The following is a 140090-nucleotide window of genomic DNA, read 5'->3' as shown; positions in this document are numbered from 1 at the left end:
AAACTAGATGAGATACAATTAGAAATGCCGACATTAGAGTGAGTAATGGTAACATCTATAACAAAAAAAAGATGGTAGAAATTTGACTTAATGGTTTGAGCATGTAGAGAGAAGACATGTGGATTTGGTAGTAAGGAGAATAGATCAGATGAAGGAGAGTTAGGTCGCTAGAGGTAGGGTAAATATAGAAAAATTATAAGAGAAACTATTATGAAAGATACAGAGATAAATAAGTTGGAGAAAGAAATGGTTTTGGATAGAACACTATGATGTCGTTTGACTCATGTAGTCGATCCCCACTTAATGTGATAAAGCTTTGTTGTTGTTGTAGTGTATTTACATGAATGATAATTATGAATAAATAATTAAAATAAATTATTTAAATAAGAAAAATACTTAATTAAATCCTCATGACTTTAAATCATTGGTAAGAATATTGCATAATATATACAAAGTTGAAACTCGAATCATGAACACATCACATATTCATGAGAAATAAGTGAAACAAAAGTGAAATCCAATAAAAATTGTATTTATTTAAAACCATAAAATAACCAAATCAATTTAAATGATTTGACCCAATCCTTGATTACACTTTAATATTTAATATATTGAAAGTTTTAATTTTTGTTTTTTAATTAGCAACTCAATAAATATAAGTTATGGAGTTATTATGGAAAGAATCTTAATATTTATTTTATAAATTATAAAAAAATGAATAATAACAGAAGAAGCCTCTCCTTCTCTTTCTCTATGTTCCTCTTTCTCTCTCTCTCTACACAGAAACATTTGCTCTCTGGCCGAACCCCTCCAATCTCTCACCACACCACACACAAACCTTAAACTCATTTCTTAACAAATCAAACTTCTCTTAAATCTCTCTCAATTGGATCTCAAAATCCTCCATTCTAAAAAACTTGATCAGATCGATTGATTGATTAACAACACTAACATTTTGCTCAGGGAAGGGCATTTTCATTGAAATGGGAATGCCCAATCCCAATCTCAATCTCAACAACCCCTTAAAACCATGAACAAACCCATTCTCATTTCTCAAGAAGACCAACTCCTCCAACAACAACACCAACACCAACACCAACACCAACAACTAGACCAACAAGATTTCTTTTACGAATCAAACGACCGTTTACTCTCTCTTTCCTCTTCCTGCTCTTGTTCTAACTCCAACTCTGACCAAGAAGACGAAGACCAAGAAAACAACAACAATAATTGTAATTACAATTTTGCCCTTAACAGTTACGACATATGGATCTCTCAACCTTCTTCCGTTTCAGAACGTCGTACTCGTCTTCTTCAAACTATTGGTCTCTCTTCCGATTTTGCCCTTTCACGTGGTAACCCAATCCCACCTTACAATGCCATATTCCGATCCAAATCTGACGGTCATAACAACAATTCTAATAACTCCTGTTTTATCTCTTCTACTGTAAATGTAAATACTTCTGTTCCCGGTAATTCTGGCGGATCCCCAGCTAAACCTCCATCTGGAAAGAATTCTTCTAGAAGAAGTCATTCCGGTGTTGATTTCTTGCCGGGGAATTCTTCTACTTTGCCGGACACGGGTGAAATTTCTGGTGAAGCTGTGCTTTCTAAAGAGATAGAATGTGATGAAATTGAAAAAGGGGAAGAACAAGCTTGTACTATCAGAGATCTTGATAATGGAAAAGAGTTTGTTGTGAAAGAAGTTAGAGAAGATGGAATGTGGAATAAAGTGAAGGAGGTTGGTACTGGGAGACAGTTGACTATGGAGGAATTTGAGATGACGGTTGGTCAATCTCCGATTGTGCAGGAGCTTATGCGCCGGCAGAATCACGAGGAGACTGGTGATGTAGCCGGTGGTGGTGTTGGAAATGGGAGTAATGGTAATGGAGGTTGTTCTAAGGGGAAGAAGAAAGGAGGGAGTTGGTTGAAGAGCATCAAGAGTGTTGCTAGTTCAATGGCGGGTCATAAGGAGAGGAGGAGTAGTGATGAGAGAGATACTTCGTCGGAGAAAGGCGGGAGGAGGTCGAGCTCGGCTACGGATGATAGTCAAGATGGTTCATTTCATGGACCTGAGAGGGTGAGAGTGAGACAATATGGGAAATCATGTAAAGAGTTAACTGCATTGTATAAGAGTCAAGAAATTCAAGCTCATAATGGATCAATTTGGAGTATTAAGTTTAGTTTAGATGGGAAATATCTTGCTAGTGCCGGTGAGGATTGTGTGATTCATGTTTGGCAGGTTGTGGAGTCTGAGAGGAAAGGGGAGTTGTTGCTTATGGAGAAACAGGAGGATGTTAATGTTAATATGTTATTTCTTGTTAATGGGTCGCCGGAACCCGCGACCTTGTCTCCTTTGGCGGATAATCTTCTGGAGAGGAAGAGAAAGGGGAGGTCGTCCGTTAGTAGGAAGTCGATGAGTTTGGACCAGTTTGTGGTCCCTGAACATGTGTTTGCACTCACTGAAAAACCCGTTTGCTCCTTTAAAGGTCATTTGGATGATGTGCTTGACCTCTCTTGGTCCAAGTCTCAGGTTAGCTTCTGTTTTTTGGATAGGTCTTTTTGTTTTGGTATTGCTGAGGTGTTTTCAACGACTTGGTGTCTATATTTGTAAAATTTATTATTCACTCTTACATGGCATCATTGGCTTTTGTTAAAGGATTTCTATTATTGACCGATGAACTAATGAATTAGCTTTTCTTGAACAATTTTTAGTTTATTTTTGTGTTTATATCACAAAACTCAGTATTCATTTTATAATTGGATAGAATTGTTTTCAAGTGGCTGAACAGGCATCAAGGGACAGATATTGGTTCCAAGTTGCATATAAGTGTACATTTATATGTTAAAATTGGTTCCGAGTTGCATCAGAGTACATTTAACTGTTAAAATTGGTTCCAAGTTGCATAAGAGTACATTTAAGTGTTAAAAATGTCTTGTACTAGTTATTAGAGTACATACTGGCCTATTTCTAGTTTTAGTGACTCTCCTTTCGGTTGCATTATTGCAGTCTTAAAAACATGTATTGTGGGAACAAGTAGAAAAAGTTTTGTCACAGTGAAAAGATTTCTGGATCTTTTTTCTTCGCTCCTATTCAATGAGACTCAAATTAGTGTTTATAAACTTCGTTTTTAATGGGTCTAAAATGGTTTATTTTTCCTATGGAGTTACGTTGTGATTTTAGGCCTTTCTTGGAAAGACGGCATTTAAAATGAACAATTTAGGGAGGCAACTTACACACAACATGGATGGTAGCAGTGCGTTTAGAGATTTCTTTATGTTCGATATTTTCTTTGACAAGGAAACATGGTTGAGTATATCTTAATTTTTTTACTGCAATTGCTATAGTGAACTGTGATGTGGATAACTTAAGATGTCTGTTGAAAAAAGCCGTAGCTTACTTAGGATGGTTATTTGTAACTTGGGGTGGGAAGTTGCTAAACACTAAACTAGACAATATCTTGATGTCTTTACAATGGGAGAGTAAATTTATATAGTTTTAAAATTAACTTCTGATTAGGTAGGCTGTAATCCATCCTTTTACCACAAAACTAAAATTATATTTATTTCCCCGGCTCAACAAATGTGTTTGAAATTTAAAAAAATAAAAATGACTTGTTCACCTTACCAAATTATTTTTGTTCAACTACCTCATATTCAATGTTAAGACAGACAAAAATTATTTGTAATTGGTTCTCGTTTATATTGTTTTATGAAACCACATTTACGTTGAAAGGTTTGGATCCTATTAAATAGGGGAAAAAACCTTTGAAAGTGTTGAACTGATTTGTTTAGTTTGCCAAACTTTCCCCCTTTAGTATACATTGGAGAGATGTTTATGTAAACTAGGCATTGTAACATCCTATTTGATTCATACCTTATTGTTATGGTAACACCAGTGGGACTAGGATGAGCACCTCTGGTAGTTATTAAATTTTGAAGAATGAATTATGATGATTGATAGCATAGCTAGCTGAGACAATTTCTTTGAATTTTGAATAGATTCAATGTGCAGGGTTTTATTGGTTTATTTATTTAGATACCTTTTTTCTATTAATGTCTGTTGAATAATATTTAAAATTGAAATATTTTTCATAAATCAGTTAATTTTGTTCTTGAAATACTGATTAAAATACCAGTGTTTAGATCATCCTTGTAATGTTTATACTCCACATTTTGCACAGCACTTGCTCTCATCTTCAATGGACAAAACAGTGCGGCTGTGGCATTTGTCTAGCAAGTCTTGTTTGAAGATTTTTTCACACAGTGACTATGGTGAGTAAATGTAATCATTCTATCATCTTGCAATAAACTTATCTTCGGACTCCCTAAACCTGAGTTGCAGTCATGTAGGCCACTCTAATGTGCATGTATATATAACAGAGCACCCGTGTACTTTTTATGTGTTTTTATCGAAGTTTCTGCTGCCTCTTCCCTACTAAAAATTGAATTAAATTTGAAGTCTGTCCTATCCCTATCCAATCTGATTCAAGATTAGTTTTTGAGACCAATTATGCGCAAGGCACAATTTTATCATAATATTTGTCTTCACTGCATATAGGACAAGTTATACAGGAGTTCTTTAATATCCTATAGGGTGGTTAAATTTAGGAGTCAACGCAATTTAATACCCTCGCTCCCTCCTTTTTTTTTTTTTTTTTTTTCCTGTGCTAATTATATCTTTTTTCGTTTCAATCTGCTTTCTGGCTGGCACAGTAACTTGCATCCACTTTAATCCTGTCGATGATAGATACTTCATTAGTGGATCTTTGGATGCTAAGGTTCGCATATGGAGCATTCCGGATCGACAAGTTGTTGATTGGATTGATCTTCATGAGATGGTCACTGCTGCTTGTTATACACCTGATGGTCAGGTTGGTTCAAGGTTAATATGCATCCATTTCAGACTTCAGAAATTCAACTGTTCACTTACAACTTAGTTAAATTGTCTGTGCAGGGTGCACTAGTTGGTTCATACAAGGGTAGCTGTCATTTATATAATACATCTGGTACTGTCAGAGGCTTTTTCTCTTCTTTATATAATAATTGTGTCTATTTATCTATACTCTATTCTGACAATTGTGGCCACTGGTTAACATCTTGTTTTTATATTCTGTTCAGAAAATAAGTTGCAACAGAAAAGTCAGATCAATCTGCAGAACAAGAAAAAGAAATCAAATCACAAGAAAATTACTGGTTTCCAGGTAATTTAATGATTTACTGGCTTACAGCTGTACCTAAGTTATGATGCTTATGATTGTCTTTGTATTTGCATTTTTTGAACAGTTTGCCCCAGGAAGTTCATCAGAAGTACTTATCACATCTGCTGACTCTCGAATACGGGTTGTTGATAGTATTGATCTGGTTCATAAGTTTAAAGGTGTGTAACACGAGCAAACAACAAGTAAAATTTATTTAAAAGATCATATAACAAGTGAATTGACCATTTGTATGATAAATTGTATTTAATTATATGGTCAAACCAATTCGTGCCGATCAAACTGATGTAAGTTTCTTGCAGGCTTTCGAAATGCAAGTAGCCAGATTTCAGCCTCCCTCACAGCAAATGGTAAATATATTGTTGCTGCAAGTGAGGATTCCCATGTATACATCTGGAAAAATGAAGCCGATTGCAGGCCCAACAGAAGTAAAGGTGTCACCGTGACACAGTCGTATGAACATTTTCACTGTAAAGATGTGTCAGTGGCCATTCCCTGGCCTGGTATGGGTGATGCATGGGACATGCATGATACATTTTCTGGAGCGCAACCTGAGCTTGATAGCAACAATGACGAAATCGCATCAGCCAATCATCCTCCTACACCTGTAGAGGAAAACTTCGGTGTCGAGGGTTCACGGTCTGCTTCAGGTTACAATAGTCCACATCACGCAACCATTGCGAGTGCGACAAACAGTTACTTTTTTGATAGAATTTCTGCAACATGGCCAGAAGAAAAACTTCTTCTAGCTGCAAGAAATCAAAGCCCTCGTGTCAGTATGGATTTCTCAAATGGGGTAAGTCAAAAAATGTCAGCCTGGGGTATGGTGATTGTTACTGCCGGTCTTCGAGGTGAGATTAGAACTTTCCAAAATTTTGGATTGCCACTTCGAATATAAGAGACCATAGAATATGTGTATGACTATATAGCACAGCGGAGAGCGAGTTGATTTCAGCTCAGAAGGCAGTTGACATCACCTTCTCCATAAGCTGGCAAAAACCTGTACAGAAAAGTGGGTGAGATTTGTAATATTAGCGGGGTTTCATTTATTTCCTTGTTCTTGTGCTTATTGGATGAAGATAGGTTATCATTCCATTCATGCACTCAGGGGGGAAATGGGGGAGGGGGGAAACATTGTTAAACAAAAAGAAAAAAGAAGAAAAAAAAAGGTACATCAGGAATTTAGAAACCGATGAATGTAATCGGGAAATGTAGAGTAACGCGAGTATGGGAAAAGCTTATTGAAATTAGAAATGATGATTCTTTTATACTTGTTGCCTTGAGTTTTTTTTTGTTGTGGAATTCAATATGTTGTTGTCCAAGTAAATCAGTTTCTAATAAATAGCATAGATGCAAAATTTAGTGTCACTAAAGTCATTGTTCTGTCCAGAAATTTATCTATAACATCAAAAGATAAAATAGATTTGCAAAATTCTCGTGTATATAAAAACTCAGGCTCAAGTTGTAGTTGCTTATGCACTTGTAATTTTTTAAGTAATAGTGATACTTTTGGGATAAGAAATTTGATTTTCACATTCTTTTATTTAAATTTGAACTATTTGGATCTTATGCCCTGCAAAATTAGCGTGCTTTCACAAAAACTGATCACTCAATGAAAGACTTGACGGAATTTGATCACTCAATGAAAAATTAGTTGCTTATGTGCTATAGAGTGGAAATGTTAAAGTTCAATTAAGCTTAAGAGTGGAAATGTTGAAATTCAATTATTTAAATCTCAAAAAAAAAAAAATATATATATATAATCATAATAATAACAGGTCTGACCGGGTTTCAATCCTATGCACTTATACGTGACTTTATAATTATTTTGTCATTTCGTCTATTAAAAAATACTAACAATAATAACACTGAGTTTGAAATTCATAAAAATAGAATAGAACAGTTAAATTTTCATGACGGTAACAAATTAAAAAAGCACATTATGGTAAACGACTGTTAAAAAAGTTAAACTTACAATCCAATTGATAAAACTATGAGTTTGGATTCTAAAATATAGGATATTGACGTTTCATAGAGCTCTATCTTAAAGATCAGTTGAACACATGCTGCCTCATCAAACTATAGTACATCTACTGTCTCATTTTTAATGTTATATTTGCCACACAAAAAATGTTTCAAAAATAGTTTTATTATTGGTTTTTTTTTTTTCTCAAGTAGTCTAGTGACTAGAGCTCACATATTTTAAATATGGAGAAGTGGGGTGTCCGGGGTTTGAACCTCGACCCCTACATATAATATGCAATTTTCATACCAACTAAGTTAAACTCATGAGGATAATTGTTAGTTTTTAAGGTAGTATTACTTATTTTTTAAATCATAACCTCTATTTTTTGTAAAAAAAAAAAAAGGTATGCCATTTTTTTTGTTACAAGATTAATTAAAAAAGAAACAGGAAAATGAAAGGAAGACAGGAACAAAAGTTAAAACAACTAGTTCTTAATGAAGAGAGTTCCTAATTCGTCCGTCCTAAGAAGCGGTAACAGGCCTTTGGAATAAACTGTCAAAACATCATCCGCAGAGGCTCCTAATTTTATCATAAAGTCCGCACTTTGGTTGCCCACTCTAAAAGTGTGGTGGAGCGTGTAACCTCTAGAATTCAACAAGTCCTTAATGTCCTGGATGAGCACGGCACAAACATGGAAGTGGGAGGTATCATCATTTATGAGATTAACTGCCTGAGGTGAGTCGGAGTAGCAAACCAAAACTGCAAAATTCATGCTAGCTGCCATTGTAAGACATCTGTGCAGTGATGTCAATTCAGCTAACAAGATGTCGTTGGGGCCATTGATGAAGCCCGAGATGCCAGCAACATAACTACCTGTGAAGTTTCAGATCACACCTCCAAAACCAGTACGAATAGGATCTCCAATGCAGCTTATAAAAATTATCCATTTAATTAATAGTATGTGCATCACAAATAAAAATTATCCGCCCTTCAAAAAATAAATGAAAAAAAATCATTGGCTAATGTTTCTCGAATTGTACTCCGCGTTTAATTTCTTTATAACTTTTATTTCTTTTTTAGTATAGACCCTCTTTGCAACAAAAAAAATCTGTAACTTTATATTTGTAATAATACTATAATAATGAATACATCAATATTTGATAAGATTAATTTTGTAAAATTGTTATTATCTTTTTATTTTTATTTTTATAGTTTCTTATTTGTATGAATTAAATAAATAAAACGAATGCAATAGTTATAATGAGAGAGTATAAACTTAGGTCTTAGTCATGTGGTCATGTGATTTGCCAACTCATTCATTAATCGTTATTTCTAGAAGTCTAAGCCATTGTTTTTGCTATTGTATGTACAACAAAAGAGATGATATTTGTAATATTATTTTATGATAACTTTTGAAACAACTCTCTCATATTTATGTTGTATTTTTACTCCTTTTCTTTTTTATTTTTTCTCTATTTTTTTTGTCTTTGAAAAATAGTGAAGAAATGGTTTTCCAAAAGTTGTCCGAAAAATATTTTTACAAATATCATTCCTCGTGCAACAAAGGGAAGCTAATAACATCATTTTTTCGTCTTGTGTGGCGTTTGATTACGCGTCTTGTCGCGGTGTTTGTTCAGTTCCTATTGAAAAATCTACCTCAATCAATTACAAATTCAAGCAATGATTTGGACGTCAACGTTGCAGATCCGGAAGCATGAGTAATTCGGTGATTTAAGTTTTATCATATTATTTGTATGCATTTTGCCGTTGTATGCTATTAACTTGGGTGTTGTGAGTTTGTTCGCATATTCATCCTTTACGTTTTTAACGATGTTTGTATCTGATGTACTCTATTGATTTGAATGAAAGAATATCGTTTTGTTTTTGTCAAAAAAAACATCTTTTTTTCTTCTAAGAAAGACCCACAAAATGTGTATGAAAATAATATTAAACCTCTAGAGATAAAAGAGGTGGGTGTGTCAACATAAGAGGTGTTAATATTCCCCCCTACACAAAATGAACCTGTTGAGTAAAAGTAGGCCAATCAGACAGTGGCTAAGGTAAGGACAACATAGTACTGAGGCCTTTTGTCATATATGCTACTTGCAGCTGCTAAATATATAGTATCCCAAACTTTCTACTATCTTCTTTTAAGAAGAAACCAACAACGATTTTCTTTTTTACTAATAAAATCAACAAATGATTTATAAGCAAAGAAAAATTATAATTCACAGTCCCAACGCAAATTGAATGCAATGATATTTTAACTTATTTCCAATATAAAACAAGATGTAAAATTATGTAATTTTGCTTATACAGGCCGTATGAAGTAAATTTTTAACACACATTTTTTAATTCACAACATTCTTATCGGTTGAAATATGGGAGTCTCATCAAATTTATGTGCAATTCATATAATTTTGGAGAGTTATTTGCAAATTTCAACCAATAAAAATGAGTATGTTAAACCAAAGAGTAATAGTCGTTTTAATCTCTAAATGTATAACGAGCAGTCACAATAGTACATTAATATTCGAAATTCCCAAATAGTCTCTGTTTGTACACTTTTTTGGTCAAAATAGTCGTTGACGGTAAAATATATCCTCAAAGATGACATTAACTCTTTTTATATAGGATTTATGTGACGGTAAGTAAATACTTATAGTGAATGAAATGATAATAAATAAGTATATTGAGAGACTAATATGATATTATTTGTTGAAGAAATCAAAATGAAATATATTAAATAATGCGGTCAGAGCTCCTCAGTACAAGGTGTACCAGAGAGACCACCCAAAAAACAAACAGTCATACACAATATTTACAAGAACAAAGGTCAGTCGATACCCAAACAAAGCATCTCTGAGAACCGTACACAAAAGTGGCGTTATTAGCTTTCAGCCACAAAAACGAATAAAATTTAACCTTTTATAATAGCTGTAAAATGGGAGTTTCAATGTTATTGAATAGCCTGTTGCTGCGTTCATTCCAAACCTTCATAGGTACTTGCTTATGCCAGACAAGATCACTCGTTCCGTCAACTGTGGGAAAGATCGGATTTTTCAGAATTTGATATGCACCTCTCACAGCGTACCCATCATGTATGTCCGGATCCCACTGCCACCCGTCAAAAACATCAGACTGCACAAAAACACCATTAAGTAAGTGCCTACACTCCTCTACCATCCCCTCTTCCTACGCCCACAATCTTCTCCTCCAACTCCACGCCTCACCCCATCCTCCCATCTAAGCGCACACATGTCAGCTATTGTACTCAACTTATTTGTTGCTAAATCAAATAAGCGAGCAAACCTCATACAAAAAGGGACATCTCCTAACCATCTATCATACCAAAAAAAGGTATTCGTCCCATACCTTATCACTTTCGACACCCTCTCTGCAAACCAGCCCCCGTCAACTTCAGCTACCCCATCCCTAATCTTCGCTATCTCCCTCCACCAAGAAGAAACACTCCGACCCCCAACCTCCAACACCATTTACTTAACAAAGCTATATTAAACTCCCTCAACTGCCTTACCCCCAACCCTCCATACTCCTTTTGTAAACAAACAGAGCTCCAAGCAATCCAGGAAATTTTCCTGTTATCCTCACACCCTCTAAAAAAAAAAAAATTAAAAACAGATTCATGGAAGAGATTATACCTGACGGAGCTTTGAAAAAGGAAAGAGCATAGACAGGAAGCGAGGTCAGGACAAACTTGAGAAAAACGAACCGGCCCCCGGATGATAGAAATCGACTTTGCCACCCCGACAATCTAGATTTAATAGTAGACACCACATGTTCTCAAAACGCTAACCTCCGAGGATCACCTCCAATCGATAGACTAAGATACAAGAACATAATTTTACCCACCTTACAGTTTAAAATAGAAGCCGTCTCTCTGTCAACCAAGAATCCGCAATTTAATTCCAACCAACTAATATGACACTATTAACAAAACATTCACATAGGAGATTATTTTGACTAACATATCACACAATACTATTTTAAAATTTTAATACATTGAAGAACTATTGTAACTATCTGTTATACATTTTAGGATCTAAATGACTATTATCCTAATAAAAACAACTAATGTCACCGACAATGTATTGCCAGAGCTGCTCTAAAAAAAAGAAATGATATTTGTATAATCATTTTTGACAATTTTCTCTTTCATACTCACATATTATGTTTTTACTTTCTCTCTATTGTTTTGTTTTTTTTGTCAATACCTCATTTTCTTTGTAAATTATAGTTGTTCCATAAGTTATCATTAAAATGGTCAAAATGGTCGTAAACAAAAAATCATGAAATTCACCTTCTATCCATAAAATTATCTCCACACCCAATCGCTTTCTCGCATTTGATATTATCATGACATAGCCTATAACCATAATGGGGTCTCTGACACGGAGTGGCTCCTATTGGCAACACTAAAATTAAAATATCTTTTTTCTTATGAAATCTAAAACTCAAAATTTTATTGGTTGATTTTAAAGGATGTGGCATATGCACATGCTGCTAATTATCTTATCCTCACATATCAAGTGTAACATTTTCACTTTATAAATTCATTTTCAAACCCACAATTTTAATAACAACACTTTTATTACATTCATTTTCATATTACTAAGGTTCATTCAATCTTACTTTGCTAAGTTTCAATGGCTCTTCAAGCTACTTCTTGCCTTCCTGCTTCTTTCTCCATTACAAAAGAGGTTTGTTATTGTTATTGTTCTTGTTCTTGTATTTTTTTTTATCGTATATGCTTTTTCCAAAGTTGATAATTGAGCTGAAAATTTGGAAAATGTTTTTGTAGGGAAAGATTGGTGCATCTCTCAAGGATTCAACATTTTTTGGTGTTTCATTGTCTGATTCTTTGAAAGGTGATTTCAGCTCTTCTGCATTGAGGTGCAAGGTAACTGAAAACAAAAGCTTGGTTTTCTTAATTTCAAGTTTTTTTTTTTAGCCATAAATGTTAGTATGTTAATTGTTATGTTAGCAAATTAAAATATTTGAGTATAAATTTGAATTGTTTCAACTTATCTTTGAGTATATGAAAATATTTTGCTTGATTTCTTTTGGGGGTATTCTGCATGCATAAATGTTTGAACAATTTAGGTGAGTTTGTCCGGATCACGGTGTCATCTTGATTTTGTCAAATTCACCGTTATTCCAAAGGGTGTGTGTTATTCAAAAGAATTGAGGAATGTGTGAAATTTCCCAAATTGTGAGTGTTCATTTTAAAAATATTAAAGATGTGAGTCTTGTGTTTGTGGAAGCATAGCTCAGAAAATGAATCCTGTTCCCCAAAATATTTTTTTGAAGAAGCTAAATTAGTCCACCTAAATTGACATTAGAGAGAATCGAACCTGAGACCTCAAGGAGGAGCACACTCTCAGGTCCCAATTCCCCAAAATATTAGTATATGGGTGATATTTATTGTTTAGTCAAATTCAGAGTTGTGAATTTCACAAAAATAATATAACATTTCAATAACTTCACTTATACTTCAATGATATTTTATAACAAATTTCTAAATATTTTGATTATATATTTATACCTTAATGTAGTAACCAGCGCGACCTGAGCGCATGCACAAGTATACCTTTATTTTTCGTGGACATTGTCTAATTTTTGTTTTGTTTATCTCTATCAGAGGGAATTGCGACAAAAAGTCGGTGCTGTGAGGGCAGAGACAGCAGCTACAGCCACTCCAGCGGTTACCAAATCTTCACCTGATGGCAAGAAAACATTGAGGAAAGGAAGTGTTGTGATCACTGGTGCTTCATCTGGATTAGGCCTAGCCACTGCTAAGGCTTTGGCTGAGACAGGAAAATGGCATGTAATTATGGCTTGCAGGGATTTCCTCAAAGCTTCAAGAGCTGCAAAATCTGCTGGCATGGCTAAGGAAAACTACACAATCATGCACTTAGACCTTTCCTCTCTCGACAGCGTTCGCCAATTCGTCGATAACTTCAGGCGATCTGAAATGCCGTTGGATGTGCTTGTTAACAATGCTGCTATTTACTTGCCAACTGCTAAGGAACCTACATTCACTGCTGAAGGATTTGAGCTTAGTGTTGGGACAAACCATCTTGGACACTTTCTTCTTTCGCGCCTTTTGCTTGAGGACCTGGGCAAATCTGACTACCCTTCAAAGCGCTTGATCATTGTCGGCTCAATCACAGGTATAGTTCATTATTATGTCTGTCAGTGGTTAAAACATGATATGTTACTGCTATCAGGCCGCAATGTCAAGGTTTTTGACGTATCAGCGACCACAATGTGACTGCGATTGAAGTCACATTTAACCGTGTTTCTCTGCAATATCAAGGATTGTTATCTTAGCTGCATTTTATACTGATTGTGTATGAATTAAACAGGTAACACAAACACATTGGCTGGAAATGTACCGCCAAAGGCTAACCTTGGTGACTTGAGGGGACTTGCCGGTGGTTTGAATGGGCTTAACAGTTCCGCCATGATAGATGGTGGAGATTTTGATGGTGCCAAGGCATACAAGGACAGCAAAGTGTGTAACATGCTCACAATGCAAGAGTTCCATAGACGATACCATGAGGAAACTGGAATCACATTTGCTTCCCTTTACCCTGGTTGCATTGCCACAACAGGCTTGTTTAGGGAGCACATTCCCTTGTTCAGAACTCTATTCCCTCCATTCCAGAAGTACATCACCAAAGGCTACGTCTCAGAAGATGAAGCAGGAAAGAGACTTGCTCAGGTAAAAAGAGACTGTTTCAACTGACTTATTTAAGTTTATCTATTGACATACGCACGTGTAAGACTGTTCTGGAGGGATTATGAAAACAGCTTATGACATATCCATAAGCTGCTTTCAGATTATTTTCATAATATATCAAGGACATCTTGTGAAAACAGCTTATAGCTGACATGAAACAATTATGTCATGACTCTTTACTGTTTAGTTCAGATGCTTATCTAGACAGGGGCAAATAGCAATAACACTCATGGAATGTGATTCTGAAAAGTGCATGAATCATTGGAAGTATCTTCATTTCTCATGTATGGTTGTTTGTTTTCAAATGTAGGTTGTGAGTGATCCAAGCCTAACAAAATCTGGTGTTTACTGGAGCTGGAACAAAGCTTCTGCTTCATTTGAAAACCAGCTATCCCAGGAGGCAAGTGATGTAGAGAAGGCTCGCAAGGTGTGGGAAGTTAGTGAGAAACTTGTTGGTTTGGCCTAAGCTGAGAGCCTCCAACATCTATGCTAAGTAAAAGGCAGAGGCATTGCCTTGCCATGGAAGGAAAATGATGTCCTAGAAGAGTGAAAATGATATCATGTTGAGTGCATTAATTGATGTTTTGTTAGATAGGAACCTTTTTTTTTTGTCTTAATGTAGGAGTCGATGAATCAATAAAATCATTCAACTGTTTGGCTAAGTGCTTATAGACTTTCTGAAATAACTGTGCATAGTGAAATTCCTCTTAAATCTTGTTCAAGTTTTCCACTAAAAGTCATTTTAGTTAACTCAGGCATAACAATGTGTTTGAAACTATCGTCTTCAAGCTATTAACACACCTTCAATTGAAAGCTGCCACACGTAGCTTTCACACCGAAAGTGTGCTTAATAGCACAATACTACCATGAAAACAAATACTCAGCAGAGTAAATGTTTTAACCGGCGGTGAGATTATCAGAATTATGGTAAACCTCACAATTTTAACAAAAGTTAGACTTTGGAGTATTAACGAAATCGTGGTTCCACCGTAATTTAACTAATAAGATTTTGCTTCATAAAAAGGAAACTGTGCAGGCCTAAGAAGGGAAAACGGGATGTTATGAGAGTTTATTCCTTTGAAAAAGGTAACATTCTTATTATTTGAATGCAAATATTAACTAAACGGCCGAGTGAAAAAGTTAGGATGGGTTTTTCATATAAAATTATACAAATCTAATTCTATTTTTCACTCTTATTTGTAAGCATATATAAGAAACGAACCTATAACAAAAACAAAGGTTTGGTGGCTTAATAACCATGTCATCATGGACATATAGCTATGACTTGTTCCTATAAAGGAGCTTCTAGCCTATATACTTCAAGACAAAATGCATACATTGAGACTGAAGTTAATTTTAAAAATAAAACCAACATTTTATAACAAGTATCATGGACTATGAAGCACTAAGATCAGGAACAACCGTGCATCACAGTTTACTCTTTGAACATATCATATTGCACTTGAAAACCACAGTTCAAAATTTGCAGGTTTTACTTCATATTTACAAAATTTATTACATCTCATTGGCGACCCGATAGATTGTGGTTTTGGGGATGCGAGTATACATTTGTAATATACATATGTTGCTTCAACTATCAAGCGACTCAAAGTTCATAGCCAGGGAACCTTGCCACCTGTGGATCAATCATGTCTACAAAGGTATATGTCATTCCTCCAAGACCTTCGAATAAGGAATAAGGACGATCTCCTCCATGCATCTTTCCTTGGCCGATCAATTCTTGCGCTCTATCAAGTAGAAAGCAAGAAAATCCTTTAGCCCTGTACAAGTACTCCTTGTTTCCTGTCAATCTGTACAGAGAAAGAAAGACATAGGTGTTCCCACTGATGCCATGGCAAATTCCAACTCGCTTAAGAAGACCCCTCTTCCACACTACTTCTCCTGCATCTTCCGCTGCTTGCAAAAATTCTCTATCCCCAAAAACCTAATTATGGTAAAGAAATTAGTCACGTGATCTTAATTTTCATTGAATTGTCAAGATCACTTTCAGTTTAACTTTTTAAGTACACCATACAATGAACACTGCAAAATCCATTGCAATCAGGTTAGTGCAAATTTATCGGTTCCTTTACATCATATTGACTCGGCATGAAGCTTGTATTTGAATATGGAAACGAATGAGAAGATTGCCTCATTATCAAAAAAATAAAGGGAAATATTACCTCGGCTGCTTTTACAAGCGTAAGAGTTACTCCAGGAGCACCGTGACACCAATGCACAAGACGGTCAGATTCACTTCCTTCACTAGAGGGATAATTGCCACTCGAGAAACGGTTTTTAATCATGTAGCGTAGCGTACCCTTGATATCTTCCACCTCATCTGGCTTAAGTTCCATGTCCATCAAAACGTTCATAATTCCTGCAAGTCCATGAGCAGCACCCCAGTATTTCTTCCCATGCCATTCATACATCAAAGGACATCTTCCCTTGTGAGCCAATTTTCTACCAGTTGTTATAACTTCATCCACAATTGGTCTCTGTCAAAAGTTAAATTAAAAGTCAATTTTCATGGCAAGTCGACATGATTTTGACAAGTTAAATTGCAAATAAGAACGCCATGATGAATAACATATGCCTTACCATGTAGGTAGTAGGTATTGTGTCTTTACCGACATGCTTGTTTAAGAATGAACAAGCCCATAAGTAACCTGTTCTGCCATACAATAACTCATAGGGCAAATCACAGGGTAGCTCAATCTGTTCCAAAAATAAAAGCACCAATACGAAAAAAGAAATTGAACACCCGAAATTCATGTGTAAATTGGACTATCATAAGATCGTGATTCATAAATAAAAAAATATAACAAAATGCCTCTTTGAATTGTCTAAGGTAATAGTCAAGTAATCTCTCATCACCAGCATGCTTAGCTATAACAGCACCAAGAGCACAAACACCGGCACGGCCACAGATGAACGTCACACGGCTGCAACTCAATACATTAGCAAATAAAACTAAAATCACCTTATTTCCCATCCTCTCATATCAGGCTGAAACTTTACTTGTTCAATCTAAGTAATTTCTAAACACAAGTTTGAAACTACAGTTCAAGCCATTTCCTAACTTTAATCCTAAGGATAAACACAAGCGCAAATTTCTCAAGTAACATCACCAGACAACAAAATATATTAACATATAAGCTAATAACAAGCAGTTCTATTGTCATTATACTTCAAAATCCAACTATTCATAGCAATTAAAATTCTCTAACTGAGCATTTCAAAACAGTTGCGCAATTTGAACAACGAAATTTAGACAGCGTTCGCTACAACTTCTATAAGCAGTTAATGCAGTTCAAATAGGTAGTCAATTACGTTAAACAGATGGTTTATGGATATACCATGTTTCAAAATTCATCATAAACCATAAATTTGGATGTCATCGACTATGATTTCCAGGTGTTCAAATCTACATGGAGTTGAACATCTGAAAATAATGGTTAACCACATTCAAATTTGTGGTTAATGAAGTTACATTGGTATTGGTGGTACATGAGTTTCAACACCTGATATATCCATAAACCATCTAAATTGCATTAACCACTTAAAAAGTTATTGCAAAAAGTTGTCTACATTTAATTGTACATAAATCATTTCTCTTTGAAAACTACGCCTTACAACAGCTAAGTTAAGTCTTATCCGATGCATGAAATAGAGAGTACCTTGAATTTGCTGAAGCAGAATCACAAGCCTTTACAATCTTCAAGCATAAATTAAGATCATCCACATTCTTGCTTACTTGGTAGGACTTAAACACCAAGTATGCCGTTCCAAGAACTCCCGTGTAAAGAGTATAGTCCTTCACACGGTTCACACCAGAACCCCATGTCTCACTCACCACCTTAAAAATATTACATAAACAACTTAGTTAAACACTTATAAGATAAGCGTCTATCACATAAATGCTTATGTATAGGTTATTTCTATAACAAAAGATACAATAAAGTCAAACTGTTTATTTTTCATACAAGTTACACATTGTTTTCATAAGCTACGCGAGTATGAAAATAAGCTAAAAACAGCTTAAAGACATGTGACAAGTTGTTTTCATAAGCTCTTTCAAATAGTAGATAAATGCAAACAATGCAATCCAATTAGGCCTAAGAAGAATTAGAAAACACAGCACAAACACTTTGTGAGCAAATACACACCGACCCATTACAGCACCAACGTTAAAGTTACAAACTTGAGCATACCCAAAATTAAAAAACACAAATGGAATGAAACCCAGAGAGAAAAAATGAAAATTTTTGTGGAGTACCGATTGTTTGAAGTGAAGTGCTGTAGCTTGTAGTTTGGAGGTGAGTGTTTGATAAGGTAGAGAAAGGAGTGAGGTGAGAGAGTGTTGTGTTGGTGTTTGGGAAGAGGTTGCTTCTTCTTCTTCATCTTCAAGTGTTGTCTCTGCCCCTGCCGTGAATGGTGGCAAGTTGTTCGGAAAAAAGCGATCAGACATCTCGGGCCAAAGGTGCAGAATACAGACAATAGTTACCGTCTAGAGAGCTCGATAAAAAGAAGGCTAAAATATGGTTTTGGTCCCTGCAAATATGTCTCGTTTTGGTTTTAGTCCCTGCAAATATGTCTCATTTTGGTTTTGGTCCCTGGCTCCACTTTTGTGATAATTTGCACACGTGTCACATGATGACTTAACCATTTATTAGAGAAATAGTCCTTGCAAAATCTTTTGATTTTGAAAAAGGTCCCTCACAAAATATTTTGTTTTTGGAAATAGTCCCAGGGACTATTTCCAAAAACAAAATATTTTGTGAGGGACTATTTCCAAAAACAAAATATTTTGCAGGGACCAAAAACAACAAATTTTTTTTGCAGGGACTAAAACCAAAACGAGACATATTTGCAGGGATCAAAACCATATTTTAGCCTAAAAAGAACAAATGAATGTTATTGAATTCAAAATGACGTGTGCATATTTGCAAACTTTGTCCGTAAAAAAATGTAAGTATTTATTCATTGAAAAAAATAAATTGACACAATTTTTAATACATAATTTTTATATTTGATATTGCTAAAAAATAAATTATATTTGATATACTACTAACATGTGCATATTTGTTAGTCCTTTTCATCAAAAAATGTACGGACTCATTCTCAATCAATTTTGATATAAATTTAAGGTTTAAGTGCAGTTTTGCCCCTCTATTTTGATTGAATTGGAATTTTACCCTCCTATTTTAAAACTCAGAATTTTACCCCTTCAATTTAATGTTTTTCGGAATTTTACCCCCCCACCACATTTGAGTATATTTTGGCTGATGTGGCTTTTAAAATATTATCTTTTATCCACCTAATTAATTATTTAAATTAAATAATTTTTAATTACAAAAAATAAATAACTTTTTAAAAAAATCGAAAAAAACTTTAAAAAATACCTTAAAATGCAGAAAAAAGACTAGAAAATAAAGATAAAATGTAGGAATTACAAAAAATAAATAACTTTTTAAAAAAAATCGAAAGAAAAAATTCTAAAAAATACTAGAAAATAAAGATAAAATGTAGGAAATAAACCAGAATAAACGAAAAAAAATTCCATTAAAAATACATGGAAAAACAGTATAAACGGAAAAAAAAAAATCCCATTAAAAATAGATGAAAAAACATAATGCCCCTGTAAATATTTGGATGATCATTAGCATAGTTATATCCCAAAATACAAGGCTAAAAGTTGTTCATAATCCTAACAACCTTAATCAAAAAAATATATTTAAAAGAGCCACGATGGCTCTATACGAGTACAATAATACACCTAATAATTGAGTGAAAAAAACAAGCATAACAGCTGAATGTTGCAGTAATATATGTCTAACAGCTGAATCAAAAAACAGTCCCCTAATTAATAAACTATTATCCTCTGGAATCTTGGGTTGGAGGAGGATGTTGTGACCCTCGAGTCAAAAGAGTGGCAGCCCCATCACCTCCTTGTGCACCAAAACCACTGGCACCATTTGCTCCTTGTGTATCAGACTTTTTTCCCTTCTTTTGTTTCTATCAAAAAATTGAATCCCAAAACAAAATATTCATAACAGAATTACACGATAAAAACATAAATACAAGACAAAAACAAAAATTCAAGCCAAAAAATAAGTTCAATCAGCACCTTATTTCCACCTTTTGGGAGCACTCGATTTCCTCCACATGTCCTCCTATTATGACCCATCTTTCTACATTTTGTACATTTCACTGTTGGTAAATCTCTAGGTAATATATGTGGATTTTTTGGCTCATCATTAGCCTTGTTTCTATTCTTTTTGGGGCGACCTATAGTTCTTCTCTCAGCTGGTGGGTTGATTGGCTCTGTTGTTGATATAGGCCATAGTTGGGGACCATTTGTTGGCAAAATAATGTGAGAATAAGTAGCCATGAAAGTACTCTTCCTGAAACCAAATGTGCTCATCAATTAATACATATAAGAAGTAAAATATTAATGATACGAATCCAAACTAAATTTATTACCTATAATACCAGGAAACAAAATCTTTGGGTTCTTTTTTGTGATACCCCATGCATGCAATAGCATGGCAACATGGGATGCCTGTTAAACCCCATTTCCTACGGTCACATGATTTTTGGGCTAAATTCACAATATATGTGTCAGTTCCATTTGTCACGCTAAATATGGCATACTCATCATCAAAATGCCAAGTTGGTTCCCATCCATCAACTACCTTCTTTGCTTTTTCAAGTTGTAGTTGGATTATAGGACATATATTCCCTCTATATCTTTGCATGAGATCCTTCTGGGCTTCAGTTCTTTTTGTGAGGTAGTGCTTAATTCCTTCTAGAAGAGTGATAATGTGTTTATCTCTATACTACAATATTGGCCGGTTAAATGCCTCACAAATGTTGTTAACTTGTAAGTCTGATTGTGTATCCATCTTAAAATGAGATCTAGTCCACATTGCAGGTGCCCAATTCTTATTCATGTATTCCCAAGCTTTGTCGTTAATTAATTTCATTTGATTCATTGCTCTCTCCCATACTGGAACAGTTGTAGCCCTTCCTGCCATCCAAAACACTTCCTTTAAATCCAATCCAGGATATCTTTTCTTAAAATTAGCATAAAGGTGCTTCACACATAGCCTATGCTCTACATGACTACCAAGGTTTTGAATTGCCGGAACCAAACCCTAAGATAATTAGCAATGGTAAACAAATATTACAAAAAAAATAGAGATGAATGCATATTAAAATATTAACAATCACACATGTGAGTTATACCTTCTGCTTATCTGAGATGAATGCATATTGCTTGTGTTGTATAGTTTGTAGATCTTCAAGTAATAGATTCAGAAACCACTCCCATGAATCTTTTGTTTCTGCTTCTACAACGGCATAAGCAATGGGAAACATTTGGTTGTTTGCGTCTTTACCAACAACTGCCATCAATTGTCCTCCATGTTCTCCTTTCAAAAAGCAAGCATATAACCCAATGAGAGGCCTACATGTGTATGCAAAGGCTGCCTTACATGCCTCTGGACATACATAAATTCTCTGGAAAATAGGACCCACATCAGCCATATCACACTTAATAATAACAGTACTATTGGGATTGGACCTTCTCAACTCCTCCGCATAGCTCCTGAGATATAAGAATTGATCACGACCAGCTCCTTGAATGATTTCTAGTGCCCTTAACTTGGATCTATATACTTGATCATGTGACAACTTCACACTCCATTGCTCAGCAGCCAACCTCTTCAACGCTTTCACTTTCATTAAGGAGAATGCCGGAGTGTACTCAAAAAAATTTTAGCAAGCAAATTTGGCTTGGCTTGTCTATTTCTATTTCTAGGTATCCAACAGCACGTATGATCATCATTGAAGCTTACAACCTGCCAAAAATCATTTGCACTCCTCTTACTAATCCTCAAATGAAAAGGGTAATCAGGCATACATTTTACAACCAAGTATTCTTTTTTATTTTTCTTGAGGCACAGATTTTTCCTAGTCTCCAATGCATACTTTTCAATTGCATCCTTTGCTTGCTTTTTATTGTTGAACTTCAAACCCTTTTCAAGCTTAACATGGGCATTCCCATCACCCATCTTAAAAATTAGATAGTTTTTACCAAGCTCTTCATCTTCACTCTCTGGGAGTATGTAAATCATCAGAATCTTCATAGTGCTCTTCTTGAAAATCCGCTGCAGTTGTAGGAGTATCCAATGATTTGGCATCTACATTATTAGTAACCAAGCAAAATGTTTCAGGTGGAAAAAATAACACTCAAATCAACACACTCATCCACTCCACTATCATCAAAGTAACTATCATCGCCGTCTTCCTCTTCACTTGCAATATAATCATCATCTTCTTCATACATGTCTTCATTGTCCAACTCATCATCATTCCGTTTACCTTCACAAGCCCTAAAAGACAATAAATATTCCCATAGTCGTCATTTTGGACCACAACACGCAATAAAAAACACCCCATAAAAAACAATGATTGCAACAAACAATAAAAAAACTCCCCATAAAAAACAAGGATTGCAATAAAAAACAAGGATTGCAATAAAAAACAAGGACCACAAAAAGCAATAAAAAAACTCCCCATAATGCAACAAAACACATAATTTAATTCTACCACTTTATAAAAAAAATGATTTTTTTATGCCACTGTGTCAAACCCAATACAATTTCTCATTTTGTGTTGTCGGTATTGTCGTCAGTGGAATTGAAGTGGTATCTTTGTTTTGTTTTATTTTCGAAACCCAATAGAGACTCCTAAAGAATAGCAACTAAAGAATCCCATCAATTTACAACAACATAACAACAACTACAACAACAGAGCAGTAACAAAAATACTACAACAACAGAATAGCAGAATAAACATGAACCCATATGCTGAATAATTCCATATGGTCAACAGAACAGCAACAAATATGAGAAAGACATACCTCAATTTCGTCATTGAACTTGAACCAAGAATCATTACTTCGTGATTCACCATTTTCAGTTTTAAACGGCGGCGACGGAAAGAGTGAGAACGACGAAGATTGAGAAAAGTGACAACGCTGACAAAGTGGAACGGTGATGACGAAGCGGGAACGATGATGGTTAGGAACGGCGACGGTTAGGGCATCGCATGAAGAGAAGGAGAAAGGGAACGACGGTTCATTAGTGGTTTTGGATTTTTTTGGTAGTGAGATCAACTTTTTTTGGTAGCGTAGGTTTTGGATTGTTATAAGGAAAATGATGATTATTATTATTATTTTAAGTTACATTTTTTATTTATTAATTTTTTTCTTTTTTTTAATTAAGAATATTTAATATAAATAATTTAAATAGGTGGATATTTTTTTAGTATTATTTAAGCCACATCAGCCAACTCCTGAAAAATATTAAATTGGAGGGTAAAATTCAGATTTTTAAAATAGGGGGGCCAAAATTCCGAAAAACATTAAATTGGGGGGGGGGGGGGGGGGGGGGGGCAAAACTGCACTTAAGCTTAAATTTATAATATTTTGTAGTTATAAAGAAAAATACGTTTTCAATCAATTTTGTTGTCAACTCATTAAATTGTTGTTATTCAACTTTAATTACAAGGAGAAGACAGTGGGCATGGGAAGAAGAGATGGTAAGGTGTATGATTTTACTTGACACAGTTGTTGTGCAGTCTAATGTTTCTGACAGGTGATAGTGGAATCCGGACACTCATGATGGTTATACAGTGAGAGGCGCATATCAGAGATGGTTGTCAAACCCTTTACTTTGTTTGGGTATCGACTGACCTTATTATTGTAATTACATTGTTTGACTTTTGTTTTTCGGTATGGATCCTCTGATACACCTTGTACTGAGGAGTTTTCATCGCCGCTGTTAATATATTCCATTTTGAATTATTTTTTTTTAAAAAATTATAAGGACCATGTTCCCAAATGCTTTAAAAAATAGTGACGAACTCTAAGTAAAAAAGTCAATTTCTAAAGATAAGGTATCAAATACATCATTCCAATGAATTTTTTTTTTTAAACTTATTTTCTCAACCCTAAATTCATAGAAAAACCCTAGTTTGCACTGCAAGCAATCTATGTTGCGCTATCAAGACAAACTTATTAAAAATGTTATATGTGACTTCCGGCGCTTGGATTAGATAAAGAGTTGCTCCTAAAAACTTAAAAAATTCGTAGCTAAAACGAGAGAAAAGAAAATACTAACACAACACTATATATGTACTTAAAAACACTTCACTACCTTGTTGCTTAGAAGGAAACAGAAAAACTACACAAACACAAGAAACCAAAACAGGACAAATTCAAAAGGATAAGGCAAGGTAGGTGGTGGTAGGGTTGGCTAGGAAAGTAGCATTGATGAAGCACAGTAGTACATTTTTATTTTACATGAACCATAAAGTTTTTTATTTACATTTACATCTTGATCTAATGTTGCTCCCATTCCATCCAATTGGATTCACTACCAACTCGAGGAATACTGTTGACTCTTGAGAACTTATCAACCTTAAAGTTGGCCCCACACATCACTCCTTCACTGTCTATCCTTGGCATTGCCTTCAACTTGTTCAACGGATGCTCAAAGCTCATTAAACCTCCTTCACTATGAAACATACACCCTGCATTCATGATTCAATGTTATCTCATATCAATATCAAAACTATTTTTATTACTTCCCCTTGAATGTATTGAAGGGTTGTGCTTTAATTGGTATTTTAAACATAAAATAAATTGGAATACTAGCCTAAATTAAAAATTAATGTTTTTTATTTTATTTTTTATAAACCCACATGGGTTGGCTTAGTGGTAATTGGCTTAGGACTTGGAAGTGTGCTCTTCCTCGAGGTCTCAGGTTCGATTCTCTCTGGTGCTAATTTAAGTGGACTAATTTTGCTTCTTAAAAAAAAAAATTAATGTTTTTATAAACATGTTATAGATGCCAAGTATTTACTTTTGTTTAACAACAAGAGCAGTGTTATTTGAACAACTCTTTTGGTACAACTTTTGAGACAACTTTGTTATTCTCTCTGCTCTTGTTTGAAGTGTCCGAGTCTCTGATTTGGATTTGCTTTAGCCGCAAATTCACACATTCACGTAGTTAACACATCAATGATTGTTGGATCAAGATCGGACAAACATAAAACAAGCCAATTTTTTTAACTCTAAATACTGATATTGAAATCTAGACCGTCTGGTCTTGATACAACAAATATCAATGTTTCGAGTATGTGAATGTGTGAGATTTGTGTCCGCAGACAATCTAAACCCCTTGAGTCTCTTATACCACTTGGACCAGCCACATGCTCTTAAAGTAGTTTTACCAATTTGAAGGATTTTGTATTCAAGATAAATGGGTATGAATGATGGCTAAAATTTTGGTACCTGCTGGAAAAGGAGCAAAGGATTTAGCACAACCCTCTTGTATAACATTAAGATCATCAGAGATCACAACAGATCCATCAGCTGCAATACCCCAATACAACTTCAATCCACCATCAGAACCCTGCATAAAAAACAAACATCATTGATTGATTGAGATTTTGAAGAATTGTTAACAAAGAACATGGCAGAGTAACAAATATATATACCAGTGCAGCAAAAACAGTTCCAAATGTGCTGTCATAGACAACAAAGGCAAAACTGCCATCAAGTTCCTTGACAACTTGATCTGGTGGATATGGACCACGGTCACGGAGTGTCCTATAAGCTTCAATCAGAAACATGGCTTCATCAGTTCCCTTTGACAAACCATATTGCTTGTTCAGTAAGGATAAATTGTTCAAACTCCCCAAGAACAAACAGTATATGTCATCAAGCCCACAGAACAACCTGCAAATAAAATACCATCTCTTAGCACTAATAACATTTAAAAAAATATTATAATTTTGTAACAACCATGTTATTGGCGCAAGCAAATTTTTCCGAGTACTAATCTCCTTCAATTTGGTCAGCAACATCAATTTTTCCAATAAAAAAAGTATGCAACAGTAATTTGAACTGTAACATAATACACATGTCTCTGGATCAAAAGCAGACTCTAATACCATGTTAAGCTTTTATGTTGGACCGAATTCATCCTTATAAAAGGAATTAAAGATGTCACTCTTTATAAACTATAATTAGACCACATACAATCGCGATTCTTTCTAATATCAAAGAACCGCGACATAAATTAAAAAAATCAAGTACTACTTCACTACTTATAGTAAAAAAAAAAAAAAAAAAAAAGGTCTACTCAAATAAATGACATATTGTTGCATAATAGTAAATATATATAACCTTTGATGAACAGAAAAAGGCTTATCAGGTCTAACATAAGCAAGAGCAGCTTTTCCAAAGTTCATAGAACAAGTATTATCAGGATGATGAGAAATGAATTCTCTGAGAATTTCTTCAGGAAGCTTAGGTTTCTTTAAGCCTTTGTATGATGCAGGGCTATTCAGCTCTTCAGGTGGATTAGCAAGACCTTTGTGGAAAATTCCCAACATTTTCTTCTTCTTCGTGTGATTCTACACCAAAATCTTGAGGTCTAAGAAAAATAACTTTGTTTACTTAGGTATTGAATACGAAGGATTTAAAATAAAATGGAAGCAGGGTCATTGATTCATTTTGATATTTATATGAGAGATTTACATAACACCTACCCCCAGAGTGAACAAAAGTGGTTAAGGTTGTCTTGTCTTTTTTTAAGATGAATGGGTGGGTCCTATTTTGATGGATAAGTATGAAACTTCAACAAGTATCTTCTTTGATCTTATCATGAGAAATTTGTTTAGGTACTTTCAGAGTGACTATTTTTATGTGAGCAGTAATATATGAACGATCATTTGAGATAATTTTTTATGACAATTTCATTTTTCTTTATTTTTATTGATAAAAAACAATAGAGAAAAAAAAGATAGAAAATTAAAACATAATGGGAGTATTAAAGAAAAATTGTTAAAAAAGTTATTATAAAATGATTGTATAATTTTTTTTTTCTTTTGCGGTGGCCGGGGTTTGAACCCTGGAACTTGCATATTTCATGCATTGTTCATGCCAACTGAGCTAAGTTCACGATGATTTTTTTTTTTAATTTATCAAAACAATATATATTCCATGAAATATTTTAATTTTTTAAATATAAATATTTTAGTTTCTTTCAAAAAAAATATAAATATTTTAGTTCTCATTTAGTATTGAACGAAAAACAGGAGGAAGAAAAGTTATAATTTGACCATAAAATAGGTTTTATAAAATCATTTTGTCAAATCTCATAAAAAAAACATAATTTTGTCAAAATAAAAAATTTATTTTTGTCTATAAGAGTATAGACTATCACACAATTATAAGGTCTTGACTTCGAACTAAATGAAAGTGTCCAATGTAACAATATTAATATTGTCAATTGAATTAGATTTTATGAATCAAAGAAAAATTTTATCGAATAAAGAAAAATTAAACTTTAGGAAATAACTGATTATTTTTATGATCACTTCCTTCCCTTTACACAAAGATAAATATGATTAACACAAGAGTTTAATTGTTATACAATGGTGATGTAGAACTTTTTTTCACATCCACTCAAACAAATCAAGGAATATAGACATTGTGGAAATTTTTTAAGAACAATCATATAAAAGTGGTAAAATAAAGTGATTTGTTTGAATGCATGTGTAAAAAAGTTTTACAACATTTGATACATACAAATTAAATTCATAATATAAATACATTTTTTTGGTTTTAGACTAAATGATAAATATTACATTAAAACTCACACACACAACTATAAGATCTTAAGTTCGAACTGAATGAACGTGTACAGTTTAACAATACCAACATTGTCACTTGAGCTAGACCTCACATATTAAACAAAATTTTTATGAAATGAAAAAAAAAAAAAATTAGAAAAATATCCAATTTATTTATATAATCACTTCCTGCCATTACACAGAAAAATCTGATCAACATAAGAGTTTAATTGTTATACACCGATGATGATGTAGTACTTTTTTTACACATGCGCTCAAACAAATCAAACTAAATAAATTTTTGTAGAATTTGTTTAAAAAAAATCATATAAAAATGGCAATACAAAATGATTTGTTTGAATGCTTGTGTGAAAACGTTTTACACCACTTCATACATACATATTAAATTCATAACATAAATAATGTTTTTTTTTTTTAGGAACATAAATACTTGTTCCACACAAAAGAAAAAAACAAATACATTGTATTTATTCTTTTCATTCAATCAAATGGAAAGAAAGAACTTTTGACAATTTTTTTTCCTTTTCTAATGCAAACAATATACAAATATTTGATAATTTTTAAAATTATAATTAACTTTCAAAAAAATTGTTGTTATATTCCTCAAGTGAAAACTTTTGATCGGATCATTAAATACAATGGAAACGACATCTCAACTATGTCGACACGTTACATATATCTTTTGCAACGTCTCAATAATTATTATCAAATAAATACAAATAAAGAGATATGGAGAGACTACACAAAAACTAAAAGATACAATTGAAAATAACATTCTTGAAAAATAAAACCATTTAAAATACCAGCCTCAGTTAAAAACCAACCAGTAAAATTTCAAAGAGGTAAATTTTGCTTGTGAAAGAAAAAAGAATGTAGATCATATGACAATAAGAGTTCACCTAAGAATTTCTCAAATAAAAATTAGAATGTAGAGCAAACAAACAGCCGTCAGCAGATAAAGAGAAATCCATCGGCAAAAGGCCCCTAGAAAAATAATACCAAACCATTTTTTAATAAGATTCCTTTTTTTTTTTTTTGAGCAATGTAATTAGATTCCTAAACTTTCAAATCAACCAAAAAATGTTATTGATAAAAGAAAGGATAAGATTCCTTTTATTTTTTTGACAAAAAAAGGATAAGATTGCTGTCTAAAACAAAAAGGATAAGATATTTAATTTGTTTGCTTCAATCGTGAAATTAGAGCAAAATAATTATTTTTTTGAAGGAGCAAAATAATTTGTAATTAGAAACATAATTATACATTATTTTTTTATTTTTTTTAAGAAGCTAAATCATTAAAAAAAATTGAAGGATAATTATATATTATATATAAGTTTAGAGTCTTAATTACAAATTATTTTTCCCTAAAAAAAATTACAAATATTTTAAAATCTACCTCTCAAAAAATTATTTTAAAATAAAGAAAACTATTTTTTTTTTGAGGGGTAAAGAAAACTAATTGAAAAAGACTTATTTGACCCTAAGTATCTCATATTATGCGGTTTTGGACACTCTTTTTATTTTGGAGTTATTCTAATCCTTATGATTTTTTTTTTCTGTATATGTGGATTTTTTTTTTTTTTTTAAATAAGTGAACACCCCCTAATGTCACCAAAGCATATGTGACATAATAAAAAAATAAGAAAACAATCCCTCCCCATTATATTTTAATTACACGACACCTCTTCATCTTGTCTTGCAATGAAACCATAACACTTACATTATTTTATTGAATTACACTCTCATCAAATTAAAAGAAAAACCACCATCAGTCTTGGTACAACCACAATGTTCAAACAGTATTTGTTTTTTCTTTGGAAGGCAAATGATGCCCTAGGGACCAAGGGAAGACGTATTGAAATTGTGGTTTGAAGGGGAAGGGATACCTACATGATCCAACTTATCCGAGTAAAATATTTTATTATTCAACATGCAAATTATAAGACTTTGTAAAAAATGTCGAAATTGTAAGGCTGGACGTCGTGACCTAGGTTCGAACCCGAGACCTTATAGTTGTGTGAGTTTAATTTCAATGGCTTACTATTTAATCTAAAACCAAAAAAAAAAAAAAATCTTTTACAACATACCTCAGTCGCTCAAATTTTTACTTTTAGATAGTATAAGGTGAGAAAACCAAATGTTGTTATTGTAGCTAATTTATGATTTATTATGATATCTACCTTTAATTTTTAAACTAACGATTAATATTACGCACTTTACACCTTCAAATAAGTTGTTCACTTTAGAAGAACCGAATCCAAATCATTTAACACCCAAAAGATTATAATTGTTTTGTGAAGAAAATTTAAATTAACTATTTATATTTATAATAAAAATAAAAATTCATCCTTTTTTTCATACACTCAATGCGGAACTTGAATGAGTATCAATTTGACAAAATATTTTCCTCCAACCAAAATCTAAAAAAAATTCACATTATCATCAATTTCATCTTCACATATTAAAAAATCAATCTCATAACTAACCATATTTGTAAAAAGAATACTCTTTAACATTTACGTCTTCTCTTTTAAGCTTTGCAAATCCTTAGCAAATTTAGAAACTTTTGAATTGTCATAAGGAGAAACAAACCAAACTTCAATGGAACTATAACGCATGAGAAAATAAGATAAGAACCGATCTTATCAAATGAGTAACACGTTACATTACACGTCTTCTCTTCCTTCTTTGATCAGAAATTCAATTCAGATGTCAATTGTTAGAGAATCTGAAGGAGTGTCAGAAGCAACAATAAGTCAATATATTTAAGGATTCTAAGAGATGAAGACATCATATGTGTGGAAGCAACAAACATTTTTTAATCTGTGTTTTTTTAGTCAAGGTAATATTTAATTGGCCCCACGAGGTCACAATCATCGGCTACTAGTTTCCCTTGGTTGGACACACCAAAGTCACATTATTATGTAAGCAGCATGCCCAGATGATCCGTCTTCCAGCTCCAGCTTTCGACTTAGAATTTTCCCTTTTCAAAAAGGATTATCTTCTATGTTCTTTTTCTGTTTTAATTTTAATTTAGGGTTAATGGTGCTTTAGCCTCCTGTCATATATGTTATTTTTGGTTTTCCCCCTTGTAAAATATTTTTTTTGATTTACCTCCCTGTAAAATATTTTTTTTTTTAGAAAAAATTACAGGGGTAAATCAAAAAAAAATATCTTACAGGTGGAAAAACAAAAAATAACCTATATTACAGGGGGTAAAACACCATTAACCTTTTAATTTATAATCGAGTAATGTTTAGTCACTGGCTATTGGCTAATATGATTCTTCCAAATAGAACAACACAAATTAGAATCTGATACAGTGGAAATAAGTGACATCCTATTAAGAATTTAATACAGTGGAAATAAGAAAGGAAAAAAAATAATTCCAATATAGCCTATGACACAAAGCCACACATCCATAGTATTTTATTTTTAACAATCTATGAGTTTGTAGCTTTATATCTTATCTCTTTCTGTGTGTACTATATACTATGAACTTCAAGATTCCTTCAATAATCGTCACATAACTTTCTCTTTTCCTTTTAAAAGCTGGACACAGAATCAGAACACCCCACCTCATGATTAATGTGGCTAACTTCTTTTACATGTTTTAAAAATCAAATTAAAATCTTTATGGAATTCATCACTCAAATTAACGAGAGTTAAAGTCTTACGTTCGATCCCCGTGAACTTAACTCAGTTGGTAGGGATATTGTATTTTATATGCAGGGGTCGGGTTCGAACCCCAGACACTCCACTTCTCCACAATTAAATTGTTTAAGCTCTATCCACTAAACTACTTGACAAAAAAAAAAAAAAAAAAAAAGTCTTACGTTCGAATCAGATAGAAGAAAAATTGTAATATACTAACAATTACTTACTAACAGCTAACGTTCGTGTATAAAAAAAATTTTGAGTAATGACTCAAAAGAAAAAAAGTTTTATGTTAAAAATAATATTTTTTAGACTTTTCAAGAATTAATAACATAATTCCAAGATATTATTACTATATTTGAATCCTAATAAGTGCCTTTATAATTGAAAATAACTTTTTTAGCATTTTCCAAATTAAAATATGAGTCATTAAGTTTCACATTGCGTATTGATGAGTAAATCATTTGGATATATAAGAGATGTGAACCTCAGAGTCTTAGTTCGACTTGATAGGGGATTGAGATCATGGTGTTTGTATCAAGTATAAAAGATTATAACTCACACTTCAGGGAAAGGTTGTTGGATTTCAAGTGTGAGTGGTTAAGTTCAATATCGCCTATGATTGAGTAAAATATTGAATATATAAAAGAAGTATGATTCATATATGCCTAATGTCTTAGGACCTGTTGTTGGGTTTAAAGGTTGAATAGTTAAGAAGTTCACTAGTATCCATGTTTTTTTTGGCAAGGAGTGGGAAGGTTGGTTATTCTAGTATGACATTAACATGTTGATTGAGTGATCTAACCAACATACTTGTTGGAGAGTGAATAGAAATTTGGTGTGGATAAAAACCTTAACCAAACAACTTGAGAATGGAAGTGGTAAGTCGTTCGAAAGGTGTAAGTGGGAATGATAATCACATGACAGTGAGGTTGACCATAGCTCGAGAGGTATGCTACTTTATTTGATTGCATATTAAATGTACATACATGTATTGTTACTTGAGAACAAACAAAAATGTAAGTTTGGGTTGTGATGAATCCTCGTTATATCATGTATTTTAGTGTTTAATCAAGTCATTTATTGTTTATTTTAGAATTTTGTAGAGAATTTTGAGCGTGTTACTCTTGGATTTAGGAAAAATATGTAATGTTTGCATTGAGTCATAATGTATCTTTTAATTTTCAAACCAGACAATTTTACAGGGTGTCTTACTCTTTTTTATGTAATTTATTGCGTTTATTTGGTCGGAAGACACCTCTTATAAGTTACAGAAACCAAGCAAAATAAAGATATGGAATTCCAAACAACTTGGAGGAATTCAATCCGAAGTTCCAAGCTCACATCAAGGATAAAAATATATATTAAGAAAACAAGAAAAGTTTCTACGGGCATGTGTTCCCCGTGTTGTGTGTAAGAGTGTGGTGTCTCTCTCACTTGTATGGTTGCTCTGGACTAGATATGAGCGGTCCCTCGGGTTCCTCTTGTGAACCAACAATGGTATCAGAGCCTGGTTCGACAAAGGGTACAACCGACTCCTTGTTTCGAAAGTCTTCTTGACAAGGTGTTCAGGAGGCAAGTTCCGTTGCGAAGAAAACAACAGCGGTGGTACAAGAAAGTATTTAAGGATGAAAGAACTTCCCCTTGAGGGGGGAGTGCGATGAATTGATGGACACGCACTTGATGGGGAATGTTGTGTGCAAGTGTGAGTTATATGTTCCACATCAGATAGAAAAGTGGAGGTTAAACACTTTATAAGTGAGAGGACCCATAAACTCATTGTCTTAAGGTTTTGGGTAAGAGTGTGATATCTCTCTCACTTTTATGATTGCTCTTGCCTAGATATATGCGGTCCCCGGGCTCCCCTCATGACCCAACACCCCGCACACGAGTCCACATACACGTTGAAGGAAGAAAAAGGGGACACTGGTCCATGTTTTGTGAAATGAGGTGTACAATTTGATGGGTATGGAGTTTTGAGGTTGCTGAAAAATGAGAAAGGAATAGTTTTGAGGGGTTGAAACGTTGAAAATGTCCATTAAATGGATTGAACGGATTAACAACCTACATATAAAGCTTCTAGAGTAGATTGTTGAATTGAATGAAGATACAAAAATACCTGCTACTTTTTAAAAGGGTGCATATTAGAGGGGTCTTTTTTACTAATCTACGCGTGATAACTATTGATATGTTTTTTCATAAAAGTAAAATATATTACTTTGAAAATAGTGTACACAACATTGATTAAAGGGAATAATTGGAAAATTTTATATTGAAAAGTGGGTATACCATTCATTTTAATACAATTTTTTTTTTTGTTGTTAAAGAGACACACATTTTGAATTAGAGGGAGTAAGAGGTGGAAATAAACAAACTCTTATATTTGCATTAAAAAATATATTGTATCAAATTAAGTTTTTTGCATAAATTCTAGTATCAACTTGCATTAAAAAAAATGTTGTATCAAATTATATTTTTTTTATAAAGATTAAATATTAAGGAGTGGAATAAGTAAACTCTTATTTTTGTATTTACCAGCCTCCCTTGAAAATTGCTTTCAGAATAAGCTTCAGCCTATTGAATAAACCCACCATTATGAAAATTGCTCTTTGAACACTTATGGTTTTCTCTTAGGCACCCTGCACTGACGAAAATATCATCATCGACAGTTAATTATTGTTTGGAGATTTTTTATTTTTTTTTTTACCAAAATGGAAATAGATTAAACAACAGGGGAAATTCATCTCGCACAAGATGTGCAGAAAGAATCACTCCTCAAAAAATACAAGAGATGTATTTTTTCCGAAAAACACAACAAAAAGAAATATGATAAAAAGACTACTCCCTAACACCCATACAAATTAAAGGGTGTCGCCACAAGTCATTATAACTGAAAGCTGAAGTTAGCCTATTCACCCTCAACCAAGAAATAGATACAAATTTTACTGTCTACTAATTGAACCAAATCTAGAGCTTTGCTTTTGAAGATCCTATTGTTTCTTTCCTTCCAAACTATCCAAACGGATACGTGCCAGATCACTTTGAAGAATGAATGCGTAGATCGTGGTAACCCCGCCAAGTGACCAAACTGAATTAGATGCTTACGAACAGAGTCTGGAGATATGATGTTCAGAGAACTTTTTAAATCAGTTGAAACGATTTAAATCTAAAAAGTGCCGAACGACAATTAGCTACTATTTTGTAATGAATGACACTTAACTACTGTTCAACCAACAATATTTGTAAATTTGAGCAATTGCAGTGTGTCTCAAGAGCAATCATTAATATTTTATAGATGTTTACAATTTTGTTGGACGTGGTGACTTCTTTTCATATATAAAAGAAAAAAAATATTGATTGATTCATATGCATTGCCTAAGAATTTCTCAATTCCACTTTTGCATTTTGAAAACCTGTTACTTGTCCTCTAACATAACATGAGTTACAAAACACGGAGCTTCCATGTATCAATTCATCAATGTTGACTAAAGGGACAAATGTGAGAAATGGTGGTCTTCTCCTAACCATATATATAAGGAGAAATAATTATATTTGTACAACTATTTTGTGATAACCTTCATATTCTTTCTCTTTATTAGTCAAAACTCAAAACCAAAGAGAAAGTTGTCCAAAAATTATACTAAAATGGTTGTACAAATATCATTTCTCATAAGAAAAATGGATACACATAAATAATTTTGTAATCTTCTAATTGATGGTATAAAATAAAATAGAATAATGTCAATTATTGTTATTGATTTCTAACTACTAAATTAATTTCATTAAGTAAATTATTGCAAATGACAATGATTAAGAAAACAACATTGTTATTTACCGCGACAAATTTTGTCCCGAATGCCTCAAGAATGAAAATAAGCCAATTTAAAATAGTGAATCAATAACATATGTTGATAGTGAGATATGATGGACATCTCAAATTAAATGACACCATCTTTAAATTGGACCTCACACTGTCCATAAGACTTCATCACTTTACATTCCATCTTTATGTGTGGGTCTGTAAGGGCATAACGGGAGTGAAACCAATTTGTGTGTGTTTTGTACAATGGCTTCTTCATCGAATTCGGGTTTGTGAACATCATAAACTTTCAAAATCCTTGTGTTCATCGAATTTGGGTTTGTGAATGTCATAAACTTTCAACCTTTCACTTAAGAAAGATGTTCATTACAAAAACACTTTCAAATAATGTTACAAAGTTAGTTTAACATTTTCGAACAATATAAAAAATATACCATTTAGCTCAAGTTTGTGATATATATATATATATATATATATATATATATATATTCATGAGTGCTTATTCCGTTCACAAACACTTTTCAGATAATATTAAAAAGTTATTTTAACATTTTTGGGTAATAAAAAAATATCATAACCCTAATTGTTCATAAAAGTCACATCACAACTCTTATGAACTACCAAAGTATGTCACTCTATTAAAGGTATTTCTCTTATACTAACATGTTTATTCTTTTCAAGGCGGAAATATCACTTTTTTCAACTCACACAACACTAAATCTTAATCCCAAAATTTGATGTTTAATCTTCCAAACTCATGTTTAGCAATTTCTAACACAACAACCTGAACATATAATACCGGAACCCTAAAAAAGCCGACGTCCACGTTACATTTGAGCCATCCCATTCTAGACTTCTCCCACTTCACACAAAGTTCATTACGGTGTACACATATAGCACCTTGCTGCATCAGTTTACAATATACCAATTTTGTCAGAGATGAAATGCTTTAATTCCAATTTGCTGTGAGTTGCTCATGTTATTATTCCAAACTACTTCATTTCTATTATGCCAAATCATTCACAACAACATTGTTTATTATTTTTCAATAGCCTAAATTATTAAAATCAAAATGAACAATATTTTCCATGACAGGTTTTTTGTAACCCCTTCACAAACCAATTTTCCAAGACAACACTTGTTTTTGTAGGTGCACTTCAATATCAATGGCATGTTTTTTTTTTTCTCTTTCTTTTTTCCTTATGATTTATAATGACTAAATTTACTATTTAAATATTTGTAACAAATTTAAAATTCTTCACCTAGAGTGCACATCTGAACTGAGTAGAAGATAATTAATTTAGTTACACTCTCAAGTTTTCGGCTAAATCATTTAAAAAAACACCAACATATATATCTGTCAACAAATAAAATCCATTCTCATTTAGTGTTTTCGACCATTTGTCTTCTGCTTTATACCTTCTATTTACGTATGTGATAAAATATCTAGTCCGTATTTGTCAACTTTCACTTTTGTTTATATTATTTGGATAGAGTATTCTCTCTTATTCTCTTTATCTATCTCTTAATTTATTTTCTCTCATTTTTTTCCCCTCAATTTTTTACATCATTGTCTTTTTTATTTCTCCTTATTTTTGTCTAAAATCCCTCTATTTTTCTCTTCCAAAAATAGAGGATCCTTGTTGCTCAGAATGAGAGACGTGTTTGGATCTAACAAAGACACAATAGTAACACCTAAAGCAATGAAACAAGAACAACATCAAAATGTAAAGACAGAACCAAAGCAAGTTCGCAGTAGTTATGATGAAACTTGCATGCATGTATTTCTACCTATTTGTTGCATGTGTAATGTACGGAGTACCACACAGCTCATCACCGTTTCCCTTCTGACCCAATCATGTGCACTTATGTTGACCTAAATGACCTTTTCTTCTCTCCCCGTTTGTTTTTGGATCTATATTAAGATTCTACTTTGCTGTCAAAAATCATTGACTCCTACATATTAGAGAGACGTTTCTCATTTTGAGAGGTCTAAACCCATCTTTATTCTTTCCCTCCACTCACTTTCTTTGAATTTTATGTTTGCTAATCCGACACACCAAAACATGAGGATTATATGCACCACAATAGAACTATATCATCAAGGTTGAGTCTAGTGGGAGTGTTAGTCTCTTAAAACATGATAAATCAATGTTTAAATTTCGACTAAAAAATGTGTTCGCACTTAATGTTTGACAATGTCTCAAATAATATTAACTCATGTAGAGGAAACATATATGAAAGAGAAGAGAAAGAAAAACACTAATAGAACTAAATGAGTACTCCAATCTTTTAAGCGAAACTTTTAGATTAAATGATATGTAGATATCTAATCAGTTTCTTACACAAATTTTTCTTAAAATCCGAAGAGTTAATGGTCTATCAATCTAAATAACTCAAACAAATGTATAAATCACCACAGAAGCAATGCAAATTAATATTTAAATTTTGTTTTCATTTGATCATGAATATATAGATGGGATAAATATATGTAGTTTGGTTAGCCATCAATGTCTTCCTCTTGGGATCGTCCATTTAACATGTAGGTAAGTTAGATTAAATTGCTATAAATAAATTATAAATACATTGCCTCGGGTTTCAATTATGAAATATGAATATTCCACGTATAAGTAATTATGCTTTGATTAGAGTATTAACATAAAGACAAATTAATAATAATTATTTTTTATAAAATAATTTTAGAGGCATCAATTTGATTAAACATGCTACGTATAAGATTTTCCTTTATTCTATATCTAAAGTTCTTGAGAGCCAGTAACATATATTGTACATGCTTCTTGCTTACATTATGTTTGTCATCAGTCACCATCACGCATGACAAATATAAATAAGGATTGAAAATTAATTAGTAATGTGAAAATTAGCTGGAGTAGTGTACTTGTTTTTTTTTTTTAACAAGTGGAGTAGTGTACTTGTTAATGCATTATTTATCAAATTTTGGACAAATTAAATATATATTATAAAAAAGTTTGGACAAATATTTGGTGAACACAATGGTAATATGAAGTTTGGTTGTGCAGTATCATAGTCCACTTGTTAATTGTCATGTTATATTTTTATATTGATTTATTTTAAAATAAATTTAACTGTTAAACAAATTCTACATCCAATCATCTACAAATTTACCCACATATTTTTTCCTCCTTCCACTCAGTTAAAATATCTTGTTGGTTCTTGAGAAGTTTTTTACTATACGTAAATTGATAATGCACATGCAATAATATGATTCCTAGTAAGAATCATTAATATATTGTGCAAGTTGATCAAAGTTTGTGATCGATAATATGTATTCCTAGTAAAGAACATATGTTGAGACTTGAGATGCCGGCTTGTCGATCGATCTGATATGCGACACAACGCCTTATCAAACAATCCGTATTTGTTTTTAAAATTGTGATTTTTTTTTCTTCTACTTTAAAGGCTTTTTTCTGGACTAAATCAAAATCTTAATTTTTTTTATAATGAACTCAAAATATATTCTCAAATGTACATATTGAATAAATGTACCTTATTTTCAACACACTTTTATTTTTTATTTTTAACATTCAATCTCTTATTGAATAAATTACATATGACTATCAGCCATACCAATTTATGTATATAGGACACATTTTTAAAATAATGGAACCTTCGTGTATGCCACTTAATACAAGGGTAACTCGATTGGATTAGACTTATTTGAGTTTATAAAAATAAATAAGTTTTTATGTTAATTTATAACTTCTCGTTAATGAAAAAAATGTTTTTTTATAAACTATATTTACAAACTTATGAATAATACATATATTTTTATTTGCATAATTTTAAAATAAGCTTAGTCTAAACGGGCCCTAAGTCTTGTTAGCATTATTCAAAAGAAAAAGACAATAAGAATGCTGTGAGAATTTTTTTTTTTTTTTGAAAAATACTGAAAGAAAGTTTTAGAGTAGTGATACATAGATCACCTTAAGTGGCATGTACCACTTGTACACTTACACACAATTTTGACAAGTGTCATTGTGGTCCCCCCACACAAAAAAAAAACTCACATGTATTGTCTGTCACACATTCTCACATGGAGTGGTACAATGTGTGTATGGAAAAAAGTGTGTACATGAAACATTATCCTTTAAAAATTATCTGAAAATAATGAACAAATATATAATGCAACATACACCATCATTATTATAAACAAAAATCAACATTTTAGATTTATTCATAAAATGATGTATGTGATCTATGATAAAGAGCATATACATCATTAATTGAATGAATTTAAAATGTTTTTTTTTTTAAGGAAATGAATTTAAAATGTTTTTTTTTTAAGGAAATGAATCTAAAAATTTAATTTTTGACCGGATTTATAACAATTACCATAACCTTCTCTTTCCACTTGACTCCGATGTTATTTTCTTCTCTTCTATAAGTACACGCTTTCATTTCCCTCTATTTCATTCAAACAAAAACGTGTTTCAATATTTCAACAACCGTTTCAACATTCTCAACGCCTCCGCGTTCATTCTTTTGCATGGCAGTATCCTTTCTGGCACATGAGTTATCTGAACTCTGTCTCGGTAAGCCGCCGTTGAAGTCTATTTCAACGTCGGCTACCATTGCCGAGGCAATTGAAGTCCTTAGAAGCTCCGACGATAGTTTCGTCAGTGTTTGGAGCTGTGACCATTCTGAATTCACTCGTTGTCAATGTGTTGGGAAAGTTTGCATGGTTGATGTTATTTGTTACCTTTGCAAACCAGAAAATCTTTTGTGTCCTTCTAAAGCTCTTAATGCTTTGGTTTCTGTAGTTTTGCCTAAGGTTGGTGGTCTTGTTGTTCAGCTTGAATCTTCTTCTAGGTACTTTTTTTATATATCTTTGAATCTTGAAATTATGTTTTAATGTGCTTTAGTTTAGTATGATCAAGATTAAGAATTTTAATTAATTAACCCTTATTCTTGTTATTTTGATGATACAGCTTATTGGAAGCCATTGATCTCATACTCCAGGGAGCACAGAATCTTGTGGTGCCAATTTTGCAAACAAAAAGAGGTGGAATTTCAAGGAGAAAACAGCAACAAAAGTCATCAACAATCAACAACCACAACGGTGTTGAATTCTGTTGGTTAACACAAGAGGATGTGATCAGGTTCTTGCTTGGTTCCATTGGCCTCTTCACTCCACTCCCTGCATACTCCATTGATTCTCTCGATATCATCAGCCCCGATGTGCTCGCAATCGATTACTATTCCCCTGCGTCTTCCGCTGTTGAAGCCATCTCAAAGTCGCTTGCACAACAAACTTCTGTTGCAATTGTTGACAGTGATGATGGGACATTCGTCGGTGAGATATCACCCTTCACCCTTGCTTGTTGTGATGAGACGGTTGCTGTCGCGATCACAGCTTTGTCTGCAGGGGACTTGATGGCCTACATTGACTGTGGTGCCCCACCAGAGGATCTTGTGAGACTTGTAAAGGCAAGGTTGAAGGAGAAGAATTTGGAGAAATTGCTACAAAAGTTTACAATTTTGACTTCCTTAACCAGTGAGGTGTCGACCTCGTCTTCCTCTGATGAGGAGGGTCTGACGAGGTCAGGAAAGCACGCAAGGTCATCGAGCTATTCGGCAAGATTTGTGAGAAATGTAGAGGCTATTGTTTGTCATCCCAAGAGCTCTTTGATTGCTGTGATGATTCAAGCAATTTCTCATAGAGTGAACTACTTGTGGGTTATTGAGGATGATTGTAGCTTAGTTGGTATTGTTACTTTTTCTAATATCTTGAAAGTGTTCAGAGAACGTTTAGAAGTTATTTAGATGTATAGGATAAATGTAACAATGTTTTGGCTTTGGATGTTCATAGGGAAGTATGAACCTTTGTTAGCCTATGAATATTACCCTTCTCTAATGATAATTGCAGTGTGGCTAATGAGGCTTGATCTTTTCTTTTTGACAAAAATGAGGCTTGATCTTTGTTTTTCTTTATTTGAACGTGCTTCAATTCTAATAAATTTCGGTTTAATACATCCTCCGATCCCTTAACTTATTTTAATTTTTCAGTTTGGTCTCTTAACTATTAAACGTTTCAATTTGGTCCTTATCTTTGTTTTCGTCATCGATTTGGTCCTATTTTATTAATTTTAAATCTCTCAAAAAGAAGACCGTTGAATAAAGGAAGCTCATCATATCTAACCGTGTATCACCAATAAATTTCCTCAAAGGGACCGAGGGATGTATTAAGCCAATAAATTTCCCTTTGCCACATTTCTTTGTCAAGAAAATTTGTCATTGTTATTTTTTTCATTTTTCGAGGTAATGTTTTGTTTTCATAGTACATAGCGCATCAACAATGGTAGTAAATTAAAAAAAGACTTTAAATGGATACACGTTATTTATTTATAATTTTTAAATAAAAGTATCAATTATGGACTCAATGACTCCAATGATATTAAACAAAAAATAGTCATTAAGTAGGTCCACTAATATGTACTTTAACATGTGTACTTAGAAAATAAATAAAAAGAAATTAAAAAGAAGAAATAATCACTTAAACTTGAAATAGTCGGATCAATTTTTATCTACTTTATTTTCTATTTTATTTGTAGTACCCATTAGTTACTAAAGGGAGAGGTCTTATATAGTTTGCTAGCAACTAATCGATATCCATTTTTTTCTTCTTCTAATGAGCGTTCTTAATAGATTGGTATTCTTGTTAAGTAAAAGACTCCTCTATTGAAGATCCTCTTAAAATGTTATCATATCCATGGAAATTACCTTTACAATGGTAATATCAAATGAGATTTGATACATTGCAAGAAAACAGCGATGAATTTTTCCGTTGAAGTTAAAAGCACTTAAATTATTTTGTATGTTACTATTTTACGACTCCTGGCCTAACACTCCTTGTATTTGTCAGGATGTGATTTTATTAAATTTCATTTTGGCTACTTAAAAAAAACACTTAAATTGTTCTGTTTGTTTAATCTCATATGTTATTTATTTTTGGAAAGCCAAAAGGAATATATTAAAAGAATATACTAACATAAGAAGCGCAAAGAATAGAAAATAGTAGAGATACAAGAGTTTGATAAAAAAGTTCCCCCAAAGATTAAGACAAGAAGAAAACCTGAATTTTCAACCGGTCACCAAATCACCAAATGATCATAGTGTAAGTGAATGAAATGGCTTGGAAATAATTACGGAATTCCTTTTTTAAGTGGAAAAAGTCAATAAGTTGTTTTGCATGAAGAATGAAATATCTTGACAATGCACACGAGGTACTTCCCTAAAAAAAAAAGTTGCACACGAGGTACTTAACCAATTCAACTGTCGTACCTAACACTTTCAAAAAAATAAAGCGCAATCAAATTGGTTTTTATAGGAAGCAAGATTTTGAAGTCGTCTCGAAGATAATCGAGATATTTTTAAAGGAGTCGATTTGTTCCAAATCAAATCCTGAAAAGATAAAGGTTCATCTAACACATTATGCGTGAAGAAATTGATAAACACCTTTAATATAGAAAGTCTCGTCATGATGAAGCCTCCAAACCCACATGTCTAAAACATATTCATGTAAAAGAATGTAGAAAACAAAGAGTATAATCTAACAACATAATTCTTCCTCGCAAGCAAAAAGTTTTCTTCTCCAACGCCACCCTCCATTGTTACCTGCCCAATCAGCTCTAAAAAGATCTATCACTGAACCCAAATATTTGGTCTCATATATGTACACAATGAACCCAAAAGTTTTACTTCAAATTCAAGGTGGCCATTTCTATTTATATAAATAGGCTTTTTAAAAATTCTAAACTGCCTTTTTAAAAATTAAAAAAAAAACAAATTAGATCAAGCCAATTGCCTTAAACAAACTAGGAATAGACTCCTATCAGGCCACTTGTTCTATTCAATATTTTTACAAAAAAAAAAAAAAAAAAAAAAATGCGTTAATTGATTATGAAAAGTGTAATTGAAACTAATTAAGAAGAAAAATTAAGTGTGGTGAGCATCCAATTAGATCCATCATTATGATGCTCTAAAATCCTCCATTGAAATTGACATATTAGTTATTTAAAACTAGTTGCACTTATCATATCATAGTATATAACCAGCCTATCTTGAGCATGTGAGATTCCAGTTGATGAATGAGACAAAAGAGACCGTGTTTGCGTACGAGTGGTAGTCTGGTCGATAAGCCAACTAACTTTTCATGCATTCAAAAGTTGAATTGAATTTCGTGGTTAGTCACTTAGTTGGACTTCCAAAAATTTAGCTGCACATAATAAATTAAAAACACAATGAATTTTATAAATTATGGAAAATTCTACGGTGAAGTCATGAGAATGACTTTTTTAGTGAAGTTAACACTATAACATCAAAAATGTAGTGAGTAACACCCCACTGTTTGTACAATGACATCAAAAGTTCGGTCTTCATAGTATCATCAATTCATCAGATTAACAAGACTACACTTAATCTAATTTTATCCTACGTTGTTTTAAGCGTAACACCCCACAAAGTGTAACACTTAAGACTACGTATAATATCATCAACTATGTTTGCATGTTAAAGATTTCAACGATAAAATAGTACTTGAAAGTCCAATATGTTGCAAGCATTACTAGATGAATAACTATTGATTATTTATTAACCAGTAATCAACAATTTAAAAATGAATCAAACATTAAGATCAAAATTAACTTTTTTTTAAAAATTCAGTTTTCTGACAGCACTGTAGAAGCTCCCTAAATTATAATAGTAATTATTAAATTAACGATGACCGGTCGATCCAGCTGGTCTGGTTTTTATTTGACGTTTTTAAGAGTTACAATTCATAATTTTTTTTGTTACATTTTGATTGTTGATTTTATAATCCCTAGGAAAAAAAATCGTTCTTTAAAAAAAAATCAATTAACATGTTTTTAATGTTATATTTTTTTGACCTAAAATAATGTTATAATTTTTTATTTATACTTTTAGCTAATTAATTGTTTTATACTTATATTAATGAAGAGAAAGTAAATAAATGAATGACTCGATAAAGTATAATATTATATTCAAAACGTATCACAATATAGATTGATCTAGCTCGTAAGAATTCATCTCATATTTCATAAAGACTTGAATTTGAATCATGTTGTGGATTTAAAAGAGTTGATGATGAATAGTATATAATTACTTCTGTTTAGCTTTGAGGTTTTCTACGGTCTTGGTAGATAATATATAAGGAGTAAATTACAATTAATTTTATGTTTGAGGATTTAATTTATTAGAACCGCTAATTAAATATTTAAAACCGCTAATTTTGAATTTTTGTTGCTTATATATTAGACCTGAAGAGGGACAACCCATGGACATAAAAACAAAACAACACAAACTCTAACCTTAAAAATTCATGTATTTGGGTTCTTGACAGAAAATAACGGATATCTGATAAAATAGTTTATAACGGATGAATTTATAGCTAGCCATTAGTTTAAAAGCTAATTTATAGTAGATATATTGGATAAGTTAGCTTATTAAATTTATATTGTTTTGTAAAACTATTGTACTGAACTAGTTTATCTAGGAGGCAAACCCGAAAGCTTTGAAGTGGGTCGACAATATACCCAAAGAAAAATGAATTCAAACGTATAATGAAGGTTAACATTGGAGTCATATGACAACTAATCTTATAGAATCGATGAACACGATGTTTAGGGATACTCGCAACCTCCCTATCATAACTTTGGTCAAATCAGATCAACCTATTATAGGTTGGGGGAACTTTTTGCGGTTATGAGAGAGATGATCATAATCAGGTTAAAGACTAATCAAGATTACACATAGCATTGTATGAACATGATTGAAGACGAAATGCAAGTTATTTATTCAAAAAGAGTGATTCAAAGATACTACTTGTTAACATTAAATACACACATTTTCCTTATTTGATTTTGGTATCAATTTAAGCAATAATATCTTGAAAGTATGCAAGGACAAAGGAAGCAGAAGGGGGCAGTGTGGAATATTTGAAGTGCCTGAGAATGAGAGACGTGTTTGGATGTAACACCCAAACCAAAGAAAGAGGAACAAGATTAACACAAAGATAAAAGACAGGACAAAGACAAGCCCACAGTAGTTATGATGATACTAAGTTTGTACTTATTGAAATGTACGGAGAACCACAGCTCATCATGTTCAGAAAGGTAATCAATAATAGTAAGAAGATGCAGCCAGGCCAGCACCGTTTCCCTACTGACACGATCATGTGTGCTTATGTTGACATTTTCCTCTCTTCTCATTTGTTTTTGGATCTAGACTTTTCTTTTGAATCATTGACCCAAATATCTCAATTTAGAAAGTAACTATTATTAAGTTTTAAAGTGTTGAATGTCTATCCCCGTGAGCTTAGCTCAGTTGATAGAGATATTGTATATTATATGCAGGAGCTGGGGTTCGAACCCCAAACACTTCACTTCTCCACAATTAAATTGTGTGAGCTCTAACTGCACTAGACTACTTGACAAAAAAAAGTGTTGAATGCCTAATTTTTAAGATTTTTTTTTTTTTTTTTTTTACTTCTTAGAAAGTATTTCATGGGCATTTCTTAATATTTTTCTATGTAATGATTAGAAGAAAATATCATTCTCATGAACTAACATAGTTCAGCAGATGGATATCTATTTACAGAGATACGAGTTTGAATCTGTGATTCTCTATTTATTTCCACTTAAAAAGTGTGATATTATATCTGCTAAACTACTTAACCAAAATGAAAAAAAAAATGTTTATTTTACCAAATTATTTTCATCAATTATATTATTGGTGTATTTTCCATTATCATAAATGTAAAACAGAAAAAATGTTTTGGAAAATCGTACATTAACAGTGATGATTCATTTCGTATGATTGTGCTTTTTGTGTTCTTTCTTAGCCCTCCTTATTCTGGTTATGATCTTTGTTTGTTATCGTAATTTCATTTTGCTTCCTTAAAAAAAATCTGAATAAATGAAACGAGAATATTTTGTTTAAAATAAAAAAACAAAATTTCTACACTCCCGGTGTATAAACCATCCAAGTTGAAAGCAATGCAATCATATTTGATTTTTACTTTTTTTTTAGTTAAACGAAATTACAAAGTCATTATAAACTCACTTACATAAGTGAAGGTATCGGGATTTAAACTTTGATCATGACAATCGACCTAACAATTTTGACATTTTTATTAGTTGAGCTATGACCGATGCACATTTGATTTTTACTTTTATTTAGCCTAAAAATAGATCAATAATGGTACGTTTAAGCGGATTTTAATTAACTATATCGTTTGATTCGGAGCGGTGGGGGGAGGTGTGGAGGTGGAGACGTAGGTTATGGCAGTGGGAGGAGGAGTTGCTAGATGAGTGTAGGGCTTTACTTCTTGATGTTTCCTTGAATCCTATTGTTTCAGATAGCTGGGTGTGGCTTCCGGACCCATCTGGTGGTTACACAGTTCGAGGTGCATATAGTTTGTTAATCTCTCAGGTACCTCCGGTCGCCGTCGATGATCTGGATTTGGTGTGGCACAAACAGGTTCCCTTGAAGGTTTCCGTTTTTGCGTGGAGGCTCCTCCGTGATCGTTTATCAACAAGGACAAATTTGATTGCTCGACGGGTGTTGTCGTCTGACATGTCTTTGTGTGTTGCTGGCTGCGGTCATCCTGAATCGGCTCGACATCTATTTTTATTGTGTGATACTTTTGGTTCTCTGTGGCATTTGGTGCGTGATTGGATCGGTTGCTTTGGGGTGGACACAAATAATATTTCAGCTCATTTTTTACAGTTCACTCATTTGATAGGTGGTGGTGCTGCTAGACGTTCTTTTATGCAACTAATCTGGCTTCTTTGTGCCTGGGTTGTTTGGAATGAACGTAATAACCGTATGTTTAATCATGTTGTTACCCCCATCCCCTGTTTACTTGATAAGGTTAAGCTGTTGTCTCTAGGTTGGTTGAAAGCTAAAAAAGCTACCTTTGTTTTTGGGACTCAGCAGTGGTGGTCAAGCCCTCTTGTTTGTTTGGGTATTGGCTAAGGTTTTTCTGTTGTGTTTTGTATGTAATCGTTGTAACTCTTGGTTTCTGAGGTAGTCTCTAAAGGCACACCTTGTACGTTTGGAACTACTAATTCGTATATAATTCCATTTTGGCTTGTTAAAAAAAAAATAATTATATCGTACCACGCATGTCATGCATGTAGTTGGTTAGCCATCAATATCTTCCTCCTCGGACCGTCCATTTAACATGTAGGTAAGTGAGATTAAATTGCTATAAATAATTATAAATACATTTGTTTGGGTTTCAATTATGAAATATGAATACAACAAGATAAATTAAGAACTATTTCTTTTTATAAAATAATTTATACACGTTATATCACAGATCCTAACAAGTTTAAATTTTAGAGGCATCTATTTGTTTAAACATGCTAGGTATAAGATTTTCGTTTATTCTATATTTTAGAGGCATCTATTTGTTCTTGAGATCCAGTTACATATGTTGTACATGTTTCTTGCTTACAATATGTCTGTCATCAGTCACCATCACGCATGACAAATTATAAATAAGGGTTAAAAATTAATCAGTAACGTGAACATTTTTTTTGTTTACAACGTGAACATTAGCTGGAGTAATGTCACTTGTTAATGCATATTCTTTATCAAGTTTTTGGACAAATATATTATATGAAAAAGTTTGGACAAATGTTCCTCTTTGCATCAATTAAATCATCATGTTCCTTGAGAAGTTTTTTTACCATACTTGAATTAATATTTGATTAAAATGTTAATGTGTTATTTGAACATCAAATCATCTAAGATGTGCTTTATTTTAGTTTTTTTTTTTTACCATATTCTATTTTATTGGCTCAAAATTCATACGAATCTTATCAAATTCACCCGTGACTCATGATTTGACGACATTCATAAATTTTAACTAATAAAAAAAATTTCGAAAATTAAGTATTATTAAAGAGGGTAGTGCTAGCACTTCATTTTAAAAATAATATGAGATGTGGTTTATTTTAGTTTCTTCACTCAAAGGCCCTTCTAGATCTTATTGTTTTTGTTGTTGGTCACTCACAAGTGACAAATATGCTAGTATGCCAATTTGATTTTGTTTACTATATGGTGTGTATACGTTCTTTTTGACTCAATTTGTCAAATTGATGACAAGAAAGAAACATTAATATATATTGTGCAAGTTGATCAAAGCATATGATCGAGAATATATGTTGAGATGCCGGCTTGTTGATCGATCTGATATGCAATCAGCTGTTAATCACCACAACGTCTTATCAAACAAAACAAATTTAATTTGGTGAATATTTAAGCATGGTTCTTTTTGTCTATTTTATTTATTTTGTTTCTCTAATAATGTCTTTGTAGCCATGAGAAAATAATATTTTCGTACAAATGTTTGTTAGTTAGTACCTTTAATTATTAATAAATTATTGTCAGATCTGCTCTTTTGCATTATGATGGAAGGTTTTTTTTTAAAAAAGAATGATGGAAGGTTAGCTATCGTCCATTTTTTTGGTGGTCAAAGTGAAATAAATGATCACAACTCACTACTACTTTCCACGTGCACATTAGAGTATATCCACGATGTAATTCATGGAAATCGATTTTGAGTACTTGAGTGGATCTTACATATAAGCATCATAAATTTATAATTTATTAATAATATTTTCGGTTAATATTTAATTTTTATGCTATATAAAATATATGAATTACTTACTCGAGAAAAAATGAATTATAAAAAGTATATTTGAAAAAATATTTACAAGAGGAATAAATATTTTTAAATTATTAATCTTTGAAATGTATGTGGACGCTCACACTTTGCTAGGGATGCATGTGTGTGTGTATTATGATTCATTAAAATTGTGATGAAGTTCCGATATTTATTATGAATTTTGTCAATAATAAAATTGCTTAGTTTTGGTTTTATATATTAAAAAAAAAAAAAAAACTTCTTTTTCCACCAATAGTAAACTGATCCAATTGTAAGAATTTAGACCGCTTAAATACAAAAAATTAAAATTTGGTTAAAGGAGAGAACACACGATATGTAAATTTCATGTCAATAACATGTCGTAACAAAAAAAAAAAATTCTCTCTTTCGAACATCATTTTTCATCCAAAGGCCTTAAACATGATAATCCACTTTAAGAGATACGACGAGTTCATTTCTCTCGAGACAATATATTATTTTTTAAAATATCAAATAGACAATAGTACATGTTATATAACATAATTTAATTTTATTAAAAAATGTAGAAGTTAAACTTAATTGATATATTTTTTTGAGAAAATATAATTGATATATGAAAGTAAAAAGGAGATAAAATATTATTGAAATAATATTATAGATTATGATTATAGCCACACAACTATAAGTAATGATGTATATTTAGACAAAAAAAAAAAAGGAACATATAAAATCAAGTTATGTAAAAGAAAATAGAATTATTTACCATTTCTTTTTTAAAACGGTAGTATATAACTTTATTAACACCTTTTCATTTTTAAAACGGTATATAGCTTTATTAGCATCTTTTTCATTTCTATTTCTCTGTCTTTTTCCTTCTCAAATCTTAGCCGTCATAATTTTTTCTTTTTGTAATCTATCAAATATGAATGATTTAGGGTAATTTTGACCAGAAATCACATGTCCGAATTGTTTTTTTATTTCTTTTAAGTTAAATAAATGATTTTCACATACTTTCGGTTTTTTTTTTTTTTTTTGTGTTTGCAATTTTGCCGTCTCACACATATGAAAAAAATCGATTGGGAGATGAGAACCCACCTTGTGTACCAGTGTACCCCACATATTCCCCAATGTAGATTAGTCACCCATAAGCGGTCGAAGTAGGGACAATGCATTGTATATGTAGATGATGACGTTTAAACTACAGACATCTTACTTATTCATCTTAAGCAAATAAATTTTTAACCACTAAACTATATAGAGAAAAAAACAACAATAGGATAACATTTACATTTGTTTTAGTCAATTTCTTTTACACTTGCTTGGTTTTATTTTAAAAAAGAAAGATAAATATGATTGATTCGGGAAAAAAATTGAAGTAAAAGATATGGAAAGTGTAACTAATTCAAACTCCTAGGATTTTATTGAAGGTTAATTCGTTTCGTTGGTGGTTATGGTGGTGTGGCTTTGGATGGGGTGATCGTGGATATTGATAGTGATGCTCGTGGTGATTTTACATGTTCTTAATTGCGTTGAACTGCAGAAGATAAGCAAGGTGCGGCTGCACGGGTTTTTGGTAGGGTTGATGGTTATTTTGGAGGGCGTTTATAGTTTGTTTTTGGGAGATGACTTTGTGGCTTTGGTGTTTAGTTTTTATTGGTTTTGGGGGCCCTCAGTGGAGGGTGTTTTTGGTTTGTTTGTAGACGTTTGTATTTGATGTATGGGTGTTTGTTTGAGTGTTCCGCGTACGACACACTTTTCTTTTGTATGTTGTTATTTAAGTCTCCTAACTTAGTATTTCTCATGCTAGTTAGGATTCTTTCTGTTTTGAATAAATTTCATTTTAACTTCTTAAAAAAAAATTTGTTTCGCTGAATATCGGTATTCAATGGCAAAACTCATTAAAAAGTTGATTTATTTATTAAATAAATTAATATAAAAATATGATTTGTTATTTAATAATTGGATGGTCGATATATATGATATATCTAACCAAACTTTATGGGTATTGCTTTGTTCATCTTGATATAACGACGCTAAAAAGACATGTTAGTCACGAATTATAAGAAGTCAATACTAAGTTACGCACTACTCTTTATTATAAGAAACAATTTACTCTTTATAATTATTGAATAACTGATGTATCTTTTCTATAATATAGGTCAGATACATCCGTTATTCAATAAAATTAATTAATTTTTTTTTTTTTATAATAAGTACGGGCGGGGTTTATTAGTTACTCATTAATAATGAGTAACACCTCTCAAAGTGTTGCTATTGGCGTGAAGGGTTGTTAACAAGAGGATTCCTACATTCTTAAAAAAAAAAAATGAGGATTTCTGCAAGAGATAACTTTATCCATTGATCTCTTGGAATGTGATTTCTTTGGTCATATTTTAAATCTTGTACTTCAATGATTTGGAATTTCTATTGTTCATACAACTACTAATATTGGCTTTCGTGTGTAACAATTTGGTGGTGCATATCAGCATATGTTTTCATAAAGGATATTCGATCTTGTTTACATAAAGGGCAGACCAATATTATTATTTATTTTTTTTGACAAAAGGCAGACCAATATGTTATTTTGTATGTATACTTTTTTTTTGCTTTTTTTTTTCTATGCTATTTTTAAACATATCTTGTACTAGGGAAATGTTCGATTTTGTTTTCAAGTTATATGGTTGGCTTGTATTTAAATCATCTAGAAAGAGCACGCACGATTCTAATTTTTTTTTTTTTTTTGTAACAAGCAACTTTTTTTTAGAACAATTGGTTGAACGCATTAAACTTTATTCTTTGTGAGGGTGGTTGAAAAATCTCAAATCTAATTTTGCTTTTTACATTTTCACTCTTATTGGACTAAATCGTGACTTTATATTGGGTAAACCACTATGTAATTTTTGTTATTTTTTTGGATTTTTTTCCTCTATTGTTTTTTAAACATATCTTGTATTAAGGAAATATTAATCATCTTTTGGCCAAAGTAAAACAATGAGCCCCACTTGAACCAAAAAGAAAAAAGTGTATATTATTTTCCAATTTAAAAAAAAAAAATGAAGGGACCCACAACAATCTTATTTCCATTTAATTTTCCACTATAAATACACGCTTTTATTTTCTTCATTTCTCAACTCAACTCAACAAAAACGAGTTGTTGCAACATTTTCAACATTCTCTCCGCCGCCGCGTTCAATCTTTGCATGGAAGTTTTCTTTCTGTCACATGAGTTATCTGATCTCTGTCTCGGTAAGCCGCCGTTGAAGTCGCTTTCGACGTCGGCTACCGTCGCTGAGGCAATTGAAGTCCTCCGTAGCTCCGGCGGCGAAAGTTTCGTCAGTGTTTGGAACTGTGACCACTCTGAATTCGGTCAATGTCAATGTGTTGGGAAAATTTGTATGGTTGATGTTATTGTTTTCCTTTGCAAACAGGAAAATCTTTTGTGTCCTTCTAAAGCTCTTAAGGCTTCCATTTCCAATGTTTTCAATGAGGTTGATGGTCTTGTTGTTCATCTAGAACCTTCATCTAGGTACTATTTATTTATTTATTCAATATTTTTTCGACTTTGCAATATTATTTACTAAAGCACTGACACAAACCGAACACTTATTTAAATCTATATTCACTTTTATGTGATTGTATCACATAAGTACAAGAGGTAAATAATTTTGGTTATTAATTTGAGAGTGATTGTCATTGATTTGGATTAAACGGTCCAAATTGATTATAGAGGCGTATAATTGATTTTGATTGATTTTCCTTGATTCTGTTTGAAGTTGAGATTTAAAACTTTTAATTTTATATTGATTTTGACATATTTGGTTGTTTTCTAGTAGAATTGATTTTTAAACGCAAATTTATTGTTCAACTTGTTTCAAAGTAAATGTATCGAAACGCAAATTATTTTACCTTTGACTCAATTTTAGACCCAAAAATCAATTCTTATCACCTTAGAACCAAAGATACACTTAATTGTAGAGTAAGATTTTTTTTGTTAATTATAATGTCTTGAATTATCTGAATTTGAAATTTGCTATGGGTAGTTTGATATTGTTGTAGTTTTAGGGGATTTTATAATGTGTTTGATTTACATGGAAAAAGAGAGAATGGAGCCCTTGATTTTGAGTAAGAGTTTTGAATTTTGAGAATATAGCGAAACTCTTAAGAGACACAGTTTAGAGTCATAGATATATGAAAATCCATAAAATAAGAAGAAAAAAAAAAAGGGATATGTATCAAAAGTTACTAGGTACTTTTTTTTTACTCAGATCAGAAGTTTCTAGATGAAACTTGAAATTGTATTTTTTTGGGGGTAAGTTTTGAAGTGTGGAATTGATTTGATGGACATGGAAAGGGGAGGGTGATTATATATATGTAGTTTCATGTTGAAGCTTGAAATTCTGTTTAAATGTGTTTGTTTTAACTTGATCAAGATTAAGAATTTTAGTTAATTAACGTCTCTTGTTAATTTGATGTTACAGCTTATTGGATGCCATTGATCTCATACTTGAGGGGGCACAAAATCTTGTGGTGCCAATTTCGCAGACAAAAAAAGGTGGCCTTTCAAGGAGAAAACTGCAGCAGAAGTCATTAACAATCAACAGCCACAATGGTGTTGAGTTCTGCTGGTTAACACAAGAGGATGTGATCAGGTTCTTGCTTGGTTCCATTGGCCGCTTCAGTGCACTCCCTGCACAATCCATCGATCGTCTCAATATTATCAGCTCGGATGTGCTCTCCATTGATTACTCTTCCCCGGCATCTTCTGCTGTTGAAGCCATCTCAAAGTCCCTCACACAACAAACTTCTGTCGCAATTGTCGACGGTGATGGGACATTCATCGGTGAGATATCACCCTTCACACTTGCATGTTGTGATGAGACGGTTGCGGCCGCCATCACAACTTTGTCCGCAGGGGGCTTGATGGCCTACATTGACTGTGGTCGCCCCCCTGAGGATCTAGTCAGGGTTGTAAAGGCAAGGTTGAAGGAGAAGAATTTGGAAAAACTGCTGCAAGAGTTTACACTTATGACTTCCTTGACAGGTGATATGTCATCCTCCTCTTCCTCTGATGAGGAGAGTCCAGGGAGGAGTTTGACAAGGTCGGGAAAGTATGCAAGGTCATCAAGCTACTCGGCCAAATATGTGAGGAAGGCAGAGGCTATAGTTTGTCATCCCAAGAGCTCTTTGATTGCTGTGATGATGCAAGCAATTGCTAATAGAGTGAATTACTTGTGGGTTATTGAGGATGATTGGAGCTTAGTTGGCATTGTTACTTTTTCTAATATCTTGAAGGTGTTCAAAGAGCGTTTAGAAGTTATTTAGATGTTAGTGTAAATGTGACAACCTTTTTGCTTTGGATGTTCATATGGAAGCATGAAACTTGTTGGCCTATGAATGTGGTCTTTCTGTTATGAATAACTGCAGGGTGGCTGATGAGGCCGGATCTTTGTTTTTGCTTTATGATTGTGAACTTCAATTTTAAGAAATTTTCCTTTGATACATTTCTGTCATGAATAAAGTTCTTTGTTTTGTTTTATCATGTATCGTTGTTCTTGTCCCTCAAATGTTTTCTTTGAAAATTGTGTTTATGTTAACAAATTCAAATGAGATTTGATACATTGTAAGAAAGCAACTAGACTAATATGCAGGGAATATATGTTCTCATTGGAGGCCTTCAATGTATAATGATTAAATCTTTCAGAGACTTGGTCTATAAAATGATTGTTAGATGAACACTGTATGGTGTGAATTCAAAATTTTACGGCTGTTGATAGGAAGGTTCATTGGTTCTAACTGTAACAGGACATGAAGAAAGCTACTTTATTTTTTTGCTTTGATAACAACTAATTAAGCAAGTTGTACGAGTTGTTTTTTTTTTCGTTGACTGAAAATTATTAAGAAAATTGAGACAGACTATACCACCTAAGTTTCAAAACAATGGTAAATTCTGAAACAGCGTTGAAGGTGGTAGTCCTAATGGCATTTTCAAGTTCTTTAAACAATTATTTTTAAACCAAGGTAACTTTTGAAGCTTCCCATAAAAACATTTTTGGGTTGGTCAAACGTGGTTTTCACAACAAATTTACTATGGTTGGCTCCATCACACTATCTAAATATGAGTTGATAAAAACATTTTTTTTATTAATATATTCAAACATTTTTTTTTTTGAAGGAATAAATATATCCAAACGTGAAGAGTTATGGTGCTGGATAGATATATGATATATGACATAATCTAATATTATGGTGTTGTTTGATCAATGTTATCGATTTTCTTAGTGACATAATTGATTGTTGTTGTATTGAAATATAAATCGTTTTATAGTAACATTTTTTTTTTTTTTTTTATCAAAATCAATTTTAAAAAATTAAACTTCATCGGAGAATTAAGGATATACTAAATTGTGTCCCACGATCACAAGTACAACTTTCAACTCTCTCTTTTCCCTCTTTACTTTCCCTTTTATTTGTTTTTTTTTTTAAGTCAAACTCACGTATCGAAATTGACATTGGGGAGAATCGAACTGAAAACTTAAGAGAAGCACATCACATATCAACACCACCAAACCAACTAAAATGAATTAAAACACTTAAAGCTAACCCCTTTATTCGTCCTTACTTCGACTTACTATTAAAGCATTTGTTTTCAATCTCATCATCTACTCCACTCTCTCCTTCTCAAACCCCCTCTACCGTGAATGTGTGACAGCCTTCTAGACGTCGGCATTATTCCTTCTTCTTTTTTTAAAAGAGTATAGCCGTGAAGTTCACGCATACTAAATGTTGAGAAGTGAAGAATTGCATTTTTAAACCTATGATATTATAAGATGTATTTTTTATCATAAAACAATCGCAATTTTCAAATTTTGTGATCAAGTATTGACATCAAAACATTACAAAAAAAGAATCCAAATTACATCATCCAACCCAAAGAAAAAGAAATAAAACGCATAATGAACAAAGAAAGAACAATTAAAATCTATATTCAGACAAAAACATCCTTCCCAAACAAGCACTAATAATTCAAGTGAACAAAGATAAACATTAAACAATAGCATATCAAAACAAATACAAAAAAGTAACTACAATCAAAATGGTAGGAACTCGTATCTAAATTTGTGGCCAAACCTTTTTGATCCGATCTTTGTTGTGTTTGATTATTCACTTCTTATACCAACTTTTGATTTGGATGTATTAGTAACTTTATATATCATTGCCATTGAAATTAATTTATGTCTGGCCAAATTAACCCTGAGCTGAAGTTTCAAACGCGAACATTTTAGTGACAAACAAAGTAGTGGTTCATATATAAAGAACACATGACACATTTCCTTGTAAAAGTTTAAGTTTAGGAAGAAAAAAAAAATACTAGTGGCAGAGATTAATACTAGAGATGACACATTTTACACTCTGTATACTATAAAGTATGTACAGGTACAATATTTTATGGAGCTATGTTATTTGTACATTTAAAATTGGACAACCAATGCAATAATTTTTAATTTTGTGAGGAGTACGGAAATCAAAATCATGCAAAATATCATTAAAAATAGTAAATAAGTTGTTGGTTGTACAATTTGATTTTTCACATATCATTCCTCTATTTTATGTATTCATGTGGGAAGCAAACTTTTTTTTTTAATTTGAATCAGATATCTTCTTTATGTAACTGTAGAGATTAATCCATCGAATCGGATAGAAATGTAAATGGTGGCCAAATTTACCTTCAAAAGATTTAACGTTGTTACATTTCCCTGACTGAATCTAAGCAAATATTTAAGACAATTCTTGTCCGAAATTTATTTAAAATAAATAAATGAAAAGAAAAATAAGGCAACCATGGGACAACCACACTACTAATTGCACTAAGACAAGTTGATTTAGGGAAGTTAGGAAAATGTCAATAAAAGTGATGCACCGTCATTTTCAGATATATTAGGATAACGACATATATCAAGAATCAGATATCGTAAAAAATGAAAAAAGTGTTTGATGTTATTTTGTTAGAAAAAGAGTTGGATCCATGATCAAGTTTTCAATATTTTCATAGATGTTATCATATTTTGTTAGAGAAATAAGATCGTTATCAACTCCAACTAAACTATGAAGTAACATTTACCATTCCATCCATTTGCCAAAAAAAAAATTTACCATTCCATTTAAAATACATTTTCATACATCCAACAAAAACAACCTTATCAATACATCCATCAATTGTAGGATAAATAATGGCATTTCAATGGTTTAGTGTATACTAGAGAGTTTAACTGAAATGAGGTGCTAACAAAGCTGAAAAATGGTGGTTTATACAAAGAACACACGACACATTTCCTTATAATTTTTTTTAGGGTTAAATATGATTTTGGTCCCTATAAATATACCAACTTTTCGTTTTAGTCCCTCTAAAATTTTCCTTCAACTTTTAGTCTCTATAAAATTTTCAATCACTACTTTTAGTCCCTATTTTTAAATTAATTTTTGTATTTTTTTAATGAAATTGTACAGACTTGTGTAGAATATTGTAACAAAAATTACCAAAAAAGATTAGAATATTTTTAACAAAACATAAATTAATTATGAATTTTTAACCGTAAAAAATGTAAAAATTCATATTAAATTCATGTTTTGTTAAAAAATTCTAATATTTTTTAGGAGAGGCTCTTATAATATTATGAATTTTTCTGCAAAATTTTATTCAAAAATATAAATTCTACATATGAATTTACTTTAAAAGAGGGACCAAAAGTGAAGATGGAAAATTTTTTAAGGACTAAAAGTTGAAGGAAAATTTTAAAGGGACTAAACGAAAAGTTGGTTTATAAGGACCAAAAACATATTTAACCCTTTTGTTTATTTTAAATGATAACATTTTAGGGACCAAATTATTATTATTTTTTTTACAAAAGGGACCAAAAAATTGTTGTTTCATTCAAAGAACACATGACACATTTCCTTTGAAAATTGCAAGACTGACAGATCTTTTTTTGCCAGTATGATTGAATACATTTATTGACTATAAGTCATTTCATACTATCCCATACTATAGAGCAAGAACAGCCACAATATTTTCTGTATTCGTGTGGCAAGCAAGGGTTTGATGCAACATTTACCCAACATTCATATCAAGAAAACAGAAAACATAACTCTTACCCTACATACATTAAATTTCATATATTTTTATGCAGAAAAAGAAAAATAAGGCAATCTTATTAATTACATGTAGGAGCCACAGTACTTCTAGTCGGACTAAAGACAAGTTCAAGTAGAAATGTTTGAAACATGTCAATAAAAATGGAGCACCATCATTTTCAGATATTAGGAAAATGACATTAAGATATTGTAAATACTAAATATTGAAACATATGAAATGTTACTAATGACAATGAGTGAAGAAGTGAAAAATGTCTTAATACATAGATATTAATGACAAAATGGTACCAAACTTTACTAAGCAAAATAAAACAAACTCTTAACTTATTGAAAAATGGTTCCTCACAATCTTGCAGGTTACTATCACTATTTGTATAGAACTATAAAAGTATATTGTGACATATATCAGAAATCAGATATTGTACAAGTAAAAATATAATCATACTAAAAAAAATGTGACTTCTTTGATGTGTCAGATGCAGCTTTATAACATAAGATCAACATCTTCAGATGATGAATTTTCTATGAAGATTTCAGTAGGCTCAAGGCAATGTCTCAATGTATCATGACCAAGTTGAGCTCTTTCATTGTCTCCAAAGCCGAGTATTTTTCCACGGTTAGTGACTACCACAGTGTGGTACAAGCCAGTGCTAATTTGAGAAACATGGTGAGTTCTTAATGTGTATACGATTCTAGGCTTCAAGATTTTATTAGTTAGTCTTCTGGCATCTGGAAATCCTAGGCTTCCAAATGCCATGGAGCCAAAGCCATAGACCAAACCTGAATCAACTAGCACAAAGGTTTTTCTCTTTTTTGCACACACCTACAAATACCAATAATAATAAGGAGCAGTCTCATTATAAATCTTAATAATCGGATGAAAACGCTATGAAACACTAATAACACAGACACGACAACACCAGTTATAATATGAAAAGTACAGAGTACATTGTTGGTGTCCGACACCTCGAACACCGGACACACCTTTAATCTGAAGTGTCGATGCTACAGCCTACATAGTGAAAAAGACTTGAGTTTCAGAAAATTTATTTGGTTCGAGTGAATGTTTTCTGTTTATATTTCTTCTTTTCACTTTTGATTACAAAAAAAAATTTGCTTTTACTTTGTTTTCTAGATGAAAAGATTTGTACATGAAAATACTAAAAACAGCTTTTTATGTTTCCTCTACAGATTTTAGAAGTGGGAAAGAACTAGTAATGGTAAAAAAAAGGTATTTGGCAGGAAAACAAATTACAATGTCTCGCTAAATCATTGTTTTAATAATAGTCAATAGATAAAAGTGAAAACAAGGTGGCAATTTTATTACTTAAAGTGAAAACAACAAATGAAAAGATGGACCCTACAACGCAAAAAATTCATCGTAAACCATTAGATATAATACCTGAACGGCTAAGTGATTCTTGAGACTAGACAACAACTCTGGTCTTGTCTTTTCAATCTCATCTCCATGGCCTAAAGCGCCACAATATCCCTTGCCCCATGTATATACCTGAAACATCAATAATAGAAACTTAAAAACTATTCTCAGACGTGCATCAAAAGCCCAAATCAAGTGTGACAATTACAATTGAAAATTTATTTTGTCCAATGAAACTCACAAATCCATTTGAATCAAGCGCCGCTGCATGCTCATCCCCAGCAGATACATGGACAACATGAATACCATTTCTTCTAAATTTCTGTATGCAGCGTGGCAGTAACTCGTCATGTTGTTCACCATGGCCAAGACAGAAATTAGAACCTGATCCAAAGGAGTATACTGATCCACCTTCTGTTACAGATAAGATATAGTTTGGTCCAGCAGCAACTTGAACAATACGGCCTATACTACCAAGGACTTCAATCTTTTTGGGGCTTGGTCTGTCCTGAGTGTCACTGTGGCCAAGTTGGCCATGCGAGTTGCTTCCGCATGTATAAACATGACCTTGTCTGGTGAGGAAGACTGTGAAGTTTAGCCCTGCTGAAACCTGAGAGACATTCATGTTATTTCATATCTTTTTGAGAAAACCTTATACAACAGGCTTCATTGATAAATAAAAAAAAAAGATGAATTACACTTTAGATCCCTTAAGTTATATTTATGTTTCACTTTGGTCCCTTATGTTTTTTTTGCTCGACTTTGGTCCCTTATTTTTTTTTTGCTCGACTTTGGTCCCTTGAATTACAAAATTTAGACACTTTGGTCGGTTAAGTTTTTTTCGTTGCATTTTAGTCTCTTAATTTACAAATGTTCTTGTGTCAGTTTTCTGTTAAAAATCCGTCAAATGTTTCCTATATTCCTTTCACTTCTTCTTGTTGAGTTAGACACCTAAACAACAACAACGTAATGCCATGTACAGAACATTTGATGAACTCAGATAGAAAACTGATAGAAAAGGACCAACGTGTCTAACATTAGTAACTTAAAGGGACCAAAATGGAACGAAAAAAATTCAAGGGACCAAAGTGAAACCTAAAATTAACTTGAAGGACTAGAAGTATAAATTAGCTTAAAATTTTGAGAATTGAGGAGTTTAATGCCTTCATGGATAATACTGAGCACATGCATCACAGAAAACTGGTGAAACATACGGACGGTTGTTTAGACTCGAGATTTGTTATTGTGTAACTTGGAACAACATGTGATGTTTCAAATATACGACAAAACTACAACACTTGTCAGGATATTTAGACTAAAGCGAGATTAGTCATCCAGTTAGAATTTAGATTTATATTACCTTAAAACGGTTTTTCTAAGGTGTACAACATTGCACACGTTATAAATCATTGAAAGTGAATAATTAACAAGGAAAGAAGTGAGTGATTAATTATCCTTATCGTGTGCAATATTGCACACGTTAGGAAAACTGACATAAAATGCTGACCGGGAAGAACCACTAATTAAATATGTGGAAGGCGCATGTTTTTTCATCACACTTCTACCAACAATCCATATCCATGTGGAATCCTTGCAAAATGAAGGATTAACTCCCGAATCATTTTCACCAATCTCTATTCAAATAAAAACTGAATAGAAAACAAAACTATCACAATAACAAGAAGGGGAAGGGGTCTGGATATCGTTTTAACAGTGGTTGCTTTTGTGAAGGGGTCTGTTTTCAGGGGTGTTTTTAGGGTGTTTATTTTCAAGTGTTCCGCTTCCGCCTATATATGGCGCCTTTTGTTTGTATCCTTAGTTTCACCAGTCTCTGTTCGTCTTGAGCAGAGATCTGGCTGTTAAATAAAATTTGTTGTTTCAAAAAAAAGAAAAGAAGGGGAAGCCGTTATCAGTTCTTGAACTTCATTTTCCTCCTTTACATTGTATCCTCCTTACTTCAATGGACTGTTACTCCAAGCACCAATCGATACTTACCCCTCTCGCCGTCGTGTAAGTTCTATACCCTAGATGTCATGTCACAACGAGGTGAACCACTTTATCTTTATTGCTAGCCTGTTGCTCTGTGCCCCAGCACCATCTCCAATTCTCAGAACCCTAATATGCTTGGTATTTCCTTTCAACTAACCGGTGCCTCAACTCTAGAATGATGGCTTCAACGGAAACAAAAGGAACAACAATTTTTGGAACTTCTCAAAATTGAGGTACCCGATTAAAAATCTAAATCGTTTACTAAAATACTGATATACCCGATGACTAGTACCAATGATCCATAAATGGACCTTATGCGAGAGGGTCCACCCTAGTTAGAACAATTAACATAGAATAGGCGATGACGAACCACCTTTATGAAAGGGATAAGAACCTCCTTGTTAGTGGCCAACACTCGAGGGGATTTAGTCCCACATCGGATAGATAGGATTCTTGAGAAGAGTTTATAAAGAGGAGGCACTCCTCACCGTACAAGCCGGTTTTGTAGGGTTGAGTTAGGTCTTGATATTCGTGACACTCCTCAAATACCTTAGTAAGAAATTGGAACCACAGTCACCAGGTTCGCAATTATCTTCAGTACATGGTACGAGAACAGGGAAGCCTCAAAGTATTGGATACATGGAGGCATGCATAGCCGGTACGTTATTGGTACGCTATCATAGGATTAAAGACATAACATCAGAGAATTTCACATCTTAAATTTTTTTTTTTGACAAATTCACATCTTAAATCTTAAATATAATAATTAGTTAATAGATTGATTAGCTTTTTAATTTAGAAAATATTTCACTATTTTCAAAATTAACTAGTATTTGTTATTTCAGTTGTCTGCCACATTTTTTATTACAAGTTATTCATTTTTAGCATTCATTTAAAAACTTACGTTCCAGAATCTTGGTTATCAGAGAAACATCAAGCTCTATTATAAATTAACATTCATTACATTAAATAGCATTCTCTACTTTGCTAACTCCTCTTTCTCTCCCACGCGAAAACCCCTAACCTTCTTGTGGCCACCACTACCCTGTTCTCCAAAATGTTTACTCTTCCGTCTTTTAGGTTTGTGGCTTTTTACGAATTCATTGGGAATTTTGACAAATCAATTCGCAAAATCATCGCAAATTGGTTCATGCAAACCATTTAGCAGTTCCCTATATACTTCAGGAAATCATGTGACTATGATTTGAACTACAAAATGCATTTTATTGCAGACTTCATGAAAAGACTTGATAGCTAATTTAAAAATATATCGGACCAAGATCAAAAGAGAACAGAGTAAAAATAATAGAAGCAAAGTAATTGGTATTCTGTTTTTACCTGCTTGCAAGGAATCCCCTTTAAGGATTCAACAAGACGTGGCCTGAAAATTGGTCGATTTGTATCTTTATGACCACAACAAAAAGATGAATTATCTCCACATGTGAATACCTGAAAATTGCTCGACGGAAACAATTTAATCATTTTACGATCTAAAACCATTGGTTTCAATTCCAAGAACATAAAGCAATAATGAAACATGCATAGTAATTTATTCCGGATTAATGGCATGCTAATGAGTCATAACTAATTGAATAAAGGTTAAGCATTTGCAAACCTCTCCAGATTCCATAACGAAAGCTGCATGGTTATATGAGGCCGAAACATGTGCCACACGCGCCAAAGGTGGGAAATTAATTCGGGTAAACGCTGTACGCTGTGTTGTTTCAGACCCTTGACCAAGTACACCACACAAACTAGAACCACAAGAATAGACCGAGGAGTTTCTGATTGCCAAGGTGTGATACTTTCCTGTTGTAATTTGCATCTGCCAATTAAATGTCATTCATCATAAGTTCCAACTCCACAACTCTTCTTATAAAAGAACAATAAGACTAGTACAGACAAGCAAGAAAAAATCTATGATGCACTCACACTTCCGATGGCAACGTGTCAGTGTCAGTGTCGTGCCGACACGTGTACGTAGACACAAGAAAAAATAGTATTGAAGAATTATTCAAATTATGAAATTTCTAAAACAATCATTATACAACATTTAATATTCCAAATCCATTTCCTTTTCTTTTAGCTGTTTTCATTATTGCACAAATGCATTATTACATCACTTATTATAAATGTACAATGGTGACATAGAGCAAAGTGAAACATTAAACATCTTGGAGTTGAAAAGCAAAGTGAAAAACATAAAACATCACCAATGTTAAGAAACTTAATACAAAATAAAAACGGAAAAAACGGCAACTCATAATTCGATAGGAAACAAACATAACAATAAAACACAATGGTTTGTATAGTGAAATAAATAGTACATTTCCTAATGATGTCTCAACCATATCAGATGATTGTTCCAAAGACTGCAAGAACCTCAAAACTCGCTTCCAATTTCCGCCACATCGGTCATACAACTCATTCTGAGAATTCAAAACCATCTGGGAAAAGATGGCATGAGAATCACACAACTGAAATGCAGCAAAGTCTACCAATGACTTAAACTTTAAAGGGTATATGCCATTTCTAGCACCAAAAGTTTTTGAAGTAAATTCCAAAGAAACAAGGTCCATTGCACTGAGCTTCCCTGAGCACAGAATTTCCAATATCAAATGTGAAGGTAACTCCTCAAAAGAAACAGCTCTATAATGATCTCCCATACTTGAAATTTGAAGCTGAAATTTTTTTCTCTCACCAAAGATAACAAAATGTGATTGAAAGAAGGTGTGGATAGATTTTTCACACAACCAGAAACAACCCTTTGGGACAAAGTATCAAATTTTGGTCCGCCTAGCTCAACTGACAACGCCGATATTGCTAGGCGGGACACCTCAGGTTTGAACCCGGGACCTCACAGTTGTGTGTTACAGATAAAAAAAAAATCAAATTTTGAGACGAAATCTCAAACAATTGAAGCAGCATATGAAGAACACATCAGAAGGGGAAAAAATATGGGAAATTGAATAAAAAAAAGGAGGTGTAGATGATGATTGGAAATCAAACATCAGAAGATTGCTGATCACACCCCCCACAAAATCACCTTGAAAATTCAATTCAAGGATCAAATAAAGACCTGCAATTTCCCAACACAAAAAAAAAAAAAAAAAAAAGAATTTTTTGAGAGCAAACAAAAAATTAAAAGTTGAAATTAGGTCAATTGAATTGAAATCAAGCACCGATCTGAAATCTTAAATAGTTGAAAAAGCGGGTGTGTTTGAGAATCTGAGAATAAGGGTTGGTGGGTGTTGAAGGAAATAAGAAAAAGGATAGGGTTTTGTAAAGTGTGTTTAATTTATGAATGGGACAATTTCATGTGTTTTTTTCTGTGATCAAATTTTGAGGATGTTTGAGAAGGTATATTTCTTGTCATTGAAGTTGTTTACACGTGGCACTATGATAATGAACCATGTCAGCAGATGTTTATGTTAGTGTTTTGAATCTTTTGCACCACCATTGAAGATTTGAAGCTTGCTTTTTGGTGACACCACTACTTATCCCTCATGTTGACGTTGTCTCACACTCACTCACAAGCACTTTCTTTTTAGATCAATTTTTCATATCCTTTTAAAACAAGTATTGCACTATTGAAGGAAAAAGATGCTTTTCAAATTTTTTATTGCACTAGAACCACCCATGCGATGCACGGGTCCATTTAGATAATACTATGAAAATAAAATACAGTACCCGAAAATTAATTGAATAGTTTAGGTTCCGTATAAAATGGAGAAAATGAGAGACGAGATATATAAAAAAATATATATATATGATTTTTCTATTGCTTGAAATTGTCGTGAATTCAATAATTAATGTTTTCTTTGGAAATTCAATCATTATAAACCTCTTACCAATGAGGAAAGAAAGCATATGCTTATGACTTATGATGAAGTGATGCTACTTGTCCTTTTTTTACTGCCTTCATTGAAATCTTACTAATAATGGTGTTACTATTTGGTATCTTTGGAAAAGATCAAAACTCTCTAGTCTTTGAAGAAGAAAAAAAATGTTTTTGAGTGTATGTCTAGGTCAACAAATCCATTGCTAGATAATTCTCATTGTTTCAGCTGAATTCTAAGGTATGATTCATGGCTTACGGGTTGCCAATCCTCTCAATATTAAGTCACTCATTGTAGAAACAAACTCTCAGGTCTTGATTACCATCATTAGCAATTGGTCACTCATGCAACTTTTCCTGCACTATTTTTATTCTTTTCCCCTTCACTTTGATTCTCTTCTACATTTTGATGTAGTGGGGATCTAATACCGCTCATTTTCTTCCCTAGTCTACTGATATACTTCATTTCCTTGTAAAAAAAGAGTGAGAAAAATCAAAAGTTAATATAATAACTGTTGTGAATTCGGACAAAATTCCACCAATGAATAACAAAGATGTGTGGAGCAAAGGAAGTGGTAATCAATGGATAAAGTGTCCCCAAGCAACAACAACAAAAACAGACCTAGATCTAAATGTAGAGCAACACCACAAGCATAATCAAAGCAATAAAGATAAACAATGAAAGAAAGGAACAAACACACCAAGATTGTTGACCCAGTTCGGTCCAATATGACCTAATATGGGAAAGAGAGCAACCCTCCAATCCACTATGATGAAAGTGTTACAAAAGAGTTACAAGAAATTAGCTTATAAGCTAAGAACAAGACCTAATTTCTACCCATTTTGTGTCACCCAAACTCTCAATAATGAATCCTAAGAGAAAACACAAAAGGAAGCTTTTTGATCCTTCCAATGGTGAAATCTCACTACCCAATGTGTTTACAATGTTTCCCAACCCAAGAGATCCTCACTACAAAGACACTCAACCCTAAAGTTACCTCCTTTGTAATCCAAGTTTCTCTCTCTTCAAGCTCTCCTTCAAAATCTGCACAAGAACACTTATATAGCAGTCTTCAGTTGTTAAAATCGTGTCACGTTTGTCCAAATCGTGACACGATTGGTGCGTACGACCCAAGGTACGATCAACCTTATTCTGAAAACGTACCCAGCAAGTTTGAAAATCGTGTCACGTTTTCCCAAAATCGTGACACGATTGAGCACCCTGCAAACCATGCTCACTGCCTGAAAATCATGATACGTTGATGAAATTGTGTCACGATTTCTCTGTTCTTCCAAACCACAAATTTGAAGCCAATTAACAACAATAACCATGATGAAAAAATGTATCGTCGGTGTAAACTAGTTTTACATTAACATTCAATAGAAATAGAGTGTCTAGTAGTTATCTTCAAAATACCATTACAAATCAAGCTTATAGGAAAAGATAATTGGTTTCCATTGGATAACGGCATAAAAATATTGTACTTTAAGATAATTTTTGTGTGATCACAACCGTAAATCTAAATCATTTAATTTTGTTCTTCAATTTTTTTCCATGTGTGCAACTAAGGTTGCGTCTCTTTCATGATTTTTTTTTAAAAGCAACTATCCATTAGAAACCAAAAAAAGAGTACAAAAAAGAAAAGGGAGACTATACCAAAACCTTTTCAAAAGGTAGTAAATCTAAAGTTGGGCATATCTAACCTGTTCCTATTGTACTCTTCTCTAATGGAGTCAGGTAAGTCATCAGACCAAAACAAGTCAGCAGAAGTTAAAGCTAGACCAACATTAGCAAGATTGTCAGCACAAGCATTGCCTCCCTATAGATATGAGACACCACAAAACTCATCTCTTTCATGGTTGTAGAGGTTACATATTTATATTTTCACATGTGTTACAAAATTAGAAAATTACCCATAATTTTATTTTTAAGGAAGTGGGTAGGAATAAAATGTTCTCATATAAATAGAAATAAAATTGAAGTAATTATCCGTAATACCCTCTCTTACAAATCAATGTGACTCACACATTTTAACAAACAATACTTGAAAATAAGATGTTCATTATTATTTATCAATAAAGTTATTCTTCAAAGCGAAATTCTCAACTATGAAACAAACTTACACTAAGTAAATAATTTGAATTTACGGTTGTGTGTTAGGACTTAAGTCCATGAAGATAGCTCAATCTAAAATACTAATATGTTAGGTGGAAGAGCCTGGTGACTTGAGTACTATATCAAACACTTTATTTATCTGATGTGGGACTCCTAACATTGTAGTCGTACAATCGGTGCTTTGAAATAGAGGTTTCAATTTTTGTTTTTTTTTCTTTAAAAAAATGGAGTAAATCTCAAATGAGGGCTGGCCAGCAAGATGCCCATGACAACCGTACAATACATTCCAATTCCAAACCCTGTAGTCTTATGATTCAATTTTATTAAATATGAAATACAAATTTTAAAAAATAAAAAATAAAAGGAAGCAAACAGCAGTGTACAAGCTAGTGTTACTTTTACTAAAGAAAGAATCAAAGAGAAACGAGCCGCCGAAAGAAGATTTTCATGTTCAACTTGCACCCTTTTTCCTTTTCTTTTCAATCTTTAACTTTATAAATGCATAAAATATATGTATTTTTTCTCTTACAGATATAAATGTATGTATTCAACAAAAAAAAAAGTATTTATGTATATCTGTCGATCTATGTAATTACATTTTCATTATAATTGTTATTAAAATGTCATCACGAATCTTTAAAAGCAGACAAAATGTGAATTCACATAATACCCCCGAGGATATCAATACTTTATAAATAAATGCCAAATAACAAATACCTCTGGGTCGGGTAGCTCAATTGGTTTGAATTAAACGATTAAAGAAGTTGAGGAGTTAAATATTCAAAAATTAAAAAAAATACTAACATTGACCTATTAAAAAAAAGACTTATTGAGGGGAAAAGGTTACTTTGTACATATTAGAACATGAATGACCCACTGCTACATGATTGATCAACAAAATTATAACCTGTACTCAGTCACTATTATATAGCATTGAAATTCAACTGGCCTCCTCATCTGTGCGACATTGAATTGCCGAATCAGGTGATAACTTAAACTTAAGAACCTTATGAAGCTGACACACAGGTTCGACTTGCTTTGTTGGAGGTTGACTTGAATCAATTAGTCTTGTTCCAGAAAACAGGTTCGTTTCTGATGGTCCTGTCTCTTTATGAACCACTGGGGCATCTGCACAACGGGGATGATTGATTAAACAGCTTAGTAGGGCAGTTATCTTTAGATAAACAGCTTAACTTAAGCACTTATAACTTAAGCTATTTCTATAACAAAATATATAAAAATAAAGTCAAACTATTTTCATATATGTAATAAGCTTTTTTCATAAGCTATACTAGAAGGTTTATAGAAATAAGCTGAAACCAACTTATGGACATGTTATAAGTTGTTTCCATGAACTCTCTCAGAAGTGTGTATGCCAGTAGATAAGTTCAAATACATCAATCCAAACAAGCCGTAACTAAGAGGCAAATGAAATCAAAAGTAGTTTTATACAAAGCTTACACACATGTCTTCCATAAAACATGATTATCTAAATGCAAAATTTGAAAGACATCATTATTGGAAGTGATTAACCGTTAGCTACAATTATAGGAACATCTAATTAACCAATCAGTTGGCAGCTCGATAAAATTAGAAGAGGATGTTCCTCGTAGGCTGAAACTAATACAGTACAAGTGTTCATTTTTAGTCTGCTTAACACTCTAACAAACAACAAGAGTGGAGGAGCAACAACTCAAGTGGACTATAATTACAAAAACCATCACAGGTACTAAATCATTACAATGAAGTAAATGCATCAATAAGTTGTGCAGTTTCTTTACTAGGAAATATCAATAACAATATTCATGTAAAAAACAATGATACTTCATACTCAGAAAACAGGAATAAAAATTTAGTAAATCCATCACTTATATAAAAAAAAAAAAACAATTCACTCTTAAACAACCAAGAGCTTAGAGTATATCCTGACAAATTAAACATAATTTCCAAGACCTAACTCCCTACTTCAGAACTACTCTGCACCCATCAACTGTAACTCACGTTGTTCTGAAAAGGCGATACATGTTCCGATAGTCTCCTCATATTCTCCAATCTGTAGACAGCAATGAACCATGACAATACTTAAACGCTCGTATCATTCATTCAGAGCAGCGTAAAACATAAAAGAAGTAATTCAAATCCCCAGCTTTGATTAAATTATCAAATGGAAGAATAACCAAAGTTATTAAAAATCATTTCCAATGTTGTCAAATAGTTGCTATAGCGATACTATAGTGACATAGCATAGTGGAATTTGGACAAACCACTATTGTTCCGCGATATGTGATGTAGCATAATAAAGTGTTGTCAAACTGCAGCAATAGCGGCACTATAACGCTGTAGCAAAGCGGAATTCAAGCAAACCACTATTTTCCGTGATCCGCAATTGACAACATTGGTCATTTTACCTTCCTGGAATTTCTAGCTCAAACCAACATCATAATTATCTACCTAATCCTATATATAGCATTAAAGAAACACATCTAAACAAATGGACGGATTTCATCACTACATTTAAATAATTTCCACCAGATTCAGATGAGAGCATTTGGCACTTAACTAAACATTCCAATTCATCAAATTGTAAAAGACAGGGAATATTAAAGTCGGTAACTTACCAGCTTAAATTTGTCATCAATGATCAATATTGGGTTTAAAGTATCAAGACCCTATAATTAACAATAAACTGTAATATAAGCATACTATGTAGAATATAATAAATAACAAATCAATATGAAAATAAATTTTAAATTATAAAATATGAGTAAATACTAGAATTGGTCAATGAAATTGTAAGACAGTATAAATTTAGTCCCTCACATTATTGATATTTCAAAATGATCTATGAAATTCAACATTTTTAATCAAATTATTTTTAACCAAATTCGTTCTTCTTGTTTTTTTTTTGGAAGAAAAGAATTTGTCCCTCTGTTGATATTTGTAGGGACTAAAATGACATTAAGTATATAATATCATCGATGAATTTGAAACCATGTAAATAGTGTCAGGACACATTTGATAAGATCCGGGACGAACTTGATTAACATTTTGCCATTCTATGGCCCATTTTGGAGTATTATAACGTACTGATAGAGCATAGATAACAATTGTAAAGTAAAGCAATGTTAATAGATAAAATAGATGAATTTGTATTATTAAAGGATGAAGAAATGACTGAACAATCTGTTAGGATCCAATATGAGGTGGTGTTTTAAGTAATTAGTAGTTAGTTAGTTAGGTTTAAGTAGATTATTAGTAAGTGGCCCGTTAGGATTAGGATTTAATAATAAGAGGCCCATTAGAGTTAAATACTAGAATGTTCTCTTTATTTGTATATAAAGGGGAATTCTTAGGAGTTTAGAGTATGACAGATTGAGTTTTTTGTTTAGGGCCAGAGTAGGATTCCTCTCTGAGTTATTTCGGAGTTTTGCTCTAGGAGTAGTTAGAGAATCTCTCTTCTACTATTTTACTATTTTCGTTCATATCAATAAACCACCCTATTTTCTTTATTCACTATTTGTTTCTTCTTTTACCTTACTGTTAGTTCATTGGTAGGATCCTTGAGGTTCCTATCACAATCTGCAAAATGCATCCCAACGCAAAGCTCCACAGTGAGAAACTCTCACTGCCACCTAACCATAAGGTTTTAACAGAAATATGATCTAAGATAATCCTTCACACTCTCCTCATGCTGTCTCTTATAAGTTATAACCCTTCCCTTCCTAACAGAATATTGCCATGTAATTCCTACTTCTCTATTCATTCTCTCTATTGGGCTAAGACTCGTATATAATCTAGTATCATATCACGTACTTACCTATAAAACACTGACACAGACACGACATTGACACAAGTAATAAATTCAAAAAGTGAATTAATTGAATGTAATCACACATTCGATCAGAAGTGTCGGTGGTACAAAGATACTATAGAATATAATATTCAAGAATTAAAAATTAATAAAACTGGTGAATTAGATAAAATAAATGACTGAGGAAATTACTGAGACGATTAAGAAAGAACTCACTTTAAGAACATAGTTAGCATTTGGTGGAATATCAATTAGGCCATAAACACCATCCAAGTCAAGCAAAACATATTCATCTTCATCATTTGATGTTGCATTTGCCTCCATAATTCCTATTATGTATATGGAAGATTGAAATTTTGAATTGAAAACTAAAACATCATGCAAAAGATAAAGTGGAAGAAGGAATGAGACAAACCAGCAAATCAGAGTTTGAGATGAACCATAACAGTTCGGTTCGGTTAATAGGTATGCAAATGGTATAATACAGATAGTGTTACTGATAAAATAGAAACACTAATCATTCTGAAGTTAAACAAACCAAAAATAAGCACCCTTAGCACAACATATGATATATAAGTGCTTCTGAATAAGTTATTTCTGTAACAATAAACTTAACCAAAATCATACCAGAAACAAAATCATCATACCCAGAAACAAAAATCAAACAAAATCATATCCAAAAACAAAAATCAAATAAAAATATAAAATCATACCCAGAAATCAAATTCAATATACCCAAAAATGAAACTCAAAAAACATCATACCCATAAACTAATTTATACCTTAGGAATCGCAGAAGAGGTGAAAGTGAGAATCGCAGAAAAGTCCAGAAGAAGAAGAGTGAGAATCGCAAAATCAATGAGGTCACATTTCGGTTCCGTTCATGTGAGCTAGCTTCGATTGAGTGAGAATCAGAGAAGAAGAGGTGAATTGGATTGAAATTGAAATGAAAGTAGGGTTTAGAAAAGGGTTTGGTTCATGATTTTTGTGTGAAAATTTTCCAGAATAGTGAGAACTGAATTGAGATGTAATGGTTAAGTTCGGTTCACAACAATTAACCGAGTTTAATAACCGTTTGGTTTAGTTAGTGAATTGTTTTTAAAATAACGGTTCAGTTCAATAACTCATACAATAGTTCAGTTAATTTTAGTTTAGTTCACTTCGGTTAACCGGTTCAGTTCAGTTTTTGGTTATTTTTGTCCACCTCTAATCGAAACACATCCAGATTTCATTGATTAATTTTTGGTGCACTAACATACTAATATGTTTGTTAAAACATCATATAGGAATTTCAATGTCAGTTTAGTGGTGTCGGCTTCCTTCTGACTCGAGTGTGCTTCTCTCTAAATTCGAGTTCTATTTTTAATCTCTCTTAAATATTCATAGCAATTCCTTTTGTTTATAGGATTATACTCCAAATCATTAGGATCTTACATTTAAGATTTGGATTTTATCAATTTGTTCTTAGAATTCATTTTTACCGTCTCAATTGACCACTCCCAAATGAACTATGGGATTCAACGTCTTGAATTAATCATGTTTTAGATCAGAAACTGGGTTTTAAAAAAAAAAACACAATTATATCATGTTCATCCATTCTTAAGAGTTTTTAGAAGAATTCATTTCAATTATCTCTATAGAGTTGCACAAAGAATAAATTTTCTTAGTTATTGTTAGTGAAAAATTGATAATATAGTTTTTGAAGATCTAAAAATTTAATATTAAAGCATCAAAGATTGCACTAAGTATGATCTTTTCACATAGAATGCTCTTACAACTTTCATAAGTAAAAGTCTTAATCATTGATATTAATGGAAAGCTAATGACTAGATTACATTACAATTGACAAACAAAGGAAATCATTACCAACCTTTCCACATTACCCAAATGAAAGCAAATCAAATGACACTGAACCTTCCACTACAGACAAGCTTTTCTCCACCTAAATTTCCAATGCCAAACCTACCTATGTGCCAATTCTCTAAACCACTCATAAACCTTAATACATATCAAGAGGGATCATATCTCTCTTTTGTTGGTGTGCATTTGGTTTAGTCAAAAAGTGCTTTTGGTTAAAAATAAAGTTAAGTAAATTGATTTATGTTTGATAACCTTAAAGGAAATGGGTTAAATAATGAATTTGAGTGTATAAATCACTTTTAGAGGCAAAAATAACAAATCTTAATCTCAAGATATAATTAATTCTAGAGACAAAATCAATTATAGTCGAGAAACTCCAAACACAACAAAATCAATTAATCTTGCTTGCATCTCAATGAAATTTGATAGTACTTTCATTAAGCTATAAGTTAATAGGGGTTTTATTTGAACATCTAAAAGTTGACAACGTATTTGACACCATATAAAATTACATCACTTATAACCACTGAAAAAATGAAATTGTATCTACACCTTAAATAAATACGGTGTTGGACAACAAAATTGTTGTCCAAGTAAGGTTTCTCGCAAATTAAAGCATCAAGTAGCCGCACATTAATACTGCAGTTTGGTCAATATCCAAACAGAATCAACCTATGTTAATAGTGAAATTCACATAAACTTCCCTTAATAAAATAAATAGTATGTTGTTAACAATTATCAATTAATATTGAGAATGAATTACATGATCATTTTCAAATAATAACTTAGACAACAGCAGTTGTTACATATTTGCTTCTATACTTCTTGCTCAAGTCTTCTATGTTGGTATCATCACTAGTATTGTTGAGGAAACTAGAAAACCACTCAACTGAAAGTTTAGGAATCCGTTCAAGTGTCTGTCTATCCACATAATAAAGTCCAAATTTTTTATCATATCCACTATTCCATTCAAAGTTGTCAAACAATGACCATACCATGTATCCTCTTACATCGGCACCTTTTCTGCACATAATCAAATTTAGCCTCTGTCAACAAACAAAGTATAATTGAAAACATTCATAGAAAACAAGGTTGCTACTCATATATTTGTTTTCATCATCACTCACCTCATGGCTCTAAGCAAAGCTGCAAGGTAAGCTTTATGATACTCTATCCGTTTGAAATCATGTAGTAAATCATTCATTGTCATGCCTGCGTTGAGTGGCGAAGAATATCCTGCAACAAATTTTGAGCAGTCATCCATGATATATTAACCAATTCATAACTCCAGCCCAAATTTACATACCAAAAAACTACCTTCAAATAGTCACTCCTTTCTTTATCTCTTAATTCATATTGAAGTGTTTGATATCACACAAGTGATCAAGCAAAAACATATAAAAAAAAAATGAGATCATATAATGTTATTGAGTATTCACGCACCATTTTCTGTAATATACATGGGCATGTTATGATATTTTATCTTTATGTAGTCTACAATCTTCTCCATGCCCTTTGGAACTACAAAGAACCATTTCATTCCTGTCTGCACAAAATAAAGGAAATCATATCAATATTTATGTTCATTACAATCATAACCGATTATCAAATAATTGTTCATGAGGTCTCAGCATACTGGTAAGAGCCAGACCGTGTAATCTCAAGGCATAAAGTTCAAATGTTATCAGTGACAGTTGTAAATTGACCACTAATGTCACAATTTAATAAATAATAGCCATTCCTCAATCTTTAAAAAAATCCATTATCAAACATTAATTGACAAATTACTTACAAGTTATAACCATATACTATGAAGCACGGATACTCCTCGGATTATTAGCGGTGTCGGTGTGTCAGTATCCGCGTCGTGTCCGGTGTCCGTATCCGTGCTTCATAGACCATATAACACAATGACAAAAACAGTTGGACTACATATGAGTACCTGATCACCAATTGGAATGCCATCTCTCATCCCAGTTGTTTGCAAAAAGCCTTTTATTGGACGAGCTGCTTCGAGAGGGCAAGTAGAGAGGTAGCAATCCTTGGCATAGAGAGCCCCGTAGTTATTGATGCCAATGAAGTCCAGGCTGCCTCTTAGGAGGCTCTTCTCCTTAGATGAGAACCTAGGCAACTGGCTCCCAAGAATAGAGCGCATATCAGCAGGGTACTCGCCAAAAACTAGGGGATCTAGTAACCTTGCCATCAGAAGAGCGGAAAAAGTTACTAAGAAAGAACGATAGAGCCATTTTCTTTTAATTCATGTCACTAATAATGTACATTCAAGACGCGCTAGTAAAACACTATACCACTTTCTTCGAAACACCCACACCCTCTCTTACTAGTTGACGTTCAAACAAAATAGTGAGGCCTATTTGAATTTCAACTAATAGAAAAAAGTAAATTGAAAAGATAGTGGTTTGCTAGGACCATTTGTATGTTTAATAGTTTATGTATTAGACATTAATTATTAAGCCAGAAGCAAAACTCTTCTCTTGGATTTCACTACTTCTTAATGACTTACCAGCCTATGACAAAAGCCAAGGCCCTGTTTGCAGCTTGTCTATCACATTCTTCATCTCTAAGAGGTTCATACATAAAGGTATGTGCAACAATACCAATGGTTCCACCTTGCTTTGCCTGGATAAACATCAATTCAGTACTTCCCACCTAACGTAGAAATGTTACAAATAATGCTTTCAGTATAGGTGCACTTTTGTTACCTGATATTGTTTGCGGTATAAATCAACAGCCTTAGCATGTGACAACAACATATTGTGCATAGCAAGGAGAGGCTCAACATCAGAGTTGCCAGTATAACAGTTTCCAAAAGGAGGGGAACAATGACCAGGAGGGTATGTTCCTCTCATAAAACCAAAGTCGGCAACAAGATTTGGCTCATTTATGGTGACCCAATACTTAACCCTATCTCCAAAGCTCTTAAAACAAATTTCAGCAAAATGAACAAAATCTCTCCTGCAAACACCAAGTAAGAAGTGACAAACTTCCACTGATCTGTTAACTCAAACTTTTGGACTACAATTGTGCAAGAGATTTCATCAACTCGTTGGACAATTCATTTTAAGAAGTGACAAACTTCCAAGTTATTCTTTATCTAGCATTATACGCTATGAAGCACTCACACAAACACGGACCAAATACGACACCGACAGGTCAACACCAATAATAAATTGAGAATATTAAATGATTGAATGTAACCAAATGTGTTGCTGTCGTGTCGGTTCTGAAATGTGGATGCTACATCATTTTTACATTACTTAACTAAAAAAAGGAGAGTAGTGAATTTACTGAATTAGGGGACTAAGCCAACCACCATATCTTTGTTCCAGCTCTTCTGGCAAGTCTTGATGGTGAATTGTCACAAATGGCTCAATTCCTAGATCAAGCAAGCCATGACCGGATTTAGGTATAACAGAGAACAATCTCATACTGTTATAAATTAATGAAAACAACTCTTCATTACAATAAATATACATACATATAAAGTGAAGATAAAGGTGCAACAAATCAAATTTGCTACTAAAGATTGAAAACTATCACCTTAGAGTTAAAGTGAATTAACATTTCAAAATACAAAAGAACTAAATGGATGTTGTTACTCACCTCTAAGCAGCAAATTGTCAATAAGATTGTTGTAGAACATAACCCCACTTGGATTTATGTCCCCATATATTCCTCCTGTTACAGCTCATGAACAAAGACTTAATTAAGAATCTAATTTGAAAGATAAAATTGTGGAAACTAGTTTTGTGAATAATTGGAGAATACTTACTAGGTAAAATCCTAGTCCATGAAATTGAAAATCTATATACATTTATCCCAAGTGATGACATCAATTTGATATCTTCCTGTCAAAAACAATCATTCAGATTTTAAAGAGTAAACTATATTTAGTTAAGTAAATTATAAAGTTAAGATCATATTACTCAATTTTTATAGTCATTACCAAATAGCGATGGTAATGATCATTTGCTATATCACCATTCTCATCATTATTTATCATTCCTGAAAATTTAGCAAATTGTATTGTAATTATTCATTTTCAACATTAAATTAAATTATATAACTACTATATGCAAATAAAAAAGAAATTTACCTGGTGTGTGACTGAATTTATCCCAGTTACTTAAACCTTTACCATCTTCAAAAGCTGCTCCTTCAATCTATGAAGAAAAAAAAGGAAAAGAATCTCATTAATAGAAACAATAAAATGAAAATATATCAGAAGAAAAAAGGAAGTTGAACAAGTGTATACTTGGTAAGAGGAAGTGCTTGTTCCAAAGAGGAAGCCATTTGGGAATTGAGATCTATTGATTTCATCATCAACTTTATGAGAACTTTGGACATGTAAAAGAGAGAAGCAAAATAGTGTAAACACAACATGCATAAACCATTTTTGCATTTTCATTCAACTGTAGAGTGTGGAGCAAACACATTATCAGAGGTAAATATATTCTATCAATTATTTATGACATATGGCCCATATATATTGCAAGTTGTTAGGTAATTAGATTCATATAACAATGATGTGTGTATCATATGATGCCACATTGAACTCGTGGAAAATGATTACGACAGGATCATGAAAAATGGTTGATTGGTATATTATACTGTTTTACTATTGAGAGGTCCAATTCAAATCTCTTAACGGATCAAAAGAACAAAAATTACAGAGATATTCAATTGATAAAATGAAGTTATAAGAGAAAAAATACAAGCCAAAATCAGTTCCTTTGTATCAATTTACTGAGTACCAAATCTCCTAGGCTTCAATCTCTTGAAGAATGGATTTCAAAAGATCCACGATGGATGATGGTAGAAAATGATGGAATGTGATCATGACTGTATTAAATAATGTAAAGGTTGTGTTTTAATCTTAAAAATTGGACCCTAATTGAAAGAAGTACCAAAAACTCACTTGGATGAATAAATTATGAAGTATAAAAATATTTTTAATAATTAACACGCTTAAAAGTTACTCTACTGGTCTGTTTGGTAAGACATGTCAATGAGCTTATAGCTTATAAGCTCGTCTGACAAATATAAAGGACAAAATCAAGTATTGTTAATCTTGTGTAAAAAAAAAAAAACTCAAGTATGATTAAATTAGTTGAATTAAAGGTTTATTTACACTTTTAACCTCTGCAAATAAGGCGAGTTTTAAGTTTAGTTCATTTATTTTGTTCATGTATCAAGAACACCGTAATTGTTATAGCACAAGGCGTGCCAAAACAATCACGAAAATATCAACATCCAGTAAGATTACAACAAAGTCGATCGATGCTCATACATACAAGCGGGCTCGACCACCAATTATGAGTACCAAAAGTAAAGACCACGTTACTAGCTTTCAACCACCACATGGAATTTGATTTTACTTTATCTAACAACTGTCGTAGAGAACAATTACGATCACGAAACAATCTGTCATTCCGTTCATTCCATAAAGTCCAAACACGCTGAAGCCAAATCAAGTGGAAGAGAGATCGACGCGATTTCAAGCCACCTACATATTGAATAAATTGCATAAAATGATCGGTAGGAGCATGAGAATCTACCCCTTCGACACCAAGCCAAGCCCGCACCATAGGCCACAAAGCACCAAAGAAAGGACAAGACAAAAACATATGAGACACATCTTCAACATGCCCACATCTCGTGACACAAAGCCTAGCCTCCATCGGTAAAATGCCGCGATTTGTCAGATTAGCTCCATCCCCCACCCTCCTCCTAACACAATCCGTAAACCAACCCTCCCCACCCTCACATATCCCGTCTTTAATCTTGACTATCTCCCTCCACCACGAAGAACAGCTCCGACCCCCATCCTCCAAACCACCATCCGCCACACCATACCTAGCCACCAACACCCTACGCCACAACCCATCTCTATCAACTAACAACCGTCAACACCATTTCCCTAGCAAAGCAATGTTAAACTCTCTTAATCTCCTAACACCCAGCCCCCCATACTCCCTCCTCAAACACAAAGAATGGCAACCAATCCACGAAATTTTTCTTTTATCCTCACTACCCCCCCCCCCCCCCCCCCCCCCAAAAAAAAAAAAAAAATTATTTAACAAAGATTTAATGGAAGAGATTGTACCTGACGGAGCTTTGAAAAAGGAAAGTGCATAGACAGGAAGTGCAGTCAGGACGGATTTGCGAAGAATCAGACGACTACCAAAAGAAAGGAACCGACTATGCCAACCAGACAATCTAGATTTTATACGATTAACAGCATGCTCCCAAAATAATAACCGGCGTGGATCACCCCCAATCGGAAGGCCCAAATAGAGAAACGAAATTTTACCCACTTTGCAACCCAACATAGAAGCCTCTTCAGACAACCAAGAGGCATTAATATTCACCCCCACTAGAGAGCTTTTATGGAAATTTACTTTCAAACCAGACATCGCCTCAAACAAAACAAGACCGGCCTTCAAAGCACGAACATTAGCCCAACTTTTCTTCCCTGTCAGGAGCGTGTCATCCGCAAATTGTAAATGAGACACCACTACTGGATTATCGCCCCCCACACTGTAACCCGTGAAAACATTTGCATCAACCAAGGCTTTCATCAAGACATTCAGACCTTCAGCTGCTAAGAAGAACAAGAAGGGAGATAGAGGATCACCCTGACATAAACCCCGCTCAAGAGGAAACTCATCCGTAGGACTGCCATTCACTAAAACTGAAGTTGTGGCGGTACAAACACATTCCTTAATCCACTTTCTCCATAGCGTTGGAAACGACATACTAACCATCACCTCCTCAAGGTACCTCCCAATCAACAAAATCATACGCCTTTTCAAAGTCCACTTTGAACAACAACAGATCCTTCTTGGATTTACGAGCCTCATCAACCACCTCATTAGCTATCAGAATACCATCAAGAATTTGCCTATCTTTCACAAACGCAGATTGAGCATCCGACACAACGCTCACAATAACTTGTCTCAGCCTATTTGCTAGAATTTTTGCCAAAATTTTATAAAGACTCCCCACCAGCGATATAGGTCTAAACTCATTCAAAGATTGTGGGCTCTCAACTTTAGGAATAAGAGTAATGAACGTAGAATTAATACCTTTCGACAACCTCCCATTCGTATGGAATTCAGTTAGAAATCGCACAGTATCATCCTTCATCTCAGTCCAAAAATTCTTGATAAATCCAAAATTGATACCATCTGGCCCCGGACTCTTAAAACTGTCACAGTCCCACACCGCTGCCTTAATCTCTTCCACTGAAAAAGGTTTTTCAAGTTACTTATATCTGCTCTTGAGTAAAGTTATTAGTGAGTTAGATTTAAATAACTTGTTTAAGGTCTTAGGTTGGAGGGATTGAGTATTAAATATTATTAAAAATCATAAATAAACAATGTGTGCATGTGAGACCCTTAAGCACTAGAAAAATGGAATTCTCCATTATTAATGTTTTAAGTATTTTTGACTATAGAATTCAACATGTTTATCACCCACTTGATCAAGTTGTAAACACATTCGCAACGTTCCGTTTGAATTTATCTTTATTAGGATATTTCATGAGTCCGACTTCGCTCCATTTAACAACACTCCATTTATCCCTTTTCACTTCATTGATGTATGACATTTGACAAATGAAAAATCAAGGGTTGAGATTAAAAGTTGTAGCATAATCACTTTTCTGATGAAAAATAAAACAACATGCTCCTTTCTTCTTCTTTCTCAAAAACGGTATCCACGCTCCTCGTCCTCCACTACCATGGTTGTCTCTCCCTCTCACAATCGTTCCTCGCCCTCCACCACCACCACGAGCTCCCCCTTCTGCTCCACCGCCTCACACAACTCACCGTCAATCTTACCGTCGTGAATTTCGCCGTCGCCGTTTTATCATTCAAATCGCATATGTATTACCGATTTGAATCAAAATTTTGAGAAACTTAAATCATGTATTTTGACCAGTTCCTGTACAAAGCAAGAACCACCATGGATTTCAAGTAGAGCGATTCAGCGGCTGAATCACTCAACTATAAACCATTCATTCTCCAGTAAACCATTCATTCTAAATCATTCATTTTGACAAACATATGAAGCAACTCTTCTTAAAAGAATAAATTTTTCCATAAAAACATTAAAAAAAAGTCAAGGTTGTCATTCCAATTTCCAGAATCCTGATCTATGAATTTTCAAATCTAATTTCCTTGAAAAACATTAGTTACACATAGGGGAAGAGGGGAATCGATTCATCTGAAAGGGGCGCCTTCAACGACGTCGAAAAAGGGTGCCGATAACGGCACCGGCAAGGGAAGAGGGGTAGGTGACGTCGATGATGATGAGGAAGAAGGAACACGTCTGTCACATAGAGAAACCAACGTGATCCTTTTTTTATCTTCTTTTAAAATGTCTCTATCATTCTTGATATTTTTGCCAAATGTTTGAAATGGGGTAAATTGAGGAAGCTAAATGGAGCAAAGATGCACCCATATTTCATGTTGTTAGCGGTTGCATTTAGAGTGCACAAATTACAAATTTGTACACCGTAAACAAGTTTATCTTGACCATTTTAGACTGCACTATATTTTTTTTTTAATTCTATATCATATTGTCTTCATTCTCTACGAGTACTTTTTGTTCAGATCTCGAATTTTACATTCACACCATTGGTAAATCCCAACATGAACTAGACATGTTATTCATGACTTAGATCATGTCATTGCCGCCTCTGATAAATCGAATTTGAGATCCATGAGATAACCATGTCGTTCCTCTTATAAATATCATTTTTCACACCACTGATAAAACGGCGGGTAGAGGTAAAAAAGTTAAAATCATGAACTTAGATATCCACCCAAGTCAAAATCCGAACATTGAGAGAGATAGAAGCTTAAAATTGAGAGAAATAAAAGAACACAATTTTATTACCTCGCTTTATCCGAGACAGTCCTCCTAATGCTGAAATAAACAAAGAAAATTGCGATGATTTTGTCATTTAACAAGGTACCCCTACTCATAACCATCATTTAAATCATACCACTATCTAACATGAGGCTATCAACAAAAATATTCAACATGAGTTACCACGTTCAAAAAACAAGGACTCAAATAATAGATAAAGACGTATGAGTCAGGATCTGTTGACACCAAATTTAAACCCTCTTTTTTTTAATCAAAGGCTATTAATAGTTCTTCAAATAAGCTCCGTGCGTAGCTATTTTACCAAACACACTGGATTTTATTTTTTTAACAAATTTACTAAAACTCCATTAGAAAAGCTTTGTTTTCTTTCCACTAGATCCAGTCGTGAATAAATTAAAGGTGTGGGAATTCGATCTCAATCTTCAATCTTCACTCCCGTTTGTTGGATAGAAAATCCTAACAAAAAATGTATGCAAAGGTGTGGGAATTGAGTTTATGAATGAATTAGAAATATTAGATAGTGAATCATGAATCATGGTTGGTTGAACAAACAAAAGAAATCAAAAGAAATCAACGATTAATATTTAGTGTCAACGAATTCGTTGACACTAGGTGTCAACGGATCCTGACTCATATATGTGTTATAATTACAACCACCATACAGATAGAAAACACCCTCCCCTTGTACATGCACACATATACATAATAATCAAGTCATGCATATTTAGGCACCAAAAAATAAAAAAGCTTTAAATATAAAAATCAAATTAATACAGCTTTAGTTCATGTCCAAGTATTACATTCGGGAAATATATAAAAAAAAAAACTAAACTACTCCTCTGGCAATTTGTCCTTCAAATATTTCAGAACAGCTTTAGTTCCTTTATCCAAGACAGTCCTCCTAATGCTGAAACAAATAAAGAAAAATTGTGATGATTATGTTAACCGAGCTCTCCAGAAGATCTAGCAAATCTATATGCTTTGTTTCTATTTTGTTAAATTGGCAATGCTTGAGTTCCAAAAAAGGGGCATAGTCTTATTTTTTTGAAGAAAGTGAAAGCCTTCAGGGCATAGTCTTTAAAAAGTTGCTTCTTGATGATGATATTTGTGTTCATCTTGGCGCATTAGGAAATTGTAGGCTCTTAAGTGCAAATATATTAAAGATTCCAAAACCATTTTACACTTGTAGAATCCAAACTACTGCCACAATGTTCTACATTTTGAGAAAGCATTAGAAAGATGGGGCAGGAGGTAACTACCTTCTAAGTGGGTTCCCATCAAGTCTCAATGCCTGAAGGCTTGGTTCCAGCAGGCCCTGATTAAAGTAAATGAGATGAATCAGAGTGACATAAACAAGCCAAAACTAATGCAAAGATGATCCAAATGACATTGACAGCATTGAGTAGAACAAAATAACTACCATCTGTTTTTTCTCTTTTATTTTATTTTTTTTAACCGTTTTACATGCCAGACATCATTGAGATGATCAATTTCTATAAGTTTAAATTTGTATAACCATTATAATTTTAGTAAGAAATGAAAAAAAAAAAAAGTTAACAAAAGGATAAATGGCAGTGTTTGTTTCTGACCAGCTCAGGTGGAAGGGATGAGATGTTGTTATTAGATAGGTCAAGCTCCACGAGAGAAGTGATATTTTTTAGCCCCTGAAAGTAGTTGAAAGGTGAGCAGCAACACATAAAATACCAATTTTAAAAATAGAAAAAACACCTATTTTAAAAATGGATCATTGATCTATAAGACAGGTTTTATGAGCTGAGATTGGCCACACATGTGAATACTTAGCACTCGGTGGTCAACTACAAATGTAATGTTAATGTAAAAAAGTAACCTACACTTGTAATGCAAGTCTTCTTTCTTATCACTAATATTTTAAGAAAATATGATTAGGAATTCAACCTAGGTAAAGATTGAACTGTCTTTTATCAACCATCATTTTATAGTAGACAAAAATCCGAGTTCACGAACATACAACTGTAAAATACATTACCTATCATAGAGAATAACAAGACATGAACATCATTATGACTTGAGACAAATTAGTGGACTCAAGTTACTGTTAAGCCAATATAAGCTTTGCTAAGATTTGAATTTTAAGAGGCAAAGATACAAATTGCTAGACCTAAGGTTATACCCACTGTCAAATTAAAATGAAGTTAAAGCATATTATCACAACTTTGCAAGCCTAATCATGTTTTTTATCGCCCCCAAAAAAAGTTACCTCTGGAATTGATTGAAGGGAATTCTGACTCAAGTCAAGGATCCGTAGTTGATGCAACCCCAATATATCTGACGGGACTTTAGTGAGACGCATTTTTCTGTGGAGTTGTAACATTAAGGTTAATCAGAGGATCCCAAGAAGTTAAAAGTATATGAATTAAGTGTTCGTGTGTGTGTGGTGGAGTCTTATTGCCTATTGCACATCCTGCAGCTTTCAACTAACCAACCTCAGGTATAGCTCTTGAAGGTTTGGCAAACTAGAAAATGAAGGGCCATCTAGTAATGAAGCTTCATTACCACTTAGATCCAGGATCTGAAGCTTAGGCACCGCTTCAAAACCATTGGAAGGTATCTGTTGTTGAATTGACAGATAAGGTCAGTAATACTGTTATACCACACTTTTGGTTTCAATTTATAACAGAAAATAAAGCAAATCAATACATATTTTATACCAAGAGTAAAGAGATGTTTTGAAATATTTCATCATATAAAGCCGAGAGCATGGCTTTTATAGGACAACTATCCTAATGAAGTTTTACGAAGTTCTAATACTTACCAACATTTTAGGCATAGATTACCTTTCAATTTCTCTTATTTTTTACTTTCTCTGGGGAGGAGGATGAGAGTTAAGACACATTATCGATAACAATGGAGTAGAGTACAAAAAAAGAAAAACTGATACATCGATAAAGGAATTAAACATGCACTGTCGATTTTGTTTGAATTATCTAAATATAACTCTTTAAAGCTTTAAGCTATACTAAAAGCAATGGCCTTCATCAAGAAAAAAGAAGAATTAATTATATGGATTTTACAATTAACCAAAATAGTTATTATTTTTAAAGTGCTATGGCCTGCAATGATTCTTTTACATGCCGATGACATAATTCATTTTACAAGCAAAAGATCAGAGAGAAATTCCCAAATAAATTAGTCATTACCTGTCTGAGGGGATTGTAGTCCAGCTTCAAACATGAAAGACTCGAAAGTGATTTAAGAACTGAACCTGGCCAGTCTTTAATTTGATTCTTCGATAAAATCAATGTCTGGAAAGTGTAAAATATACAAATGAATTAATAGAAAAGTTTAAGATGGACAGAACTCAGAAGGTCAGTTTTAAGTGCTCTTTTTCGACCTTAAACCTTAATCATTCAATAAATTATTATAATTTAAAGGTTGAAAGTAGACAAGTGATGTGTTTCAAGCATGACATTTAATGAGATAATCACTCAACAGAGAAAGAACGGTTTACCATATAAGAAATATTTTACTTTGTATATGAAAATCTGAAAATGATTAAGAAAGCACATCTTCCTTCTTCAAATTTAGGGGAAATTTAAGGGTTTTCACCATTTTTTTTTTGTGTTTAAAATATCAGTTTACGCACAAAAACCAGTGCATATAGAACTTACAAAGAAAAATGTGCTTACAAATAATACTAAAACTCAGAAATATGAAACCAGAAAGAGAAAATGGTTGAAAATTTATGCAATCAATTCACATGAATACATATGGCCAAATTAATGCAGTTTGGGCTTTCCAAGTACGAGGAAAGTAAAATTAATTACCAAAAAGTAGCCTACAAAATCATGTCACTTATTGTGCTTGTGGTTATTTTTCAGCAATGCAATTCATAAGCCTCTCTTTTTTAAAGGTCTGTCATCAGTGTTCCTTTACAGATGGCAGTTGAAGGATTACTTTGTCACAAGCAATGGGAACCATTATTAGTTAAACTTCAAAATTTTATTTTGAACCAATCTACAGGGCCCTCAATTTTTACAAAGGTGTGCCCATATTTTTTTCAGCCTTACTGCAGTGTTTAAATGTTCAAAATTTCACGTGACCAAAATGACTTATATAATTACTGGTCAACAAACATACAGATTCTTTTTAGTGGGGAACTCATATTAAGATGATGACAGTGCCTGTCAGTACCAGAAGATAGCCAAATCAACTTGTAAAGCACCTTTCAGGAATTAAAACCGGAAGAGAATGTTTAACCTGGAGGGAAACACAGGAAGAAAGTTCAACCGGCAACTCCTGGATTGAGTTTTTGGAAAGATCAAGTCTTATGACCTCCTCGGATTCCCATACTTGAGATGGAATAGCACTCAACTCTAACCCTCCCATAGAAAGTTCCTGAGCACAATTAGAAATAGAACTGCAATTAGCAAGGAAAGGTTAAATTAATAGAATCAGAAAGACAGACACAATATAGAACAGTATTTTCTGCTTCAATTCATTCAATTTTGAACTCCAAGTTTATCAAAACTCAAAAGTATAGGAAATCGCAGTATTCGCTAGATAGTTTATCATGTGATTATATCATTTCTGAATCCACTGTCGTCCTCACTATAATCAATTTAGATGTTAACACCACGGCTAATGCAAAAATAGATACTCGATATTTGTTATATTCATCAAAAAATTATTCTTAATCAACTTGATTTTGTTCTTTAATCAATAATGAATTAATGAGCACTGAGTTAAGGGCGAGCCATGGTGCAACGGTAAGGTTGCTAACGATGTGAAATCTTGGAAAAACCTCTCCGCTTGCAAGGGGTAAAGTTGCGTACATCTAACCTACTCACCACTTCGTGGGAGCCTCGTGCATTTGCTGCCCTTTAGTTTCTGTAGAAATACATGGTTTCAGCACTCCATGCCTCTAGACTCTCTCATTCAACATGGTACCTAGAGTCCATCATAGGAATCCTCAAGAACTGTATCTACCCAGTGAACCAACCGTCCTCTCGCTACAAATTTTCAAAAACCATGTTTATAATTCATTTTCCACCGTGCCTTCACTTTTTTGGCGGGATCTTCAGTTTTTCGGCAGTTATACATTGGACACCAGACAACTATAGATAGTGGGCTGGTGACGACAGTAGCTAAAACAATAAACAAACTGAAAGATGGTTGAATCAGAAAGCTTTGTTACCAACTTGATTGGATCTAAATTATTCCCCCTATATTCACGAGGGCGTACAGATATATATACAAGAAAAATAGCATCAAGATCCCTGAACTCTGAGATCAAATCAATCAACCTAAGCCATTTATGGTTACAATCAATATTATCTAATTATATGTTGTATAATAACAGGAAGAAGGAACACATACTAATTACGATCACAATCAACATTATCTATTTTTATGTTGTAGTGTAGGAAAGTAAGAGTTGTGTGTGAAACGTATCACATGCCAGTCTTAGAGCAGAGAGTACTCTCTATGGGAATCTCGGCTCTTGAATTTGTTCTTGAACAATTTGTGATTGCAATTTAATAAAATTCCCGTTTTCATTCAATACTGGTGTTCTATCAAATGCTAACACACTCACACATAATATGAACAGTTCATGATCAACAAGAAATCTATGCAATCTACGGAATGTATGATTTCCTTTTCAAAAGATGCAATACCTTTGAAGAAATAGATAATCGGGTAGCCATTGCAATTATGTCCTTTTTTGAAGTGGTTGCAGTTTCAGAATCTGCAGAAAATATCATATCTAGACTAAGTAAAAGGACTCAAACTTAAGTTGTGTGTATGATGCTAATGTTGCTAAGACTGTAACATACCTTCACCTTGAGAAAGTCTACTCCGGAGAAATCTCAGTAATGCTGGTGTAGGTCCAGTGACTAATGAGCTGATGAGAAAAGACAAGTCAAAAACATATAAATACTAATATTGACAGCATAAGGACCAAACTACTTGTTGTACCTTCTAAGAGTCCGCAATGGGTTTCCGCTAAGCAGAAGTTTCCTCAAGCTAGTCATCTTGCCTAAACAAGATACAATAGTAAAGTATTTATTTCTTCATTCATGTCAAATTATTTCCACTTTTTAACTGTTTCAACACATAATAACATCATACAGTAAGGAAGTTGAGATGCACTGTGGCTCCCTAGCTAAAGGTTCGAGTATAACATATAACAGGTCATAGCTTGTTCAAAAAATCATATAACAGGTCATAGAGCCAGACCCATCCAGGTAATGGTGTCCATTCACTATTTCTGATGAGTCTAGGACACTTGAAGAGACCATAAAAATGGTGAGGATGCAGAATAGTTTCCATTTACTATTTCCAGTATTGGTGTCTATTTAGTAGATGAAATAGCTAGAGATATTAAACGGTACATATTGGCACGCAAAGAAACATAATATTGGTGAGGATGCAGAATGAACATGATTGTTTATATTTTGAAGAATAATTCAGGCCAAGACATATCCTGTCCTTATTAGTGCTTCTTAAGAACTCTTTTGACATGGAATGTTGCACTGCTTTTACAATATTATTACTTATCAGTATCTTTGTAATTTTGAGAGACACTTAAATTAATATAAAGAGGGGATCTAATTGAGGTGAAAAATTTGTTTTCCTTTATATTTTCTGGGCAAACTTGTATACTTTTTTCATTAAGCAACTGTTGTATTTCCAAAATAATGCAACTAGACCTACTATCATAATGCAAAAACTTGCTGAACTTACCCATTTCAGGAGGTAACCCACTCAATGAATTATTTGAAAGATTCAAGACTAAAAGACTCAATTTGCATGCCTCCACAGGATAGTCCTTCAGCTGTGAATATACAAAGTCAATAAACAATCAATCAAATAATCTACTGTTAAGGAGAAAGAGAACAAAAGCATCAGAAGCAAAAATAGTAACATAGCTATAATTGCCAGTATTTCAACGAAACTCTATGTAAAATAGTTCTTTTCCTTTGTAATAAGAGTAATACAAAATAAAAATAAAAATATTCAGTCTTCCATACCTGGTTAGAGTGAAGATCAAATGTCCCAAGCCGAGAAAGTTCTCCTATCTCCACTGGTATTGTAGAAATATTATTATTCCTGAGTTGAGTTTAAAAAATGCAATATCTATCAGAACTGTGTAAAAGTCATCAGTAAAAGAAAACCAAATGAATAATATGCTTATAACAATATGAAGACTTGCATCAGAATAGGTTAGAATTTGACCCCAAATAAAACTCTGCAAGTGAATGACAACCAATGATTGATGAAGGGATTGATGAGATTCCTGCATAGACACACACATACAAATTCCACATCAAGATGAAAAAGGGAGAAACAAAAATATTTGACCATTTATTTGAAGAACTCATTGTTACCAGCGCAAGTGGTTGGTGCGCAGGGTGTGTGTGTTTTAAATCACGGGATACGGAGTTCAATTTCTATTGATAAAAAAAATAAAATACTCACTGTTCTGATGGAGATCAAGACGAATTAAACGTGAAAGGCCTCCAATGCCGACTGGTATGCCATTCAGCATGTTTTTTGCTGTAATAGTGTTAACAATAGAAACAAGTTTAACAAAACAAAGGATCTACATATAAAACTAAAAGACCTGACTGATATCGTTGAAGAGAACAAAGGCCCTAACCTGCATTTAATTCTGTAAGCATTGTCCATGATGAAATGAGATTTTCAGATATCACTGTAAGCTTGTTTCCCTGGCAAAGACAAAAGGACAGTTTAGTGAGACCACTGCTTACTGAAACCATAATTTCTCAAAGACTCGGGGAGATGTTTGTCATCAATAAACATACGAAATTTTGCTACTAGTTACTACCTCCATATCTAGCTTAGACAATTTGGAACATTTTGCTAAATCTTCTGGCAAGCTTGCAATAAGATTGTTTGATCCCTGCAATAAGACATCAAAAATCGCCATTTCATCATACATGGCCATATGAATACAGACCAGCAAATAGAAGACTTTTTAACAGATTTCATCCGTTAAATAGCAAAGGCAGGTAAAAACAATCTTCATTGATAGATCTATGTATGCTGTATAACCTAAATGAAGGAGCGCGAAAATCAAAAAGGTAAAATGCAATCTATTTGATGAAATCCTCCCACAATTGAGAGAGAGAGAGAGAGAGAGATGTACAGTTAATTAACAAGAAGGAAGGTTCTTAGAAACTAAGTAACAGGAATTGAAAGAAAAAAAAATCCTTTTATTCAACAACCAAGCCTTATCCCACTAAGTGGGGTCGGCTAGATGGATCAAATTACGCCATAATGTTCTATCATATACCATATTTCAATCCAACTTATTAAATCTCTAGATCTTTCTTAATAGTTTCTCTTATAGTTTTTCTAGGTTTTTCTCTGCCTCTAGTGATCTGACTACCCTCCATCTGATCTACTCTCATTATTGGAACAAGATAATAATTTGGCCAAGAAATTTTGTTGCACTTCTGTTTTTACCACAAGGGAAACTCCTTCCTTAATCAAGCACCCAAAAAAACATATCACTCTTTATTCTTTGAATTACAGTTTGGATACTGACCTTACAAGTATCTCACTGCTACCAACCAGTATGTGTTGTATTATAGCTAATCGTAGATTCGTAGACACTAAAGTAGGGCCTAACAACTAAACTCCATTTGTACTCTTAAAAAAAGATGGGTCAAGATCCTCTCCATTTTTTCCAGTACCAAAGGTTTGGGAATATAAATACAATAATGTAACATTTGGTGGGTCCAGTTATATAATATAAACTTCAAAAATCTAGTAAAGGAGAGGGAAAATCGAGAGAGAAAATGGAGAGGATCTTAACTCAAAGACAAACTAGAGTACTTGACAATATTCCAAGGTTGAATTCACATTAACCACAAGCATAATTTGATGAAAGCAGTAACAGTAACCATTTCAATGCCAATGAAGCATCATAAGCCAACCACACAGCTAAGATCAACACCCAACATTTTAAGTAAGACAAGGCCAGTACCACATTACCTTTAAGTCCGACAACGCCAAGCATCTTCCTAGCTCACTAGGAAGTTCTGTGAGCTGATTATTTGAACAATCAAACCTAAAAGAGAAAATGCAAAACCTAAGTGATTTGCACAAGATACCACATGCATAGAGTCTAAATCGACGTCAAATTTCCCATATCATCAATCAATTGATAAAAATGAACATGGAATGCGTCATACTTCACAAGTGACGCAGCTGATCCAATCTCCTCCGGTATTCTAACTATCAAATTATGCGAAACATCCAACATCTTCAGCTCTGGTAGCCTGTAAAAGTTATAAACAACAACGAAAATCCAAAAATTAAAAACCGGACAAAACTAACATAAGCAAAATTAACCAATTCTAAAAGAAAGACTCACTCTCCAATGGCAGCAGGAAGCTGAGAAAGACTATTGTGGCTAAGATTCAAAACAACGAGACAAGATAAATTTCTGATATCTTCCTTTAACAATTCAATACTATTGTGAGCCAAAATGAGTTTCTGAAGCTCCACAGCCTATAAAACCACATAACACAAACAGCATTTCACGTTTCATTTCACATTTTGAGCCTGTTTGTATTGGCTTATTTGAGCTTATCTACTAGCATAAGCATTGTTTGGGAGAATTTATGAAATCAGCTTATGACATTTTCATAAGCTATTTTCAGCTTATCTCATTACCCTATGTTTGGTTCCACATTTGATCATCGAAATTGATTCTGAAGGTGTAAAATTGATTTTGACATGTTTGGTTGCTCTCGAGTAAAACTGATTTTGCATCCAGAATTGATTCTAACTTGAAGCTAGAATTTCAAGTTTTTGAGTCTAGATGTGATTATTACACTAAAATTTATTGTTCAACTCATTTTTACATATAAAATGTATACAAACATAAACCACTTTTAAGTGAAATCAATTTTACAAAATCAAATTCATTCAAAATCAATTTTTATGACCACAGCACCAAACATAGACTTAAACTCTCTAGGATAACTTATAAAAACAGCTTATAGCTTATGCAAAAAGAATTTGACTTTACTTTATCCTTAATATAAAAATAGCTTATACTTATGCTATGTATCCGAACAAGGCCTTCATTTAACATTTCATTTCAATCTCAAAGTTTGGTTCAAAATTTTAAAGAGTGAGCCACCATAATAGTCTCTCATATTGTACGGCACTCTCAAATAGATCCTAAGATTTAATATCTCAGAAAGGTACCTAATTCTATTAAAATAAAACTACTTACTATCAATCAATCAGGTCCTTATATTTTAACCACTTACTTTCTATTTGGTCCTTGTATTTAACAATAACCACTTATTATCAATTTAGTCCTCCTTGACTCAGAAGGACTAAAAGTAAGTTGAATGTAAAGTGATTTGTGTTTGGATACATTGTAAAAGTGAGTTGAACTATAAATATGTGTGTAAAAATCAATTTTAGAATCAAAAGTTACAAATAGTAGAATCAATTCTGGAGGCAAAATCAATTCTACATCTACAGAAACCAAACATGCACTTAAATGAGTAAAATTCGACATAATCATGCACTTAATAAAAATATTCATAATCTTATGGATCAGGTTTGGTGGTTTATTAAAAAACGTAATGGAATTACCTCCCACCATTTATCATCATCGCCACCGATTCCATCGAGATTGCGATAAACTTCAACAGGGACTTCACTGCAAGTGGAATAAGCAACAAACAATAATGCAAAAAGTGTGAAAGGAGCGAGAGAGTGTGAAGAGAGATGAGTGGTACCTGAGGGAGCGGTTGGAGAGGTTGAGAGAACCGGATGATCTGGCGGATTTGAGAAGACGATCCATGGAAATGGCGCCAACTTGATTAGATCGGATTCAGAGCGAAGAAAGAAATGGTGATTTTGCATCTAAATTCTAAATTTCAAATTATGTGATGTGATAAACTAACTAACTACACTTCTAGTTGGATTTGGTGTAACATCATCATTTCAGAGAGAGAAGTAATTCGTTTCATCAATTCATCTCTGTTGGATTATAAAAAATTATTTTCATTATGAAACAAAAACATTATTATGACAGAATTTTTTTAATTACAATTATAGATTAATTTTTCTAAAAAATGAGAGAGAAAAAAACTCATTTGTTATATTCATTTGAAGAAGTTATTGTTTTTGCACTAGATTCGGTGTATTTGGCGAACTTAGCTAAATGTTAAGTAGTTGGAGTTTTTTGGTTCAAGTCCTCACAAAGAGAAAAATAAAAATAAAAAAAAACTAACGTAACAATTAACATATTAACATCTGTGTTTAAAAAAATTAATTTGTTCGGTAGTGATCATAGAGGCAACGATCGCGTGCTGTGTTCTGGCACGGTGGCGATTTAGTCTTCACAACGGAGCAAAAGGTGTCCGCAAGTATATTAGCCTCCAACATCCAAGTTAGTGTGAGAAATGAAGTTGAATATGTCTAAGTGTGTGGAAATTAATCGTATATTGAGGGTGACGCGGAGTCACCCTTATATACGTGAAAGCGGTGTTAACAGCTTTCGAAATGCGACGCCTTATCAGGGGGCCATTGGAGGCCACGTGTGCGACGAAAGAGAGGCAAGGACGTGTTCCAAGAAGATGATCCATACTGGAACTAATGTGCTTCCTCAACGTTGTGCCCTATTCCAAGGCGTTGATCTACGTGGCTTTATGAGATTGTGTGTTCTAACTTGTCCATAACAAAAACTATATTCTCTTGTAGACCATTCTAATATGTCATTCAATCTTATCGGTGTTATGAGCCTCACATTTGTTTGTTGTTGGTTCATGTTTTTCTTTTTCTTCTTTTGTAACAAAAAAAAAACTACTTAAATAGCAACCTTAAAAAATGTTATAAACTACTCCAAAATATTGTCAGCTTGTGAAAAAAAGAACGTTCTTATTTTAATAATTTTTTCTTTTCTACTTTGAACCCCCTTAAATTTTCAACTATGTACTTGACACACGGTGACACAGATTTCTCTGTCATCTTAGAGGGACTGATTTGTTTCTTGTTTCTTCTAAATAGAATGACTTTATGTGCTTGTGGACAACTTTGAAAATCCTCAACCACTGAACTAAGGTTTGTATGTGCTAGTTATATACTTTTGTGTTTTGCATCGTCTAGGTTTACTACTTGGCCTCATAATAGCTTGTGAATTTGGTATGTTATCACAATTTCAAATTGATTTCTGAATTTGAGAAACATTTGTGGAAGTTAGTCAATTTGTATAAACTGGTTAGCTTATTAAGTTACAAATGCTAATGTCAGTTAATTTCCTCTATAAAGTAGTCCATCTGTGTGAGCTGGTTAGCTAATAAAAGTACGAATACTAAATGTGGCAGGTTGGTTAATGTCGTATAGCTACTAAACTAACAAACTCATGATATTGAACTGTCACTCTCAAACGTTTTCTTTTCCTCACTCTCCCTATGCTCCATTTAAAGAAAAATTGCTCCAATAAAATCAATAGTTAGTGGTGCGCATATTATAAAACTAAATTAATAATATTTTTAAGTTTTAAAAAACTAATATAGAAATTTTGTATTAGAAAGTGATGAAAAGTGGAATGTTTCACCTTATAAAAGTTAAAAAGTTGTCGTTTTTAATAGAAATTTTTTAATTTTAATTCTTTTAACTAGTATCTCCGAAGCATTTAGTTATTGTGACAAAAAAATCATTTATTATGTGTGACGTGAATTTTTTATAAGAAAATCAAAACTACTACTATTGTAAACAAAATTTACATGGATTGAAAAAACCTTATTTAACAGCTTTGTTGGTAACTTGGTATGAAGTATGAACCTAACAGCTTACAATATAAATGGGCCCTATATCATAAATAATTGATAAGAATATATTTGCCTCTGATAATGTTCTTGCTCCAATAGTTGAATGAAAATGCAAAAATGGTTTATGCATGTTGTGTTTACACTATTTTGCTTCTCTCTTTTACATGTCCAAAGTTCTCATAAAGTTGATGATGAAATCAATAGATCTCAATTCCCAAATGGCTTCCTCTTTGGAACAAGCACTTCCTCTTACCAAGTATACACTTGTTCAACTTCCTTTTTTCTTCTGATATATTTTCATTTTATTGTTTCTATTAATGAGATTCTTTTCCTTTTTTTTCTTCATAGATTGAAGGAGCAGCTTTTGAAGATGGTAAAGGTTTAAGTAACTGGGATAAATTCAGTCACACACCAGGTAAATTTCTTTTTTATTTGCATATAGTAGTTATATAATTTAATTTAATGTTGAAAATGAATAATTACAATACAATTTGCTAAATTTTCAGGAATGATAAATAATGATGAGAATGGTGATATAGCAAATGATCATTACCATCGCTATTTGGTAATGACTATAAAAATTGAGTAATATGATCTTAACTTCATAATTTACTTAACTAAATATAGTTTACTCTTTAAAATCTGAATGATTGTTTTTGACAGGAAGATATCAAATTGATGTCATCACTTGGGATAAATGTATATAGATTTTCAATTTCATGGTCTAGAATTCTACCTAGTAAGTATTCCCCGATTCACATAACTAGTTCCACAATTTTATCTTTCAAATTAGATTCTTAATTAAGTCTTTGTTCATGAGCTGTAACAGGAGGAACATATGGGGACATAAATCCAAGTGGGGTTATGTTCTACAACAATCTTATAGACAATCTGCTGCTTAGAGGTGAGTAACAGCTTTCAGTTAGTTTTTGTTACTGGAAATGGTAATTTATTTTGATTTTAGAGTGATCAATTTCAGTCTGGGTATGTGTCAAGCAGGACCTAATATATGAACCAACTCTCTTAAAAAGTAAGAATTTTACCTGTTAAGTGGAAAGTGTTAGTAATTAGATTAATATTTACTCGTTGGTCCGCGTTTGAACTCAGACCTCCAACTTATTAACCCTTAGCTTGAATCAGTTGAGCTACCCAACATTTATGTGAATGACCATCATTATGACATATGACTGTGTAGCACTTGCACTTTAAGTTAGAAGCGTGTTCGAAGTCTAACACCGACACGTCAGGTTACATTCAATTATTCCATTTTCTCAAATTATTACTTGTGTCGACGTGTCATGTCTTTCTCGTGTCCGTGTGTGTTAGTGTTAGTGCTTCATAGGTTATGACGATTCCAGTGAAAAAACTGCATGAATCTATGATGCTTTGTTGCAACCACCATCACTAGTAAGTTTTATTGATTGAATGATTAAATCTCTTTTGTCTAATTCTTCCTGTTATATTTTTCATAAAAATTAGTTTTTCCAATTTAATTATTACAGTATGAGATTGCTCTTAGTTATACCTAAATCTGAACATGGCTTGCTTGATCTAGGAATTGAGCCTTTTGTGACAATTCACCATCATGACTTGCCACAAGAGCTGGAAGAAAGATATGGTGGTTGGCTTAGTCCCCTAATTCAGTAAATCCGCTGCTCTCATTCTTTTAGTCAAAAGTTTAATATGATGCTAAAGAATTTGGAACTTTTCTCACTTCTTAAAATGAATTGTTCTGTGAGCTGATGAACTCTCTTGCACAACTGTAGTCCAAAAGTTTGAGTTAAGAGATCAGTGGGATTTTATTTTTGTTGGCAGTGCTATTGGTAGGACTGTTTAAAAGAACCCAAAAAACCGAACTGAATAGTTAAACCAAATTGCATACAAAACTGAATTGTGACTAACAGTTCAAGAACTGAACTGAACCAGTTCAGTGTCGTGAATGATCTGTGGCATTTCATTTATTTTCAGTGTCGTGAGGTTTAACTATTTTTGTTTTTTTAAAACAGTCCTAATATTCCTTTTTCTTTTTTTCTTTCAACAGCCCTAGTTATGAGTAAATGATCAAAATTTGGTACTAATTGACACAATGAATGAATCAGTTTGGTTCAGAATAGTACACTTCGATTTTTTGTGAAGTTAGTTCCAGTTCAAAACCAGTGCACCAAACCTTCAGGACAATTCATTAACAGCTTGGTTCGGTTTTAGCGAACTGTTGTAACTGTTCAGTTCAGATTATCTTCCTAGCTGAACCATGAACATTCCTAATTATTGGTAATTGCAGGAGAGATTTTGTTCACTTTGCTGAAATTTGTTTTAAGAGCTTCGGAGATAGGGTTAAGTATTGGGTCACTATCAATGAGCCAACCCTGGTTTCAGACTTTGCCTTTATTAGGGGAAAATACCCTCCTAGTCACTGTTCCCCTCCTTTTGGAAATTGTTATACTGGTAACTCCGATGTTGAGCCTCTCCTTGTCATGCACAATATGTTGCTGTCGCATGCTAAGGCTGTTGAATTATACCGAAAGCACTATCAGGTAACAAAAGTGAACCTAAACTGAGCATTTTTTGTCACATTTTCTATGTAAGGGGAAAAGGGACTATAGGGTACTCTTTCTGTTCCAAAATAATTGTCGTCCTAAGTTATTTTAGATCAAGAAAAAGTATAAGTAAATTAAATGATGCCGCAATTTTACAAAAGTGTCTTTATTAATTATTGTCCGTTAGTCATTTGTCATAAATGTATGTATATTGGAATATAACGACTTGAAAGTAGTGTTGACAATATCAATTTAAGGGTAGAAATGGAAGAAGAAAAAAAGTGACGTTGAAAAAGCAAAATGATGCTTATTGTGAAACATTTTTCATATGCTAAAACAACAGTTATTTTGGAACGGAGGGAGTAAGATCAAGTGTTTAATTAGGAAGTACTGAACTGATGCAGGCAAAGCAAGCTGGTACCGTTGGCATTGTTGCACATACCTTCATGTATGAGCCTCTTAGAGATGAAGAATGTGATAGACAAGCTACAAATAGGGCCTTGGCTTTTGTCATAGGATGGTAAGTCATTAGGAAGCAGTGAAGTACCAAGAGAAGTGTTTTGATTCTGGCTAAATAATGTCTACTTCTTAAACTACTATGCATACAAAGATCGAAAGCAACTCAACATACTCATCCTTATTAGTTGAAATTCAAGTATGTTTCACTATTTTGGGAATAAAATCTACTAAATCATGTCAGCCCCACATGAACTTGGTGGGATCTGATTGAATTTCAACTAATAAGGAATAGTGCGATGAAAATAAAATGTTAGATTCCTTGAATATACATTATTAAGAATTAACAGAACATTGTTCTTTCATTCTTTTTAGTAACTTTTCCTGCCTTTTTGGTGGCAAGAAGGTTACTAGATCCCCTAGTTTTTGGTGAGTACCCTGCTGAGATGCGCTCTATTCTTGGGAACCGGTTGCCAAAGATCTCTACGAAGGAGAAGAGTCTCCTAAGAGGCAGCCTGGACTTCATTGGCATCAATAACTATGGAGCTCTCTATGCCAAGGATTGCTACCTCTCTACTTGTCCACTCGAGGCAGCTCGTCCAATAAGAGGCTTTCTGGAAACAACTGGGATGAGAGATGGCATTCCAATTGGTGATCAGGTACTCGTATGTAGTCCAACTGCTCTTGTCATTATGTTATATGGTTATAACTTGCAAGTAATTTGTCAATTAATGTTTGATAATGGATTTTTTTAAGGATTGGAGAATGAATATTATTTAGTAAAGTGACACTAATTGTCATTTTACAACTGTCATTGATAAGATTTGAACTTCATGTCTTGAGGTTACACGGTCAAGCTCTTACCGTTGAGCTTACATCTCATGAACAATTATTTGATAATCGGTTACGATTGTAATGAACATAAATATTGATATGATTTCTTTTGTTTAGAGCAGACAGGAATGCCAAGGTTCTTTGTGGTTCCAAAGGGCATGGAGAAGATTGTAGACTACATAAAGATAAAATACCAAAACCTGCCCATGTATATTACAGAAAATGGTGTGTGAATACTCAATAACATTATATGATCTCATTTTCTTTTTATATGTTTTTGCTTGATCACTTGTTTAATATCAAACACTTTAATATGCATTATGAGACAAAGAAAGGAGTGACTCTTTGAAGGTGGTTTTTTGTTATGTAAATTTGGGTATGGAAGTTTGAATTGGTTAATATATGATGGATGGCTATACAAAATTTGTTGCAGGATATTCTTCGCCACTCAACGCAAGCATGACAATGCATGATTTACTACATGATTTCAAACGGATAGAGTATCATAAAGCTTACCTTGCAGCTTTGCTTAGAGCCATAAGGTGAGTGATGATGAAGACAAATATATGAGTAGCAACCTTGTTTTTTATGAATGTTTTTAGTTATAGTTTGTCTGTTGACTGAGACTAAATTTGATTATGTGCAGAAAAGGTGCAGATGTAAGAGGATATATGGTATGGTCGTTGTTTGACAACTTTGAATGGAATAGTGGATATAATGTAAGATTTGGATTATATTATGTGGATAGACAGACACTTGAACGAATTCCTAAACTTTCAGTTGAGTGGTTTTCTAGTTTCCTCAACAATACTAGTGATGATACCAACATAGAAGACTTGAGCAAGCAATATAGAAGCAAATATGTGACAGCAACTGCTGTTGTTTAAGTTATTTAAAACTGATCATATAATGAATTGTCAATATCTTGACAATTGTTAACAACATGCTATTTATTATTATGGGAATGTTAAGTGAATTTTACTATTAAAATAGGTTGACTTTCTTTGGATATTTACCATACCATGCTATTAGCACCCAGCTACTTGAAGCTTTAGTGCATGTTTGGAATCATGACGGGTTTGACAATGTTGACGAGCCACCGTAATTTTGTTAAACTTATTACAAATCAAAACAGACGCTTAATGAAACCACGATCAAATTTTCTTTGAGACGTGAGATTGGTTGTGGTTTGTAGTTTTTGTCTCCTAAAGTGATTTCTACACTCAAATCTATTGTTTAACTCATTCTTATATATGATAAGACCTAAACATAAATCATTTACCTAACTTTACTTTTAATCTAAATAAAAATCAATTTCCTCCAAAACCAAACATACACTGACAAAATTAACACACGTATTGATCAAAGATGGAAAAGAAATGTAAACTTACACAATTTTTATATAGTAAACAACTTACGCTTTCTGTGTTGTTTTTTTTTTAATATGTTTATCTCTTAAAAAATAATTTTCATTATTATGGAGATGAAATATTAAATTATTATTAATAATTTTTTGGCCAAGTAGTTTATAAACTATACTCGCATAGAAGTTCATGTCACGATTCAAACTCAAACCACTGCATATATCAACTCATACCGATAAGTATCAGTGCCTTTATAGTTATCAAGGTAAGAGACCAATATTTATTTTATGAAAGGATTAAGAATATTGTTTTTCTTGTTGTGAAAAAATTACTGTTTCAATCGTATTATATTATGTAACCAAAAAAAAAATCGTATTATATTATGGGAACTTCTACGGTACACTCGTAAATTGAGGTATGTATCGGTACTCTTGCTTCTTTAATTTATAAATTAACGATCAATTTTATGATATAAAGAGTTATTTGTCGGCATTTATATTTTAGAAAATATCATTTCATAAGAAAAAAAACATCATTCATTGTTTATAAAAAAATCATAGTAATTTTTTTACATATTATCGTAAAAAATAATCAAAATTCTCTATTATGAGCGATAAAAATTCAAAAAAAATCAATTTTATTTCGTTGACGCTTTTGATCCTTAAGATTTGATCACTATAATTATAAATGATAAAAAAATAATATATTTTTTCAAAAAAAAAATTCATTTAACTATTAATTTAAGGGTTTTGTCTACCGATACACTCAAATATGTTGTGTGTACCGTAGAATTTGCCTTATATATTACAGTGTTACGTGGTCTCCACGGTTTTATAGATTTATTTATAAGGAACTTTTACGGTACACTCACAAGATGAGGTGTACCAGTACTCTTGCATCTTAATTTTATAAATTAACGATCATTTTTTATGTAGTAAATAGCTATTTGTCAATAATTATATTTTATAGAACAATATTTCATAAGAAAAAATATCATTTTACTGTTTATAAGAATCATAGTAACTTTTTTTTTACATATTATCGTAAAAAATAATAAATGTTCTCAATTATGAGTGATAAAAATTAAAAAAATTATTTAGTTGACACTTTTGATGAATAAGATTTAATTATTATAATTATAAATGATAGAAAAATAATATATTTTTTCAAAAAACAACTTATTAACTATTAATTTAAAGAATTGGTGTATCGGTACACTCAAATATATTGGGTGTATAGTAGAATTTGCCTTATTTATATATTTATATAGACCTACCACTGTTTCTCTATTGCCACAAACCCTACTCTCTGCAATGTCGAAGAAGAAGAAACTAAGAAATTCGAAGAAGAATGTGAGAAAGGTTAATGTCTCTGGAAAACCTAAGCACTCTCTCGACGTCAACCGGAGCAATGTCGCTACAAAAAAGTCACGTTCTGCTGCAACTGTTCGCCGTCTAAAAATGTACAAAAGCAAACCCGTTCACAATCACAACCGTAAGGGAAAAGCTTGAGTTTTTTTAGAGAAGAATTTGCCTATGTGATTTCTCAATAATCACCAGAAGGTTTGTTTCAAGGATTTTGTGCTTTCATTTTAGTTTTTTTTTTTTTTTTGGTAAAATTTGGTAAATTTACTAGTTTATGAATTTTGAATGTTGTGATCGAATTCGAGGGTTCACACCTTTTTCTGATGCATTTTGACCTAAAAGTGATCAAGCCTCGGCTTCTGATTGTGAGTCTCATGGTGAAAATCACGTTTTGTTTTGCTAAATTTGGTTGATTAGTAATTCAACTGATGTTGTTATTGGATAATTTAAGAATAAAATTAGTTTACTACTATTATGTAGTTTTTTTAGATGAAATATTATGCAGTTTGATTTCACGACTATATTATCTTGTTGTAATTGACATGCTTATACATTGATTGGATTTGACGTTGTTATATCTCATAAATTGCCATGCTTCATCATGGTTTTAAATCGCGGTTGCGGTCATCTATAAAGTTGGGTGTAGCAGTTGCGTTTATGATGGTTGCAATTACCGTTGTTGCGCCGTGAAATAATTTTAAATTTTCACAAACTATATAAAGCGAAACCACGATGTTACTACACAATTTATCAAGTATAGTCTGTGTTGCTACGTAAATGCAGTCTCTGCTTCACTATGTTGTGTCTAGAGTGAAGATCATGTGTTATTATATGAATAACTGAGATGTCCAATCATGAGTAACTTGAAATTGTGGTGTGACTATGAGAATAGTGTATTTGTGCTGTGATGTGTCAAAAATACTCATTATGAATATATATACCTCATATCATGTTAATCATAGTTCTTTCAAAAAAAAAAAACCATATTAATGATAGTCTTCAAATAAGAAGTGATTTAGGACGATGATGGGAGGAAGACAAGTGTTGGGACTTGGGATCTATGATTACATAATGAAAACATGCACATCGTATTGGTGAATATGCGAGGGTTTATTATCCAATGTTGAGGGAGTACAATAACCAAAGTCTTATGATGGATCTTTACTTATTAGATCTTTAGTGTCCTTGAGGGAATTTCTAAGAGGCTTGAGGGTAATTCCCTGATGTTTGGTTCATTTACCCTAACTAGTCACCTAAATAGACTTTGAGTCGAGTTGAGTGAGCCTACGAAGATTTGAAAGTGTAGTATTGTGTCTCTTTATCAAATGCTTTGGAGTAGTTTCAGTGACGGATCTAGGATTTTTGAATAGTAGAGGCATCATACTAAAAAAAGTTTTTGAAATTTTTATGTAGGAATAAACTCACGCAATCACAATAATCATTTCCTTGATTTGTGGATGTAGTAATTGAAAATAATACTATAAAACATATTCAGGCTGATAGGTGAATGTATAATTGGAATGGAAGGAGTTTGTAGTCGATCTAGGAAAGACGCAATGAACTAACTAATGAAACTTGATTTCATTTCATCTTGTCTATTGTTTATTTCACCCTCTCTTATAACTTGTCAAACTATCAACCATCTATTTATTACCCTCGTCTTTTAACAATCAAATAACTAAATGATTCATTAACTAAGTCCCTAAGAATACAATAAAAGAAATACTTTCATCCTGCTTGTTAAAGCGACACATTAAGAGACAAAAGTGTAAATGTAGTTGATTATGTTGTTAGTGATGGTGAAACCGATTATGACAATGGATAAAGCTTAGCTACAGTACCTTAGGCACTGTGCATCCGGTTCTTCACTAATTTTCGAGTTCGGGTATGCTCCATTTAGGTTAAGCTCCATTTAGGCTAAGCTCCATTTACTCTATTTAGGGTTTAAAATCTCAACCGTTATATTTTTTTTGCCACATGTCTTGCATCCAAACCCTAAATGGAGCTTAGCCTAAATGGAACATACCCGAACTCCTAATTTTCAAAGAAACTACCTAAAACAGTTGCCAACTGATGCACTGTGTCGTCTAGGTCGCTCTGATACGTAACGGGATGGGGTTTATGTTTATGCATGCTTCATTCTCTTACGTGACTATTATGTTATTTTTATAATGTTATGGATTACGATTATGAACTAATTGATGGGGCCTACGTGCCAAAACGTTTTATGAATTATGATTATGATTTTCCGCTGCAATGTTTAAGATATTGGTTAAATTGTTATTTAACTGTTGGATTACGATATATGTGATATCTCGTTGCTTGATGTTTACTCTGATAAATGTTATGTTTTAAGAATTTTTAAATATTGGGAAAACGGGGTGTTACAATTGGTATCAGAGCAGGTCGGTCCGTCCGGTCAATTAGAGAGTCGTGTCGAGTCTTAGTAATATTTATATTACTATCTTATGTTGTTGTTGCTACTTTTGTAGAATCTCGGAAATGGCTGGAAGAAACGATGCTGCGTTAGCTGCTGCTCTACAAGCTGTTGCCCAAGCTGTGGGACAACAACCTAACGCAAATGCTGGTGCGAACGCTGAAGCTAGGATGTTGGAGACGTTCATGAAGAAGAACCCTCCGACTTTCAAAGGACGCTATGACCCTGATGGAGCCCAGACGTGGCTTAAGGAGATTGAGAGGATTTTCCGGGTTATGCAGTGCACTGAAGTTCAGAAGGTGCGGTTTGGTACTCATCAGCTAGCCGAGGAAGCTGATGACTGGTGGGTTGCTCTTCTGCCTACCCTTGGGCAGGAGGGAGCTGTTGTGACTTGGGCTGTTTTCAGGAGAGAGTTCCTGAGAAGATACTTTCCGGAAGATGTTCACGGGAAGAAGGAGATCGAGTTCCTTGAGTTGAAGCAAGGAAACATGTCTGTGACAGAGTATGCTGCCAAGTTCGTGGAGCTGTCAAAGTTCTACCCGCTCTATACTGCTGAGAATGCTGAGTTCTCGAGATGCATCAAGTTCGAGAACGGTTTGAGGCCCGACATCAAGAGGGCGATTGGATACCAACAGCTGAGAGTTTTTCAGGATTTGGTTAATAGCTGCAGGATCTACGAAGAGGATACGAAGGCTCACTACAAGGTAGTGAATGAGAGGAAGGGCAAGGGACAGCAGAGTCGTCCTAAGCCGTACAGTACCCCCGCTGATAAAGGGAAACAGAGGATGGTCGATGATAGGCGGCCTAAGAAGAAGGATGCTACAGAGATTGTGTGTTTCAATTGTGGTGGGAAAGGCCACAAAAGCAACGTCTGCCCTGAAGAAATCAAGAAGTGTGTTCGGTGTGACAAGAAAGGTCATATTGTAGCTGAATGCAAGCGTACGGACATTGTGTGTTTTAACTGCAATGGAGATGGTCATATTAGTTCACAGTGTACTCAGCCTAAGAGGGCGCCGACTACTGGTAGAGTCTTTGCTTTGACTGGTACTCAGACAGAGAACGAGGATCGTTTGATCAGAGGTACTTGCTATATTAATAATACTCCTTTAGTTGCTATTATTGATACTGGTGCTACGCATTGTTTTATTGCTTTCGATTGTGTTTCTGCTTTGGGTCTTGATTTGTCTGATATGAATGGAGAGATGGTTGTCGAAACTCCAGCTAAGGGTTCGGTGACTACTTCTCTCGTATGTTTGAAATGTCCTTTGTCTATGTTTGGTCGTGATTTCGAAATGGATTTAGTTTGTCTACCTTTGAGCGGTATGGATGTGATTCTGGGTATGAACTGGTTAGAGTACAACCACGTTCTTATTAATTGTTTTAGCAAGTCAGTGCATTTCTCTTCCGTCGAAGAGGAAAGTGGTGCGGAGTTTTTATCTACTAAGCAGCTGAAGCAACTGGAACGCGACGGTATCTTGATGTTTTCGTTAAGGGCTACTTTATCTATTGAGAATCAAGCAGTGATTGATAGGTTACCGGTGGTGTGTGATTTTCCTGAAGTTTTTCCAGATGAGATTCCTGATGTGCCTCCAGAGAGAGAAGTTGAGTTTTCTATTGATCTTGTCCCTGGAACGAAGCCGGTCTCGATGGCACCTTATCGTATGTCTGCTTCTGAGTTATCTGAGTTGAAGAAACAGTTGGAAGACTTGCTTGAGAAGAAGTTTGTTAGACCGAGTGTTTCACCTTGGGGAGCGCCGGTTTTGTTAGTAAAGAAGAAAGATGGTAGTATGAGGCTATGTATTGATTATCGACAGTTGAACAAGGTAACTATCAAGAATAGGTATCCACTTCCGAGAATTGATGATTTGATGGATCAGTTAGTGGGTGCACGTGTTTTTAGCAAGATTGATTTGAGGTCGGGTTATCACCAGATTAAAGTAAAGGATGAAGATATGCAGAAGACAGCTTTCAGAACGCATTATGGTCACTATGAATATAAAGTTATGCCTTTTGGTGTTATTTCTGGTGATGGTATTGCAGTGGATCCGTCTAAAGTTGAAGCGGTATCACAGTGGGAGACTCCTAAGTCAGTTACTGAGATTAGAGGTTTCTTGGGTTTAGCTGGTTATTATAGAAGGTTTATTGAAGGGTTTTCTAAGTTAGCTCTTCCGCTAACGCAGTTGACTTGTAAAGGTAAAACTTTTGTGTGGGACGTTCATTGTGAGAACAGTTTCGGTGAATTGAAGAAGCGTTTGACGACTGCTCTAGTGTTAATTTTGCCGAAGTCAGATGAACCTTTTGTGGTATATTGTGATGCGTCCAAGTTGAGTTTAGGAGGTGTACTTATGCAAGAAGGTAAAGTGGTAGCTTATGCTTCAAGACAGTTGAGAATTCATGAGAAGAATTATCCTACGCATGATCTCGAGTTGGCGGCCGTAGTCTTTGTATTGAAGATATGGAGACATTACTTGTATGGTTCGAGATTTGAGGTGTTTAGTGATCACAAGAGTTTGAAGTATTTGTTCGATCAGAAGGAATTGAATATGAGACAGCGAAGATGGCTTGAATTGTTGAAAGATTATGACTTTGGTTTGAATTATCATCCAGGTAAAGCTAATGTTGTTGCAGATGCCTTGAGTAGGAAGACATTGCATATGTCCGCCATGATGGTCAGAGAGTTCGAATTACTCGAACAGTTTAGAGATATGAGTTTGGTTTGCGAATGGTCACCCCAGAGTGTGAAACTGGGTATGCTGAAGATTGATAGTGAATTTCTGAAAAATATCAAGGAAGCACAGAAAGTTGATGTAAAGTTTGTGGACTTGTTGGTTGCTAGGGATCAGACTGAAGACAGTGATTTTAAAATCGACAATCAAGGGGTGTTGAGATTCCGAGGAAGAATTTGTATCCCAGACAATGAAGAGATTAAGAAGATGATTCTTGAAGAGAGTCATAGAAGTAGCTTGAGTATTCATCCGGGAGCTACGAAGATGTATCATGATTTAAAGAAGATTTTCTGGTGGTCTGGTTTGAAACGAGATGTGGCACAGTTTGTGTATTCCTGTTTAGTTTGTCAGAAGTCGAAAGTTGAGCATCAGAAACCTGCTGGAATGATGGTACCTTTAGACGTGCCAGAATGGAAATGGGATAGTATATCCATGGATTTTGTGACGAGTTTGCCAAATACTCCTAGAGGGCACGACGCAATTTGGGTTATTGTTGATAGATTGACGAAGTCGGCTCATTTTCTACCGATTAATATTAGTTTCCCTGTTGCCCAGTTGGCAGAGATTTACATCAAGGAGATTGTGAAGTTGCATGGTGTTCCTTCGAGCATTGTGTCAGATAGAGATCCAAGATTTACTTCTAGATTTTGGAAAAGTTTGCAAGAGGCTTTGGGTTCGAAGTTGAGGTTGAGTTCGGCGTATCATCCACAAACAGATGGTCAGTCAGAGAGGACAATTCAGTCGCTAGAGGATTTGTTGAGAATTTGTGTTCTTGAGCAAGGAGGAACTTGGGATAGTCATCTTCCGTTGATCGAGTTCACATACAATAATAGTTATCATTCAAGTATTGGAATGGCACCTTTCGAGGCTTTATATGGTCGGAGATGCAGAACTCCGTTGTGCTGGTTTGAGTCAGGTGAAAGAGTGGTCTTAGGACCAGAGATTGTTCAGCAAACTACCGAGAAAGTTCAGATGATCCAAGAGAAACTGAAAGCGTCGCAGAGTCGACAAAAGAGTTATCATGATAAGCGTAGGAAAGATCTTGAGTTCCAAGAAGGAGACCACGTGTTTTTGAGAGTCACTCCTATGACTGGTGTAGGACGTGCTTTGAAGTCAAAGAAGTTGACCCCGAAGTTCATTGGTCCGTATCAGATATTGGAAAGAGTTGGAACGGTGGCTTACCGCCGCATCTTTCGAATTTGCACAACGTTTTCCATGTGTCGCAACTTCGAAAGTATGTTCCGGATCCATCTCATGTAATCCAAAGTGACGATGTGCAAGTTAGAGACAACCTTACGGTAGAGACTTTACCGGTGAGGATTGATGATCGTAAAGTGAAGACGTTGAGAGGCAAGGATATACCTCTCGTGAGAGTCGTTTGGACGGGAGCGACTGGTGAGAGCTTGACGTGGGAGCTTGAGAGTAAGATGCTGGAGTCTTATCCAGAGTTATTTGCTTGAGGTAAATTTTCGAGGACGAAAATCTTTTAAGTGGGGGAGAGTTGTAACGCCCACTTTCGTTTAATCGTTTATTTAATTGAGTTTAGGTGATTATATTATATTTATATAATATATGCATGATTTTGGTATGTCTTGATGATTTATGATGATTTGATCGATGACGTGTTAAGTTATGAGCTTTGGAAGATTTGATTAGAATAGGATAATTATTTTATTGTTAAATAAAATAAAGATTTGAAAATAATATAAAATATTTAGTTGAGGGCTGTTTTGATATTTTAGATAGTTTTGGGGGAGAAAGTGAGATAAGATAAGTTATTAGAAAGAGGTATAAATAGGGAAGACCTAATATCTTTAGAAAACTATTGTACGTGAAAACTTTTGGAAAAAGGGAGAAAAGCTTAGAGAGGAGCAAGAGACCAAGAGTGCTGCGATTTTCTTCAAACAATGTAAGGGTGAGACTAATAATTCAATAACGTTGATTGTTGTAATTCTGATGATTAATTGACAAGGTTAGGATTGATTTAGAAAAGTTTTGGAGTTAGGTCAAAACCCTAAAAATTGATGATCAAATGGTAAAACTTGTTTAGATTGATGTAGAAACCGTCCTTTAACCTTAGAACATGTTTAGGATGGATTATGGAATCAAAATTAGACATTGAACCATGTTGTGTGTTGGATTTTTGAGAAAAACCCTAGTCTGCCCGTGCTTCTGTTCATCGCTCGCCACGGCGAGTGATGATCCTCGCCTCGCGAGTGATACTCGCCTCGCGAGTGATGAACTTCATCGCTCGCCACGCGAGCCCTTTCCCTTCGCCTCGCGAGTTGTTTGGTGCAACTCGCCATGGCGAGCAACCCTTCTCGCCTCGCGAGCTTAGGCAGAGTGCATGTCATATTTTGTGTTTCGACATTTTTAGTTGGACCTTGGATGCCATAGAGTGCCTGAACATACCTAGTATTGATTAGGAATGAATGTAGGATCAGAGGGAACCCAGAACAACAGTAGTTTGGGAGATGAGTGGTACTCGCCATGGCGAGTAAGAGCTCTCGCCTCGCGAGTACAACCAGAATGTACTTGCTTGAGTGTTTGTGCGATCTGTGTCGCACGTGTTAATCAAGAGCGAACCCCTAGTTGGTATTAAGACCTAATGATGACGTTTAATGCAGTCTATAGAGTTGTTTAAGTTATGTTGATATTAAATGGACATGAACTAATGTATTGTATATTCATGCAAGAAATGAAGGTTGATATTCCTGATATTTATAAGCTATTAATATAATGATACCATTTTGTTTATGTGACCTGTTTATGCTGCTTCCGTTATTTAACTAAGTGCATAAGTTTATGATGAAGTTAGCTCCAAATTATTGGATGCATGTTGATATGTTGATTACGATGTTTTTGTTCATAAGTGTCCATGCATAGCATCTCATTGAGCTTAGTCCTCACCACGAATAATAGGAGCTTTGTCCTCCGCACGATTAAAGTATATTAATACTTATGATGGCGATTGGTACCACATGCATATAGGGAGTCTAAGAGCATTGTCACATTGTCATGATTAAGATGCCTTGTTGATGATGATTGAATACGTGATTACGTGATAAGTGTTTATCAATTATGTGATTTTGTTCATGATAATTGGATATATGATTATGTTATAACTGTTTAGCAATTATGCAATGTTATTTAAGGAATGATTATGATGTTAATTTATAATTCGCAATTACATTGACTAATGTTATTTGATTATGAAATCTCACCCCTTCTGCTTGAAAATGTTGCCCTTCGTATGGGTAACTTGCAGGTGATCGTGCTTAGTGTGCAGTTTGCTTTCGTGAGTTGGCCTTGCCTTCACTGTGTCGTCTAGGTCGCTCTGATACGTAACGGGATGGGGTTTATGTTTATGCATGCTTCATTCTCTTACGTGACTATTATGTTATTTTTATAATGTTATGGATTACGATTATGAACTAATTGATGGGGCCTACGTGCCAAAACGTTTTATGAATTATGATTATGATTTTCCGCTGCAATGTTTAAGATATTGGTTAAATTGTTATTTAACTGTTGGATTACGATATATGTGATATCCCGTTGTTTGATGTTTACTCTGATAAATGTTATGTTTTAAGAATTTTTAAATATTGGGAAAACGGGGTGTTACACCCACCCTCCTCTTCGAATGGTCGAAACCCCACTAACTCCTCTCGAAGGTCATCCAATAAATGTTCCTCCCACACAAACAACCGCCTCCGCCATTCGAAGTTCCACACCACATTCAGACTAGGCTCTCCAACCATGTCCCCCACACTCTCCCCTTTTTGATTTGAAGTAGAAAACAATCTCGGATATTTATCCCGAAAAGGCATACCACCCCTCCAAGCATCCTTCCAAAAGCTACTTTTCCATCCATTTCCCACACACCTAACCAATGCCGAGTTAAACCACGAAACCCCACCAAACTCCTCCAAACTTACAATATCCTTCCACCAAGATGAAGTCCATCTCGGCCAAGTATTCGAAGTACCTTCCAATGACAAAGATACATTGTCACCATATTTAGCCACCAAAACCTCCTTCCATAAAGCATTATCCCCAACCAACAACCTCCATCTCCATTTAGCTAGAAGACTCACATTGACCACCCTAATATCCCTCACTCCCAACCCACCATTTTCCTTCTTTTGACAAATCGACTTCCACTTCATCCAACTAATCTTCTTCCCACCACCCCATAAAAACTCTTTTTGCATGCGAACAATCTTCTTCCACACCACCACTGACATCTTCATAAAAGATAAATAGAAAATGGGGATGAAATTAAGAACGGAGTTTATAAAGACAATTCTTCCCCCCAAAACTTATATACTTGTTCCCCCACGAGTTCAACTTCCTATCAAGGAGATTTATCAAGGGTTGCCAAGTGGAGCATCTCCTATGATTTGCCCCCACCGGAAGCCCTGAATATTTAAAAGGAAAAACCCCTTGAGAGCAATGCAGAAAATTACAAGTCATCTCCATAAACTCGGTTTGAACATTCACCCCGATCAAGCAACTTTTCACAAAATTAACCTTCAAACCCGAAGCCTTCTCAAAACCTTGAAGCAAAGCCTTTAAGGTCCATAAGTTTTCCACCGTCAGAGTACCGACACAAAGTGTATCATCGCATATTGAAGGTGTGAAACCTCCACCTCATTCCCAACAAAACGGAACCCCTCATACAAATTAAGAGAAACCGCATTCCGCATTCCGCATCAATCCACTAAAACCCTCCGCAACCACCAAAAACAAAAAAAGGAGCCAAAGGATCACCTTGTTTAAGGCTCCTTTGAATATTAATTTCCTCCATAGGACTCCCATTAATAAGGATTGACATACTCCCCCCCACACACACAAGCCTTCATCCAATCCACCCACATATGACAAAAACCCAATCTAACCAACATATACTCCAAAAAACTCCAATCTACCGAGTCATAAGCCTTTTCAAAATCAACCTTGAGGATCAAACACTTACGTTTCGCTTTCTTGGCATAATCCACCAACTCATCTATTACCATGACTCCATCCACCAAATTTCTCCCTTTAAGGAAAGCCGATTGATTGGAAGAAATAATAGAATTCATAACACCGACCAATCTTCTAGCTAATACCTTTGCTAGCAACTTGTAGAGGCATCTTAGCAAAGATATCGGCCTAAAGTCTTTCAACTCCATCGGAGAATAAACCTTAGGAATCAAAGCCAAAAAAAATGCCAACATACCTCCAGGCAAAACTCCATTGGCATGGAATTGATCAAACATATCCCTCACCTCATTCTTGATCAAATACTAAAATTCCTTAATGAAAGCGAAATTAAAACCGTCCGGTCCCGGACTTTTATCCCCGTCACTCTCCTTCACCACCGCCTCAATCTCCAATAACGAAAATGGAGCAATTAGTCCCCCATTTTCATCCTCGGTTAGAGAAGGAAAAGGAACCCCCTCCAACTTTGTCCTAAAACACGGCAGATTTGCAACATGATTAGAGAAATAGTCAAACACCTCTTTCCGTTGGAGACACCGCCCACGACAACCATATGCCATATGATATTATATATATCTAATAACATACAAACTCATACGACCAAAATAGACTGGTTTTATAATAATTTTTTGCACTAGTTAAAACATTTTTACTAATCCCCATGAACTTAGCTCATTTGGTAAGGAATGATGCACAATATATGCAGGGACCGTGGTTCGAACCTCAGACACCCCACTTATTCATCTTTAAGATGAATTTCTCTAACCATCAGACTACTTGACAAAAAAAAAAAACATTTTACTAGTTATATAATTTTTTGATAAACTATTTCAAATAACGCTTGAATTTATAGTTTTGTCATTTTTTTTCAATTTTACTCTTGTTATCTTAATCGAAAAAAAAAACATATTTGATAAATATATACTTTTATAAATGAGTTGTCAAAAAACTACATTGCAAAACACCAAACTACTTCCTTCTTTTTAAAATGAGTGTCGTATTAGCTAAAAAAATATTGTTTTAAAATGAATGTCACTTTTATTTTTCAATGTAATAATATTTTTTTCTTTTCAACTGTACTCTTCAATTAATAATATATACATTATTTCGAAAGTATTAATTTTTCCTTAATAAAAAACAAACCAAAAGTTGAATAGGATAATTTGGTAAGATAACATATATATTTTTCTTTTAATTAATGGATTTATTTAATGTGTCAAAAAATCTTAAACCGCGTTCATTTTAAAACAGGGAGGAGTAGATATTTACTCGTAGTCGGTGATCCACGTAATCCAAGCCCAAATCTTATAACTATACTGGGAGGCACTGTTATTACAGTCGCCAAAAACCCTAATTCCACCTTGCGGCCATTCTTCGTATCTCTACAATGACGAAGAAGAAAGAGCGAAACGTTAACCTCTCCGGTAAACCAAAGCACTCCAACGACGCCAATCGGAGCAATGACTCCAAGACCGAAAAGCGGTCCGCCGCCACCGTCCGCCGTCTCAAGATGTACAAAACCCGACCTGTTCGAAACCGTAAGGGTCATGTCTTGAGCAACGAGTATCAATCCAAAGATCTTCCATGCACCAGAATCAAACCCGATCGTCAATGGTTCGGTATGTTCAATTTGAAGGATTCGATTTTGTTCATTGCAATTCTTCAAATTCAGCTAGTTAATTTCAGGGTTTTGATTTGGTTTTCTGATTTGTAGGGAATACTCGTGTTGTGAATCAGAAAGAGCTTGAGTTTTTCAGAGAAGAAATGGCGAAGCATAGTGCAAGTAATTACAATATTATTCTTAAGGGGAAGAATTTGCCTATGTCACTTCTCAATGATTATCAGAAGGTTTGTTTGTTTCTTCATGATCTGCTTTAATTGTTGAAATGATTTTGTAAATTATGTGAATTTATTGGTTTATGGTTTTGAATGTTGTAGCAATCGAGGGTTCATCTTCTTGATAGAGAGCCTTTTTCGGATGCATTTGGACCTAAGACTAAAAGAAAGCGTCCAAGTCTTTTGGCTTCTGATTATGAGTCTTTAGCTAAGAAAGCCGATGGTTCTCAAGGTAGAAATCCTGAATTCGATATAAATTGGGTTGTTTAGTTAGTTGTGTTACATGGGTTAGGTCTAGTTTTGTTGTATTAGAAGATGTGTTATATTCTTAGAAAGTTAAAAATAATCTATGAAGCACTGACACGACACCGACAACACTGGTAATAATTTGTAAAAATGACATGTCGGTGCTACAAAGAAAATGACTGTTTTTTAAAACCAAAGAAAAGGACTAGCAAGTAGCAACGCTCATTTAATACTATTTTTCCAACTGCGAGTCTTATATTTGGTGAAATTCATATAGGTCCTACCACTACCCATTCCCTAAATGTTGTATCAACATGAATTTTGTCCAATAAAAGAGTGTTAGAGTGAGTGTTGCTAGCACTCCTCTAAAACCAAATTATTTAAAGAGTGCTAATGGTTTTTTTAGCTCATCCGTAGGTGTTGTAACTTGGTTACTTGTTTTTACATTTGTGTGTTCAGTTTATTTGCTTAATGAAGAATGGTTGATGCAGTTTTCTGTTTCCTTAGTGGGAATACTTGTTTATATATTTGACATGTTTCTTTGACCAAATGATGTTGTTCTTAATCTGATAACTGTTTGTGTTTTTCCTACATTACTTTCCTTTGCAGATGCTTTTGAAGAGAAGCATGCTTCTGGTACGGCTGCAGAAGCTGATGAAGCAGATGGATTTAGAGATTTAGTGCGACATACCATGTTTGAAAAGGGTCAAAGCAAACGTATATGGGGTGAACTTTACAAAGTGATAGATTCTTCAGATGTTGTTGTCCAGGTAGTGTGTCACCCTGTTGCTAAAATTTTGTTTAACTTTTCACCTGTCTATGTTGACGGATTCTGACCTGACAAGCATTTATGTAATTCCATTGTTTAATACTATTGTGATAATGTTAAAAAATTATGCTTTATGATGTGTATATCTGCTGCAAATCTGCATGCTATATTGCTCTGTTAATGTGAAGTACGAACGTTGTTATGAATTTGAGTAAAGTTTGTCATGGTAAAGCAAGGGACAAAACTAGAATTTGGGAGCTCATGTGTTACACTGATAAAGCATTTTTATTTTTTTTCATATGATTGTTTCATGCTTATTTAAGCTGATGAACCAATGGTAGGTCGAATTTGTTTGACTTTTAGATTCCCAGCAGATACCACATACTTTTGTCTTCAAATCTTTGAAAGTATTGTATCTGTCCTGATACAGGTTATAGATGCAAGGGATCCACAAGGCACAAGATGTTACCATTTAGAGAAGCATTTGAAAGAAAACTGCAAGCACAAACACATGGTGCTTTTATTGAACAAGGTAACTAATATCTTTATTTTGCTCTTTTTGTTTTAAATTGTTGCTAGATACCCTTAATTTATTTCTTTACATTATAAATCATTTCAAATCCTCATTCTTTTTGCAGTGCGATCTAATTCCTGCTTGGGCAACAAAAGGATGGCTTAGAGTTTTGTCAAAAGAATATCCAACGCTAGCATTCCATGCAAGTATTAATAAGTCCTTTGGAAAGGTATACTCTTGACTTCATCTTTAGTTGATTTGTTGGCCAATTTTCAGCAATGCGTCAATCAATGAATAAAAAAAGACAAGTGAAGCTGGAGATAATCATCTCCTTTCCTCTCCATTAACTCTTGTATACCTTTAGCTATTTGCTATCTTATTTATTGCTCATTATCATGATTAGGGTTCACTTCTATCGGTTCTGAGACAATTTGCAAGATTGAAAAGTGATAAGCAAGCAATATCTGTTGGTTTCGTTGGATATCCAAATGTTGGGAAGTCATCAGTGATCAACACATTGCGTACAAAGAATGTAATCTTTCTTTTTCCTTCACTGCTTCTTATTTCCTGCTTAAGTTTTAAATTGGAGATGAATTAAAGCAAAGGAGACAAGTATATTTGCAACTCCAGAATTATAATTCCTGGCCGATTAATGTGTCATAGGTTTGCAAGGTTGCTCCAATTCCAGGGGAAACAAAAGTCTGGCAGTATATTACCCTTACAAAGAGGATCTTTTTGATTGATTGTCCAGGAGTTGTCTACCACAACAATGACTCTGAAACAGATGTTGTGCTGAAGGGTGTGGTAGGTTTTCTCCTGTTTCCTTTTTACTTTGGTTGCGTGATACTTCAATAAAGAATATTTTGTTCGATTCCCAAGACTGGAAGTGCAAACATAATTTATTTGAATCTGAACGATATTTGAAAGATTACTAACAATCATGTTGGTTGTAGACCAATCAGCCTTGTGATACATCCTATATTTTTCTGGGTTTTGAACTTGTGATATATTATTCATGTCTTGTTTTGGGACCAAGTCCCAGGAAGAGCTATTCTTAGATTTTGGTAGACTTAATATTGACTAGCATATTACCTATGTGGCTGTCATTTTACCCAGCCACTTACACTGGTCGTATACCAAGAATTATTCATGCACACAGAATTTGATTGTGATCAATATTGCTTCTTCCTCATTTTGATTTGTAAGAATGTACATGTCTTTGATTGATATGTAATGGTGCATTGAGTTATATTGTGCTGACCTATCAGTCTAGCATCCCCTGAATGATCGTAACTTTTATCATGTTATAGATTGCGATTGTTGGAATGCATACTTGTTTGCTTGCCCAATGAATATTTTATGCTCATGCTTGTCAATAGTAGAAGTTTTTGTGGAATTCATTTTGCATGTTTGTTGTCAAATATATTATTATTATTACTATCTGCCTTTTCTACTGGGCGCTTCATTTTAACATATATTATGATAAAGTATTTTTGGCAAATAGGATTAAAATAAATTCATTATATAGTGTATAATATTGTTCCTATTGTAGTGGGGTGGTCATATACTCATATTTCAATGGGATTTAATTTTTTAATTAATATTTGAAATAATATTTTTAAAGGATAAATAGTAAATAAAATAGTTTAAATGAAGGGTAAAATATGTAAGAAAAATGCCAGCCCAAACCCATGTATGCTTTTTATATCTTTATATATAGTATAAATATAGTATAGATTATTATCGTTGTTGTTGTGGCTTAATACTTTATTTATTTTCAGGTTCGTGTAACAAACTTGAAAGATGCTGCTGACCATATAGGTGAGGTTTTGAAACGTGTGAAGAAGGAGCACTTGACAAGAGCTTATAAAATAAAAGAATGGTATTGTTCCTTGTCTCCTTACTTCGTGGTGAATAGTAGATCTTCGTATAGTGTGTCCAACTTTTGTATTCTTGTTTTTGCTAAGAACAACATATTATTTAAAAGCTTTTGTTAGATTTTAATTTTCCTTCGCTGTAGTTCAATCATCTTGTAAGGAATTATGAACAGTAAGGTGGTGAGGATATGATTATTCTTGATCCGACTTTACATGCCATTTATACTGGCCTTGATTTGGTTATCTGTGTATTATTATAGCTTGTTTATAATGTAACAATAGTATCTTGTATACCAAAGCTTGTATTTAATAATGCCATATATCTTGTCATCAGGGTTGATGAAAATGACTTCCTACTTCAGCTTTGCAAGTCATCGGGCAAACTCCTTAAGGTATTCTTTTTGAATTAATCTTAATTCTTAGTTTGATATTAAAAAAAAGGTTGTCTAGACTGATCATCAGCTTTATTAGTATACTCTAGCTTTCCTCAATTTGACTTAGACTAGATATGCCCTCTGTGATGGAGCTAAAGAAACATTTTTCATCTCTTGATCTTCTGCTTGCTTTATAGAAGAATGCAGTGAACTTCAATTACTAATTTTTCCCTTTATGTTACAGCATGTCAAATCGTTTCATTTAGTTACTGTTCCAATTTGTTTTTCTTGAACTTTTATATTCCTTATGTTAAGACAAGGTTACACTTTGATGCGACTTTTACTTAATGGCTTTTCCAGGGTGGTGAACCTGACCTTATGACCGCAGCAAAGATGATACTTCACGATTGGCAGAGGGGTAAAATTCCCTTTTTTGTCCCTCCTCCGCGACAGGATGCCTTGTCCGAGTCTGAGGAGCCTAATGTTAATGGCATAGATGTTGACGAGGCAGTTGACCATAACCAGGCATCTGCTGCCATTAAAGCTATTGCAAATGTTCTTTCGTCCCAGCAGCAAAGAAATGTACCAGTTCAAGGGGATTTATATAACGAGAATGAGCTGGATGAAGAAACTGCTGACCAACTTCCAGACACTGGGGATTATACAGATGAAGATAGTGACGCATCTGAGGAGGATCCATCCACTGAGGTCCCATCTGAGCAGGATCCATCCACTGATGTTCCATCTGAGCAGCTTATTTCTGCTGAGCCGGTCCCAACAAGTGAATCATGAGTTTCAGTTGCGGGTTTAGCTGTTAGGGTTTATGTTGGTTTTAATTTTGATTCCTGATATTTTGTTTAAGAGAACAAGCTCCATTTCCGCCGCATCTTCTTTAACAATGGTCAGCTCCATTTCTGGACTTCATTTGTCTCAGATATGATTGTCAAATCATCAATTATACTTTTGGGAATTCTGTTCTGGTAATATAAATGAAGCTTCAGTTATGGTTTGTTTATCAGCTGGTCTTTGGATACGGAGATGATTTTGATTTGTTGAGCATAGTTTTAGTGGATATAGTTTGCACAATGGATATTTTGTTTTATCTATATGTAATTTTTACCATTATAAGCTACTTCGATATAATATTGAGTAAATTACACTCATCTCCTCTCAAAAATGCTTGAATTACACTCATCTCCTCTCTTATGTTAAAATATACGCTCCCCTCTCTTGAAAAGTAAAATTTACACTCTCCTCCCCTATAAGATATTTGAATTACAATCCCCTCCTTTAATAATTAAATATGGACTACTCTTTAATTTAATTTAACATCATTAAATATTTGTGTAATATATATTAATTTTGAATCACCATTTACAAAATACAAATTCAGTTTCTTTATATCTAAATGTCAATAACAATTAAATTTAAATATTATGTTATTAATTTTATAATTTAGAGTATAAAATTCACTTTTAAATAACCATACTTAATTGTTTCAAAAAAAAAAAATTATACTTAATCGATTTTAGTAATTTTTTTACATATTATAATAGGATAAAAATGAGCTGCATTAAAATTGATAGACAACGTTATGCATAATGTTGTAGTTTTTATGGACGATTGTCTATAATAAGATAAAAATAATATATATAATACTATAAAAACAAAGACAAACACTTGGCAATAATAGAATAAAAATGAGCTACATTAAAATTGATAGACAACGCTATCCACAATGTTGTAGTTTTTAAGGACGATTATTTATAATAAGAGAAACATATGACACAAGAAGGGAGAACTGGATTTGGTGGTTGCACACCAGTGTTAATTACTATGTGTAGTAATAGTCTCATTCAGTCCATTAAAAATTGGCATAAGTTCCAATATATTTGTGTAATTTTTTTTTTAAATTCTTTGACTTTTGAGTTACGTGGTTCAAGTGGCTTTTCCCATTTCTATGCCTAAAGTTATGTGTTTTGAACGAACGAATTGAACCTAATAAACCGAATCAAACTGTTCGTAAACTTTAAACGAGCCGAACTCGAGCTGAAAAAAATTCGTGTCAAACTCGAACCGAACCAATTCTTAACGAGTCGAGTCAAGTTCAGACAGGTTCGATTTGACTCATTTCCATCCCACAAGGCTGTTGTATGCTTATTTTAAATCCTAAAATTTTATGATATATATTTTTTTTTTTCTTTTTTAAGTGTTTGGATGGTGTAAAATTTTATAAGATTGGAATTTGAGTTTCGAAAAGATGAAAAAATGTTATCATTATTAAAAATAAAGACATAATTTGGGTGCGTTATTAAACCTATATTTATCATCCATTAGCTAATTTTTTTTCTTCAGAAAGAGCTCTATATCAACTATCAACTCTGATGTGATATGTGGCACCCATGTAACAGTGAGACCCAGACTTGAATGAAACCAAACACGCTCGACATCAACTGGTTGTGGACTATAATCACTTACATTGACATCTGTAACCAACCCTTAACATATTAGAAGTTTCTTTCATAAATCATGTGTAATGTTTGGTGGCATTTAACATGCACAAATTATAAATTTGTACAAATTATAAATTTGTGCATCATGCACAAGTTACCTTCTCATCCATTGATAACCATTGATATATTATTATTTTATATGGACGGTTCAGATCAAAGACCGGTTACTTATTACCAACTTTTTGTCATTGTACCAAAAACAAAAACAGCAACCCCACCTCTGAATTGTATATAATAAAAGTTAGAAATGGACTTTTATGTGGGTTATAAATTATTTTAACGTGTAGACTTTTGCTTTTTTGATAGGATTATTTCTTTAACTAAAAATAAATTATTAAACTGTACCCAAAAAGAAAAAGTATTAATATTATTCATGTGTTCTTCAAAGAATCTTCATCTTTACCAATTTTTTCTTTCTAAAAATTCAGATCTTTAAATCTGAAAAAGCACAACCACAAAAAAATGTTCATTTTTGGAAAACCACCACAACCTTACCACATCCTTTTCTTAATATCTGCCAAAGTATAGAGTAAGAATCCTCTTGAATTATTTGACAGGATTATTATGTAGAATTATTTTAGTTCAATTTGTCACAACTTCCTTCCTATCTCTAACTTCGGTTCATGTTTCTAATTGTGTAAATCATTAAAGGAAATTTAAATTTAAGCTTACAACCAAAAATGACAAAAGTAGAAGAGATGGGGGCGTGAATTTGTTTTCCAGCTTTTACAAAGAAAAAAACCACCCTAAAAAAAACAGATCTGAGTTTCACGTTCTAAGTATATCTTCATCTCATAATATTCAACTTCTTAAAATTGGGTTATGGGGTTATTCTTTCATCTCAACAAGATATTAAATATTGTACTTGTAGGAAATGTTACAAGTGGATTCATTGGTTCTTTGATTTGATAAAATTTTCCTTCGAACTTAAGTGGGAAATGGAAAGAAATTTAACAGAGAATGTGTTACTGGAGAGTGGGTCGCTGAAAATAAAAAGAAGGATGTGGGGGAGGATTGGTTTAGAGAATGGTTTTTGCAGATGGGTTGCTGGAAATTTAACAGTAGTATGAACAAATTAAAAGCACCTTTTTTTTTTTTTTATGAATGAATGAAGGGAGAGAGAGAGTAACCGAGAGAAAAAGAAGAGATGAACAAATTAAAAGCACTTTTTTTTAGAGAATGGTTTTTTTCAAAAATAAAAATCTAATATGGATGGAGGTGTAATTGTTTTTAATCATTTATAGGAGTTCAATTAACAAAAACAAACAACCAATATTTACTATTAAAATATGTTTCAATTTTTTATTTATTTTTATTCCAGCAGGTAAGCAACCCACACCTGTCCTTCAACAAACAATTTGTGCATGGTGCACAAATTTAACACTTGTGCATACTAAATGCCACCGTAATGTTTACACAATATTTATGCTGGAAAAGGCTATATCATCATTATTTTAAAATAGTCATTGTTATTGGTAAGCCTACTATGAACCCTAAAAATGGAGTCCACCCTAAAATCTCCACACCAATCATTGGGAAAGTCTCGATATCAAACTAATTATGTAGTACCATATGATATAAATCTTGCTAAAAAGACAATTTATCAAGCTTTTAGTTAAAATTAAGAAGGTCCAGGTTTAATCTCTGCCACTAATTACTATTAACAAATTTCCCGTCTTTCTAACAAACTAATTACTAATATTTTGTCTTAATTTTTTTTCTTCAATTTAACAAAGCAAAGTTATAAAATATCAATACACTCAATAAAAAATAGTGTAAAAAGTGAGCATTCGGTGTAGATTCGTTGACAATATTACAGACAACAACAAACCAACCAAGTCACCAAAGTGCGATTGATTGATAATATATTAATATATAAGAAGAAAAATCCTCTTAAAAAAATGCAAGAAGAAAAATATAATATAAGAGGGCACGTGCATACTGCTGCATTTAGATGTGTTGCTTTTGCATTTGTATTCTTGAGGCACCTATATCAATACTCTTTGCAATTTATTTTTGGTTAGAATATTCTTTGCAATTAATAGTATAAAATTGTTTTTAGGGGAAAATTGGTTATAAAACAAGTCATTGATTAGTTAATGAATTCTAGTTAAAGCCAAATTGTTGATAAAATTTGAGTGTAAATGACCGTTGAAATAATTCTAAGAAAATGTTAATAACGTTATTTGTTAAGAAGACTAAATAAAAAGTTTTGCTAACAAGTGTTTTATGATGAATAAGTATGGTGTCTGAGATTCAAACTTCGATGTTGTAGCCTGTAAATTAGAATGCATTGTTGTTATCTACCGAACTATGTTCATGGGACCATATCAAATTTATATACTACCTTAATGAAATTCTACATAATCATCATTTTCTCATTAAAAGGATATTTGCTTTATGGTCGTTGGTTTTGTATCAACATATTTGGTTTATTTAGTTAAATGAAATTTCATATTAAATTTTATTTATTTAATAATCATATCTGAAAATTCCAACGGAATCCTTCTAAATTTCTTACTATCAACCATAGAATATCTTGAGTTCACCAAAATAAATGAGAAATGATCCCCATAAATCAATAAAAAAAAGGGTGAAAAATGACTACCTACCAATATAGATTCCTTGGTGGTGGTGTTGCACTTGCAGCAGGCAACAAGTGCCATAGATATAGGAGATTATAAAGGGAAACACGTGCTTGCTGCATGAAAGTTTAGGTACATTTTGAGACCCAAATTCAACCAAATGACCCATATTATATTATTTTTCATAATGTTTTCATATGTAAGAAAATCTGTACTATAAATAAATTACTTGTATATATAAAGTAAAGTTTTTTATACCACGTGTAGTTTCCACGTTTATTTTCGAAATTTTTATTATTTTTTTATTTTAAAATGAATATTTTATTTGACAAAAATATCTCAACAAACTTTGATCCTATGCATTAAATATTTTTTTTATTGAACCTAATATTTTATGTAACAGAAATATCTCAACAAATTACGTATAATATTTTCAATACTATCCATTAAGTTTCACTTTTCTTTTTGAGGAAAAAAAAACTTCAATTAGTTACTATATAATCTTTTAGTATCGTATTATTCAATTAGTTTTTTTTATTGAGGAAAAAAAGACTTCGGTTAGTTTTTTTTTTATATTATCATTCAGCAACATATTCTAATGCAAAAATTAACTATAAATAAATGAGATTTTGTTAATCACATATTTGGAGCACAAACCGAAACTCAAATCTTCTTTTGATCTAAATTTTTTGGAGCACAAACCGAAACTCAAACCTTCTTTTGATCTGAACTTTTTCTTTGTTCAGGTTTAACAAACACCTATTCTATTATTTCTTTTACTTATACTTCGATTTTTATATAGCCAGATTTACCAAAAACTAACACCCACAAGCAGCTGCTATCAGGAGTGTTTGCATAGGAGTTACAGATTGTTTTTCTCTACTCTGCGGGAAACAATACTGCTCTTCTCTCTATTTTTATTTATAATTGAGTTAATGAAATCCATTCTTATTTTGTTTTATATTTATTATTGTTATTATAAATGATTTTGTTCAACAATTTAGCAATCAGTATTTATGTTATGTTTTCTGTTTTTTATTTTTATTTATTGATTTACGGATGCGGGTGCGATAAGTTTTGTGAATTCATTAACAGTTATGATTGGTGCGTGCCATTATGAGGACACCATAAACCCAAATGTCTATAGGAACACACACCTTTTCTAAATAACCAACCACTCACAAGTCATTTGTTTTTCTAAATGGTTATAACTTGCTAAAAGACACATTCATAAAAGACGTCTTCTAGCAAAACTTATATATATATATATATATACTATTTTCTAATCCTACTTTTTAATATAACATATTTTTATCTTTTTGTTATTTTTATTTTCGTTCAAATTTGATTCATAACTAACAAATAAATTTCATCATTTTGGTTTTTCGATTCTTTTCTAGAAATTTTGACTACAAAATTTGACCTCATTGATAGCATAACCATCAACAATAAATATAGAGTATGGAGGTTCAAGATTAGGATCATTAGAATGTGGAGAATGCCAAACTTTAAAGATAGAGACCAAGTTGATTTAATCGATATGATTTTCATGGGTGAAAAAGTATGCATCAATTTTTTTCTTTATTAACATTTACAAACTAACATGATTTTACATTATTTAAAGTTATTTTTATATGGTCATTAATTTTTATCATTTTTATTTGTTATGTTTTACTATTGTTTTTAGAACAGTTTTATGTATAGTTATTCACATTTTTTGTTGACTTTTGTTGCTTCTAATATTCTAGGAGAGAAAAATTCAATGCACTGTGTGGACTGATAAAATAGCACAATATCAATCTATGTTGGTTGAGGGAATGTGTTACGAGATAAAAATATCTCCATTTCAAAGAACAATTATAAATTTAAACCAACTTGTCATGATTTTAGACTATTTTTTAAGGATGCGACATTGTGGAGCCTATTGATGACTCAGTTGTTCTTTTTTATGCATTCAAGTTCACATCATATGATGAAAATTTTAAAGTTAAGAATGAAGATTCACACCTGATTGGTATTTTTTAAGGAATTTAAAAAAAAAATCTATTGCCTATTTATTTGTTATATAGTTTTTTTTATTGCATTGGATATTAACTTCACCTTTCACATTTTTGTAAGATATTATCGGAGTATTACATGCAAAGGGAGAACTCACAGAACACAAAAGTGGTGTTAAGTCAACCAATTATTTGCCTATGGAGTTGGATGATCTTGAGTAAATATTATTTAATATTTTTTGTCTCACTTTGATAAACTCTTCTGTGATTTATAATTTAATTTGATAAACTTCTGTGATTTATAATTTAATTTAGGCTTAATTACCTTTTTGGTCCTCTAACTATTTAGTTGGTATCAGATTGATCCTCTGACTAAAAATTGATTTATTTCGGTCCTCTAAGTTTCTCACTGTTACTACATTTAGTCCTTTCTGTTAGTTTTATTCAAATAAACGTTAGGGTTTGTGTTATGTGGGTCCTCTAACTTTATTTAACCATTAATATGGTATGTAGTTTAATGATTTTTAGTTTATAAGTTTAAATTATTTCAATATGATATACTTAACCCGGACAACGCCGGGTATCTATACTAGTATCTTTAATATATTAACAACATCAAATATTACACTTTTTATAAGATGATATTTTCAAATCTTTTAATCAATATTTTAGAGATACTAGACTAGTTAGTGTGTTTTCTTTTTTTAAAGTTCAAAACTTGGCACACATTAAATGTCGAGAAGTAAAAAATTATAGATTTGATTACGCGGTGCAACTCTTTACTATCTAAACCGAACTTACCTGAAATACTGGTTAGTGTTTTTTTTAGGAAAATCCTAAGGAACAAATATTTCGAATGCACAACAAGAGAAAACTTATTCAAGAAAAAATATTAAGGAACCTTTTGAATTGTAGGATCAAATTGTTTCATTTGTATTATTGTCACAAACTAAATTATATCTTTTTGAATTATTGTTAGACTTTATTGTCTTTTTTTTTTTGGTCAGGTAACTTTATTGTCTATTTTCTAAGAGTGATTTTCTAAGACAATAAAAATGATTTGGTCGAGACTATACTAACCTCATGACTCAAACTTCAAATATAAAATTTCACATGTGCCAATGAGTTTAGATTCATATAATAGTTGATGAATCTAAAAAGTTATATTTTTGTTTATAAAAGTGTTCATCTATTTATATTATTTATTTTGGGAGAAGAAATAGAGTCTGGCAATGGATCTTGACTAATAAAAAATAAAAAAACAATAATAGTAATGCGAGTTGGCATGTAGCTGTGGCCCATGGAAGATACTGAAAATGTGTGTGTTTGCATTGGCAATATTGCATCCTTCAGGAAAAAGACGAACTTAACCTTCCTCATATCACATATATGGAAATGAAATCATAAAAACTTACGTAGTTTTTTTGGTGAACTCATTCAATGTATGTATGTATGTCCTATACTTTAACCTTCAAACTTTGTCTGTTACTTCTTGTTTCTATCTGACACATAAAGTGAGAGAGAGAGATCTTCACTTTTCATTCTTCTATCAGTTTCCTAGATTCTTCCAAACACTGTTATATATGTTTTTTTTTAACAAGACACTGTTTAAGGTTGTTGTTACTTTGATTTAAGAATGTCTAAATCTGCTTTGCATTGTTGTTGAAACATTAGAACAAAAAAGAATTAACATGTTTTTTTTTTTTTTTGCAGAGTTACTAATATGAGCTTGATTTGAAAATGGGGTTGGTCTAAAGGGTTGTCAAGAGCTTTCTGTAAGGAAAAGAAAGAGTCTTGTTTTACTTTTCAATTCTATATTGAAAAATTGGTATTTCCCCCATCTCATGGGGGGTTTCTGTAATTTTTGAAAATTATTCATCTTTGGAGTGTGCTGTGCTGGATTTTGATGTGAAGTGGGGAACCACCAGGTTCATTTGGGGTTTCTGACAAATTTCTATTTGTTAACAAGTTGTATTGTTATTTTAGTCTTAGCCTTCTGGTTATTGGGGGAAAGAGACTTTGGTAATCTGCAATTCGAGCAAGAGTTGTGAAGAGATTAGAAGCTTCAATTTGGTCTCTATATATGGTCCCTTGTTTAGTTGTATCTTTATTTCTAAATTAGGAATCAGAATCACTGATCACCAGTCTCACTAATAAGTCATAGGTTGACTCAAATGTTGTATCATGATTTCTGTTTGTAAAGCTTTCAAATTTGACGAGGAATGAGACACTTATTTTAAGTCAATTAAGTATACGTTTGGTTTAGCTTTCATCTATTCTTTCTCGAATTCCAAGGAGTTTCAGCTGTGAATATATAAAAATTGTTGCTTCAAGGTGGATGCGCATTAAGTTGAATTCTACTGTCAAAACAAAAATTGGCCAAGTTGCCTTAGATTTTTTAAGGCAATTCGTCATATATAAGGTTCGGACTGTGGTTTTGGATACTTCAAGATGGCAGAAACTGTAAAAGAACCAAGGTCATTGGCCTTGACTCCTACCTGGTCCGTCGCCACTGTGTTGACCATCTTTGTTGCCGTCTCTTTGCTTGTGGAGCGCTCCATTAATCGTTTAAGCAATGTAAGTATTGCTTGAAATCTTATTGTTGAACTTTGTTAGTCTTTTGTGTTAATCTATGTAGTTGTAGGGAAAAGTTGCATGGTAAGAACTAGGAACCGGAAGTTTGTTCCATTTTTAAGGCATTTTGCTAACTTAAGAATTAAGACTTAGGGTAAAAAGTATTTTGCCTAGCAAATATTTAAGCGTGGTTAGATTCTTTTTTGGATTTAATATTTCTCTATGACAAATTTATCTGTACTGCATTTATTTGAAAGGAAAGAAGTATCTCCTAATGCAATTCCAGCCATACGTATAGATCTACCTTTTTTAATTTGATGTTTTGAGCTTGATTCTATCTTAATCATATACATAAGTCTTACTAGGGACCAAACCATCCCTTTTGTAAGGTTTTGTGAATAAACTCTTCCTTTGGTATGAATTCTGATATGTATTTTTTCTGTGGCTGCAGTGGCTGCGGAAAACTAATAGAAAACCTTTGCTTGAAGCTGTGGAGAAGATGAAAGAAGGTACGCGCGCAAATCATTTTGTACCAAAAATCCTTCCAAATATGAAAAGAGTTCTTTTTGATTCATTATTTTTAGTCCTTACTGACCTCTGCATTGTATTAATTTCATGTAATGTGTATCTTTTCACTGATCAATTTTCATTATTTTCAGAGTTGATGTTGCTCGGATTTATATCCCTCCTACTTACTGCTACATCTGGCATGATAGCCAATATTTGCATTCCATCAAAGTTCTATAATAGTGCTTTTGCTCCGTGCTCTAGATCTGAGATCAATAAAGAAATCGAAGAGAATGGCTCCGAAGGACGTAAATTATTGACGGCTTCTTATCCACGCTTAATTAGAAGGATGTTGAATGGAATGGATAGAAACTCCTGCAAAGAGGCATGCGTTATATACCTTACATGTACTAAAGTTGATTAACTTCAGCTTTTACTGCTCCATGTTAACGGAGGTTGGTTTGCAATTTGTTATGTTTTTCAGGGTTATGAACCATTTGTTTCGTACGAAGGTCTAGAGCAGTTACATCGGTTCATTTTTGTCATGGCGATAACACATGTATCTTACAGTTGCCTAACAATGTTGTTAGCCATTGTGAAGGTGAGATATCAAATGTAGATGAGACCTAACTTCCCCATATTTATCATTATTGTTTGTTTGTTAAATTTGTACATTTTTATGCTTAAACAATATTTGAGTAATGCATTGGAGTAGTTAACTGATAACAATCCATATTATGTTTCTGCTGTCAGTGAAGAACTACCTCAGACACTTTTCCATTTTACTTATTGATCTTAACAAGCTTATGACAGACTAGTTTTGGCTAATTAATGATGGTATTAAGTTGAAGAGTTTGAAAATTGATAAAATGATCATATCAAACCATTTATGGATTTTTGACGTAGTAGGAAAAACTTTCTGATATTATCACTTCTGGATTTTTGTTTGACATAATAACACTTTTAGATTAAACCAGATTCACAGTTGGAGAGTGTGGGAGGATGAGGCTCACATGGACCGGCGCAATTATTTATCTGGTAAGCTTAATACATTAATGTGTTAACTTTTATTTGTATTATTTTTTATCATAAACTAACTATATAACCTTTGTGAAAATATTAGTTTACGATACAAACTTACAAAGCACACAAACTTATACCGTTTTGTTATTCCGTATTGCATAGCTTCTGTCACTTATGTAGTTATTGTAATTTATGTGATAAAAGTATGTGGTAATGTAATTTATGTGGTAACCATATTAAGAAATTGGCTGGCCATTTCATTTGTTGCAACAGAAATTACTAGGCAGATGACTATGCGAAGGCAATCGACTTTTGTCAAGACTCATACATCAAATTCATTATTCATTTGGATGGTAATTAAACATCTCCGCTTGCTTAATAGATTTAGTTCATTTAGTTCTGTTTCAACAAGCATATATTTGTAAGTCTTGATGGGAAAAATCAAATCCTTGTTTAATAGATTTATGTTTAACTACAGACATGTTTTTTCCGACAATTTGGGCATTCTGTGGTTCGTGCTGACTACCTTACACTTCGCAAAGGCTTCATCACGGTATGCAATAAAATGTATTTTATTTGTAAATGGTTTTGAGTCATTGGTTCTTATCTTGGTGTATTTGCATGTTTTTTCTCGTAGTTATGATATAAAAAAACTTTTAACTCACCGTATGATGAGATTCACGAGCTTTGTCAACTCATATCTCTAAACTTTTATTATTCTGTTAAAAAAGCTCCAGTTCTAATTTTTTAGAGGAAACTGGATTTCTTCATGCATTTGTCTGATATTAGGTTTTCACCTGGTGAAGGTCCTTGTATGTCAGGTTTCTTGGAACTATGTAGTATGTATAAGCTTCTATTTTGTGAATGTTAACTACTTTATCGTCTGTTTTCCTTGTTCATGGTAGAATCACAACCTTTCATCAAAATATGATTTCCACAGCTACATGGTTAAATCAATGGAAGAGGAATTCCAAAGGATAGTTGGTGTGAGGTTAGTACTAGTTGAGATTCAGAAATAACTATTATTGCAGCTTCATGTAAATCTCTTTTGGACTCTCATTCTAGAATATATTAAGTGTTGTGCTTGATCTTGGATATTCTATTGGCCGTGCTATGTTATTGTTTCTTTGATTTTCACAACTTGGTTCTGATGAAGTTGAAAGTTTATAATCCTGTCTGTTTTGTGAAATCACTTGCAGTGGCCCACTATGGGGATTTGTTGTCGGTTTCATGCTTTTCAACATTAAAGGTATTGCCTACTACGAGAAATTGAGGTGAAAGTAGTTTATCATATTTTCCCTTGAATTTAGGATCTCGAAAAAATTCTCCGTGGATATTTCTTCTGGCAAAAGCTTCCATTCCACTTCAATTACCTGAAAAAGCGTGGTTAGATAATACTTGGTTTTGCATACCGTTGAAACTTACAATTAATTGTTTTCGGGTTTCATCCAGGATCAAATCTCTATTTCTGGATAGCTATCATTCCTATATCGGTAAGTAATCTTTCTTATTCCCTCTGGACTTTTTTCTCTTGTTCCTGAACCATTTTGAATCTGTGAATTGCGTGTGGTTGGCATTTTGTGAGGTAGTTGGTGAGTTTTTCTTTGGAATTTGAATAGAACAGTAGTATGCTTGTTGATGAAGTAGCATAAAACTGGCCATATTCACTGAAATGGTATATAAATTAGCTTAATATACTACATTTTTTTTGCCTACAATAGTTTTATTAATCATAAAATTTATCAGTAACTTTAAAGTTTTATACTACAATTATGTGTTTAGTTTGATTGGAGTTTTTTCTATTTTTTTCTCATATCCATGATATTTCCTTAGCTGAAGATGCTCTAAAACTTGCCTTTGAATTCTCATATGACGGTGTTAACGTGCCATGGTATTTCTTATGTGTTAATGTTTAAGCACAGCTTGTTCTTTTGGTGGGAACAAAGCTACAGCAAGTCATTGCAACCTTAGCATTGGAGAATGCTGGAATTAGTGGTTTCTTTTCGGAAGCTAAGTTGAGGCCTCGCGATGAACTTTTCTGGTTTAAAAAGCCTGAACTATTACTGTCCTTAATCCATTTCATTCTCTTCCAGGTTGTTCATGGTTCGTCTACATCTTATGCAATTGTTTCTTGCTTACATTTTTTATTTTCTTATTAACTTCTGATGTTCTATTCTGTTTTCTTTGGCAGAATGCTTTTGAATTGGCTTCATTCTTTTGGTTCTGGGTACTTCCTTATCCCAAGATTCTATATTAACAAAGTTTAATAAAATTTATAAACTTGCATTTGACCAAATGAAATGTTTTTTTTTTTTTTTTTACTGCAGTGGCAGTTTGGATATAACTCCTGCTTTATTAGGAATCACCTCCTTGTTTATTTAAGGCTAATCTTGGGGTATGCAGAAATCGAGACAGCTTCTGTTTTTTTTCCCTCTATCTGGGTTTAAATCAAAGAATTCTTATCTTGTGTAAACTAAGTCAATAAAGAACTACTGCGTCGTTTCAGTTTTAGCATGGAAATTTCTGCAATTATTTAATACAAAATGTTGCTGTGAAATATTTATTGGCTTAGTTTACACAAGAATTGGTGGTTAAATCGACATGTGCCTTTAACCTTTCGTGTATGCAACTTTGTAGGTTTGCTGGGCAGTTTCTTTGCAGCTACAGCACCTTGCCACTTTATGCACTCGTTACACAGGTAACCCAAGACCTAGAAAAAGGATATAAGTATGTGTTTGCATTGGTGTCAGCACATGTTTCCATGATCTCAACTCAAACGTCAAAGCTTCAAATTGTAGCTTTGAAGTGAAAAAATATGGATTCCCTGCAGCCAAAAACTCCTTTCAGCCCTCTCTGGCCAAAACGGCTGATGATTTGGTTGGAGAGGACTGCAGCAAAGACTCCATATTGAGTTTGGATTTCGGAGTTGTATAATTACCAATACTTACATGTTCACTGGACAGCATTGCAGTTACAGATAGTTTCCTTTTAGAATGAAATGGTGAATAATATTTGTCTTGTGTTACGTAGAAATGGAGTTGTTGCATTGAACGAATAATATAAATGAAGGGCTTTTTCTACATTAATGTATCATGCAATAACATAGAAAACATTCCTACATTTATTTCAGATGGGAACAAACTATAAGGCAGCATTAATTCCACAGAGGATAAGGGAAACCATTCATGGATGGGGTAAAGCAGCTAGGAAGAAGAGAAGACATGGTATGTTCGCCGACGACTCCACCATTCATACAGACACAAGCACTGTATTGTCTATTGAAGAAGACTATCAAACAATCGGTGATCCACATAAAGACCTTGTCACTGGCACTGAAGTAGAATTACAACCAGTACCAACTGTTACATCAACCCCTTCACCTATTGCTAACGAAACTTCAAGTCGGGCCGTTACGCCCCTCCTTCGACCCTCAGCTTCAGTATCTTCATCAGTACCATTCAATTCTAGACAAGAAGAACCAATTCCAAGATCCTCCTCTATGCCAAGTGGAAGATAATATTGAGGAATAATGGAAGCAAATCATGATGCCAATGAATATAAATGAAACATGGCAAAGGGTAAGGGTAGTAGTACATTGATAGATGTGTCTTTTGTATGAATATTACTAGAAGCTCTATATAAGGTGACTTGTTTTTGTTCCCATAAAAAGCCATGTAAGGTAACAATGCTTTATTGGGACAATTGTAGAAAGGTTGCATTTTGTGTCTCTTGATGCCTAGGAGTTGCATTTCAATTCCAACACAGAATCTTACATATGAATACAAAGTAGTGCAATACAACTATTTATATAATCTATAGTTGAGGAGACACTGAATGTAGTGTATTTTTTTGTAACGTAAGGAATTGTTGTGCAATACATTATTTTATCTAATTAAACTACTCATGAATGAAAATTATTATACATCATCCCTTATCAAGCACTACCAATTCTTTAAAAATTGACATTTCACTCTATCGGTGCAACTACTTTTAATTTACAGGAAGAGTTTTCTTTACTAAATTTTCCTTTCATGACATATTTCAATTTGTTAAATTTTGTGTTCTTCAATGACAAGTTTTTTCTACTAAATTACTATATCTGAACTCTTAAGGTGTGTTTGCGAGTTCGATTTTGGAGGAAAAAACTTTGGGGGCCAAATATATATTTGATTTATATTTATTTTTCTTTTGAAAGAACGTGATACATGAGCATATATGTTCTTTAAGAAGTATAGGACAGGATATGTTAGGATGCAGTTTTATGCAACTGCTCCATAGTTTGCATATTAAAGTGTTTTACCTTCTTTAAAAGCTTTCTAAAGTGTGGTTTGCTCCTCTCAAAAGATTCATGCCATTGACATGGCACCTCAACTAATCTGAGTTTTAAAACACTAGTCTGGCATTCAGTCATTAAGAAATGTTACTTCTGTTTGAAGATATATAGAAGTAAAATACAAAGCCTAGCACTGGAACTCAATAATCTACAGCTGGAAAGATCTTACAATTAATCACAAGATGGTGTTTTGAGAAGGACCATTAGCATGTTTGGAATGACGTTAGTTTTCCCAAAAGCATATCTGCACAGTACCTAATGCAATTCTACCATGATTTTAAGAAGCTGAGCTTCTGCTTTATCGCTTGCTTTTTCCGTGATTTTGGAAAAAATGTGGATTACAACCACATATCCAAACAGAGGCTATAATTATATAAGTAGTAGTATAAAACTTGTTCTAGCTATGCCTGCCCATAACATGATATATATCCTAGAACAACCAATTTGCCAGAAAAATATATAACTACTTAAATGCTACAGATTCCAGCATTGTATTGTATAAACCATATATTATATACAAGGGGAAGAACTCAACTAAGGGGGTAAAATATAAGCATCTCAACTAGATTCTAAATCCTGAAGTGCTGTAAAAAATCTACCATTGAGAAAACAATAACATGGGAATATTTCATCGGGGTTCTTGTGCAAGTCTTTCCATATCATTTTGGTCACTGAGAGTTTCAATGAGAAGGGGAGGAGCATATCGTGCTGTCCCATGCTCTTCAGAATCCTGACAGTATGAGAGAATGATGGTGTCAATTGACATCTCTATAACTCCAAAGAAAAGAGTTACAACAATATATCCAAGAGCCCAACAAACCTGCATTTTACACAATATATATCCAATATGAGATTCTGATAATTGTTTGCAGTAACAGGTTGCATGCCGGTATAGGCTGAGTCGAGCAAGAGCTTGCTTAAATAGGTCTGAATTGTTTAATAAACTCATGTACAATTCTAATTTGTTATTTGTCATGTACATTTTTTAGGTCTAGCATTACATTTCATCTAAAGCTAGGTTATAGGCCCTTGTCGGCAATTAATCTTATCCCATGTCTATTTGCAATTAACCTTACGAGTACAAAGGAATCATTTGTTTGGAATAAAAACCTCTGGATTTCATATAATAGAACACATTAAAACATTTTGATTAACTACCCAGCTAGATGATAATTGAAATTACCATGTTTTATGATTTGGTTAAACCGTAAGTGATCTTCAACCATACTCTTTCAATTAGGTTATATAGAAAACATACCACAACAGGCAAGAGTGGAGATGAGAGCTTGTTATGCGCAGATTTGTACTTGTGAGTGTCTAACATGAGGAAAGCAAAAACAGCACTTGAGAGACTGACACATAGTTTTCCAAGGAACAATATAACATCTCCAATCACATTGACATGCCCAATCCGTAGGATGTTATTCTTAACCAAATCTGTTGCAATAGCTGATGCTCTAAAGAAACTTTTACCAGTTATAGCAATCTGCAGAAAAGGATGACTAATTGAATAAATAATGAAACCAGAAATCATATACCTAGTGAAATGTAGAATGCATTAATAAAAATAAGCAACAGATCTAACATGGTACTTCTCTTGGTCATTAACTATCGTTATTTGAAGAATAATTGCACCAAAACAATAAGCACATATATATCAAGATGATGCACAAATAAATGATAAATGGTTTATCGTCATATTAACAAAGTTTACCATGATATAAGCATTTCGGTTCACTGATTTGATGGTCCACTCAATACACCTTAGAAAAAATTGAGACGATTGATATGCAGCCTTCCCGATCCAGTTGTCAGGCACATGACTGGAGACTTTCAATTTGCGGCGAATAGATTCAAGCAAAAAGCGGATTGATTCTACAAATGATACAGTCAAAGAGCCAAGAGCTAGAGAGCCAATACTGTAATACATAAGTCTCTTCATGGAGGAAAAGATCGAACGAAAAGGAATTTCAGGCTGCATTCACAAAGACGAATAGAATTTTAATGACATATAAAAGATAAATTTGTAACTATCATGGAAAATTGTTTAAATTTTAATACTCATAGATAATTGGTAAAATGATAGTCCTTTTTCAACAATTTATAAACCAACAACGGTACACCTCAGAGCCAATCCTTGGAATTATGGTAAAAATATTCTGTGATTTGCATTATGCATTTCATATACGAACAATTTTTTTTTGACTTACCGATGCTTCATCATGACCCCAATAATAAGAGGCGACAGATCCAGCAATCACTGTTGATGAGCCTGCTATGAGAAATTGTGTAACCCAATAACAACCAAACAGGTGAAAGAGGATGGCAACTCCAATATGCGGTGTGTAATGGACGCTATACCCACAACAATGATCACAGATCACCCTCTTTTCCATGAGGTTATATGAGCAGCAGTTAGAGTGGCAGTCATTCTGAACAACCCGGCCAGAGCTGAATAAATGGAGAAAAGCCGAAATCCATAACATGTAGAACACTGCAAGGATACCATATGGTATGATTGGGAAAACAATAAGTTCTTGAACTTCTCCTATCACTTTTGCAGCAACCTATTAGCAATATTTGCATTAGAATCAATCAGATCGATTGAATGGTACAAGCAGTTCTAGTATTGCTATGCTGTACTACATAATGTGCATCAGGGTTAGACACGTGTAACATACCGGTTCTGTGAATTACTTAAGAGGTTATTGAAAATACATGACAATTTGACCCTGAATGGGGGCTCAACCCCAGACAAATATTTTTTTCAAAGTAAACAGGCATTTTAGTCCATGAAAGTGTAATTATCGGTCAATGTAGTCCCTCAAATATTTATTAAAGAATATCAATCAATTTAGTTCCTTCATAAAAAAATGTCTTTAGTAAACATCCATCAAAACCAATAAAAGACATACATATTGCCTTTTGCTGCATCGAAACAAGCATAAAACCTTTAAAATTATGGTTGGAAAAAGGACTAAATTAATTGATATTTTTCAATTTAAGGGACTGAATTGCTATTTCAAAAATATGAGGAACTAAATTAACCGCCTGTTACAATTTCAAGGACTAAAATGTCGATTTACTCTTTTTTTCAGCTTAAAACATAACTGCTACCACTTATCAATCAGAGAACTTAAACAAAAAACTTGATCATAGTTGCATAATTGCATGAGAGATAGTTGTCTTACCTTAAGGACAGAATTTGCCATAAGGATGCGCCGAACAATAGCGATTGATGTAAGAATGGAAACAACCATGATAAAAGTCATAAGGATAGTGACAATACGTAGATGAGTCAGCTCCTGAAACCGAAATCTGTTTGTAAGATTTACATGATATAGTCGTCAATGCAGAGGGAGAGGGAGAAATCATAGAATGAATATATACTAACTTGGGCACAACGATTCTTACCCTTCCATATATGTGAATGTAAGGATCATGCTCACCAATGATGGGTGTTATAGCATCATTTCCTATCCATCCAACTGAAAGTCATGAAGGAAAGGCCACATTAACTCAGCATTTCGTTTGATTGATGTTTGCAAAGATAAATAAAAAGATTTGAGAAGATAGTAATTCAAAAGTTATATATGCAAGTACAATCTCTGTTGTCAATAGCGGCCGAACGCGGCCAAAAACAACAAAGCGCGACACAGCGCTCTAACGCGGAGCGTTTGGAGAAAGCGGATGAAGCGGGCGCAATTGCGGGCAAAAGCGGGCGCGATGCGGGTCAAAGCGGGCGCTTTTGACAACCCTGTGTAAAATACTAGATTTCCCTTCATTTAAAACCGTTTTGAGGGTCATTTTTGTAATTTTCAAAACCCTGACTATTACTCTTCTCCACCAGAACCAAATACACAGCCACAAACTCAACTTCTTCATCGTATCAACAAAAAAAATCCATCTCCTCGTCTCATCATCTCAGAACCCATCTTTGTTCTCCTCTCTTCATCTCTTGATTTCAGAATTTGTTAATTTGTCAATTTGTTAGTTGTTAATTGTTAATTTGTCAATTTGTTAATTGGGAGGATGAACTTGTTAATTGTTAATGTTTTGCAGTTTTGTTACTTTAAGCTTTAGAGGCTTAAAGTGTCGGTTTCCTTGAATTTTATTAGTATTTTTTGCAAATATGTTTTATGTTTTGCTTAAGACTTGTGACTTTTATTTCAAATTAGGAATACTTCATGAATTTTGAGTAATGTTTAAGGTATTTTAGTAATTTTTTTAACAGTATAGTATTTTAATATTAAATATATCAGTGTCCGCGTCACCGAAATAGCGCCCGCTACGCGCCTGCACTCCGCGCCGCGTCAATTTTTGGGGTGGCCGCGCCGCGCCGCATTTCCGCTTTGACAACATAGAGTACAATAGGTTTCAACTAGAATATATATCCGTCATAAACATCCAGGCATCTAATATTTAATATTTTTCTAGGTGTATACCAGAAGTAAATACTTTTTTTATTGTTTCTAATGCCCAAAATGCATAGAAGAACAAGGATACGATCTGGATCATTTCCAAGTCCAGATGAACGATTTTGCTATCAAATTACAATCAGAGAAAGTGTTTTGTTATCAAATAGGTCAATATATCAGAGAGGACACAAGACGGTAGTTCATGTAGGGTATTTACGATATAGAAATAAATAGGTCAATATTCATATTTTGGTCCTCTTCTGAAATTGAAATTTCATTAAGAAACAGATATTTGGTTCACAAAATAGCTCAGCCAGGATTCTAACCTTTTAGGTAGTAGAACATTGTAACTGATACTATTAGAACATCAAACAAAACCACTGTTATCCAAGGCATTGCAGCAACGAAATGGCGGATCATCAGCAGCCAAATCACGGAGAGAAACAAAGGTAAAATCCCACCACAAACAATCAACACAGGCCATGCCTTTCCTATGTCAGCCATGTATCTCTGTAAATAGATTAAAAAATTGTATAAATTCTAATTTCAACAACATATAATACACATCAGGCTTAATGGCAACACAGATGAAATGAAACAGTGTAATGCAAAGTTACAAAAAAAGTGAACTTGGTAAGAGTGAAAATGCTATAAAGGATGAGTAAAAACAGATAAGAATCATGACTCTAAACCAAATGTACATTTGCAAGCATCTATAATTTTTACTCGATACTTGTGTTGATTGCATTTTTACCACCACCAAGAATACACTAATTTAAAGAATCAACCAGTTGAATGTTAATAAAAACAGAAGCTAACCTTTAAGACAGCTGAGTGAGAATTGATATACTTGTGAATGGACTTATCAATGACAGTGTCTTTGTTTATGCTAACTCCACCCATCTGCTGCCAAAGGCTTAAAGACACATTTGATGCTCTAGCAATGAATTGGCAACTCCAGTGAACTACACAAAAAAGTATGCTTTAAGAATCATGTATTTCAAACCATAGTGAAGGAAAAAATACCAGCATAACAACTACTATGCCGACATATGCATATCCAAAAAAAATTATAGAAAGGATATTGGCAGTTCCCTAACATCCTCCCCTCTTCTTCTTACGAGGAGCAATAATGCAACCAGGGTAAGAAATCAAAGTAATACATCCATACGACACAATCATAAGCATGCATACAACAAACCATGGCATCTATGAATGGATTAAAATGGAAAAATTATCTCACCATTAACACTAGGAAATATGACAGGATAACAAGGGCCTTGAAGTTGAAGAGAGGAGTTTCTCATTTCTGGTGTGAGGAACGCATAATAATTATAGTTCATATCAATCCAATCATCCATTGAAACAACAATATCTCCTTCAGGATAATCACAAACCCAGACAAGTGAATCTTCACGCGGAACAGGGCAGTCCAACAAGCATATACTGCGAGCATCCCCAAGTTTCAACTGACTATCCTTCAATCCACTTTGATAAACTTGATTAGGATTTAGCCAGTATTTGAGCTCCAATTGATGAAGGCCTGCATGCTTGTCCCCACACACATTTCCTTTGTAGTCTAGCCCAAAAGTAAGCCTAATAAACCATAGTATCAGTTTTCACAAATTACACAACCATAACAAAAAGGAATAATAAAATTATGTGCTTAGAATTTCTATACAATCAATTCCCACTTCTAACTTCCACACTTTCAGTTCGACAGCAACCACACAAGCAACAATATTAGTGTACAGTTCCTCAGTAACTATTAGAATTTGGGTTGGGCCTAACTCAACCTTACAAAACCGGTTTGTAAGGTGAGGATTGCCTTTCAGTTATTAACCCATGTACAGGCAATATCATGCCCATGACTGCACACCTCGAACGTGACCCTAGTGGCCTGATAGCGAAAACCTGATGGCAGGTAGCCCAATGATCTTCGATAGACTCTGATACCATCTTAGAATTTGGGTTGAGTCTAACTCAACATCCTTACAAAACCTGCATGTAAGGTGAAAACTATATCTATTTATAAACACATTGTCAAGCCATATCTCATTCAATATGAGACTCTTTAACAGTAACCAAGAACAAGTGTGTGTGTGTGTGTGAATCAATGTTTTAAAAATCAAACCGGACGGTTCAACCGATTGAATCATGAACTGACACTGTCTACGACTCGGTTATTTGAGCAGTTTTGCTATTAAAGGCAAAACATCCATTACAAAATTTCCAAAACACCCAAAAAAACAAACCCATTAAGAAACAGCAACTAATGACCTGAGAACTAAAACTTGGCAATTACAGAAACACGATGAGATGATAAAGTTTGAGACTTTAAGGTTTATACCTAAATGGGTTTCCTCTGTTGAAAGCAAAACTGGAGTTAACAATCATGGCAATCCAAAAGGCAATAAAGATGACAAGAACAACAATGTCTCTGCATTTCCTGTTATGTTTTATGATCCCATTTCCACCCATGTGGATAGTACCCGAAGAACCCCTCATTTTGAAGACTGTATCTATCTATTGTATGTAAAGTAAGAAGCTTGACTGAGTTCAACAAGAGATGTAGACAGCAAGCACAACAAGAGACAGAAGTGGTGTGAAAGGAAAGACTATGAAAGAGAATGTGAAAAGCTTAATATGTAATAATCAGGATTAACTTTCACTTTTAATTTTAAATTTGGTTTAGAAATTTAGTAGGAATGAATAATGATGAGTATTAATAATAATTGGGAAATGTTAACTAGTGCACCCGAGACACTGGTTAAAGGACTTAAATAGTAACTTTTTATGAAAAGTTGTGTAATCAATGTATTGTAAATTGAAAACTTTGACATTTTTAAAGAATAGTTTCTTAATTTAGCATGCTTAAAGAGTACTCCGGAGGCACCGGTTAACACGACCCATAATAATTTAATAATGATTCTGATAGATATACTAGCGAAAAGACGGACACTCACTTGCCCGTCTTTCCGCTCGTTTTACTACGCTATCATCTGAAAGTTATGAATGGTGTTTTTTTTTTTTATTGTTTTCAAGTTATAGAAAATCAAACTAACCATAATTAT

At 33.4% G+C, this 140090-nt stretch overlaps 17 protein-coding genes across 23 annotated transcripts; 8 read left to right on the top strand and 9 right to left on the bottom strand.

Moving 5' to 3' along the window:
- The first annotated feature begins 738 nt into the window (after positions 1-738).
- Positions 739-6587, top strand: LOC25487371 (WD repeat-containing protein 44). Its single transcript, XM_013609283.3, has 7 exons — positions 739-2533; positions 4185-4275; positions 4717-4874; positions 4958-5009; positions 5122-5204; positions 5287-5380; positions 5522-6587. The coding sequence occupies exons 1-7, from the start codon at positions 1031-1033 to the stop codon at positions 6115-6117; spliced, it is 2577 nt and encodes an 858-aa protein (XP_013464737.1). The 5' UTR covers positions 739-1030; the 3' UTR covers positions 6118-6587.
- Positions 6588-11744: 5157 nt separating this feature from the next.
- LOC25487370 (protochlorophyllide reductase, chloroplastic) lies at positions 11745-14637 on the top strand. Its single transcript, XM_013609282.3, has 5 exons — positions 11745-11906; positions 12008-12106; positions 12848-13379; positions 13575-13933; positions 14262-14637. The coding sequence occupies exons 1-5, from the start codon at positions 11853-11855 to the stop codon at positions 14415-14417; spliced, it is 1200 nt and encodes a 399-aa protein (XP_013464736.1). The 5' UTR covers positions 11745-11852; the 3' UTR covers positions 14418-14637.
- Positions 14638-15385: 748 nt separating this feature from the next.
- LOC25487369 (lanC-like protein GCR2) lies at positions 15386-18472 on the bottom strand. The gene is made up of 6 exons (XM_013609281.3): positions 18231-18472; positions 17632-17810; positions 16785-16896; positions 16553-16669; positions 16135-16449; positions 15386-15896 (listed from the first exon to the last, which is right to left on the bottom strand). The coding sequence occupies exons 1-6, from the start codon at positions 18420-18422 to the stop codon at positions 15558-15560; spliced, it is 1254 nt and encodes a 417-aa protein (XP_013464735.1). The 5' UTR covers positions 18423-18472; the 3' UTR covers positions 15386-15557.
- A 1196-nt stretch (positions 18473-19668) lies between these two features.
- LOC112419232 (uncharacterized) lies at positions 19669-20517 on the bottom strand. Its single transcript, XM_024776408.2, has 2 exons — positions 20082-20517; positions 19669-19969 (listed from the first exon to the last, which is right to left on the bottom strand). The coding sequence occupies exons 1-2, from the start codon at positions 20376-20378 to the stop codon at positions 19829-19831; spliced, it is 438 nt and encodes a 145-aa protein (XP_024632176.2). The 5' UTR covers positions 20379-20517; the 3' UTR covers positions 19669-19828.
- LOC120575792 (uncharacterized) lies at positions 20082-22933 on the bottom strand. Its single transcript, XM_039831102.1, has 5 exons — positions 22881-22933; positions 22206-22350; positions 21817-22158; positions 21203-21721; positions 20082-21111 (listed from the first exon to the last, which is right to left on the bottom strand). The coding sequence occupies exons 1-5, from the start codon at positions 22931-22933 to the stop codon at positions 20794-20796; spliced, it is 1377 nt and encodes a 458-aa protein (XP_039687036.1). The 3' UTR covers positions 20082-20793.
- A 1204-nt stretch (positions 22934-24137) lies between these two features.
- LOC25487368 (stem-specific protein TSJT1) lies at positions 24138-26979 on the bottom strand. Of its 2 annotated transcripts, none has more exons than XM_013609278.3 (5): positions 26579-26979; positions 26214-26463; positions 25523-25763; positions 25317-25437; positions 24138-24553 (listed from the first exon to the last, which is right to left on the bottom strand). In XM_013609278.3, exons 2-5 carry the CDS (start codon positions 26420-26422, stop codon positions 24363-24365), a joined length of 762 nt encoding a protein of 253 aa, XP_013464732.1. In that variant the 5' UTR covers positions 26423-26463; positions 26579-26979; the 3' UTR covers positions 24138-24362. The 2 variants fall into 2 exon arrangements, with proteins under 2 accessions (XP_013464732.1, XP_024632399.1); XM_024776631.2 differs by having other exon boundaries at positions 26214-26443; positions 26579-26767.
- A 12649-nt stretch (positions 26980-39628) lies between these two features.
- On the top strand, positions 39629-41058 carry LOC25487367 (CBS domain-containing protein CBSX5). Its single transcript, XM_013609277.3, has 2 exons — positions 39629-40013; positions 40133-41058. Exons 1-2 carry the CDS (start codon positions 39691-39693, stop codon positions 40965-40967), a joined length of 1158 nt encoding a protein of 385 aa, XP_013464731.1. The 5' UTR covers positions 39629-39690; the 3' UTR covers positions 40968-41058.
- Positions 41059-45298: 4240 nt separating this feature from the next.
- On the top strand, positions 45299-47198 carry LOC120578407 (uncharacterized). Its single transcript, XM_039831100.1, has 2 exons — positions 45299-45365; positions 46579-47198. The coding sequence occupies exons 1-2, from the start codon at positions 45299-45301 to the stop codon at positions 47196-47198; spliced, it is 687 nt and encodes a 228-aa protein (XP_039687034.1).
- A 4798-nt stretch (positions 47199-51996) lies between these two features.
- On the top strand, positions 51997-54415 carry LOC25487366 (CBS domain-containing protein CBSX5). The gene is made up of 2 exons (XM_013609276.3): positions 51997-52402; positions 53355-54415. Exons 1-2 carry the CDS (start codon positions 52077-52079, stop codon positions 54196-54198), a joined length of 1170 nt encoding a protein of 389 aa, XP_013464730.1. The 5' UTR covers positions 51997-52076; the 3' UTR covers positions 54199-54415.
- Positions 54416-58268: 3853 nt separating this feature from the next.
- Positions 58269-64932, bottom strand: LOC25487365 (probable E3 ubiquitin-protein ligase HERC4). The gene is made up of 6 exons (XM_013609275.3): positions 63721-64932; positions 63009-63218; positions 62732-62842; positions 59646-60014; positions 59429-59536; positions 58269-58849 (listed from the first exon to the last, which is right to left on the bottom strand). Exons 1-6 carry the CDS (start codon positions 64057-64059, stop codon positions 58511-58513), a joined length of 1476 nt encoding a protein of 491 aa, XP_013464729.1. The 5' UTR covers positions 64060-64932; the 3' UTR covers positions 58269-58510.
- A 3073-nt stretch (positions 64933-68005) lies between these two features.
- LOC25487364 (general transcription factor 3C polypeptide 6) lies at positions 68006-72217 on the bottom strand. 2 transcript variants are annotated; one of them, XM_013609274.3, is made up of 5 exons: positions 71941-72215; positions 71375-71487; positions 69966-70016; positions 69349-69400; positions 68046-68475 (listed from the first exon to the last, which is right to left on the bottom strand). In XM_013609274.3, the coding sequence occupies exons 2-5, from the start codon at positions 71480-71482 to the stop codon at positions 68288-68290; spliced, it is 399 nt and encodes a 132-aa protein (XP_013464728.1). In that variant the 5' UTR covers positions 71483-71487; positions 71941-72215; the 3' UTR covers positions 68046-68287. The 2 variants fall into 2 exon arrangements, with proteins under 2 accessions (XP_039686655.1, XP_013464728.1); XM_039830721.1 differs by lacking the exon at positions 69966-70016 and having other exon boundaries at positions 68006-68475; positions 71941-72217.
- Positions 72218-73549: 1332 nt separating this feature from the next.
- Positions 73550-77482, bottom strand: LOC25487363 (beta-glucosidase 18). Of its 2 annotated transcripts, XM_013609272.3 has the most exons (12): positions 77292-77482; positions 77133-77199; positions 76983-77041; positions 76809-76884; positions 76640-76714; positions 76325-76412; positions 75739-75991; positions 75540-75655; positions 74961-75213; positions 74462-74564; positions 74146-74254; positions 73550-74041 (listed from the first exon to the last, which is right to left on the bottom strand). In XM_013609272.3, the coding sequence occupies exons 1-12, from the start codon at positions 77442-77444 to the stop codon at positions 73804-73806; spliced, it is 1590 nt and encodes a 529-aa protein (XP_013464726.1). In that variant the 5' UTR covers positions 77445-77482; the 3' UTR covers positions 73550-73803. The 2 variants fall into 2 exon arrangements, with proteins under 2 accessions (XP_013464726.1, XP_039686654.1); XM_039830720.1 differs by lacking the exon at positions 77292-77482 and having other exon boundaries at positions 76809-76880.
- Positions 77483-82569: 5087 nt separating this feature from the next.
- LOC25487362 (plant intracellular Ras-group-related LRR protein 6) lies at positions 82570-93047 on the bottom strand. Of its 2 annotated transcripts, none has more exons than XM_013609269.3 (21): positions 92707-93047; positions 92561-92627; positions 91320-91456; positions 91138-91224; positions 90938-91013; positions 89766-89840; positions 89577-89646; positions 89396-89473; positions 89153-89213; positions 88948-89026; positions 88661-88751; positions 87893-87953; positions 87757-87818; positions 87592-87662; positions 86174-86311; positions 85114-85218; positions 84400-84524; positions 84174-84270; positions 83524-83598; positions 83194-83249; positions 82570-82841 (listed from the first exon to the last, which is right to left on the bottom strand). In XM_013609269.3, exons 1-21 carry the CDS (start codon positions 92769-92771, stop codon positions 82766-82768), a joined length of 1752 nt encoding a protein of 583 aa, XP_013464723.1. In that variant the 5' UTR covers positions 92772-93047; the 3' UTR covers positions 82570-82765. The 2 variants fall into 2 exon arrangements, with proteins under 2 accessions (XP_013464723.1, XP_013464722.1); XM_013609268.3 differs by having other exon boundaries at positions 87751-87818; positions 92707-93045.
- A 1691-nt stretch (positions 93048-94738) lies between these two features.
- Positions 94739-99612, top strand: LOC25487361 (beta-glucosidase 18). 2 transcript variants are annotated; one of them, XM_013609267.3, is made up of 12 exons: positions 94739-94999; positions 95092-95158; positions 95250-95308; positions 95407-95482; positions 95573-95647; positions 96299-96386; positions 97025-97277; positions 97685-97800; positions 98143-98395; positions 98693-98795; positions 99004-99112; positions 99217-99612. In XM_013609267.3, the coding sequence occupies exons 1-12, from the start codon at positions 94847-94849 to the stop codon at positions 99455-99457; spliced, it is 1593 nt and encodes a 530-aa protein (XP_013464721.2). In that variant the 5' UTR covers positions 94739-94846; the 3' UTR covers positions 99458-99612. The 2 variants fall into 2 exon arrangements, with proteins under 2 accessions (XP_013464721.2, XP_039686653.1); XM_039830719.1 differs by lacking the exon at positions 94739-94999 and having other exon boundaries at positions 95411-95482.
- Positions 99613-112747: 13135 nt separating this feature from the next.
- LOC25487359 (nuclear/nucleolar GTPase 2) lies at positions 112748-118229 on the top strand. The gene is made up of 11 exons (XM_013609265.3): positions 112748-113069; positions 113165-113298; positions 113389-113518; positions 114142-114302; positions 114732-114833; positions 114940-115044; positions 115219-115347; positions 115479-115619; positions 116597-116697; positions 117027-117084; positions 117427-118229. The coding sequence occupies exons 1-11, from the start codon at positions 112838-112840 to the stop codon at positions 117856-117858; spliced, it is 1725 nt and encodes a 574-aa protein (XP_013464719.1). The 5' UTR covers positions 112748-112837; the 3' UTR covers positions 117859-118229.
- A 7228-nt stretch (positions 118230-125457) lies between these two features.
- LOC25487358 (MLO-like protein 11) lies at positions 125458-132157 on the top strand. Of its 2 annotated transcripts, none has more exons than XM_024776777.2 (16): positions 125458-125603; positions 125875-126738; positions 127187-127244; positions 127395-127627; positions 127727-127843; positions 128220-128280; positions 128539-128618; positions 128744-128818; positions 129171-129256; positions 129465-129514; positions 129718-129758; positions 130188-130358; positions 130457-130492; positions 130593-130660; positions 130903-130963; positions 131396-131782. In XM_024776777.2, the coding sequence occupies exons 2-16, from the start codon at positions 126613-126615 to the stop codon at positions 131780-131782; spliced, it is 1650 nt and encodes a 549-aa protein (XP_024632545.1). In that variant the 5' UTR covers positions 125458-125603; positions 125875-126612. The 2 variants fall into 2 exon arrangements, with proteins under 2 accessions (XP_024632545.1, XP_013464718.1); XM_013609264.3 differs by having other exon boundaries at positions 125564-125774; positions 131396-132157.
- Positions 132158-132947: 790 nt separating this feature from the next.
- Positions 132948-139647, bottom strand: LOC25487357 (choline transporter protein 1). Its single transcript, XM_013609263.3, has 10 exons — positions 139367-139647; positions 138260-138612; positions 137836-137981; positions 137343-137526; positions 136013-136086; positions 135790-135903; positions 134809-135165; positions 134313-134573; positions 133857-134084; positions 132948-133418 (listed from the first exon to the last, which is right to left on the bottom strand). Exons 1-10 carry the CDS (start codon positions 139522-139524, stop codon positions 133227-133229), a joined length of 2067 nt encoding a protein of 688 aa, XP_013464717.1. The 5' UTR covers positions 139525-139647; the 3' UTR covers positions 132948-133226.
- Between the last annotated feature and the right edge of the window lie 443 nt (positions 139648-140090).

The sequence above is a fragment of the Medicago truncatula genome, chromosome 2 (assembly GCF_003473485.1).
Source record: "Medicago truncatula cultivar Jemalong A17 chromosome 2, MtrunA17r5.0-ANR, whole genome shotgun sequence".
In the NCBI taxonomy this organism is placed as follows: domain Eukaryota; kingdom Viridiplantae; phylum Streptophyta; class Magnoliopsida; order Fabales; family Fabaceae; genus Medicago; species Medicago truncatula.
This window is presented reverse-complemented; position numbering and strand designations above follow the sequence as displayed.

What these genes read in the sequence shown, in the direction of transcription:
- LOC25487362 (XM_013609268.3), bottom strand. Translation starts at nt 92,771, where the DNA reads ATGGATCGTCTTCTCAAATCCGCCAGATCATCCGGTTCTCTCAACCTC. An exon ending in CTTGCAGAGTTTTATTTGGG is followed by an intron (nt 89,027 to 89,152) that starts GTCAAATTCTAA and finishes AACTCAACTCAG; the next exon opens with GAATAATAATATTTCTACAA. An exon ending in CCATTGCGGACTCTTAGAAG is followed by an intron (nt 87,819 to 87,892) that starts GTACAACAAGTA and finishes TTTTCTCATCAG; the next exon opens with CTCATTAGTCACTGGACCTA.
- LOC25487359 (XM_013609265.3), top strand. Translation starts at nt 112,838, where the DNA reads ATGACGAAGAAGAAAGAGCGAAACGTTAACCTCTCCGGTAAACCAAAG. An exon ending in TGGTGCTTTTATTGAACAAG is followed by an intron (nt 114,834 to 114,939) that starts GTAACTAATATC and finishes TTCTTTTTGCAG; the next exon opens with TGCGATCTAATTCCTGCTTG. An exon ending in ATGTTGTGCTGAAGGGTGTG is followed by an intron (nt 115,620 to 116,596) that starts GTAGGTTTTCTC and finishes ATTTATTTTCAG; the next exon opens with GTTCGTGTAACAAACTTGAA.
- LOC112419232 (XM_024776408.2), bottom strand. Translation starts at nt 20,378, where the DNA reads ATGAGCACATTTGGTTTCAGGAAGAGTACTTTCATGGCTACTTATTCT. An exon ending in TCCCAAAAGGTGGAAATAAG is followed by an intron (nt 19,970 to 20,081) that starts GTGCTGATTGAA and finishes ATTTTTTGATAG; the next exon opens with AAACAAAAGAAGGGAAAAAA.
- LOC25487370 (XM_013609282.3), top strand. Translation starts at nt 11,853, where the DNA reads ATGGCTCTTCAAGCTACTTCTTGCCTTCCTGCTTCTTTCTCCATTACA. An exon ending in CTTCTGCATTGAGGTGCAAG is followed by an intron (nt 12,107 to 12,847) that starts GTAACTGAAAAC and finishes TATCTCTATCAG; the next exon opens with AGGGAATTGCGACAAAAAGT. An exon ending in CATTGTCGGCTCAATCACAG is followed by an intron (nt 13,380 to 13,574) that starts GTATAGTTCATT and finishes TGAATTAAACAG; the next exon opens with GTAACACAAACACATTGGCT.
- LOC25487365 (XM_013609275.3), bottom strand. Translation starts at nt 64,059, where the DNA reads ATGGGAGATCATTATAGAGCTGTTTCTTTTGAGGAGTTACCTTCACAT. An exon ending in TCGTTATGGAATCTGGAGAG is followed by an intron (nt 62,843 to 63,008) that starts GTTTGCAAATGC and finishes AGCAATTTTCAG; the next exon opens with GTATTCACATGTGGAGATAA. An exon ending in AGAATCACTTAGCCGTTCAG is followed by an intron (nt 58,850 to 59,428) that starts GTATTATATCTA and finishes TGGTATTTGTAG; the next exon opens with GTGTGTGCAAAAAAGAGAAA.
- LOC25487364 (XM_013609274.3), bottom strand. Translation starts at nt 71,482, where the DNA reads ATGGAGGCAAATGCAACATCAAATGATGAAGATGAATATGTTTTGCTT. An exon ending in ATGCTAACTATGTTCTTAAA is followed by an intron (nt 70,017 to 71,374) that starts GTGAGTTCTTTC and finishes TGTTAATTATAG; the next exon opens with GGTCTTGATACTTTAAACCC. An exon ending in TATCGCCTTTTCAGAACAAC is followed by an intron (nt 68,476 to 69,348) that starts GTGAGTTACAGT and finishes CCCGTTGTGCAG; the next exon opens with ATGCCCCAGTGGTTCATAAA.
- LOC25487358 (XM_013609264.3), top strand. Translation starts at nt 126,613, where the DNA reads ATGGCAGAAACTGTAAAAGAACCAAGGTCATTGGCCTTGACTCCTACC. An exon ending in CAAAGGATAGTTGGTGTGAG is followed by an intron (nt 129,257 to 129,464) that starts GTTAGTACTAGT and finishes AATCACTTGCAG; the next exon opens with TGGCCCACTATGGGGATTTG. An exon ending in TCCATTTCATTCTCTTCCAG is followed by an intron (nt 130,359 to 130,456) that starts GTTGTTCATGGT and finishes TTTCTTTGGCAG; the next exon opens with AATGCTTTTGAATTGGCTTC.
- LOC120578407 (XM_039831100.1), top strand. Translation starts at nt 45,299, where the DNA reads ATGTACGGAGAACCACAGCTCATCATGTTCAGAAAGGTAATCAATAAT. An exon ending in TAGTAAGAAGATGCAGCCAG is followed by an intron (nt 45,366 to 46,578) that starts GCCAGCACCGTT and finishes CTATTGTTTCAG; the next exon opens with ATAGCTGGGTGTGGCTTCCG.
- LOC25487357 (XM_013609263.3), bottom strand. Translation starts at nt 139,524, where the DNA reads ATGAGGGGTTCTTCGGGTACTATCCACATGGGTGGAAATGGGATCATA. An exon ending in CATATTTCCTAGTGTTAATG is followed by an intron (nt 137,982 to 138,259) that starts GTGAGATAATTT and finishes TTTTTTGTGTAG; the next exon opens with TTCACTGGAGTTGCCAATTC. An exon ending in ACATTCACATATATGGAAGG is followed by an intron (nt 135,904 to 136,012) that starts GTAAGAATCGTT and finishes TTTCGGTTTCAG; the next exon opens with GAGCTGACTCATCTACGTAT.
- LOC25487367 (XM_013609277.3), top strand. Translation starts at nt 39,691, where the DNA reads ATGGCAGTATCCTTTCTGGCACATGAGTTATCTGAACTCTGTCTCGGT. An exon ending in CAGCTTGAATCTTCTTCTAG is followed by an intron (nt 40,014 to 40,132) that starts GTACTTTTTTTA and finishes TTGATGATACAG; the next exon opens with CTTATTGGAAGCCATTGATC.
- LOC25487371 (XM_013609283.3), top strand. Translation starts at nt 1,031, where the DNA reads ATGAACAAACCCATTCTCATTTCTCAAGAAGACCAACTCCTCCAACAA. An exon ending in TTTTTCACACAGTGACTATG is followed by an intron (nt 4,276 to 4,716) that starts GTGAGTAAATGT and finishes TGGCTGGCACAG; the next exon opens with TAACTTGCATCCACTTTAAT. An exon ending in TCTGGTTCATAAGTTTAAAG is followed by an intron (nt 5,381 to 5,521) that starts GTGTGTAACACG and finishes AGTTTCTTGCAG; the next exon opens with GCTTTCGAAATGCAAGTAGC.
- LOC25487369 (XM_013609281.3), bottom strand. Translation starts at nt 18,422, where the DNA reads ATGTCTGATCGCTTTTTTCCGAACAACTTGCCACCATTCACGGCAGGG. An exon ending in CACTTCACTTCAAACAATCG is followed by an intron (nt 17,811 to 18,230) that starts GTACTCCACAAA and finishes AATATTTTTAAG; the next exon opens with GTGGTGAGTGAGACATGGGG. An exon ending in ACCTTAGACAATTCAAAGAG is followed by an intron (nt 16,670 to 16,784) that starts GCATTTTGTTAT and finishes TTTTTGGAACAG; the next exon opens with ATTGAGCTACCCTGTGATTT.
- LOC25487361 (XM_013609267.3), top strand. Translation starts at nt 94,847, where the DNA reads ATGAAAATGCAAAAATGGTTTATGCATGTTGTGTTTACACTATTTTGC. An exon ending in TATACCGAAAGCACTATCAG is followed by an intron (nt 97,278 to 97,684) that starts GTAACAAAAGTG and finishes GAACTGATGCAG; the next exon opens with GCAAAGCAAGCTGGTACCGT. An exon ending in TTGGCTTTTGTCATAGGATG is followed by an intron (nt 97,801 to 98,142) that starts GTAAGTCATTAG and finishes GGTGGCAAGAAG; the next exon opens with GTTACTAGATCCCCTAGTTT.
- LOC25487368 (XM_013609278.3), bottom strand. Translation starts at nt 26,422, where the DNA reads ATGTTGGGAATTTTCCACAAAGGTCTTGCTAATCCACCTGAAGAGCTG. An exon ending in GAACTGTTTTTGCTGCACTG is followed by an intron (nt 25,438 to 25,522) that starts GTATATATATTT and finishes TTTTTTATGCAG; the next exon opens with GGTTCTGATGGTGGATTGAA. An exon ending in CTTTGCTCCTTTTCCAGCAG is followed by an intron (nt 24,554 to 25,316) that starts GTACCAAAATTT and finishes TCATGAATGCAG; the next exon opens with GGTGTATGTTTCATAGTGAA.
- LOC25487363 (XM_013609272.3), bottom strand. Translation starts at nt 77,444, where the DNA reads ATGAAAATGCAAAAATGGTTTATGCATGTTGTGTTTACACTATTTTGC. An exon ending in TTGGCTTTTGTCATAGGCTG is followed by an intron (nt 75,214 to 75,539) that starts GTAAGTCATTAA and finishes TCTGATGGCAAG; the next exon opens with GTTACTAGATCCCCTAGTTT. An exon ending in CATGTATATTACAGAAAATG is followed by an intron (nt 74,255 to 74,461) that starts GTGCGTGAATAC and finishes AATTTGTTGCAG; the next exon opens with GATATTCTTCGCCACTCAAC.
- LOC120575792 (XM_039831102.1), bottom strand. Translation starts at nt 22,933, where the DNA reads ATGGTGAATCACGAAGTAATGATTCTTGGTTCAAGTTCAATGACGAAA. An exon ending in ATGAGTGTGTTGATTTGAGT is followed by an intron (nt 22,159 to 22,205) that starts GTTATTTTTTCC and finishes CTAATAATGTAG; the next exon opens with ATGCCAAATCATTGGATACT. An exon ending in GTGCAAATGATTTTTGGCAG is followed by an intron (nt 21,722 to 21,816) that starts GTTGTAAGCTTC and finishes AATTTTTTTGAG; the next exon opens with TACACTCCGGCATTCTCCTT.
- LOC25487366 (XM_013609276.3), top strand. Translation starts at nt 52,077, where the DNA reads ATGGAAGTTTTCTTTCTGTCACATGAGTTATCTGATCTCTGTCTCGGT. An exon ending in CATCTAGAACCTTCATCTAG is followed by an intron (nt 52,403 to 53,354) that starts GTACTATTTATT and finishes TTGATGTTACAG; the next exon opens with CTTATTGGATGCCATTGATC.